This window comes from Mytilus californianus, unplaced genomic scaffold (assembly GCF_021869535.1).
Source record: "Mytilus californianus isolate M0D057914Y unplaced genomic scaffold, xbMytCali1.0.p SCAF_6, whole genome shotgun sequence".
Classification (NCBI taxonomy): domain Eukaryota; kingdom Metazoa; phylum Mollusca; class Bivalvia; order Mytilida; family Mytilidae; genus Mytilus; species Mytilus californianus.
In genome coordinates, this window is record NW_026262712.1 from 85,524,800 (window position 1) to 85,668,978 (window position 144,179).

The 144,179-nt window shown below is 32.3% G+C and overlaps 4 protein-coding genes across 6 annotated transcripts; 2 read left to right on the forward strand and 2 right to left on the reverse strand.

Moving 5' to 3' along the window:
- The first annotated feature begins 8,507 nt into the window (after positions 1-8,507).
- Positions 8,508-9,744, forward strand: LOC127706517 (E3 ubiquitin-protein ligase TRIM13-like). Its single transcript, XM_052211182.1, has one exon. It carries the CDS (start codon positions 8,594-8,596, stop codon positions 9,542-9,544), a length of 951 nt encoding a protein of 316 aa, XP_052067142.1. The 5' UTR covers positions 8,508-8,593; the 3' UTR covers positions 9,545-9,744.
- Positions 9,745-21,625: 11,881 nt separating this feature from the next.
- On the reverse strand, positions 21,626-52,843 carry LOC127706505 (uncharacterized). Of its 2 annotated transcripts, none has more exons than XM_052211169.1 (13): positions 52,719-52,843; positions 51,136-51,224; positions 50,450-50,612; positions 48,393-48,541; positions 45,084-45,263; positions 44,093-44,207; positions 39,609-39,798; positions 38,760-38,942; positions 37,398-37,537; positions 36,522-36,625; positions 35,394-35,545; positions 33,916-34,228; positions 21,626-21,804 (listed from the first exon to the last, which is right to left on the reverse strand). In XM_052211169.1, the coding sequence occupies exons 2-13, from the start codon at positions 51,165-51,167 to the stop codon at positions 21,648-21,650; spliced, it is 1,878 nt and encodes a 625-aa protein (XP_052067129.1). In that variant the 5' UTR covers positions 51,168-51,224; positions 52,719-52,843; the 3' UTR covers positions 21,626-21,647. The 2 variants fall into 2 exon arrangements, with proteins under 2 accessions (XP_052067129.1, XP_052067128.1); XM_052211168.1 differs by lacking the exon at positions 21,626-21,804 and adding an exon at positions 29,435-32,950 and having other exon boundaries at positions 52,719-52,841.
- Positions 52,844-52,867: 24 nt separating this feature from the next.
- On the forward strand, positions 52,868-73,375 carry LOC127706524 (thymocyte nuclear protein 1-like). Its single transcript, XM_052211191.1, has 7 exons — positions 52,868-52,974; positions 61,943-62,100; positions 65,835-65,903; positions 66,517-66,612; positions 70,706-70,767; positions 72,086-72,270; positions 73,065-73,375. The coding sequence occupies exons 1-7, from the start codon at positions 52,947-52,949 to the stop codon at positions 73,106-73,108; spliced, it is 642 nt and encodes a 213-aa protein (XP_052067151.1). The 5' UTR covers positions 52,868-52,946; the 3' UTR covers positions 73,109-73,375.
- A 5,528-nt stretch (positions 73,376-78,903) lies between these two features.
- On the reverse strand, positions 78,904-102,979 carry LOC127706518 (uncharacterized). 2 transcript variants are annotated; one of them, XM_052211184.1, is made up of 7 exons: positions 102,934-102,979; positions 92,360-92,482; positions 90,814-90,837; positions 89,599-89,828; positions 87,269-87,434; positions 81,897-82,157; positions 78,904-79,479 (listed from the first exon to the last, which is right to left on the reverse strand). In XM_052211184.1, the coding sequence occupies exons 2-7, from the start codon at positions 92,472-92,474 to the stop codon at positions 79,337-79,339; spliced, it is 939 nt and encodes a 312-aa protein (XP_052067144.1). In that variant the 5' UTR covers positions 92,475-92,482; positions 102,934-102,979; the 3' UTR covers positions 78,904-79,336. The 2 variants fall into 2 exon arrangements, with proteins under 2 accessions (XP_052067144.1, XP_052067143.1); XM_052211183.1 differs by having other exon boundaries at positions 92,360-92,490.
- Positions 102,980-144,179: the final 41,200 nt, after the last annotated feature.

The following is a 144,179-nucleotide window of genomic DNA, read 5'->3' on the forward strand; positions in this document are numbered from 1 at the left end:
ATAGTTCCAAAACACACAGAAGAAAGCCCCGTTACATTTGGTGGAGGTACCCGAATTAACAATGTTGGCCGGATTTATAATGTACGTGAAATTGGGGCGAATGTGCCAAGTCAAGGCGTGTGCGGAAAGAAAAAACAATTTGTACATGTATTCAAGAGGTGAAACTAGCGGAGCAGTTTTGGTCAGATTAGGCGAGAGATTGGATTAGGATGACTTTGTATATACCATAATGTTAGTGACGTTGATGTAAATATGTGTATACTTTTGTGCCAGTCAATTTGTTTCTTTGTTTTTTGGAAACGCATTATATTCAAACTTTGAAGAACTTTGGAGAAGACGCTCGTGAGAATTTTCGATGACTAGAAACCTGAGATGACTCTGAGATGTTACAAAAGACTAGCAGTAAACGTGTATATCGAAGCTTTTGTGTTGGTGACAATGTATATATGTAAATACCAGTATGGACTGGCGAACCTGTCGATCCGAAACCAGCAAACTATCAACAGGAACCGTCAGAAATGAAAGAAAATTACACTCCTGTTGAAAGATTCGAAGAAGTGGTTCCACACGTTCAAACCGATGAAGTCATGTGGACAATATTTTCATTTTTGTAAATAACTTTAAGTTTTCATAAAATATTTTTATTCATTTAGAATGTTTTATGTCTATGTTTAGTTTTTTATTGTATATTATTTGTTTTTGCATTCTATTTTGTTTGAATTTTGTGTATTACACATGTTTGATTAAGCTAGTTTTAATCTCTTTTCATTACGAGAGTGGGCGTGTTGTGTGTAGTAACAGTTAACCGAGAAGGGTTGCTTATACTAGTTTGATGTACATGGGAGTGCCCATGAAGTTGATGTAATAGTTATACACCGAGGGATAGGTGTGTCTGGATAAGAAACCCCGTCGGCCGGAGGCCGGAGCGGTTTCTTATCCAGACACGCCGTATCCCGAGGTGTATAACTAACTTACACCCCATTCTAAACCCTATATTTGTTAACATTGATTATTAAACGAAAAAAAAAAAAAAAAACGATAGCATATTTATTGACAATATCAAACCATGATTTATAAGAATATTTTTTTATTACATGAAACCCCACTAGTAACCTTTCTTTGGTTATCTTCGTGCAAACTTTGACAAGTGAGTATATTTTACAAATTTCAAAGTTGTTTTGTATATTCCCGTTAAATCCATGTGCTAATATGGATCAGCAGGTCAAGGTTGAGTGTTACGTGTATTCTTATTACAAATAAAAAATACATCATGCTCCTGGTATACAGTTGTCAATATGGACGGGTATAAGACGGACGACATTTTGTGGCAAGCGTTGGATTTGGTAGAAGAGACTAAAGATAAAGGCAATATTATAACCCAAAGTACTTACCTGTATCAGTTTAATAAAGGTAATCATAGCTGTATTTTATATCTTACGATTTTATCAAAAACAACCCATTCATATTCGAACATACTAAGGAATATGTGTGTCTGCATTAGAAACCCGACTACCAGACACGCCCAACATACAATATTTAATATTGAGGGGGGTACGGGAGTTAGAATCCCCATTTTTGTTTTAAAAGATTAATGCTTTAGAATAGAGACATATGGCTGGGATAAAAAAAAATTACCTTCAAGCAAAATTATGAGTATTTAAAGGATTATTTTTGTATTCCGTATAGATGCTTATTGGAATTTCCTAAAATGTGTTTTTTTTAATATCATGAAACAATTTGTAGTGAACACTATTAGTAATTTCTTATGTTCATGCTATTTAAAAAGTAATCAATTTCTATTGTTACGAATAACAATGGACTTTGTTTGCGGGATGTAGAAGCAGAGGTTTCCAGAAACCCCGCTCGTCACACCCTGTGGTCAAAATCCATTGTTATTCGTAACAATAGATCTATTTAATTTACACTTGTTTCAGAAATAGAAACTATGAAGTATAACAATAGAACTGGGGTGTAATGACAGTGATGGTCATTCTATGGTGATACGGTCACATAGAGGTGAAAATTGCAGCTAATTAGTGCTGATTTTCTTAATTGGATTGCCCAGTGATAATGATTAGTTGATTATAATTGACGCTTTTAACTATTTGATCATTTCGTTTACGCTTGGATTAACGGTCAAAATTCCGGAAAGACCTTACTATAATGTATTTGAATAGATTAATGATTGTCAAACTTATGTGTAATATATTTTTATGATTTTTGTTTAGTGCCTCTTTTGTAGTTATAAATATCAAGAGTTTGAAGTTGAAAGGATAATTGTTAATTATGATTTAAAGAGTAATCTTTTTGCAAGTTTTCCAAAACTATTCACGACGTAAATTGATAAATTACATGGTAAAGCAATTATCATTATTTTTTTTATTATTAGTTTAGATTTTTTTTTTTTAGTTTTAGTAAAAGAAAAAAGTTTATTTTTTAATGTTCGCCTCCCCTTATTATTTTACAAATAACTTTTGATCTGATTTTTTAATTCGAGTGATGTGGCGTGGTCAATTACATCAAAGATTTAAAGTTAGTCAGTTTAATGATCTTTCTCTTGATTAATGTGACAGTTTATCGGTTTAGCGCTATAAAACCAGGTTCAATCCACCATTTTCTACATTTGAAAATGCCTGTACCAAGTCAGGAATATGACAGTTGTTGTCCATTCGTTTGATGTGTTTTGTCATTTGATTTTGCCATGTGATTAGGGACTTTCCGATTGAATTTTCCTCGGAGTTCAGTATTTTTGTGATTTTACTTTTTTTATACGGTACATGGGTTGCACAGTACAGTTGCAATAACATGTAAAAGTTTATCAAAATACTGTAAGATCATTAAAACAATGTTTAATCTAATTTAAGAACAGCTGTTTATAGCACGATCTTGTGAGAAACTTTATGTATTAGTCAGTTGTCATATAGACGAGAATAAAGTAACAGTTGTAATATAGATGAGAATGAAGTAACAAGTTAAATTGGAAATTATATTGTGAACCTATATATTTATATCATACATGTACTGCTATAAGAATATCTATACGAATAAAAATCATTAAACGGAATTCGTTACTAGTATATAAACAGTAATGAGCTTATGGTGAAATATGCAATAGCTAGTTCCCTATGTTAACGGGCAACAAGATGGATTACGATCCCGTTTACATAGTTCCGAGATACTGTATAGTCCCAAAACATACACAGAATAAAGTCCCGTTATAATACTTAAACCGTTTCGTGACGTCAGTCTATTCATTTACCGTGGATTCTTTTTAATCTGTCGCTTAAATGGATTTACCAAATTTATATTCAATTGTTTCCTTTGTGTGCTTAATTTCATTAAGTTTGAAATGGCCAGTTTACTGATTTCTGTTCACTAATGGAATTAATTTAAAGACTTACCTTTAATTTTTGTAATTTTTATAAGCCTTTACTGGGAATCGAACCGCTTCTTGAAATCTGTTGTGTGTAACTGACATCCACATATCGACGAAACCTCTCGGCTACCAATGGGTTGCGATTTAAATGTCTAGTTTATATATACTAGTACATAAATGAGCAATGCCCTATGTTACAAGTCAGTACAACGGACACACAGGGCTTGTACCTTTATGTATGTATAATAGATAATCAGATTGTATAAGTTGGTAGCCGCGAGGTTAACATAGTTAATATCAATGAGTTAAAGAGTAAAGTTAAAGGTAGAGACTTGTCGGTTAAGGTTCGAATCCCTGTATTCTCTTTGTTGTGCCTATTCTTTAATTTTTCGGTTTTTCTTATTTTGCATGTGACTGTGGATATGTTTGTAATATAGCGGGTTTTCCCATTTATTTTTGGATTATTATTGGCTATTTCACGTAACTGCAAAGAAAATAATTACATTCAATTTGTCAATTTTTGTTTTATAAATTTAGTATGCTTTCATCTGTTTTACTACATATCTTTACAAATGTTCATTCGGATATTCAGATGCCTGATATTTTAAAGACAGACGTGTTATGTTATATTTGTATTTCTCAAACCAATTAAGTGTGAACTTAGATTTATTAATGCATCGTAACGGTTGAACATGATAACATGATTATTCAAACTCACTTACAATACCTCTAATTAAGAAAAGGCTTTAATTTGAAAAGACATCAATACGATAGATTAAGTTAGAGATACAATGAATAAGCCTTGATTCACGAAAAACAAACCATTCGCCATGCGGGCTCATGGTTTCTTTTTCAAGAATCAACGCTTATTCATTGTATCTATAAAACATAACATCGATTCAGTGTAAGTACCGATGAAAAAAAATATTCAAAGATCCAACTATGACGATTTCTTAATGGGGTTCATGAAAAATGTTATTTTAAAATTTGAAGCATGGATCGTATTAAATTTTCCCCCGTTTCTAATAAGATTTTTACATTTGAAGTCGAACTTCTAAGCCAACTTTTTTTTATATATATGAAAATACTAAAAAGTAATTTATGGCTTGCAAATCTTGATTATCTTTGGCAACATATCATCAAGGTAACGGTCATTATAGACTTAAACAGGTCTACAAATTCCAGTATTGTTGAAAAACAATATGCATACCTATTGCAGACGAAGATAATAACTAAAATTAATTCTTTTTATATCGTTCAATAAATACACCATAAACATTATATTATTATACATGATACCAATTAAAGTGCTTTCACTGGGTGACATTTTCTAGAATAGCCTTCCTTTTTAATGGTTTAGGTAATGAATACATAAAACATTTAAGATCAACAAAGCTAAGATGGACCTTAAAAGAATAGCTAACTTCTTTTACAGTTATATCGTCTGACGGAGTTGTAATCGGTGACGAGTCTCGTGCAGATTAAACGCCAGACGGCGTACCATATTATATTATTTCTCTTTGATTACTTTTTATATTTGAATGCAACTACATAATTTATAAAGTGGAAATTTACACAAATAATGTATCTTTCAATCTTGCAGCACCGAAAGCCAGCGACTCTTTTCACAAAAAATCTTACGATTAAAATTGATCGTAAGTTATACTGAAATGTGTATGACTTACGAGTATTTTTACTCTTATGATTTTTTGTGAAAAGAGCCGCAGGCTCCTATACAGACGGGACTATCGAAAACTGACAGTCCGCCAGCATCGACATTGATCCAGTGGTCATAATATAAGCTTTTGATTCTGAACCTTTATATAATAAACAGTTCAATATCTCTAAAAATGGTTCTGGTCCCTATCCCTAAATTCGTATCCTAATCGACCATTCTTTGAAAGCAGTCAAAAAAGAGGTAGGAGATACCAAAGGCAGCAAAGGAAACGGCAAAAACAAATATCTTAAGTCGAAAAAAAAGCAGACAACACCATGCCCAAATAGGAAACGACGAAAAGACAAACAGAGTCTACATAACACCACAAAGAAAACTAAAGACTGATCGAACAACACAAACCCCACCAGAAACCGGGCTCTTATCAGGTGTTCCGAAAAGGTAACCAGATCCCGCGCCAATGGTGGCATCCGTCGTGTGCGGAAACGATTGGGTATTTTCTTTCGAGACGGTATTTAAGTTTTACTCCAAAACTTTAGATTGTTCTTTACACTTGTAATGAAACTATCCATATGACTATTCCATTTTGAGTCACTACTGAATGAGTTGATACAATTAAAGAACTTATGGGGAAATTTGAACCATTTAAGGAAAAGTTGAAATCTGGCATCTCAATATTCAAGAAAATCATTACTTCAGTTTTAGCAGGATTAATCGCAGTTTAATTATAATGTAGACTTCTGATTTCGTTATCATCATAAGATACGAGCACGCGAGATAGTATATATATGAATTTTAAGTAGATTGGATTAATCGTGGTCGATATTAACAGATCTTTAAAATAAGCACATGTGGTATGATTGCCAATTAGACAACTTTCCAGAGTCCAAATAAACTGTTAATACAGAGATATGTCTCGCCTTTTTGTAATTTTTATAATGCAAATGTTGAAATTAAAATAGCAATACTTTAACATGTAAGTTATGCAAATATTCAAAGTCAATGAACCATGACTGAAGGTACATGGCTAAACAATATCCATGGAAATGAGATGTACCAATGCTAATGCAACTGCCTACCAAATACCATTGACTTATCATAAGTTATTCCCTTTAAACAAACCAAATAACAAACATTAACTTGTATACTATGTAAAAGTTTCAAAGTTAATGAAACATGAGGGGGTGGGGTTATATAATATCGATGGAAACGAGACTTGCAAATGCCAATAAATTTGCATACCAAATATCATTGACTTAACATTATCAGTTCTTAAACTGATCTAATCACAAACTAATACATGTAAACTAAGCAAAAGTTTCAAAGTCAATAGACCATGACTAAGGGGGCGGGGCCAAATATTTTCTATGGAAATGAGATATGCTAATGCTTATACAACTGAATACCAATTGACATTGGCCTACCACTAATGGTTCCCCTTGAACTGACCTTATCATGAACTAATACATGTTAACTAAGCAAAATTTTCAAAGTCAATAGACCACGACTAAGGGGGCTGAGCCAAATAATCTCCATAGAAATGAGATATGCCAATGCTTATACAACTGCATACCAAATATCATTGACCTACCACTAATGGTTCCCCATAAACTGACCTAATCACAAACTAATACATGTAAAATAAGCAAAAGTTTCAAAGTCAATAGACCATGACTGATGAGGCAGGGCCAAATAATCTCCATGGAAATGAGATATGCCAATGCTAATACAACTGTATACCAAATAGCATTGACCTACCACTAATGGTTCCCCATAAACTGACCTAATCACAAACTAAGACATGTAAAATAAGCAAAAGTTTCAAAGTCAATAGACCATGACTGATGGGGCAGGGCCAAATAATCTCCATGGAAATGAGATGTGCCAATGCTAATACAACTGTATACCAAATATGATCGACCTACAACTTGTGGTTCACCACAAACTAGACCTAATCACAAACTAATACATTGTTGACGCCGCCGCCGTCGCTGCCGTCGTCGCCAACGCCGGAAACTTATTACCTATGTCTCACTACTTGACTCCGCCAAGCGAGACAAAAACTGGAGTTACATTTGCCTTTTTCCAATCTGCAGGAAATATAGCTTTAGATAAAGATAAATTAAATAGTTTACAGAGTGGGAATTTTATCTGTGATGCAGCCTCTTTTGATAATATTGGGTTTATCAAGTCTGGACCCGAGGCCTTATTATGATTTTCAATCTTTAAAACACCCTCGACCTCACTATCTCTAATTGTTATTCACTAAGTCGGCAGTCTGAGTTATTTTTGTATGCCTTTATAAAAAAATAAAATTAGCAGACTGTTCTCTCTTTCAGTTATATGTTTATGCCTTTGAAACAAATATATCTCGGGGTGAGTGTTTCAATTTAGCAATATCGGGGCATATATCTTCAGGTTATACAAGCTACCAATTCCATACATTTTGATAACCAAAAAATTGTTGTCATTACCCATTGAAATAAATATATATACATTCTTAATTGAATGGCATTCAAAGTCTTCCCTCTTTTAAAACCACCTCTCGTAGTAGCGTGCAAGCATCGGGCGCGGGTCAAACTAAAGACTTAACATTTGTATGTGTTGCTTCTCCGCTAAGCATGCTGCATTTAGGAGAAGGGGCAAAGACTGGTTAGCCTGGTTGTGAACTAACATGTTAAAACTCCGGCTACGTGTGTCGGTCTAATACAAAGATTTATATTCATATCACATCAATATTTTGTCGCCCTGAATATGCATTTCACTGGACGTGAAACAACCGTCCATCATTTTCATTGTGAGTGAATAAGGTCTTTATCAAAAATAGTATCCATTGTTTTCTCGTACAGTAATTCAACAAGCGGATCATCATCTTATTTAAATCTATTCGCAGACATCTAAAACGAACAAAGCTTTTTTACCCTGTTTGGCAATATTCTTCTCTAATGACGTGACTTAATTAAGCATCCCGTGCCATCAACAATTATAGTTAATAATAAGGTTTTATTATCACCATTATGTATGTATGTAACGAAATATATGATGATTGTAAAATGATCCCTTTGTAAGAGTTTTCAATCATGCACATTGGTTTCGAAATTATTGTAACTGTTTAATATTCGACTCTAAAAATTAGAATTCTGAAATGGAGTTTCATGAACCGTTACATGATCCATACAATCAATTAGTATTACACTGCTTTTAAATGCCAAAATTTGATGAAAAATGATAAAAAGCTAAACTTCAAAATCAGTTGTGACCTTTCGTAATATACCTATTCATTTAATAAGAGACCGTGTTACAAAACGTTCCAACACCTACTATTATATAAATATATAATTCATAGATTATCAGTATTAAACCAATCAGCTTTGTGTTTCAATAATAAACGTATGAAAATTTATCTAAAATCAGACACGGTAGATAGTTTCAAAAAGTTATTGAGTGTATTACAATGAATTCAATTATACTGGTATTTTGTTTTTGATGATTACAAAAATAAGTGTTGAATTTTTCAACAGAAAAATTATCGCAAAAAAATAATGGCAACAAGGGATATTAAAAATATTAAAGATCATTTAATATGTGCAATATGTTTGGAATGTTTGACTGATCCGAGGAAATTACCATGCGATCACAGTTTCTGCTTATTATGTTTAAAAAAACATATATCCGAGGCTCGCAAAGGTAACAGAGGATTCTTTAGAAGTAAACCGTTTCAATCGTTTACATGTCCGAGTTGTAGAACTAATGTGAAAGTACAAAACTCAGCGCTTAACGACGACGACATAGCCAAGGGTTTTCCAGCAAATGCACTTCTTGCTGATATTGAAAAGAGAGTAAAATTACACGAATCTAGTGTCCCGTCATGCGAAAAGCATATTGAAATTCCAGCGGAATATTTTTGTGTTAAGGATAATGTTTTTCTGTGCACTGATTGTGCTGTCACAACTCACAGAGGCGGGAGTTGTAAAATTCTTAGTTTACATGATGCTAGTATAAAACTAAGACCAGAATACAATTCAATAAAACAACAATATGAAGACGAACTTAATGAAATGAGTCATATGATTACAAAAGAATATAAAGAGAAAGTCTCAAAACAAATAAAGTTAAACACCTTGAAAGACCTTGATAGCTTCGAAAAACAAATTGGTCTATTTTATCAAAAGGCCTTACAAAATATTGAAGACCTAAGGAATAAAATAGATGCATCATCTTGCACCTGTGTATCTACTTATGATAGTCAGATTCGAGAACTGATACGCGATACCGAAAAACGCAAGAAGAACCTTGATGAAATGGACACAGGAGGTGGATTTCTTTTACATTTACAAAAGTTTAAAAGGAACAATAAAACATTTATAACTGATGTTAAAAAAAAACTCGCATCATTTTCTGAAACAATTCTTGTGAGAAGTGAGAGGGTAAATACAATAACTAAATATACATATTCCGTTGTTGGATTACGCAAACATTGGACTGTTTTGTAGGTAAACCATAGTAGTGTAATCTAAATCCAAGGAAATCGAACAAACATATTTCTTCGAGTCATGAAAAATTGGAGATGGGAATTTATAATACTTTTTAAATTTGTAATATATTCTATATGAAATATATGAGAAAACTGTCATCCAACTTTAGAATTTGCAGAACTTTGTTAAGAAATTAAATAAAATCATTCTAAAAGTAAGTTTTCCTGTTGACGTGTATCTGTCATTTTTTTTTTATATCGTGAAACGGTTGATTTCGAAATTTTCCTTTTAGCATCGAAATAATTCTATCATACCATGCTCTATGCTCATGTTTACATGGGTTTGCATAATATTTGTCAACATTTTTCACCTCCGTTAAGCTGGATAAAGATATTGACAAATATGATGCCTACCCATGTTTGAAATAATTATTTTTTAATTATTAACTGTATTAGCTCAATAATGCAACTAGCAAATGACAAAGATGGATAGCTGATAGCTTGTAGTGTTAGATGTTAAACTGGAAATTTTTATTTTATTAAAAATGATAAATTACTGAGAAAGAAATTTATATTTTTGCTAGAATTTTATTTTTTTTCTGTTCCTAACGAATTTATTTATTTAAATGCTACATTCTTTTCGTCATCCTGATTTTGTCATAACTTTTCTTATTGGATTATTAGTTGAATTCTACTCACTTTCGTTTACCTGTTAAATTACATACCTTTTTACTTCACTCCAAGATTTGTTTTCACACGGTAAACACTTAGTTCTTATTATATATTATTTTTGAAATTTGAGTTGAAGCGTCGATCAACAATTTTTGATAGTTTTGAGAACATTTTTTAATTTATTTATTGTATTTGTTGAAGCGTCGATCAACACTATTACTATTAGAGAATATTTAGTTTCTGCATATATACATTCGAATTCGAGTTAGAGTACTTTGTTGAAGCGTCGATCAACAAAATATATTTTTTTTAAATTTAGATAGATATTACTTTGTCTAGCGATGTAACTGTGATAGTTTTATAATGTTACCTTACTTTAGTATACATTTTTGTGTGTGTTTTATCCTTCGTTTAATATGAACGGTAGACCTAAAAGATCGGTCCCGCGAGGGGATTATAAAAGTCTCAACTATTTTGGTAAAACGGATCCTGTTGTTCAGTTTTCATTTCAGCAAAACATGGACGAAGACTTACTAGACTTGTCACTGACTCCAGAGGAGCAAGAAGAATTTGGGGAAGAGTTTGTGTCAAGTGTTGTTGGTTCAGAGCAGTCTTCAGAAAATGAGGAAGAGGCCTCGGGTTCAAAAAACCTGGAAAACCGTAACAACTAAGAGGAGAAAGTAGATACATGTGAGGATGATGATTTGGAGCTGAGGGTACAACTCTTGGAGAAGAAGAGGGATGACCTAAAAAAGCAGCAATTGAAAGACTGGATAATTATAAGACAACTAGAGGAAGAAGTAGCCAAGATGTCGGGTAATTCCAAGTCCAAAGACACGAGCGTTGAAATGTCTAAAGGTGAAGGATATTTTTGTAAAACATAATGTATTGCTTGTGAATTTTAATTGGTCTAAAACTATACAATTTTGAGAAAGGAGTTTGCAAATTCCACTTGTAAGAAATACTTCTTCTCCTCTTTGTCCTTTTACGGCCTATGTTTCCATGTGCGATAAATTTATTGTTCCAGACTCAGCCTCAGCTTTTGTTTGTAAAAAGAATGGTGTTTTAAAACCAGTTACTTACAATATGTTCAATTCCTTTTTGAAAAAATGCATTACAAGTATTGGCTTGGATGCAGGTAAATTTTCAACTCATAGTTTTAGAAGGGGTGGTGCCACGTGGGCTTTCAAATGTGGTGTACCATCTGATTTAATTCAACTTCAAGGTGACTGGAAAAGTTCTGCATATAAACTTTATCTCCGTTATGGTTCGAATGAAAAGCTTATTGTGGCAAACAAAATGATGTCTTATTGTTAATTGTTTTCTAATACTTTATTCTCATCTTAGGAGGCAAAGCTTGGTGCAGAAGCACTTTGATATTAAGTGATTCGTTTTTTAAATACTTTCCTGATTTAAAGAATACAGAGATACAAGCGTTTGGTGGCATAACAAGTGAACGTTTGCTTTGGAAAATTAGACATGGCTATATTAATATTAATGAATTTTGTAATGCTATAATTCATGTTGGCACTAATGATATTTTTGCAATAACAAGTGATCAATATAGGATTAATATTAATTTATTTATTCAGGAAATTAGGAGTGTAAACGCCTCCTGTAGAATTATTTTATCTTCCATTTTACCTAGGCCAGTAGATTTTAAAATGTCTGACCGCCTAGTTCAGGATTTTAATTCACAATTTTTTGATTTTTCTCAAACAGGATGGGTGAAGGTTAGCTATATGTCCGCTTGTAATTCTTTCTATGACAGATTTCATAGACCTATATACCCTTTATTTCACAAAACTGACCTATTGCATTTGAATCATGCTGGAATTCAAAAATTTTTTCATTTTATAGCCAATACTTTGGCTCATTTGAGTTGAGGGAACACTCTTTACGAGAAAGGCTTCATTTATTTCTGACCCCTTTTATGCAGGGGGAGAGTTTTTGTAGCAGATTTCTCTCATTTAATTTTTCATAAGGCTGACTTTAGCTTATCTCTAATTTGTATCTTTTTTGACGCTAGGGAGGCTTATCTGTTAGCAGATTCTGTTTATATTAAAATTAAGAGTGTACTCTTGGTTCAATTTTCTTTTTACACTGACTGCTTTTTGGCTGACCTTCGGTATGGCGGGTTAATTTTATGTATTAACAATTTTTGAATTTCTATATTGGTTATTCTTAAATTTGTTTATTGAATAGTATTGAACTATTGTATTGTGTGAATCCATTTCATCAGCCTAATAGACGTTTTTATTGTATTGGTTGTTTCATGTTTTTGATAGTAATTTGGAAATTTTTATTTTATTAAAAATGATTAATTACTGAGAAAGAAATTTATATTTTTGCTAGAATTTTATTATTTTTCTGTTTCTAACGAATTTATTTATTTAAATGCTACATTCTTTTCGTCATCCTGATTTTGTCATAACTTTTCTTATTGGATTATTAGTTGAATTCTACTCACTTTCGTTTACCTGTTAAATTACATACCTTTTTACTTCACTCCAAGATTTGTTTTCACACGGTAAACACTTAGTTCTTATTATATATTATTTTTGAAATTTGAGTTGAAGCGTCGATCAACAATTTTTGATAGTTTTGAGAACATTTTTTAACCCGCCCACCCGTGCCCATTTTTATTTATAGGTTAGACAATATTTGGTCATGTTTTATGAAGATTTAAAGCCCAAGGCGTAGCCGAGTGCTTTAAATCTTCATAAAACATGACCAAGTATTGTCTGACCAATTTAGAGCATATTCACACTTTCGAGTGACCTTACAAAATTATCCTTTCCCATTGTAATATTCAAAACTAAATAAGAATTCACTTTTTATAATGAAGTGAGTATATAACATAGGGAATGACCATTACAATGGATGGAATGAAATAGCACTGACATAGTTTGTGAGGACAAAAACGATAAATTGTTCAAACATTTGAGTTTTTCTTCTGCATCAGGTAAAAAATTTAATACTTATATACCTTGAATTTCTTGATTTTTATTAGCACACAATGTTATATCAATCCGCTTTCTGAAATTTGAATATTTTTTGATAATTATAAAACTTACTCTATAAATATTTGAATTACGACCATTCAACATCAGATGCTTACTTTTTATTGATGAATGTACATGTATTGTGGGTTTCTTTTCTCGAAAAAATCCTTTGCTTTATATATCAGCAGTCTGAAATTGTTTTCTTGAAGAAAAAAAATAATCGACTCGAATGTCTGGTATAAAAATTGTATAAAAGATAATTTTACCTACCTCTTAGCCCCCATTTTATTTTATTTTTTGTTTGTTGTATATATGTACCATTAATATAAAGATTTCCAATGTTCAAAATGTTTTTTTATAATTCTTTTCTCTTTCATCTTTAATCAGTAGGCTAGTAGGCTATTTTTCCAAGGAAAATGCCTCAGGGGATTGTACACTTCGTTGGTGAAGTTATTAAGAGTTCACTTTCATAATTAATCTACAATGAAAAGTCATTCATGTAAAGCATTTTATAGTGCATGGAAAGCCATGTACTATGAAAATTAGAAGGGAAAAAACTGACTTTTCATTGGACGAGAAGGGGTGAGTATGTTCTAAGTATGGGTATTTCGTTATTTTCTCTACTGGTTTTAGGGTTAATTTTATGTATTAATAATTTTTGAATTTCTATATTGGTTATTCTTAAATTTGTTTATTGAATAGTATTGAACTATTGTGTTGTGTGAATCCATTTCATTAGCCTTATAAACGTTTTTATTGTATTGGTTGTTTCATGTTTTTGATAGTAATTTGGAAATTTTTATTTTATTAAAAATGATTAATTACTGAGAGAGAAATTGATATTTTTGCTAGAATTTTATTATTTTTCTGTTCCTAACGAATTTATTTATTTAAATGCTACATTCTTTTCGTCATCCTGATTTTGTCATAACTTTTCTTATTGGATTATTAGTTGAATTCTAATCACTTTCGTTTACCTGTTTAATTACATACCTTTTTACTTCACTCCAAGATTTGTTTTCACACGGTAAACACTTAGTTCTTATTATATATTATTTTTGAAATTTGAGTTGAAGCGTCGATCAACAATTTTTGATAGTTTTGAGAACATTTTTTAACCCGCCCACCCGTGCCCATTTTTATTTATAGGTTAGACAATATTTGGTCATGTTTTATGAAGATTTAAAGCCCAAGGCGTAGCCGAGTGCTTTAAATCTTCATAAAACATGACCAAGTATTGTCTGACCAATTTAGAGCATATTCACACTTTCGAGTGACCTTACAAAATTATCCTTTCCCATTGTAATATTCAAAACTAAATAAGAATTCACTTTTTATAATGAAGTGAGTATATAACATAGGGAATGACCATTACAATGGATGGAATGAAATAGCACTGACATAGTTTGTGAGGACAAAAACGATAAATTGTTCAAACATTTGAGTTTTTCTTCTGCATCAGGTAAAAAATTTAATACTTATATACCTTGAATTTCTTGATTTTTATTAGCACACAATGTTATATCAATCCGCTTTCTGAAATTTGAATATTTTTTGATAATTATAAAACTTACTCTATAAATATTTGAATTACGACCATTCAACATCAGATGCTTACTTTTTATTGATGAATGTACATGTATTGTGGGTTTCTTTTCTCGAAAAAATCCTTTGCTTTATATATCAGCAGTCTGAAATTGTTTTCTTGAAGAAAAAAAATAATCGACTCGAATGTCTGGTATAAAAATTGTATAAAAGATAATTTTACCTACCTCTTAGCCCCCATTTTATTTTATTTTTTGTTTGTTGTATATATGTACCATTAATATAAAGATTTCCAATGTTCAAAATGTTTTTTTATAATTCTTTTCTCTTTCATCTTTAATCAGTAGGCTAGTAGGCTATTTTTCCAAGGAAAATGCCTCAGGGGATTGTACACTTCGTTGGTGAAGTTATTAAGAGTTCACTTTCATAATTAATCTACAATGAAAAGTCATTCATGTAAAGCATTTTATAGTGCATGGAAAGCCATGTACTATGAAAATTAGAAGGGAAAAAACTGACTTTTCATTGGACGAGAAGGGGTGAGTATGTTCTAAGTATGGGTATTTCGTTATTTTCTCTACTGGTTTTAGGGTTAATTTTATGTATTAATAATTTTTGAATTTCTATATTGGTTATTCTTAAATTTGTTTATTGAATAGTATTGAACTATTGTGTTGTGTGAATCCATTTCATTAGCCTTATAAACGTTTTTATTGTATTGGTTGTTTCATGTTTTTGATAGTAATTTGGAAATTTTTATTTTATTAAAAATGATTAATTACTGAGAGAGAAATTGATATTTTTGCTAGAATTTTATTATTTTTCTGTTCCTAACGAATTTATTTATTTAAATGCTACATTCTTTTCGTCATCCTGATTTTGTCATAACTTTTCTTATTGGATTATTAGTTGAATTCTAATCACTTTCGTTTACCTGTTTAATTACATACCTTTTTACTTCACTCCAAGATTTGTTTTCACACGGTAAACACTTAGTTCTTATTATATATTATTTTTGAAATTTGAGTTGAAGCGTCGATCAACAATTTTTGATAGTTTTGAGAACATTTTTTAACCCGCCCACCCGTGCCCATTTTTATTTATAGGTTAGACAATATTTGGTCATGTTTTATGAAGATTTAAAGCCCAAGGCGTAGCCGAGTGCTTTAAATCTTCATAAAACATGACCAAGTATTGTCTGACAAATTTAGAGCATATTCACACTTTCGAGTGACCTTACAAAATTATCCTTTCCCATTGTAATATTCAAAACTAAATAAGAATTCACTTTTTATAATGAAGTGAGTATATAACATAGGGAATGACCATTACAATGGATGGAATGAAATAGCACTGACATAGTTTGTGAGGACAAAAACGATAAATTGTTCAAACATTTGAGTTTTTCTTCTGCATCAGGTAAAAAATTTAATACTTATATACCTTAAAGTTCTTGATTTTTATTAGCACACGGTGTTATATCAATCCGCTTTCTGAAATTTGAATATTTTTTGATAATTATAAAACTTACTCTATAAATATTTGAATTACGACCATTCAACATCAGATGCTTACTTTTTATTGATGAATGTACATGTATTGTGGGTTTCTTTTCTCGAAAAAAATCCTTTGCCTTATATATCAGCAGTCTGACATTGTTTTCTTGAAGAAAAAAAATAATCGACTCGAATGTCTGGTATAAAAATTGTATAAAAGATAATTTTACCTACATCTTAGCCCCCATTTTATTTTATTTTTTGTTTGTTGTATATATGTACCATTAATATAAAGATTTCCAATGTTCAAAATGTTTTTATAATGCTTTTCTCTTTCATCTTTAATCAGTAGGCTAGTAGGCTATTTTTCCAAGGAAAATGCTTAAGGGGATTGTACACTTCGTTGGTGAAGTTATTAAGAGTTCACTTTCATAATTAATCTACAATGAAAAGTCATTCATGTAAAGCATGGAAAGCCATGTACTATGAAAATTAGAAGGGAAAAAACTGACTTTTCATTGGACGAGAAGGGGTGAGTATGTTCTAAATGTGGGTATGTCGTTATTTTCTCTACTGGTTTTAGGGTTAATTTTATGTATTAACAATTTTTGAATTTCTATATTGGTTATTCTTAAATTTGTTTATTGAATAGTATTGAACTATTGTGTTGTGTGAATCCATTTCATTAGCCTAACAAATGTTTTTATTGTATTGGTTGTTTCATGTTTTTGATAGTAATTAAATTTCACCTACAATGGAACTATATTGGTTCTTATATCTTTGTAACATTTTCCTTGCACATGTACTTGAGTGACATGTATCCGAGTGTTCAAAAGATATTTTACTTATTAGTTGAGCAATACTCTGTAATTAGAAATAATACTTAACATAGCTACACAATTGGTCATTTCAGAATTTAAAGGACTATGCATAATTTTAGTGTTTGTACCCCAAAATGAAAATAACATCGTCATTGGTTGAATTTCCATTGTTTAGGATGTTTTTTTCCAATCACAACGTTTTGGTGTACACTTTTAAAAAACATACCGATTGCATTAGATTCTAAAATGGCAAATTGTAATAAGATAATATTCTCATAATGTGCCCTATTCATTTGCTCGAGTGGGGGAAAGTTTTCCATACTGGTCAGACAAAATTACGATTGAGTCAGTAAAAATAAGAATCTAGATTCAGCAGATTGCATTCCTTGAATTAGTAATCACTTGTAACAATTCCCTTTCAAGGAAATCATGTTCTGTAATGCAAGTTCTTCAATATCTGTGTAATCATTATGCAGGAACTGCTAGAAAGTTGCAGTATTATAAAAAATTCAAGTTAACTATAGAAATTTGAAATGATCTATTTTGTCATAAAATTTTTCAATGTCAGTTATAAGTGTTTATAAAAGTATAAAACATACTTAACTATGTGTATATGTGTACTCTTATTTCATGTTTGCTATGCCGTATTGGTTTTGCTCATTACAGACCTTCTTGTACTATGGGACTTGCATTGGTGGTGTTACTTTTATAGGATCACTTTTTGCTTTTAGAAAACTCTAGGGTAATAAGAATACATCAAGTGCAAGTATTCTTTTTATCGTCGAACGTTTTCTGACAGGGGTACGGTAAACCAATAGAAAACAGAAAACTTAAGGTTACCTTTTTTTGCCTAGGTCAATTTTTGGGACCAAAAAAATTAAACTGTTGACACAGATATATGTCTTGCCTATCGGCATAAAATTCAGAAAAAGAAAATCTGATGAACAGCAACATTGCTTATTTATTCAAAGTCGCTGGACCATGATCTAGTGGGCAGGGCTTCGAAATGGTGACAAACTGAGATGTACAGACAGTAATGTAACTTATAAAATATTGTTGTCTATTGTAAGTAATTCCCTATTAATCTAACTTAAGCAGAAAACTGATATATACTGATAGTAATGCAACTTTATACAACATATCATTGATCTATCATAAGTAGTTCTTATCAAACTGACTTAAGCAGAAAACCTAACATTGAACATTGCTAATTACTTCAAAGTCACTGGACCATGACCCAGGGCCTCAAAATAGTCGTCAAATTGATATGTACTGATAGTAATGCACTTTCATAGAAAATAATCATTGATCTATCACAAGTAGTTTCTATCAAACTAACTTAAGCAGAAAACTTAACATTGAAAATTGCTGATTATTTCAGTCGCTGAACCATGACCTAGGGGACAGGGCCTCAAATAGTAGTCAAACTGATATCTATGATAGTAATGCACTTTTATAAAATAATATCAATGATCTATCACAGGTAGTTCCTATCAAACTAACTTCAGCAGAAAACTGAACAATTCTTGATGACGTCGTCGTTGGAAAAGCAATCCCTATGTCTAGCTATCACAGGCAAGACAAAAATCATTTTTTTTAATATCTGCATTTTCCTGTTGGAAACCTTAATACAGTTGTAATGGAAGTTTGTTTTCATGATCTTTAACTTTTGTAGTTCAGTATATGTATCTCCTACTATTTTTACATATCTTAAGCTTTTCAAGTATTTGGTTGCGTAAAGTATTTACTACTTCCCTTTAATTGAGCATTTATTCTTTGTTTTAAATGTACTTAATGCAACAGAATGATAGAATATTTCAAGCTGTGTTGTTTTTTTAAACACCAGAACTGATTTCCTTTAGAAAACACTCTCACATTATACTCCAATAAACAACTAACCATATCAGTGTTACAAACTTTATTTATTTCATCACTTTTACTTAAATAAATAATGTAATGAAATGCATATAATGCTCATGTACAGAGTAAATAAGACATCACACTTATAATAAATAAATGAATAAATAAATATCTTATAAGTTAGCCTGAAACTGTCAACTTGGACGGAATATTAACAATAGCCTATGAATGTTCTGAAAAATTTAATGCCATCTTTAAAACATCAGGATATAAACTTTAATTTTTCATTTTTTAAATTTGATAGTGAAATGGTATTCCTTTTATTGTTTTTGCAAGGGGGAAACCAAGCCCTCTAGATTATGATAGTCAGAATGAAGAATGTCCATTGCATTTTTAATTACATTTGTTAAAGTCGTTGAAACCAGATTAACATTCATAATTTGTATATGTCATTGAGCCACCTTTATTATGGGATTACCTTTTATGTTATCAGCTAATTCATAAGATTAACAGATCTGATAGCATACAGATCCAGATGACTTATTCTTTGAAATCCACTTCTTTTGCATTATATCTATTATAAAATTTAAGTAGAATATTGTGAAATAATTCAGTAAAGGATATAAATTTTTGAAAATTTCTTTCTTTCTGCATCATTTTTATTCAAACATGAATTTTAGTTTCAATAAAATAGAAAAAGAGGCAAAGTTTCACAAAAGTACAGTGAAATTAGTGCTGAATGTAAGTTTCATTTTTTATAGAACAAGAAATCTTTTTTTTTTGTGTAAAAACAATATGGCACTTCACTCAAAGGGAAACAGAAAACAAAGTATAAAATGAACATGGAATGTTAAAGGCAATGCCATTTTACAAAATATAATAAAACTTTTATATCCACTAATCATTTATAACAAAAACACAACAAACAAAACATCATACATTGGTCAGCAGTTTCATTGCACACTTAAACAAGCTAACAATACTATTGGAGATTTAACAGTGTTATCCACTTTAAACGAAGTATATTCATTTAATATATATTTTGTTTTATTGTTAAGTAAATGCAAGTTAGGAATCCAGAAGATAACAAACAATTTTCTTAATTGGTCGGTCTTTAATAAGCTGCCTGCTTTAAACACTAAAAAGAAATTAGGTTGTCAGAACAAGAAACTGTCTGTAATTGTTAAAATACATGCTATATAATTCCATATACTTTTGTTGTTAACCTGTTTTTTTTTTAAAAGTATAGAAATTTTCTTGATACACTATGCATAACAATTTCAATTCATGATATCTTATACACATGAAATCAAAGATATATTACAAAGTGTTTTTCCATACTTATCAGAGTTTTGTGACTTAAATTAACACCATATAATGCTGTCATAAAGTTTTTTTAAGGGTTCCACAGATTCCTTTGTCTCTACTGTAATTACTTCTGTCAGTAAAAAAGTGTAAATTTGACTGCCAAAAAAAACAAATACAAAAAATAATAAAATTTCTGTGACTTAGGTCACAAGCAAGAGAATAAAGGAAACCAGCTTATATAAAATTTGTATCAATGAAAGAATGAGAATAAGCAGGACGCAATAAACAATGGTCATGAGTTTTTTACATGTAAAATAAAAAGATAAATCTGTACCAACGTGGTTACTTAAATTAAATTCATAATTAGTCAACAAGCTTTTTAAATACATATTTATTATTTCAGTATGGCATTTTTTGAAATTGTGTTGTGCTTGAGGTCAAAATGAAAAAACAAATTAACAAATAGCTGATCACATATAAATCTATCACAAATAAAAAGCACTATAAATCATGAATAAGCAAAATAGCATGGTTTTGATATAAAAAAAAATAATAACATTTCTCACTTTCTTACCATATATTATTGAATGTTGTACATATTTACTGAGGTATTTATACTTGACATCTATTAAGTATAAAGATAGCTTTCTTAATTAATATTTTAATGAAAAATGACACTTGGAAGATAACAAATGATTTATCATCTACATAATCAAACAATATATTGGTTAGCATAGGGATCTTCAAACTTTCTTCTATTCATTTTTAAGTACAAAACAGAAAAAGAAAAATGATATAAATTAAATAAACTTCTTGAAACCTATAACGAGAAGGAAAATCTTCAGAAATATTCAGAATATTTGATAAAACCGACTTAGCAAATTGTAAATCTGAAAAGAAAAATTACATTTTAATTTTGAAATCAAGCAAATTTCATAGAAGCTGGCACAATACTGGCAAAATTTAGTAGTCTTCATGTACATGTATCATTTTCAAATGATGAAACTTGTTAGACTAATAGAGAATATGATCACAATTAAAATTGAAGCAACTGCTGATTTCATATTAAGATCATGATTTTGTTTCATTGTGAACACAACAACATCTTTTATCAGCAGTAAAATATTTTCTCTGAAACATCCACTTCCATTAAATATTGGTATTATATTAATGGCAATAATTATTTTTCTATATTCTCAATATATCACAGCTATAAACACCCTGATTCTTCCCTTAGCCATTCTCTTGGCTGTATTCCTCTCTATAAACATACATTTTGTTGAAGCGAAAAACAAAGATCTCAATGCAAATTCATGATTTAAACGACTTTCTTGAAGAACTGAAAGACTAGAAATACTTTATAAAACACTCGATCTCGGTAAAGGTGGTTTTGATGGTAAACCAGGAACTTGTGGTCATTGTCTACGTATTCTATGTTGTGTTGAAGACGGTTGTAAAACAGCATTTGCTGTACCAGGCCTATGTAATGGTATCACTGGTGGTGACTGTGTTTGAATCAATGGTTTACTAGTGTCTATAGCACCTATAGGTCTTCTGTTCTCAAATGCAGGACTGGAAAAAGAAATATTTAATAAAATTTAAATATAAATTTATAAATATACTAATATATGTTTTTCAGCAGAGGCCAGAGCATAACTTTTTTTCTCAAAGTATTTCCTCAAAGTATAACTAGCACCCCCTTGGTGGTCTTGTGCTTGTTTGAGTATTGGAAGTCAAAGCTGGGAGAAAACAAATACTTGAAAATTGGTATTTGCTGCTTTCCTACTTAACTTGCAGCATTTAAAAGTACGAGGGAAACTGATCTGCTCATAATCAGAATAATGTGTCCATATAGTGTGACCATGTTTTCCTGTGGACTTTTACCTTTTGAACTAGCTTGTCAAAAATCAAGCTCAAGTTTCTAGTGCAAAGCAGGGCTCATATTCATGTCCTGATATACATGTAATATTTACTACTCGATGTGAAAGACCCATCCATCATAGCTTAACTAAGCCTCGATTAGTTGTATTTAACAATTCTAACACTAAATAAAAACATACCATAAACACAGAGTGAAGGAATTAAGGACCTTCCAGGTGTAAAGGCACCTTATATTTTCTGCATGTAATTGGTGTGCCAAAGGAACATGCATTATAAGAACTGCCTTTCATTCATTCATAATGCAAGTATTCCCAGTTGTATAAGGTATGCTCAACTTAAAGGCAGTTAACGCAGCTTTTATCATATTAATACTGCTTATTCCATTCATTAAAAACTGGAACTTTATTGTTTCGGCTTTTCATTTGTTGAAAAAACAGTATTGTGACAAAAGGTAAACGGTGGGGATACAGTAATATAACTTTTTTGTGAAGAAGTAAATATGATGCACAAATTTTGCCCTACATTATTGTCTTACACTCATAACAAGATTGAATAATTCCAATAAATCATGTGGACACAACTTTTCTCCAACTAAAGGGATAACAATTCAAACTTTAACAATGCTTAAAACAGTATTTTGAAACTGAGAACTATAAACTTGTAGACTTCCTATAAATGTATAGGTGCTATCAAACGCATTTCCCAGGAAAATGTCATCCATAAGATTATTCAATATTATGAATAGAAAGACCAGGGCGTCTCTTCGTCATTTAAGCGGTTTTCACTATAAATTTCACAATGCATTTTATTTGATTAAAAACTTAAATTTCATATAGACAAACGCGCAATTTATGTAAGGGATTATTTTAATGAGAATCTAAGACAGTTTGAAGAGGTCATACAACGATTTCCTCTATATATCTTTAAACTTATTTTAACTATGACTGTCATGTTTTTAATGTTATCGAATATTTGATTTTTTTATTATTTTCAACTAAGAAATATTGAATATCGAACCGACTTCTAGCAGCCGGTTGGATATGGAATATCGAATAGCAAATAACGAACAGGCCGCTAACATCACATACATAGGGGTAAAAAAGAAATTGTGAGGGGGGACAATTTTTTCTCATTTCAGATTTCAGAATTAAAAAAGAAAATTTCTTCAAATATTTTTCTTTTTTAGCAAAAAAAAAGGGTGGGGGGGGGGGGGGGGGGGGGGGGGGGTCAATTCGCAACAGCATAGTGTATTGCACAAAAGCAAAAAAAAAAAAGGAGGGGGGTCAATTCGCAACAGCATAGTGAATTGCACAAAAGCAAAAAATTGAATATAAATTCAAATCATATAACCAATTCTAAGTTCTTTGACTACAGTTATTCTGTGTCAGAAACCTATTAGTGTCAAATATTTAATGAAACATGCGTTCAAATACAGTAACTCCTTTTTTTTTACATTACTTTAACAGATTAGTTGGTCAAATCGATTGTTCTTTTTTTAATGTTGTATTGTCTGTGGTAACTTTTGTGGTAAAACAAGGGTGCATGCATTAAAGTCATTATATACCCTAGCAAACAGTACAAGTTATAGACTGTAGAAAAAGAGAAGATTGTAGATGAGATAGCGTTTCATTAACAACTATACAGAAAGCTCGTACTGCAAAAACAGCACATTGTCCAAATAAGCTACTACATATTAGCTTTGCTTCTACTGCTTTCGCCGCTTGAGGGGGCGGGGGTCTAGTTCTAAATTATTGTGAGAAAGATAATGATAATGGTGTCATTCACTATTTCTGAAGTTTAATATATTTTGAGGAACTGTTACAAACTGCGATCCTTTGAAGGAAGTTTGTTTAAGTAATATTATGTATACTATAAAACGTTATGGTCTTATCAAACAAATATTTATATACAAATTATCTCATCTAGGTTTAAATATACATGCCTTAGTCGTTAAAATTCCCATTTCAGTAATAAAACTTGTACACTAACATTCATGAATATACATTACAGCCTAAAAATTTTGCTCGATAAATGTTTGTTTTGGTGATAAAAAATACCATCAAATGATACATGTTTATACCATCAAAAGAACATAAATTTGTATAGCCATTCTCTCCCACAAATTATAGCTCAGACTTAGAAACATTTAAGTCTGGTGCAAAATCACATATGTATTGCTAGATCAAAATCATGTTTTTATCTATATACAAAAAAAAAATAAAAAAAATAAAAATGTTTTGAAATTATTGTAAATATGTTCAGATTTTAAATTGTTTTCCCTGGTATGTGCCTTCTTGTAATCTTCAACATATTGAAGTTAAGAAGTATTATGTAGATATGTAGATGTAGACATTTCGACGGGACTTAGTGTTCTCCCTCTTATTGTAGGTTTATTCCTTTATTGTGTTCAATCTCAGTTTATGGAAAAATCATACATACCCAATAAAACACTTCTTGATAAATATTTAAATATTTATTAGAAGATGTTCGGAGGGCATAACAATCCTTTCTTTTCCGCAACAGTGATGTTTCTTTGATTTTTACCTGTGAACATTTCTCAATTGGTTTGGTATATACGTGTGATAACTGTAATGTTCCAGATTTCAATGAACATAATATTTTCATTAATGATAAAAACTTTCAAGTCAGTCTTATGAGTATACGGACATAATAAATTGTTCACAACTTTACTAAATTTAAAATTTAAAATACTAATACCCCTTTAATTATGACCTCTTGCTTGAAGTACTTGAAAAACACACAAAAAAAATTAACATTGACTAATGCACAATGAAATTGAGGAAAAGGTCAGATGAAACCTGCCAGACTGACATGTACTTCTTACAATCATTCCATACACCACATATAAAGTTGACGTACTCTTTAAGTATCTAGAAAACAAACCTAATCATGTAATCACTGATCCATGAAACAAGGTCGAGGTCAGATGAATCCTTTCTGATGATTCTGAAGACTGCAAGGAACCCATGTACCATCTATTGCAATCCTATTACTCATAAGTGAGTAATTCACACAATTTAAAAAAAAAATTTTTCAAGCAGTCCGTGAACCATAATCAAAGCACTGTAAGCGCTGTAGGCAGTTAACCAAAAACCAAGGCAAACGTAATTATGAAAACTGTGGCAGTGTTGCTTCAATTTTTTTTTCAAGATTTGAAAGAACAAACATTAAACATTCGTATATTGTACATTTATGTTCATCTAATGAATTGATTATTAAGGCAAATTAATTAACATTTCATCAAGGTTTTCAAAAGCAACTCATATATCAATGTAAATGACCCCCATCTTCACCCCCATATGTATGATGTTACTTCATACCAAGTTTGGAATAAAATGACAGGTGATTATAAAACAGTTGGTCAAACATTCTCGGGCTTTACACTGCTTGAAAGATTTATATGTTTTCTTTAAAATGAGACATAAATGAAAATTATTATAGGCCCAGAAATAATTTATTAATAGTTAAAGTAAATTCAATTAACCTAGACTCATTTTTTGCATCAATAAAATTTTATAATAAACAAGAAATAATTGTAACAGGATGCCGTTACGAAGTCTCCCAAACAAAGCCCTCATAATTCATCATTCCCATGGTCTCCTGACATTGGGCAAAGTCCAGTTCATATTGGTTTGGTCTAGTAAAGTGATATGCATATGTGACACCTAGGAGATTGACGCTGTATGTCATTCAAATCTTTTTGAAATGATGAACAGAAATAAATATGGTTTAGGTGTGGGGATCTCGACCATTTCCAAGTTCTCAAACAGGAGGGGGTGGGGTGACCCCAGGGACTCCCCAAATATTTCATTTGATTTGTTATATTGTCCCATACATGAATATATATGGTTTAGGGGTGGGGATCTTGACTGTTTACAAGTTCTCAAACAAGAGGGGGGTGGGGTGTCCCCATGGACTCTCCCTATATTTCATTTGATTTGTTTTATTGTCCAATACATGACAAGAAATAATTGTAACAGGATGCTGTTACGAAGTCTCCCAAACAAAGCTCCAATAATTCGTCATTCCCATGGTCGCCTGACATTGGGCAAAGTCCAGTACAAATTGGTTTGTGATATGCATAAGTGACGCCTATGGATTAACCCTGTATGTCATTCAAATCTTCTTGAAATGACGAACAGGAATATATATGGTTTAGGGGTGGTGATCTCGACCGTTTACAAGATAAAAGCACATTCTCAAATTGAAGGGGGGTGGGGTAAGAATATAAGGGGGGGTGTGTGATCCCCAGGGGACTCGCCCTTTATTTCATATGATTTTTTTTGTCCCATACAAGAATATATATGGTTTAGGGGTGGGGATCTCGACCGTTTACAATTTCTTAAACAGGAGGGGGTGGGGGTGACCCCAGGGGACTCGCCTTTTATTTCATTTGATTTGTTTTATTGTCCCATTCAAGAATATATATGGTTTAGGGGTGGGGATCTTGACCGTTTACAAGTTTTCAAAAAGAAAGGGGGCGGGGTTACTCCAGGGGATTTCCCCTAAATTTCATTTGATTTGTTTTATTGTCCCATACAAGAATATATATGGTTTAGGGGTGGGGATCTCAACCGTTTACAAGTTCTCAAACAGGAGGGGGTGGGGGTGACCCCAGGGGGCTCGCCTTTTATTTCATTTGATTTGTTTTATTGTCCCATACAAGAAAATATATGGTTTCGGGGTGGGTATCTTGACCGTTTACAAGTTGTCAAAAAGAAGGGGGGTGAGGGTGACCCCCCTGGACTCCCCTATATTTCATTTGATTTGTTTTATTGTCCCATACAAGAATATATATGGTTTAGGTGTGGGGATCTCAACCGTTTACAAGTTCTAAAACAGGAGGGGGTGGGGGTGACCCCAGGGGGCTCGCCTTTTATTTCATTTGATTTGTTTTATTGTCCCATACAAGAAAATATATGGTTTCGGGGTGGGTATCTTGACCGTTTACAAGTTGTCAAAAAGAAGGGGGGTGAGGGTGACCCCCCCTGGACTCCCCTATATTTCATTTGATTTGTTTTATTGTCCCATACAAGAATATATATGGTTTAGGGGTGGGGATCTCGACCGTTTACAAGTTTTCAAGAAAAAGAAAAAGAAGAAGAAGAATAATAAAAATAATAAGAACTGAGCAAAAACAATAAGTCTCCAAACTTTGTTTGGGAGACTTAAATATATATGGTTTAGGGGTTGGGATCTCGACCATTTCCAAGTTCTCAAACAGGAGGGATGGGGTGACCCGAGGAACTCCCCATATATTTCATTTGATTTGTTATATTGTCCCATACATGAATATATATGGTTTAGGGGTGGGGATATTGACTGTTTACAAGTTCTTAAACAGGAGGGGGTGGGTGTCTCCAGGGACTCCCCCTATATTTTATTTGATTTGTTTTATTGTCCCATACATGAATGTATATGGTTTAGGGGTGGGGATCTCAACAATTTCCAAGTTCTCAAACAGGAGGGGTTGGGGTGACCCCCGGGACTCCCCCTATATTTCATTTGATTTGTTTTATTGTCCCATACATGAATATATATGGTTTAGGGGTGGGGATCTGGACCATTTCCAAGTTCTCCAATAGGAGGGGTAAGGACGACACCCGGGACTCCTCCAAATTATTTTCATTTGATTTCTTTTATTGTCCCATACAAGTATATATATTGTTTAGGGGTGAGGATGTCGACGGTTTACAAGATAAAAGTACATTTCCAAATTGAAGGGGGTTGGGATGACCCCCAGGGACTCACCCTATATTTTGGTTGATTTTTTTTATTGTCCTGTTCTCATTACTGAAGACTGCATGTGTCTATCACTTACTGTTTTTGAGAAATATTTATTTGAAAATTTAAAATTTAAAAAAATAAAATCCCATAGGGTTCTATAGTAAATCCCTCCCTTCTTCAGGCCCTTCCAAATACCCCTAAATATACCCCAATGCACAAACAAAAGATTAATGGCTCCGCTAGACATGTTAGTCTAATATTTTATGAAACCCTAAGTAAATCTGACAAACGGTCAAAGTTGTCTTCTTAGACGGTTTGAGTGGATTCGGTCCGACTTGTCTCGGGGACGAGTTGTCCACATTACTTAAAACATCCCATCAACGTCGATTTCCGCATCCGTTTCATTCATAAAATATCAACAACCTTATTTGGCAAGATAAGTTAAAAATTACCGCCCACTTATATTACTTTATTTCCTCTATTATAGAGATTTGTTGTACATGAACAATATTCCTGCGCATTTTGCCATTTGGGAAATATAAACGACTTGTAATTACCGATTTTCGGCAATGAAATATTTCATACAATTGTTCTTTGACATCGTAGCCAAAAGCACAGGGGATAATAAACTACATACGGATTTCTATTGAGCACTACTTCCTATGTGCAACTTCAAAAGTTTTGGGTAGTTCGACGATTATTTAAGGTTTTTCTGGTCATATTTTTTGTATTCCAGAAATAAAAGTATTAAAAAAATGTCCAATTAGTTATAAATAACATAATAGCCAGCTAGATAATAACAATGGCCTATATTTCAGCATTTATTGGGTAGAACACAAATCTAGGGTGCTCGCATAAGGCAGCTTAACTGCCTAAAAATGAGTCGGGGACAATGGACATATGACAGGCAGAAACTTTGTAACATAAGGTATTTACATACAAGGTATGAAGTATCCAGGTCTTCTACCTCCTGAAACATAAAGCTTTATACAAATAGTATACTCCAGCCGCCATATAGTAATCCCTATGTCTTGCATACTGCGACTTTCAAACAGGAGAGACACAAACTTCCTATTGACCAATGAACCATGAAAATGAGGTCACAGTCATATTATACCGGCTAGACTGAAAAATTACATCTTGCAATCGATTCAATACACCAAATATAGGTGACCTATTCCTTATAGTACTTGAAAAATAGACCAAAACGCATCAAAAGTGCATGTGCTGAAATGTCTTGCCTGTTTTACTTATCATTGAATTTATATTGAAAGTTTGTAATATGAAGGTTTTATGTACAAGTATCACATAAAGTTAACTTTAACAATGTTCTATGAAATGAGGTCATGGTCAGATGAACACTGCCAGACATGTACACCTTACAATCATTCTATACACAAAATATAGTGGTCCTACTTCTAATAGTACCTGAGAAACAGATCAAACCTCAAAATTTTTACATTGATCAATGAACCATGAAAATAGTTCAAGCTTGGTTTTTATCTTTTCAAACACCAGAACTAATTTCCTATAGAAAAAACCCTCACATTATACTCCAATAAACAACTAACCATATCAGTGTTTCAAAACTTTTATTTTATTTCATCACTTTTACTTAAATAAATAATGTAATGAAATGCACATAATGCTCATGTACAGAGTAAATAAGACATCACACTTATAATAAATAAATGAATAAATAAATATCTTATAAGTTAACCTGAAACTGTCAGCTTGGACGGAATATAAACAATAGCCTATGAATGTTCTGAAAAATTTAATGCCATCTTTAAAACATCAGGATATAAACTTTAATTTTTCATTTTTTAAATTTGATAGTGAAATGGTGTTCCTTTTATTGTTTTTGCAAGGGGGAAACAAAGCTCTCTAGATTATGATAGTCAGAATGAAGAATTTCCATTGCATTTTTAATTACATTAGTTCAAGTCGTTGAAACCAGTTAAACATTCATAATTTGTACATGTCATAGAGCCACCTTTATTATTGGGTTACCTTTTATGTTATCAGCTAATTCATAAGATTAACAGATCTGATAGCATACACTTTTTTTGCATTATATCTATAATACAATTTAAGTAGAATATTGTGAAATAATTCAGTAAAGGATATAAATTTTTGAAAATTTCTTTCTTTCTGCATAATTTTCATTCAAACATGAATTTTAGTTTCAATAAAATAGAAAAAGAAGCAAAGTTTCACAAAAGTGTAGTGAAATTAGTGCTGAATGTAAGTTTCATTTTTTATAGAACAAATCAAGAAATCGTTTTTTTTGTGTAAAAACAATATGGCACTTCACTCAAAGGGAAACAGAAAACAAAGTATAAAATGAACATGGAATGTTAAAGGCAATGCCATTTTACAAAATATAATAAAACTTTATATCCACTAATTATTTATAACAAAAACACAACAAACAAAACATCATACATTGGTCAGCAGTTTCATTGCACACTTAAACAAGCTAACAATACTATTGAAGATTTTACAGTGTTATCCACTTTTAACGAAGTATATTCATTTAATATATATTTTGTTTTATTGTTCAGTAAATGCAAGTTAAGAATCCAGAAGATAACAAACAATTTTCTTCATTGGTCAGTATTTAATAAGCTGCCTGCTTTAAACACTAAAAAGAAATTAGGTTGTCAGAACAAGAAACTGTCTGTAATTGTTGAAATATGTGCTATATAATTACATATACTTTTGTAGTTAACCTGTTTTTCTTAAAAGTATAGAAATTTTCTTGATACAGTATGCATAACAATTTCAATTCATGGTATTTTATACACATGAAATCAAAGATATATTACAAAGTTTTTGTCCATACTTATGAGAGTTTTGTTCCTGTACTTATATTACAACATTTGGATGATGTATTAGATGTTTGGTTTTGGTATTGCTTTGAATGGAAAACAGTACAGTACTTTCAATACATATACCCAAACAATTTCTGGTAGACATGCATAAAACAATTCAAAAATTTATTCCCTTGTCATACTATACACAAATTAATGATTGTTGAAAATTTTGAGGTATAAATTGTTCAACCATGTTAGTGTGACATAGATATGAAAACTGCTTTACTTGGTAATCACAGAGAGCTGGATATTTACAACTATTGAAATATGAAATCTTTAAAAATATAAACAAGGTGTTCTTAAGTGAGTGATAAAATTTCCAGTACAGCTATAACTGAATACATAACAAGACTTTCTCCTGAAAACTTAACCTGTCTTTTTAAGTATAAAAGTAAGGTAAACAATATTAATGATATTGATGTTAGAAGAGATCACAATTCTATAGTAGTATAACAAAAAAAAAATAAAAAAATTAAATGAGCCGATTTGTTGCTGTTTTCAATGCATGCTAACTATGAAATAGTTTCTTATATGTGGTCATATTTCCCTGGTCCAACAGAACGAAGCATAATCAAAGAATATCCAACATATACAGTTCCATCATATTTATCAGTTACTCATCGAGGATTCTTGGTTTTCTGAACACCACTCAGCCTTTGTTTATAATAAAAAATTTGTGACTTAAATTTACACCATATTATGTTGTCATAAAATTTTTTTAAGGGTTCCACAGATTCCTTTGTCTCTACTGTAATTACTTCCGTCAGTAAAATATTGTAATATTCACTGCCAAAAAAAAAAATAAATACAAAAAATAATAAAAATTTCTGTGACTTAGGTCACAGGCAAGATAACAAAGGAAAGCAGCTTATATAAATTTTGTATCAGTGAAAGAATGAGAATAAGCAAGATGCAATAAACAATGGTCATGAGTTTTTTACATGTAAAATAAAAAGATAAATCTGTACGAATGTGGTTACTTAAATTAAATTCATAATTAGTCAACAAGCTTTTTAAATACATATTCATTATTTCAGTATGGCATTTTTTGAAATTGTGTTGTGCTTGAGGTCAAAATGAAAAAACAAATTAACAAATAGTTTATCACATATAAATCTATCACAAATAAAAAGCACTATAAATCATGAATAAGCAAAATAGCATGGTTTCGATATAAAAAAAAAATAATAACATTTCTCACTTTCTTACCATATATTATTGAATATTGTACATATTTACTGAGGTATTTATACTTGACATCTATTAAGTATAAAGATAGCTTTCTTAATTAATATTTTAATGAAAAATGACACTTGGAAGATAACAAATGCTTTATCATCTACATAATCAAACAATATATTAGTTGGCATAGGGATCTTCAAACTTTCTTCTATTCATTTTTAAGTACAAAACAGAAAAAGAAAAATGATATAAATTAAATAAACTTATTTAAACCTATAACGAGAAGGAAAATCTTCAGAAATATTCAGAATATTTGATAAAACAGACATAGCAAATTGTAAATCTGAAAAGAAAAATTACATTTTAATTTTGAAATCAAGCAAATTTCAAAGAAGCTGGCACAATACTGGCAAAATTTAGTAGTCTTCATGTACATGTATCATTTTCAAATGATGAAACTTGTTAGAGAATATCATCACAAATAAAATTGAAGCAACTGCTGATTTCATATTAAGATCATGATTTTGTTTCATTGTGAACACAACGAACATCTTTAATCAGCAGTAAAATATTTTCTCTGAAACATCCACTTCCATTAAATATTGGTATTATATTAATGGCAATAATTATTTTTCTATATTCTCAATATATCACAGCTATAAACACCCTGATTCTCCCCTTAGCCATTCTCTTGGCTGTATTCCTCTCTATAAACATACATTTTGTTGAGGCGAAAAACAAAGATCTCAATGCAAATTCATGATTTTTTACGATTTTTCTTGAAGAATTGAAAGACTAGAAATACTTAATAAAACACTCTGGATTTCTATCTTGGTAATGGTGGTTTTGATGGTAAACCAGGAACTTGTGGTAATTGTCTACGTATTCTATGTTGTGTTGAAGACGGTTGTAAAACAGCATTTGCTGTACCAGGCCTATGTAAAGGTATCACTGGTGGTGACTGTGTTTGAATCAATGGTTTACTAGTGTCTATAGCACCTATAGGTCTTCTGTTCTCAAATGCAGGACTGGAAAAAGAAATACATAATAAAAGCTAAACTTAAATTTATAAATATACTAATATATGTTTTTTAGCAGAGGCCAGAGCATAACTTGCAGTAGTATTTTCTCAAAGTATAACTAGCACACCACCTACCCCCCCCCCCCCCCATGTTCTAGTCCTGATATACATGTAATATTTACTACTCGATGTGAAACACCCCATCCATCATAGCTTAACTAAGCCTCAATAAATTGTACTTTACAATTCTTACACTTAATAAAAACATACTATAAACACAGAGTGAAGGAATGACGGACCTTCCAGGTGTAAAGGTACCTTATATTTTCTGCATGTAATTGGTGTGCCAAAAGAACATAATTATGAACAACCTTTCATTCATTCATTATGCGAGTACTCCTGGTTGTATTAGGCCTGTTCAACTTAAAGGTAGTTAACGCAGCTTTTATCATATCAATACTGCTTATTCCATTCATTAAAAACTGGAACTTTTATGTTTCTGCTTTTCACTGGTTGAAAAACAGTATTATGTAATTTTCTGATTTTTCCATTATGACAAAAGGTAAACGGTGGGGATACAGTAAAATAACTTTTTTGTCAAGAAGTAAATATGATGCACAAATTTTGCCCTACATTATTGTCTTACAATCATAACAAGATTAAATAATTCCAATAAATCATGTGGACACAACTTTTCTCCTACTAAAGGGATCACAATTCAAACATTAACAATGCTTAAAACAAGTCCCAAGTATTTTGAAACTGAGAACTGTAAATTCAGAAATTATAGCATCATCCAGATATATGTGTCTGATATCTTATTATTGGGATACTCACCCAGTCTCTTTATTCTCATAAATAAAAACCTCGCAATAATTTCTGAATTTACAGTATGTTCTTCTGTCGAGAATTATCATCACCATTGGATACAGAATATAAACAATATACTTATTTTTAGGATATCGACAGTACCTCAATGAACTTCCTGCTAAGGAAGAAATGTTTGTCCTTGCTGGATGTACAGGTCTTCCTTCTCCAGATGGCACTGTGGATCTAGAAGGTATTCTACCCAGGACAGGTGGACTTGATACCCTCAATGGAGATATTGGAGATGATTTGATAGGAGGGATAGGTTGAGGAGGTTCCAGTGGGTGTTGATTTATAGAAGGATCAGAAAACTGTCTATCTATTTCTAATGATTCTTCAAGTAGCGTTGGAGATATTTGTTTTCTTTCACCTCCACTTCCAACTCTTCTAGGATTTGACACTGTCTGGTTTGCTTGTTCTGAAAGAATAAAAAAATCTGTATATTAATAAATTCAAATAAAATTTGAAAGAACAAAGAGAAAAATTTTCAGTTGATTCAATTTTACTTCTTGTTCACTTAGTTTAATTACATACCAAATTTTTGATAGAAAATTTATGAGAACTAGTTTAAGCAAGTTTGAGTTATTGTACTATATGTTAACGTATAAAGGAACGGCCATATACCATAAATTATCCTGTCTAAATTGGTGTATATAAACTAAACTATAAACCAACTTTTGTTGTATTAATAATGGTCTCACATGAGACAATGTGGTAGTATTATGACATAATTTTTCTTTAAGAGGGATTTAACCTAAGGTATTCTGATCAATTGTTTGCTCTTGATCATAAATGTGTGGTCACCTTCTTCTTAGTTTTTTATATGCCAGATTAAATGAAGACAAACCTAGAAAATTTGTCAACTCAACACAGTAAGCCCAGCTGCAGATTACATGTCTATTTTCATTGACCCATGAAATCAGGGTCAAAACATTAAATTGGTATATAAAACTACCTTAATCTAAATTTTTAACCTGAGAATCTTTTGATTTCAGACTATCACACTTCCATGTTTATTGAACTTTGAAATCTTGGTTTTAACTCTAATCTAGCAAATAATTTAGAAAATTCACTTCAAACTACCTCAAACCAAAATTTTAACCTGATGTGAGATGGACCGATGCACAAAAATAAACAGAATACAGAATGCACAGTCTTGAGGTGGGGTTTGAAAGTACCCTTACTATCCCATGTTTTTACTACTACCACTAAATGAAATAGGCAATATTCCTGATGAAGTTATCCAGAGAGAACACTTTTATTTGTGCAGATTACAAGAACAGAACATTGATCACAAAAAAGATCATCTCAATTTATAAGCAATACAGATTCTACCACTGTGGATGGCAAACACTATTTCAAATAAGACATAATAATAGAAACTGCTGATTTACCAGATATTTATTGGAAAAGATACTTGAGTGGAACATTTGAAAATACAATCATCAATATAAGGTTATCATGAGATTTCTGTACTGGCAATGTTGAGGTCCTCGGTCACCTATAATGACTAAATACAGCTAACCAAGGACTTTTAAGAAGGTTAACAAGAAGACTATTTAACTGTGTGTATTTTACAGTACCTATCTTAGTAATGCCTTCCATGAAATCATCTAATTCTTCATCTGTAGTGATCTCATCCTCATCTCCAGATAAACTAATAGCATCATCATGTTCATCATGGTTAATAACTAATACTTGTGGGACCCGCGATTCTTTTATTTTCTCCATTCTCCTGTAAAGAACATATAAAACATGTGAATTTCAGTTATAATCTATTCTAACACTTGCACTTTCTGTCTGTCCATACTATTCTAGAGATGTATCTTTGATATGCATTACAATTTCTGTGTCAATATCATTTTTTCCTATGTACCCCATTAAACAATTCAAAGTAGAATTGTTGTCATACAGTCTTTTCATCCCTGATGTACTTTAATGATTATTATAAACAGAGTTACAATTATATGGTTTGCATATTTTAAGCTTTTTATGAATTGAAAACTATTGTACTGTAAAGCAGGACATTCAGGGTTTTAATTTCGTTTTTGTTATGGATAGAAATTCAAATTGAAATTAAAACCCCAACGTAAAATTAACCCATATAGAACATTTCATTTTCAAACTGGAAACCCCAATATTCATCCCCACAAAACCAAGTTTAAAAACAAAACCACAAAATTTTAACCACAAAAAATAATATTTCTACAGTTTGCAAAAGAATGGATGTAATATGGATAGACATGAGAAAATAACCTCATAAAATACTGGTAAATAATCTTATATTAAATGAATAGGTATTTTTTTTTTTTTGCTGTTTTGTCATATTGACAGTTGATTCAAAGGTTGCTGCTGTGAAAATATGGCTGAGGAAATACACAAAAATTGTTATTTTAAGGATCTCTGGACTTTTTGCGCATAAACTTCATATCAAGTGAGAAAAAAGTTCTATGGTACTATCACATCCCATGGAGGTATTTCTCACAATCAATTATCAATTTAGTTTGTGTAATTTTTTTTTAATTTCTGAATTATTTCTAGTATAAATGGTGTTCCAAAGAATGTAGTGATAAGATCAATGTGAAATATTTGCACCTACAATGAATTTATCAGGTGATAAATCCTTCCTTATTTCTGAAAGTAGGCTCAGAAGCCTAATTTCTAAAATGGCCTTAAAGTGATATATATATATATATAAGTAATTAACATACTTCTCATGAAGTTTTTTCCATTCTATTAGTTCACTTGTTATTTCTTCCCTGTCTCTTTCGTCTTCAGGAGGGAGATCAAACGTGTGTTCTGTCGTATGCTGATACTAAAAAATACCTTTCTTATATATCATAACCAACATTGAAAACCTTCCAGACAAAATGTATTCATGATTTGTAATATTCAAAAATAAGAATGCAATACAGCATATCAAGGTTTTTCTGTGGAAAATGTCAAGCAGCTGAATAATCTTTTGTTATAAATGTTTTAAACTACTGTATGATATGTATTGACTGCACTTTAATGTGAAACAAGAATGTGTCCATAGCACAGGGATGCCCCACTCGCACTATCATTTTCTATGTTCAGTGGACTGTGAAATTGGGGTCAAAACTCTTAATTTGGCATTAAAATTAGAAAGATCATATCATAGGGAACATGTGTACTAAGTTTCAAGTTGATTGGACTTCAACTTCATCAAAAACTTCCTTGACTAAAAATTTTCACCTGAAGTGGGACAGACGGACGGACAGACGAACGAACACACATACTAGAAAACATAATGCCCCTACTACTATCGTAGGTGGGGCATAAAAACATGAATCTTATGGATCTATAAAATCTTTAAATTGTATGGAATTCTTTTATAATCATGATAATCTTCTTTGTGATTTTCATGTTCATATTAAAAACTGGTATTTCAACTCATTTAATTTTATTGATTGATGTTTGCTTTACAATGTTTTAGCCAAAAAAGGTAATATCTTGGAAAGTTTTGTCAATTGACTTGTATTTCTAAGTTCTCTTGCAATTTCAGTCAAAACTGAAGTCTGTAACTGAAGGCAAGTTTTTCCTAGACAAGATATTTAATAGCTTACTTGTGGGAATAATTTAACCTGAGTAGCCTCCTTTGGTTGGTTATATTTCCTCCTTGCAATCAAAGCTTTGGATGGGTTACCACAGACAACTTTACCCAATGTCAGATCACTGACGGAGTCATCTGTTAGTACAGTAGTACCTAAAATGAAAGAAAGTAGTAGATATCATATACATGAATACATCTTTTACTGATGAAGTTAGAAATTAGCATTTTGGCTGATAGGTACTGATTATCAGGTTTTCTGAATATTGATAGTACTTATACAAAATATTAGAATGAAGTGTTGCCGAGTTATCACAAAGCTCTATAAATTAAGTAATACTGTAAGTTTAGAAATTAACACATATATTTATTATTGCGAATCACTGATTACTGGTTAATAATGCAAGATCTATTTAATGTGATTACAAAAATATTGTGAAAAAAATCACTGCTAAAATTATGAATGTGAGTTTTTATTATTACAAACCTGATATTGTCTCATTTTTCCCCCCATTATAAAAAAATCCCAATAATTTCTGAATTAAAAAGTAAAACAACAAAAATACCGAACTCCAAGGAAAATTCAAAACGGAAAGTCCCTTAACAATTGGCAAAATCAAAAGCCTAAACACATCAAACAAATGGAAAACAACTGTCATATCTGTAATTAACAGTATCAATATGAGGAAAATCAGATAATCTGTTTATAAAACTGTCATATGACTGTATGTATATGCTTTTCATAATCAAATCAATTAATAATATCATTTAACAAGCCAAGAGATAGACTTGATAATTTCGGTTCAAATCAATCAACAAAAGCTAGGTCAAGCAAACTTATAATAAATAGGGTCAAAAACCAGAGCAAGTTCATTTGAATTCACATGGCCTTATCAATGGATTTGGTGATGCATGTGTAAGGAAGATAGATAAACTAAACTTCTTGATGTGGCTTTTTTGGCTCTGTACATGTTAATTCACCAAAGTAAAATATGTATGATGTCACTACTAACCATGTGTTTTAAATCTCAGAAAGAGTGAAATATTGGCCTTTCCTTGGTGACACAATTTGACTTACATCATAAAAGTGACATCATAAGGCAGATTTTAAAGATTTTGTATGACAAAAAAATGCTAATTTTACGAATATTTTGGCTTAATTAACAGATGACCCTAATAGTAGTTGTTTGACATTTTCCTTTCGGAAATCTTTGTTTGTGCTTTAAACAAGTCAAAAAGTCAGGATTTAAAGTAATTTGGGCATTTTACTGACTTTATAGCCTGCATTCATGTCCTACTTAAACTGTAAATAAAAGAAACAACTATGATGAAGTAAATCACAAATGATACCCAGCTCTACTGTACAAATAATTTTTACCATCTGTATTTGGTCTGTTTCCTGAGGAACTAGGTCTAGCTGTTGCTGCCCTTGCTCCAATAGTTGTAGCTGGACGTCTTGAGCCAGTGGCAGGTCTGAACCCTGTTCCTGGTCTTAATACAGTTCCAGGTCTATAACCAGTTGTAGGTCGAAGAGAAGCACTACCAGGTCGACTTGGAGGTCCTGCAAAGCAAATTAAATTGTATTTCACACAGCCATACAATGTTAACAGTTATACCTTGTATTTAATAAAAACATAATTAGTGTGGTCTTTTAAAATTAGTGTTTAAAATTAAGTGCAGTTACATGAAAAATTTATACATTTAAAGATACATCTGTTTGTGAGCCTGTCACAAGTCAGGAACCTCTGGCCTTTGTTAGTCTTGTATGTTTTTTAAATTTTCGTTCATTTATGTGTTTTGGAGTTTAGTGTGACGTCCATTTTCGCTGAACTAGTATTGTTAAGGGGCCAGGTGAAGCCCGCCTTCAGGTGCGAGATTTTCTCGCTGTGTTGACGACCAATTGGTGCCTTGGGCTGTTTTCTGCTCTTTGGTCGGGTTGTTGTTTCTTTGACACATTCCCTGTTTCCATTCTCAATTTTATCTGTAAACTTTACTTCCAAATATTCTATACATATAATACTTTTCACAATTTTGCGAAAAAGACAGATGCTCTGGCAAATTGTTTTTTCTGTGCATCTAAATTTTCTTCTCAAAAAGTCAATTTGTGAATTACAAACATTACTTTAGTGGAAATATCTTATAAAGATCTTAATATTGGCAAAATTATTTCCTTATTTGCTTCATATTCAATTCTCATAGTAAAAAACAATGCTAATCAATCATTTACCAGAGGATTCATTGTCATCAGAATCCTCTTTCAGATTGAGATCATTCTGTAATTCCTCCAGATATGCCCAATCAGCATCAAAAACATTTGTTTTCTTTGTTGGTGATGCCTCTTGTGTAAGCACCTCATCATCCAAGTAACATAAATGAGGTATAACTTTCTTCACTGCTTGTCTATAGTCATAATCCTCCTAAAACATAAAATAACAAGAAATGATTGTAACAGGATGCTGTTACGAAGTCTCCCAAACGAAGCTCCCATAATTCGTAATTCCCAGGGTCGCCTGACATTGGACAAAGTCCTGTGAAAATTGGTTTGGTCCAGTAAAGTTATATGCATTAGTGATGCCTGGGGACTAACCCTGTATATCATTCAAATCATCTTGGCATGACAAACCAGAATATATATGGTTTAGGGGTTGGGATCTCAACCATTTACAAGATACAAGAACATTGGGGGTGGGGGGAACCCCTGGGGACTGACCCTAAACGTCATTCAAATGTTCGAGACATGACGAACAGGAATATATATGGTTTAGGGGTGGGGATCACAACCATTTACAAGATATTAGAACATTGGGGGTGGGGGGAACCCCTGGGGACTGACCGTATACGTCATTCAAATGTTCTAGACATGATTAACAGGAATATATATGGTTTATGGGTGGGGATCTCTACCATTTACAAGATATTAGAACTTTCTCAAATGACAGGAGGTCGGGATGACCCCTGGGGACTAACCCTGTATATCATTCAAACCATCTTGGTATGACAAACCAGAATATATATGGTTTAGGGGTGGGGATCTTGACCATTTACAAGATATTAGAACTTTCTCAAATGACAGGGGGTCGGGATGACCCCTGGGGACTAACCCTGTATATCATTCAAACCATCTTGGTATGACAAACCAGAATATATATGGTTTAGGGGTGGGGATCTTGACCACTTACAAGATATTAGAACTTTCTTTAATGGCAGGGGGTGGGGGTGACCCCTGTGGACTAACCCTGTATTTCATTTGATGTGCTTTATCATGACAAACCAGAATATATATGGTTTAGGGGTGGGGATCTCAACCATTTACAAGATATTAGAACTTTCTTAAATAGCAGGGGGTGGGGGTGACCCCTGGGGACTAACCCTGTATATCATTCAAACCATCTTCGCATGACAAACCAGAATATATATGATCTTGACCACTAACAAGATATTAGAACTTTCTTAAATGGCAGGGGGTGGGGGTGACCCCTGGGGACTAACCCTGTATTTCATTTGATGTGCTATATCATGACAAACCAGAATATATATGGTTTAGAGGTGGGGATCTCGACCATTTACCAGATATTAGAACTTTCTCAAATGGCAGGGGGTGGGGTGACCCCTGGGGACTAACCCTGTATATCATTCAAACCATCTTAGCATGACAAACCAGAATATATATGGTTTAGGGGTGGGGATCTTGACCACTTACAAGTTATTAGAACTTTCTTAAATGGCAGGGGGTGGGGGTGACCCCTGGGGACTAACCCTGTATCTCATTTAATGTGCTTTATCATTTAGAACATTTTCAATTAAAAAGATTGTGTCTATCACAAACGGTTTTCAATTTATAATCATTTGAAAATTTAAAAAAATAAAATCCCATAGGGTTCTATAGTAAAACCCTCCTTTCTGTTTGCCCCTCAAAGTACCCCTTTATAAACCCCATTGCACAAACAAAACCCTGATTGCACCACTAGACATGTTAGTCTAACATATTGTGAAACCCTAAGTTAATCTGACAAGCGGTTTTGGAGAACAGGTGCGGACAAGTTCAAATTTAAAAGTGGCGGAAGAAGAAGAAGAAGAAGAAGAAGAATAATAATAATAATAAGAACTGAGCAAAACCAATAAGTCTTCCCAAACTTCGTTTGGGAGACTTAATAAACAGTATGTACAATGGGAGATAACTCTTAACAACTTTTCTATTTATGTAATCTTTCTAACATTTCTTTAAGTAATGCTATTGACAAGTATTTTAACTCTCTTGTATGGCTGTTACTTTATATTAATGAAAATCTGATGGTTAAAAATCTTGCTCACATAACTGAATGTGTATATCTAAGATAGTAAATAATGTAATGAAACTGGCTTCTGGATAGGTATAACTTCCATCCATGTTCATAAGTACCTTACTCTGGCTTAAAGAAATGTGCTGGCAAAATAAATATCAATTCCAAAATATTCAGTTTGCAAAATTTTCAACGGATGCAACTTTTCACTTTTGCCAGATTTTTGTGAACACTCCATGTATAATGAACTTTTAATTTTGGAACAGATAAACGAAAACAACAGAAGGACAATACAGTCAACTCCACTTAATTGCATACCGCTTAATAGCATAATTCGGTTAATTGCATAGTTTTCTCCTGCACAAAACCATTTCCCATTCATCTAATGTTAAATTGTCCGGTTATATGCATAGCTCTACAAGCTTAAGTGGCCTTTCAGTTTATTGCATAGACAATTATCGCCATCTAGATATGCTTGGTTAAATCTGTCGAAATTTTTGAGCGGAAACGGCAAGTTGGTGAGTATAATTTTCTTGAATGCATCATTATTTTCATTATTATTTCATATTTACTTTTGTGTTATTCAAATAAAGTTTTAAAACAGTTTCTTTCGTGTTTATATGATTGAATTTGATTTAAAAATATACCTCGATATCTACACAGGTAAAGTTTCCCATGTTCTATTTTAAGCCTCAAGGTCATAAAAATGTCAAACAGGTAATTGTTGTAAAAACACTGACCAATCTATCTAAAAAGGTGTAAATAATTGATTGGATTTCAAACATTGTCCATAGATTACATTTGGGGTGAAATTCAAAAACAATAACGCCTGCTAATTATCGATCATTACCCAATGTGAACTCTCGTAATTGGGCTTGGGGTGATCTGCATTTATTGTAAATATTACAGGGCATTTATATATATGGTTAAAGAATTTTATACATCAATCATTTAATTTTAATATATTTTGAAAAGAGCATTTACTTCTAATTATTATATTTTCTCACTTTCAATACTCGTGTCCAGCAAATAACCCGTACAGGGCCCCATTACTGCTTTGCATATACGAAACTAACGAAGTCAAATAAATATGGATTCTACCACTGCATCGAGTGTGATACGATATTTATCCACTCGAGACAGTTAAATTTTCAAATTTAAAACGCGAGGCTCGCAGAGCGTTTTAAATATTTAAAATTTAACTGTCGAGAGTGGATAAATATCGTATTACACGAGATCTGGTGGCGGAATATGTTTCTCTAATGATTTTCAAACAATATGCAGGCAAGCTTATTCCTTCTTTTTGAATGATCTGCAAAAAGATGTGTTCTTTCTATGTGACATCATCAGACATGGTCGCCTTTTTTCATGCCGTCACAATAGGAAATTCAGATCTAGAGGAAAGCAAGAAAAGTAGACGTCATAATCGGATTTTAACCAATGAAGAACTGAGATCAAACGAACCACACGTTGATTAAATTTTTTTTATACAATGGGTGCAGAAAGTGATAAATTGAAGAAGAATTAGAGAAACAGTGTTACTTCACTCTGCAAGCTGTAAATATTGTATATCAAAGGCAGTTTAGTACACATCTATTGTTAAAATGATTATAAACTTGTAGTTTTGTTAAACAGTTTATTTTAATCAAAGCGTAACAATGTACATTGTCCATACGGGTCATAGAAACAAATCTATTTTTAGAACAAATTTATTTTCGTATCCCAGGTAAACTGGTAAAGGAAACGTCGGTACGCAAATAAACTAAAACAAAATGTGTTTATAATCTTTATTGAAATAATACAAAATAAAATAACATGTATGACACTAGACATATAACTTTTATTAGAATAAATCAACATTCAATATGTTGTAATTGGATTATAGACGTTCATCTTTCTTCAGGGATTTCCTTTACTGATCTGTTCTATCGATGTTATTTGACTCCGTAATTTGGCATTTCGGATATAAGCATACTCCGCTTTATTGCATAATTTTGTCTGACAAATAGGCTATGCAAATAACCCGAATGTACTGTATTTATGTTGTCTACAGAAATATCACTTAGCATGTTCAGTAGATATTTTATGTTCTAAAATTCATATTAAGTGTTTAGTTATTTTTTATTTTACTGATTTTGTTACTTTGATTACAATAGCAACATTATTTGTTTTGTGTTCCTGTGATTCATTAATTCATAGCTACATTTATTACCAAGCCAAATATTTTTTCACAAGTAGAAAAATAATCATTGCAAATATGTAAAACTTGTATCTCTCCTTATATTAATACAAGAAAATAAGATAATCTGGGAATATAAATTGCTGTGAAGTCTACTAGATAATCTAAGCTTGAAATAAAGAAACAGAGCAAATAAGTTTGTTAACAGTAAATAAATTCTATTTAGCTTAGAACATTTACGACAAGACCTACCTGCTCAGTATCTGGAGAAGGTGTTACACAAACAGGATTACTCTCCAGTGTCAGTCTGTTGAGCTGTGTACACATTCCTAAAAACTGTACTTGGGATATATCTTCTACATTATTTCTGCAAAGTAACGAATGATACTTCTTATATAAAGGTTTTGCCAGATTATTTGTAGTCTGAATACATCTGTTGTTAATAAAATAAACTGTTGACACAGATATATGTCTTGCCTTTCGGCATAAAATTCACAAAAAGACAATCTGATGGACAGCAACATTGCTTATTAATTCAGTCACTGGACCATGATCTAGTGGGCAGGGCCTGACTTAAGCAGAAAACTTAACATTGAAAATTGCTAATTATTTCAAAGTCACTGGACCATGTCCTAGAGGGCAGGGCCTCGAAATAGTCACCAAACTGATATGAACTGATAGTAATGCAACTTCATACAAAATATCATTGATCTATCACAAGTAGATCCTATCAAACTAACTTAAGCAGAAAACTTAACATTGAAAATTGCTAATTAATTCAAAGTCACTGGACCATGTCCTAGGGGGCAAGACCTCAAAATAGTCATCAAACTGATATGTACTGATAGTAATGCAACTTCATACTAAATATTAATGATCTATCACAAGTAGTTCCTATCAAACTAACTAAGGCAGAAAACTCAACAATTGTTGATGCCGGAGCCATTGCCTTCGTCACTGGAAAAGCAATCCCTATGTCTCGCTTACCGTGACTTTCGTCGGAGGCGAGACAAAAATCTTATCATGTGGAAATCTATTTTAATTTTTTTCAAAATGAAAGTCTTATACACATTCAAAATTGATTTTGAAAATCTTGTTTTAATAAGATGAAAAATGTTTCAAGAAAAAAGTTCTGTCACCAATTTACCAGTGCAGTAATGGGAAACTTTCTATAAATAAATAGATTTTTTCCTATTAAATGATTAAATATCATATAAAGAAATATCTCCACAATATCACATACCCTTCTAAATCTAAAATCTGTAAATTATCTAGCATGCTTATTGGACTTATATCACATATTTCATTATATGATAAATATACTTCAGTTAAACTGATCATGGATGAGATTCCATCTAATTCTAAAAGTCCGCATCGAGACATCCATAATATCTGAATTGTCCTTAATGAAGATCCCAAGTCCCTGGAATAAAAATCTTATAAATTACATAACAAAATAAATGTTTAACCTTGTATCATTTTTTTATACCATATAAAAGTAAAACATATAGGTTACAGTAATAATTTGAGAGAAAATATAATGTTTTAATACTGACTGTGAATAAAATAAGGAATTTATGACATTGATTTGAACATATAGTCATCCAAAGTAACATCCTTACTTAAAAATACAAAAATAAAAGAGACCATCATTTAAAGCTTTGGTTTTTGTCACATTGAAGTATACCCCATAACCCCATTAATTTATATTCATGTATACATCTTTGGGAATAAAGTTATAATTAGGTTTAAAAAAATTGTTTGATGTGCACCTAAAATGCATCCGTCAGTCCTTGAGACACTAATGATTAAACGCACTAGAATATATTTGAAGGAGTTACAGGTTTCCCTCCTTGTGAATAATCTTCATCAAATGACGACAATACTACAATACAAGGATTAATATATCAATGAAATGAACATCGCTACATAGTGACAGGGTTAACTACAAAGTTTTAGAGCAGTTGAAATAAATGTAAGCTGTCTTGGTGGTCTCAGGGTAGCCTGATTGCTTGAAGCAGGCCTGTAAATTTTAATAAAATGCTTCGCTGGGGCGCAGCTTGATACGACCGAAGAGGTCGAACCCTGAACAGTTGGGGCAAGTATGGACACAACATTCAAGCTTGATACAGCTCTGAATTTGGATTGTTATTAAATATTTGACACAGCATAGGTTTCTAACACAGAAAGAATGTGGTCTAAGAACTTGATTTTTTTTAATTAACCTATTATGGTCCAATGTCCAAAATTATAATACATGGTTAGATTCAGCATATCAAAGAACCCCATATATTCAATTTTTGTTAAAATCAAACAAAGTTTAATTTTGGACCCCAACTTGGACAAACTTGAAAACTGGGCCCATAATCAAAAATCTAAACACATGTTTAGATTCAGCATATCAAAGAACCCCAAGAATTCAATTTTTGCTAAAAGTTTAATTTTGGACCCTTTGGACCTTAATGTAGACCAATTTAAAAAACGGGACTTAAAATTAAAAATCTAAATACACGGTTAGATTTGGAATATCAAAGAACCCCAAGAATTCAATTTTTGCTAAAATCAAACTAAGTTTAATTCTGGACCCTTTGGACCTCAATGAAGACCAATTTAAAAAACGGGACCCAAATTAAAAATCTAAAAACACGGTTAGATTTGGCATATCGAAGAACCCCAATAATTCAAATTTTGATGAAATCAAACAAAGTTTAATTTTGGACCCTTTTGACCTCAATATGAACCAATTTGATAGCGGGGCCCACAAATAAAAAATCTAAATACATGGTTAGATTCAGCATATCAAAGAACCTCATATATTCAATTTTTGTTGAAATCAAACAAAGTTTAATTTTGGACCCCAATTTGGACCTTAATGTAGACCAATTTAAAAAACAGGACCCAAAATTAAAAATCTAAATACACGGTTAGATTTGGAATATCAAAGAACCCCAATAATTCAATTTTAGATGAAATCAAACAAAGTTTAATTTTGGACCCTTTTGACCTCAATATGAACCAATTTGATAACGGGGTCCACAAATAAAAAATCTAAATACATGGTTAGATTCAGCATATCAAAGAACCCCATTTATTCAATTTTTGTTGAAATCAAACAAAGTTTAATTTTGGACCCCAATTTGGACCAACTTGAAAACTGGGCCCAAAATCAAAAATCTAAATACATGTTTAGATTCAGCATATCAAAGAACCTCATATATTCAATTTTTTCTAAAATCAAACAAAGTATAATTTTGGACCCTTTGGACCTTAATGTAGACCAATTTGAAGACTGGACCCAAAATTAAAAATCTAAATACACTGTTAGATTCGGCATAACAAATAAATAAATGTGATCAAAGATTTTACAAATCTAATGCGCCATACTGTGCAATTAAAGATTACTTCTTGAAATTTTTCAATATCTGAAATTTGAAAAAAAAAAAATATTTGAAGCATAATTCTTTTTAATTTCTGAAATCTGAAATGAGAAAAAATTGACCCCCACAATTTCTTTTTATCGCCCCCCCTTTTTTTCCCCCAAAAAATTCTTTCCCTCAAGATATGGTCATAATCTCAATTCAAATTTCCAATGGAGTTGGCAAACCATAATTACCCATTAAAATTTACCATAGTGCGAACTTAATCTATTTTATAATAGAATTAAAAATATAGTGTCAAATCTTTCATATGGATTTTTTTGTAAAAAAAAAAGATGCAACATTTTGCAGATATTTTTACTGGTCTTCCTTTATAAATATGCATTTCTTTAAACATAATTTAAAAGCAGTGTAAGGGAAGTAACCAAAACGTTGTATTTGGATTACCTCCCTTACACTGTTTTAAATTATCTTTATTGTTCATTAACCATTACTTTATACATAATTTAAAAGCAGTGTAAGGGAGATAATTTCAATGATGTATTTGATTTATCTCCCTTACACTGCTTTAAATTATGTTTTGTACTAAAGTATTTGTCCATTAACCAGGACAACCTTGTTTTTCCCCCTTTTTTGCCCCTAATTCCTAAACGGTTTGAGCCACAACCCCCCAAAGCAAATCCTAACCATCCCTTTGTGGTATGGAAACTTGTAGTATAATTTCAGAGAGATCCATACACCGTTCCACAGTTATTGTCTGGAAACTAGAAAATGCTTATTTTTGGCCCCTTTTTGGCCCCTAATTCCTTAACTGTTGGTACCATAACCCCCAAAATCAATCCCAACCTTCCTTTTGTGGTATTTAACCTTATGGTCAAATTTCAAAAAGATCGATTCACTTAAACTATAGTTAGAGTGCGAAAACCAATGTGTCTTCGGACGACGACGCCGGACGACAACGCCGCCGGAGACGCCAACGTCATACCAATATACGACCACAAAATTTTTTGGCGGTCGTATAAACAGCAGGTTTATTATTATCACATTAACGTTCCTGTCCTGATTATGCATGTAATATTTGTCACTGGGTGTTAAACATCTACCAATTCCTTGAAATATATGGTATGAGGTTTTGAAGAATCAAACTTAAATACCTGTAGATGATATAACTTTACCTGATATAAGGTATACAACTATTAGAAAGTTTAAGCTGTGTTAAACATGGTAATAATGAACCAAAGTTCCCTAAACTGGTATCTGTTGTATCTACTTTTAATTCTAAACTTCTTACATCTTCCAAATTCTGTATTCCAGTTAAAGATTTCTGAAAATTATCAAATATATATTTATATTCAAAACATCATGATCTTCTATTAAGGGTTTCAACAGAAGGTGATAGGTGATTACTTTCTTCTTGATTGCAGACTCAGTCCCTTACTTCAATGTTTTGTAAATAGAGCAAATAAATATGTTTTTCAGATGAATTTTTATTATAATGTTAGTTCTGACTGGTGCAACAACTACAATGTACATAAAGATATTCTAATAAAGCTTTATTACACTAACTTTACTAAATCCTTTGCTAAGTAAAATGGTATTTGGAAATCCTATGACAGTATCGAAACAAAATCAAAGGATTTGAATAACAGGCAATTACAAATGTATAAATAATTTGACATTAACACCTGAAAATTACAATGTTAAATGTATGTCTAATGGGCTATAGTTAAAAAAAAGTTTGTTTCTGGATATTCAACTGACCCTCTTCATTACCATTCACATAAGACATTTTGTTTCTGGTTTCTGTCTGTTCAATCTTTCAGCATAAAATATCTGAACTTGAGTTAAACTTTGAGAACACACTATTGTGTTAAGCCTTAATCAATGATATAAAAACATAAACAACATAGTTTTCAACAAAGGAAATATTCATGCATTTGGAGTAAAAAAACTAGAGGCTCTCAAGAGCCTGTGTTGCTCACCTGTATTTACTGATGCTTTGGAAATCATGTAAAATAAGGTTAAAATCATAATTAATAGTATTAGATATTAGATATTATAATGATATCTAAGATAATAACAAAAAACTGCAAAATTTTTGTAAAATTACTAACTCAGGGGCAGCAACCCAACAACGGGTTGTCGGATTCGTCTGAAAATTTCAGGGCAGATAAATCTAAATCTGATGAACATTTTTGCCACCTGTCAGATTTGCTCTAAATGCTTTAGTTTCAGAGATATAAACCAAAAACTGCATTTTACCCTTATGTTCTATTTTTTACCAAGTCGGCCATGATGGTTGGAAGGCAGGGTCATCGGACAAATTTTTTAAACTAGATACCCCAATAATGATTATGGCCAAGTATGGTTATATTTGTCTCAGTAGTTTAAGAGAAGAAGATTTTTGTAAAAGATTACAAAAATTTACAAAAAATTGTTAAAAATTGACTATTAAGGGCAATAACTCCTAAAGGGGTCGACTGACAATTTTGGTCATGACAACTTATTTGTAGATCTTACTTTGCTGAACATTATTGCTGTTTACAGTTTATCTCTATCTATAATAATATTCAAGATAATAACCAAAAACTGCAAAATTTCCTTAAAATTACCAATTCAGGGGCAGCATCCCAACAACCGATTGTTAGATTTGTCTGAAAATTTCAGGGCAGATAGATCTTGACCTGATAATCAGTTTTACCTTTGTCAGATTTACTCTAAATGCTTTGGTTTCAGAGATATAAGCCAAAATCTACATTTTACCCCTATGTTCTATTTTTAGCCATGGCGGCCATCTTGGTTGGTTGGCGGGGTCATCGGACACATTTTTTAAACTAGATACCCTAATAATGATTGTGGCCAAGTTTGGTTAAATTTGGCCCAGTGGTTTCAGAGGAGAAGATTTTTGTAAAAAGCTAACGTTGACGACGACGGACGCCAAGTGATGAGAAAAGCTCACTTGGCCCTTTGGGCCAGGTGAGCTAAAAAGATCTATAAGATTTTAATTATCTTCACACAAATGTAATTCTCCACTTTTAACAGGCTTATTAAAGTAAAGGGAAGAAAGACTTAAATACATTGTGTTATTATCCATCCACCCTTCCCTTTTACAACTTAGTTATCATTATCACAAAATCTTTTTTCTTGGCCTGCTTTTTTTAATATCAGAGTAAAATAATTTGTGAACATGTAATTCTTTTATCACTTCAACTACTATTTTTAAATCACAAACCAGTTTTCCAGGAGATAAATACTGTTCCATTAAAACTTCACTATCTTCTAAAACAATTGGTTCAGGATTTATTCTTGATTCCTTGAACTCTGTAATTTGTACCCCTCGTGCCCCAAGGGCACTTTCAGGACGTCCTTGTAGACTGGAATTCATACTTTGAAGCCTAATATTAAAAAAAACATTATATGAATAAGTTTAAATTTCTCTAGTTTTAAGATAACATTTAAATGCACAGCTCTGTTATAGAAAGTAACAGAGTGTACAAGAATATTTTTTCTTTCTACAGCAGGGAATCATAACGAGCATACTTACAACACTTGCCTAGTAATACATCTTGTTCACATAAATTTTATTGCTAGAGAATGCAGACATGTTTAAAACTTTGAAAAAAAATCTAATTTTTCCTTAAACAAAGTTTCCAACCAAAACATTTTGAGTTCTACCAACAATAGTCTCTTAACACAAATAAAAGCTACAGTATGTGTACCTAATATTTAAAAAAAATAATTATAAATATTCATTTTGATATTTCTGTAATGCATATAAGAAAAAAGCTCAATATTGGAACAAGGTTCATGTACAAATGTACGTAGATAGAATGTATGTATGATATACATGAATGAATAATTTGGTGAACAAGACTGAGCATTTTAAACATACATGTAACCCAAAACTAATTAATGTACCTGTAATACAAGGAGTCCTGTGCAACAGCCATTGAAAATTACAAAGATGATAAATTAATGTACCAGTGAAGCTTCATAGAAAGAATATTCTGAAAGATACATAGGGAAAAAGTAAAGATTTTAATTGTATGCTTTACAAACATTATAATGAAATATATAATATACACATACATTTATTACTCTTGGTCAAAAAGAGCATACACAAAATTTTAAGGGTGAAATCATACCGAAAGAAGATTTCATGAAATTAAAGTGTATGTCATGAATTAGTTCACAAAGTAGTATTCGATTATTGGTTTTATTAGTCTACCAAAGCAAATCCAAGAGATCAAAATGTGCAGATGTACTAGGCTGCTCTGGACTGTACATACATGTACATTTGATGATGAAAAACAACAGTCATAATTTCTTGGCAAGATTTGAAACTCAGTGAAAACTGTCAGTACAAAAATATTCAGCACCCTGATAACCCGAAAACTGATACATGTAGATATTACCTGAAAACAATAATTTAATGGTTAAATGAGCTTACATGTATATTGATATACCGGGGTAAAGAATGATTTATATCCTGTATTAACATTTTTTGCATAAGTATTTACAATGTGACTGCCATAATTATTTAGCCTCTTTAGAAACACAAAAATAGTACTTTCCTAAATTTAATTACATGTACACGATTTTCCATTTGGTGCTTTTTCCTGGAAAAATTTGATGTCGAAAACCAAATATCTTAACTTCAATATGTCCAACAAAGTGTTTCCCCAAAATGACCCCAGTTCATTCATAAAATCGAAATCTCATGTCTTGTACTGCAATTGAGCATGTTTCAGTAAAAGTGACATTTATCTGAAAATTATTTTATCATCAATATAAGCAGTATTGCACCATATAAATTAGAGATGTCTTGTAACATCAATCAGTTTTTAGGTTATTGGTGAATGGTGTACCCAAAGCATTAAAGAAGACTTTCAAATTTGTGCACTTTCTCGTTCATTTTCTATGTCAACATTGGCACAAAGCTTATGTTATTACATAATAAAAGAACCAATTGTTCAATGACATCATTTACAACTTTGACCTTGGGTCAACCGGTGTAACTCATAAAAAAACAACTCACGGTTGGTATATGTACCTTATAACTTATCTGGATTTGTATGCAAGTTTTTTGAATCACAAACACTTTGAACTTCTGCCTATGATATTGTCAAAATTTAAGGAGAATGTCTGTGATGTCAAGTAATGGGTGACAAATATGGATAAGACCTTCATTTTTTTAGGGACTAATGTACATTTTGTACTTAAACTAAGGTTAGGGTTCATTTATGGTTACTGTGAGTGTGAGGTTTGGACAAATGTTTACCCATAAACTTTGTGTGTGTGTGTGTGTGTTTATTTTTTTTATTAACATCTGATAAATGCAGTGATTCTTAACAAGGATTACCTATTCTATGCATAATTTTTAGAAATCATTTAAATATTTATGGCATGAATGGCAAAATCCCTAACAACGTGTGTATTATTTTAGAGCATTCACAGCTCCTGCTATAGAATGATGATAATTTCAGTAATCTATGACTTACAGCATGTCTTTTTACATTCGTTAACCAATTTTTGTTTAGTTTTTGCGCTATGAATTACAGCAATTTCAAAGTCATTTTCCGTCGCAACGGACGCGAATCCTCCATTTTGGAATTTTCATAGTGCGCATGTGCCGCATAGAACTTCCGATCGGAAGTGTTGATAGAAAACCGCGGGAAAGCAAATAAACAAATACACGTGTGTAGACTGACAGATGCAAAATCATAAAAATGCCACCGAAAAAAAGCAAAACATCTGGTAATTTAGCTCATGCAATGCTATTTGTACGAAGATCATCGTAACTGCTGAAAATATAATCACAAAATCAGTCAAATTGAAAACAAAAGTGCAATTTTAAGTAATTTTTCAAATCTGGTACCAAATCTAATTACTTCGTTATTTACTTTAATATCCTAGCTGCAACAAATAGAAAAATTAACACAGGGCTTTTACTTTTTGCACAACATTTCTGCAAATAGCCTATTGTATATTCTTACCTCAATACTAAATAGCATATAAATATATCCTGCGAAGAGGTCAAAGCAAAACATTCAAAAGCCTTTCAAGACGAATTCTAGTCACTTCGGCACCAAGTAAAATCGGAACCTCGTTAATTCCGCACCCGAGGTAGTTATTTCGGCACCCACAATTAACATTATGTTTAGCAAGTAAGCTATTGAAGACTCCGTTTTTCGTGAATTTTTATAATATTTTCACTCGAGGTTTTAACATATTTGTTGCGCGTAACAGAAGTTCCAAATAGACGTGTTAGGAAAGGGGTTTAAATACTGCGCTGATGTTAAATACCAATACCGATACAAGATTTAAGTGTGGACTTTCTCAAAATGCAATTGCATTGAAAAGTATCCCGGCTTAGTCTAGTTTAGCTTTGTGTTGTGTTTGATACAACATGAAGCAAACAGTTGACGTCGACTCTAAAATTTTAAGACGTGCATTGGCCTTGCGTAGATCTTCGTACATTCATTTGTATTTGTTTGATTTAGGAGTGCAAAACAAAACTAAACAAAAATATATGTAAGAGTCAAGAATGGGAATGATGGACAGGGGCGGGTCCAGGTGAGGGCGTAATGGGCGTACGCCCCCCCTTTTCAAAAATAAAAAAAAAACTATCGTAATCTGCTAATATTGTATTGAATATGGCAATTTATCATTATTTTATGTTTTTTAGCAAAACAAAAGGTCCAAAAATTTTTTTCGCCTCGCTCTGCTCGGCAACATATTTAATTCTACGCCCCCTCCTTCAAATATCCTAGAAACGCCCCTGACGGATTTTACGGCCACAAGTCCAAATATATACATTAAGTGATATGGTTAGAATATGTTTAATAGTTAAATAACTCAGTTTGTCTCTCCACAATATGTCCTATTTTCGTTGCAAAATATAGTTAGCATGCATTTTGTGTCCGGGGATACAGGGACACGTATGTGTGGCTTAAACAAATCAGTACTTATCTGAACACATCGTTATATCTATATATAAAAAGATAAATAAATAGTGGAAACAAGTGGATACAGTGATATTTCCTATTACATTTGTATATATAAAACTTAAAAGAAAATTGGCATACAGGCGGACACAGCTGAACACAGTGCTATTTCTATGTTAAAATATAGAAACTGGTGGCTACAGGTGGACACAGTATTATTTCCTATATAAAACTTAAAGAAACAGGGGCTACAGGCAGACACAAGTGGACACAGTGTAATTTCTTTATAAAAAAAGAAACTGGGGTTTACAGACGGACACAGCGTAATTTTTGTATAGAAGTTTAAGAAAGAGGGGCTACAGGCGGACACACGTGGACACAACGTTATTTCTATATAAAATTATAGAAACTGGTAATTTTTATATAAAAGTTTAAGAAAGAGGGGCTACAGGCGGACACACGTGCACACAACATTATTTCTATATAAAATTATAGAAACTGGTAGCTACAGGCTAACACAGGTGGACACAGTGCTATTTCTATATAAAACTTTAAGAAGCAGGGGGCTACAGAAGAAGGTTGTCTTGTTGCGCATCGTTTTAATGTTCAAGAAAACCACTTTTCACGAGATATATGTGATTCGAATTGTCTACTACTATCTGGGTATGAATGCAATGCATGGACAGAGGGACGAAAGAACAGATGGATGGACCAATTCACCCATCACTATCTACCGTCCAATTTTCAAAATATCCTCCTGACCCAAAGATAATAAAACTTACTTCTCCATATGAAAGTTTAACACCACTTTCAACAATATCTCAATTTAATCGTGGTGTTCTGTTTTGTTGGTGAAGGAAGCCGTGATAACAAGAAAAAAAAAAACCAACTTCCGACCCTTCACCGAAACGTAAATTTTCACATGCTTGATAATGTCCAAACGTTGTAATCTTTTACAACTTAATTCGATAACCTCTCTTTTCCGAAAAAACTAACTGATAAAAGTTGAAAGAAAGAAAATGTCAGGGAAAATGTGAATAAGAGTAATTAATTCACACATTTTTAACGTTTTTTTAGGTATTGTCGCTTTTCAACATTACATTAAATTGCCAGTGACCTTTCTAGATAAATAAAGATATTAAGATAATCAAATTGAAAACGCTTTTGTTTCATTCTTTTTTTTTAAATGTCAAGTACACAAATTTCTAGTTTTAAGTTTATTTTTAGAATTTTACGCTACTGTGTAACACATTTCTCTATTCTAGAAAATGATATAAAGTAAGGAGATGTGGTATGATTGCCAAAATAGACAACTACATGTATCTTACCAGAGACCAAATGACATAAATGTTTGCAACTATAGGTCACCGTATGACCCCCAACATGGAGCAAAACCCATTTGCATAAAAGCTAAGAAAGGCCCCGACATGCAAGTATATTTTAAATAAATTTCAAATTATCGAACGTTTTTTAACAAAGATTGATGTAGAGTAAGAAATAGGATTCGAATGTGATTTGATTCCTGTGGTTTTTATACGACCGCAAAAAAATTTATGGTCGTATATTGGTATGACGTTGGCGTCGTCGTCGTCGTCGTCGTCCGAATACACAATGGTTTTCGCACTCTAACTTTAGTTTAAGTGAATGGATCTCTATGAAATTTTACCATAAGGTTCAATACCGCAATAGGAAGGTGGGGATTGATTTTGGGGGTTATGGTACCAACAGTTAAATAATTAGGGGCCAAAAAGGGGCCGAAAATAAGCATTTTTGTAACTTCCAGACATAACTTGTGTGTTATTGTATGGATCTCTTTGACATTGTACTACAAGATTCCATATCACAAAGGGTCGATGATGGGATTGATTTTGGGGTTAATTTCATCGAAATTTTAGGAATAAGGGGCCAAAAGGGGGCAAAAAACAAGCATTTTTCTAGTTTCATGACAATAACTTGTGTGTAAGTGTATGGATCTTTCTGAAATTTTACTACAAGGTTCCATTTCGCAAAGGGAAAGCTGGAATTGAGTTTTGTGGTAATTGCCCAAAACGTTTAGTAATAAGGGGCCTCAAAAGGGGTGAAAAATAAGCATTTTTTAGTTTCTAGACAATAACTTGTGTTCAAGTGTATGGATCTCTCTAAAATTGTATTACAAGGTACCATACCACAAAGGCAAGGCTGTTATTGAGCTTGGTTTGGGGGGGAAGGGGGGGTGATGAATCATAGGGGGGGGGGAGGTCAAAAAAGGGGTAATTATTTTTTTTCGTTTAAGGAATAAGGGGAAAAAAGGTTAAAAAACTAGGGTTTCCATTTTAATAGACAAATAATTGAGTAAAGAACATTATTTAAAAGCAGTGTAAGGTTGGTAATTCAAACTCATTTAAATATCTCACCTGCACTATGTTTGAATTATGTAAATTGGAAATTTGCCAATTATTTTAGTATAATAAACTTCATTGGAAATTTGCCAATATAAAATTTTGCTGATGAAGGTTTTTTGTTTACCTTTAGTCTGACTATGATGTCATTTTCTATTTTAATAGCCTTATGATGTAGTTAAATTTTTTTTAATACTTTTATGATGTATTTTAATGCGCTTTTATGGTTGCAAATTTATTGTTTTAATATAATAAACTCCATTGGAAATTTACCAATAGTTTGTTTATTTTTAGCTATGACTATGATGTCATTTTCTATTTAATTTTAAGGTTACAAATTAATTTCAGTTTTAAATATTATTGTAAAATGTTTGCCCAAAACATTTATTAATAAGTGGCCAAAAAAGGGGGCAAAAATAAGCATTTTTTTAGTTTCCAGACATTAACTTGTGTTCAAGTGTATGGATTTCTCTGAAATTGTACTTAAAGGTACCATACCACAAAGGGAAGTGGGTCAAAAAATTTGGGGGGGGGGGGGATTTTTTTTCCTTTTTTTTTTCTTTAAAATTTTCCATTTTAAGTTGGTTAATTCTGATCACAAAGAGAAAGTTGGAATTGAGTTTGGGGGATAATTGCTCAAATGTTTAGGAATAAGGGGCTAAAAAAGGGGTTAAAAATAAGCATTTTTTTTTAGTTTCCAACAATTAATTGTGTTTAATAATTGGATCTCTGTGAAATTGTACTGCAAGGTACCATACCACAAACTGAAGGCTGGGATTGAGTTTGGGGGGGCGTGATGTGTGAAAATTTTCCACTTAAAGTTGGTTAATTATTTCTGATTTAGATATAAAAGCAAATAATAATGATGTGGTTTGATTTTATCAAAAACTTAAATTGAAGTTATGTATATTGTAAATTTAGGTTACATTGGAATTTAAGAATTGGCTTTGGGGTAGGGTTATGGCTCAAACCTTTAAATAATAAGGGAAAAAAAGGTGAAAAAACAAGGGTTTCCAGGTTAATAGACAAATAAGTACAAAACATTATTTAAAAGCAGTGTAAGGTTGGTAATTCAAACTCATTTAAATATCTCACTTACACTGCTTTTAAATTATGTAAATTGGAAATTTGCCAATAACTTTATTGTTAATAAATGCATTGGAAATTTGCCAACAATTTTAGTATAATAAACTTCATTGGAAATTTGCCAATATAAAATTTTGCTGATGAAGGTTTTTTGTTTACCTTTAGCCTTGACTATGAAGTCATTTTCTATTTTTATAGCCTTATGATGTAGTTGAATTATTTAATACTTTTATGATGTGTTTAAATGGGGTTTTATGGTTGCAAATTTATTGTTTTAGTTTAATAAACTCCATTTAAAATTTGGTAATAAAAAAAAATTTTGTTTATTTTTAGCTATGATTATGATGTCATATTTTCTATTTTACTTTTACGGTTGCAAAGAAATTTTTATTTTTAGATATTACTGTTAAATGATGCTGATTAAGGTTTTTGCTATGTTTAGCCATGACTATGATGTCATTTTCTATTTTAATATCTGTCATGATGTATTTAAATGGGCTTTTATGGTTACAAAGGAATTTTATTTTTAGATATTACTGTAAAATGTTGCTGATTAAGGATTTTGTTTATTTTTAGCCATGACTATGATGTCATTTTCTATTTTAATACCTTTATTATGTAATTTCCATTTTTAGATATTACTGTTAAATGATGCTGATTGAGGGTTTGAATGCTGGGATTGATTTTGGGGGTAATTGCCTCCAAATTTTAGGAATTAGGGGGCAAAAAACAAGCATTTTTCTAGTTTCATGACAATAACTTGTGTGTAAGTGTATGGATATTTATGAAATTGTACTACAAGGTTCCATATCACAAAGGGAAAGCTGGAATTGAGTTTGGGGGTACTTGCCCAAAACGTTTAGGAATAAGGGGCCAAAAATAAGCATTTTTCTAGTTTCCAGACAATAACTTGTGTTCAAGTGTATGGATCTCTCTGAAATTGTACTGCAAGGTACCATACCACAAAGGGAAGGCTGGGATTGTTTTTGGGGGTAATTGTCTCAAAATGTTAGGAATTAGGGGCCATAAAGGGGCAAAAAAACAAGCATTTTTCTAGTTTCATGACAATAACTTGTGTGTAAGTGTATGGATCTTTATGACATTGTACTGCAAGGTTCCATATCACAAAGGGAAAGCTGGAATTGAGTTTGGGGGTAATTGCCCTAAACTTTTAGGAATTTGGGGCCAAAAAGGTGCAAAAAACCCAAGCATTTTTCTAGTTTCCAGACAATAATTTGTGTTCAAGTGTATGTATCTCTCTGAAATTGTACTGCAAGGTACCATACCACAAAGGGAAGGCTGGGATTGAGCTTGGGGGTGATGAATCATAAGGGGGTTTCAAAAAATTTGGGGGGGGGGATTTTTTTTTCCTTTTTTTTCTTTAAAATTTTCCATTTTAAATTGGTTATTTCTGATTTATATATAAAAGCAAATAATAATGATATGGTTTGAATAGGTAAATTAAAAAATTTTAAGTTCTTAGACTACTTTCATTCTGTGTGAGAAACCTATGCTGTGTCAAATATTTAATTACAATCCAAATTCAGTGCTGTATCAAGCTTGAATGTTGTGTCCATACTTTCCCCAACTGTTCAGGGTTCGACCTCTGCGGTTGTATCAAGCTGCGCCCCAGCGGAGCATTTTATTTTTTTATTCATTTATTTTCCTTGTCTAGTAGTCGTTCAACAAAATAGTTAAGAAATGGGGAGCAACGATCTTAAACTTAATCGATCACTACTATGAAACAATGCAATTTTAAGAATAATGATCGTGTTCTTTTGCTGGATCCTCTTCCATGTATTGCGGAATAATTGTAACTATTTATTGTGTAAAAATCATCTCAGCATTATCAAACAACCCTTACAGGTAACTATAATGAATGATTATCTGTGCTTTTTGAGATGGTCCCCACTATAGCCTGTAGTGGTATTGGTATTTAACATCAGGGTCAAAATCGTATTGACTTTCCTATTACGTCTAATGGAAACTTTGTTATAAACATTGGGGCCATACTACATGTACTATCTGTTCCTATTGGAACTTATATAATAAAGGAACCTCTATTTCATGACAACTGCACATTACTAGTAAACACCAGCTTCAAGATTGGTGGCAACGTTATTCATTTTATACAAGTAGACAGGAAAGGCAGGAAAAAAACCCCAATTTAAATTACAATGATAAAATTAGTTTGTATCCTCATCTGTGGATTAAACAACAGCTTGTATAATGGGTTCTTTGTTTACTTTCTTTTTAATTATTAAAGATCAAAAACTACCTGAAACTTTGTTAAAACACCAATCTGGTTATTGTAATTGATAACCAATCTAAACATTATTAATAGAATATTGAAAAACTTCAAACTAAAAGCCAACTGATTATTGTTTATTGTGTATTCTTCCTGCTTAATTACATAAGCTGAGTTTTTAACGATGTATAAAATGAACCTCTGAAATTCATGAAATTGTAAGTTTGGCAAAAAAATATATATATACATGTATATAAAAAAAAACGAAAAAATCTTCTCAACTAAAAAGGAAAGACAACGGTAAAAATAATATTAGGTGCCAGTTGAATTATCAAATGCTGAAATGACTTTAAATAGGTGCCGATTTAATTGACTTTTTCTAAAAATGCCGATTTGACTTGTACCCTTCAAGACATCATAATTATTGACTAATTCTTACCTGAATACCATTACGAAGAAAAAAAACTAAATTTGGTGTAAAACTCGTCACCCTTTTTAATCTGAAAAACAAACTCATATCGGGGTGTGTAAATGCTATGGCCGACTCACCCTACTAGTACATTTGACCGACCTGACAAGCAATTTTTTATGTCTTTGTTGCCCATGGACAAGTAAAATAAGTGTTGCTTGACAATGTTAATTTATAGAAAAGTCCTCCAAACTTATTCAGCAAAGTAGAAAAAATATCAACTAACAAGACAAAAGCAACATGTTGAAGTTAAAGAACATCAATAGGCTAAGATCCAGAAATAGATCGATTGCTTTCAGATCTGTCATTGGTAAAAAATGATGTAGTCGGATTTGGCGTGACTTTTATAAACCGGTAGATGGCGCATCAATGTATTCACAAATGTTGGCTTAATCTGCCAAGGGTGGAGAGAGAGGGGACTGAATCGTAACCCTTGGCTAGCGAAGATGACTTATCTTTTTATCATTTAAATATACAAAGAAAGACCATGAATACCATTTTCATTGTGTTTTAAAAACTGTTTAGGAACATGCACGTTTACCATGTTTACAGTGAAATACATCTTTTTCATTCCAAAATTCATTAAGTAATCAGGACAAGTAGATTTCTTCCGGACAAACAAAATTTACAATTTTACTTGCCCGGGGACAAGTGGTCACAACAAATATTTCCACACCCCTGCATATTATATATTGTTAATACTATAATATTTCACATTTTTTTATTAATGAACATTCATTTCTTCGAAATTCTGGTCATGTGAAAACAGCAAAATTAATGCAGTGTTGGGATCAATATACAAAGTACACGTCATCTGTATGAATACATCAACTAATGGGTGGTGGTACCGAAAGTTAGGTTTTCAAGGATCAAAAGTAGAATTTTTTAAATGTAAATCTACATGTATTTAAATCATTCAATTTGCACACAAAAACGTCAAGTGATCCAATTTTTTCAACCTCCAAATTAGAACAACTATCTCAATATGACAAACTCTATAAAAGCTTGCAGCTTGCTTTGCCCCTGTGATGTACTTGTAGTGATAAAACTTTGAGTCAAATACTCATAACAAAGTTTAAGTGAAACTTGTGCAGTCTCAAAATATGGAGAAATGTTTTTCAGGCAATTCAGGAGAACACAACTTAATACAAATATTTTTCTGTGAGGAGATCAAGCTGATCAACAAATACCATGGGTTATTCAAGAAGAACACATTAACTTTAAACCATTTGTCAACAATCCATGGTTGTTTAATTTACGTTGTAATAATTCTATGTACACATATTAAATGTACATTTTGTGTACATGCATGGTTATAATGTCAACTCCTGGAACAGATTTTTACCTTATATTTCATTATTACGAACAATTATGGCAAAGGCATTATTTGTTTTACAGAGCAGATATTGCAAGCATGTTTATGCAAAACCAGTATATGTCTTGATTTTTGTTCATAGCTTAGTGGGGGCATACATTTATTCAGCAGAGTGCTATTCTTTCTTGGCGGACATGTGTTCCTTAATTAGTTTGCCTTTATATTTCTAGCTGTGATCTTTTCATTTTAACACACAACATATGTCTGTTTATTTATATACAGATGCTAAAGGTCCAAAAACATCTAGTCGTAAGAGAAAACGAGAGAATGAAAATGATTTGCAAGCAAAAGTTGAAGAAAAAAAATCAGTAGAATCTTACTCCCATTGGATAATGAAGTCTGAACCAGAAAGTAGATTTGAAAATGGTGTGGATTTAAAGGTTTGAATTGTGTAATTCTTAAACCTGCATTATTCAAATATATGAAATATATATGCATATAGATATAGGAAGATGTGGTATGAGTGCCAATGAGACAACTCTCCATTCAAGTTACAATTTATAAAAGTAAACCATTATAGGTCAAGGTATGGCCTTCAACACAGAGCATTGGCTCGCACTGAACAGCAAGCTATAAAGGGCCCCAAAAAATTACTAGTGTAAAACCATTCAAACGGAAAAACCAACGGTCTAATCTATATAAAAACGAGAAACGAGAAACACGTATGAACTACATAAACAGACGACAACTACTGTAATCAGATTCCTGACTTAGGACAGGTGCAAACATTTGCAGCGGGATTAAACATTATAATGGTACCAAACCTTCTCCCTTTTCTGAAACAATAGTATAACATCACAACATAGAAAAACACACCATAAAATATCAATTGGAAGGCTTAACTCAATCAAAAAACGTAAATTAACACACAATGAACGAATAAATATGACCTGTGACACCTGAATGCAAATACACAGTTAATAAAAAATTACAAGGGATAAATAATTAAAGTCAAAAGTAAATAAACAGGTTTAAACAAAGTTAAAGTATGATATCACTGTGAAATTTCAAACAATTTATAGAAAATCATCACTTTTGAAGAAACCTGCGTCATATTATACACAGGTAAATGAAAATAATTTTGTTGTTAAGTATACTTCTTCTATGTGTATAAAATCTTCTGTTTAGGAATACCAAGAAATTTCTTTAATATCAATAAAACTAATCTAACACTTGTATATGCATGAACATTTTGTAATTTTGGTCATATTCTTTTTTAATGACAAGGGCAAATACACATTGATATACCATTTTGATATCCTTTTATTAGCTCACCTGGCCCAGATGGCCAAGTGAGCTTTTCTTATCACTTGTCGTCCATTGTCGCCTGTCGTCCTTTTTACTTTAACCTTTACAAAAATCTTCTCTGAAACTGCTGGACCAAATTTTACCAAACTTGGCCACAATCATCATTGGGGTATCTAGTTTAAAAAATGTGTGTGATGACCCAGCCCCCAATTAAGATGGTTGACATGGCTAAAAATAGAACTTAGGGGTAAAATGCAAGTTTTGTCTATTATTTTGAAAACTTTTATAAAAAGAGAAATTCTGACAGGGCAAAAATGACCAGAATGTTGAGCTCTACCAATTGTTTATTGACGTCAAAACTTTCAGACGACTTCTTATAGGAGTTATTGCCCTTAAATAACAAATTTTACCAATTTTGTTCATTTTTGCCTATTATCTTGAAAACTGTAATAGATAGAGAGAAACTTTAAAGTGCTAAAATGATCAGCAAGACAAGTTCTACAAATAAGCCTGATGGTCGAAATCGTAAGTAGACTCCTTATTAGAGTTATTGCCCTTTGATGACGATTTTTACCAATTTTTTGTGTTTTTGCCTTATATCTTAAAAATTATAACAGATAGATAGAAACTTAAATAAGCAAAAATGATCAGCAAGACACGATCTACAATTAAGACATATGAAGGAAATAGTCGGACAACTCTTTATTGGAGTTATTGCCATTTAATGACAATTTTTATCATTTTGTTTTGCATTTTGCCTGATACAAATGTGATATGATAAGATTTAAGAAGATAGGGAGAAACTAAATAGACTAAGTGATCAGCAATACAAGATCAACAAAACAGATTTTTGTCATGAATTCTATTCTCGTCTACAATGTTGGAGAATGTCCACTGTTGAATATGCACATAGACCAAGGTGAGCGACACAGGCTCTTTAGAGCCTGTAGTTAGCATCCTTGTCCCAGTGTGAGATTTGCGATCCATGATAATTTTTCAAATTGTAAATCTTCATTAGACATATTTGACTTTGAATTCAATATTTCCATGAGAAGAAATATGGTTTTTGTTGCTACGGATTTTTTTACCTTTCATTGGGTTATAAACATGATAAATGCACAGAGCTGTTGAAATCAGAGGAGGGTTTGCCAGACTTTGTGGCAGATAAAAAGTATCTCTGTTAGATACTCTATTAAATTCTCCAGATTTCCACAGGTTCTCATTAGAACTACTTATATAGTCCAGCCTAAATAGGTCTTAACATTTTCAACAGCTCTGAAAGCAATGTTGGAATTCTCATCAGTGCTTGCTTCATATGAAAAGTGCTTTTTACTATCAATGCTTTTACATCCCAATAAAATAAAAATATAAGGCTTTCTATAGTCAAGTAATTAATTGATAAATGAAATTCAGGTCATCAGTTTTTAAGTTTACAAGTGTCCGACTTTCAAAATGACCCCAAACATTTTTTCTGCTTAATTATCTACAGAACGTTATCAGTATGTCTTCTTCCAATATCTTCCCAATTCACAATTAAAAAGGCTTAAATTTTTCCTAATTGAGGTCCCTGAATTTCAATGCATGTTTAAATCGCAGATCAAAGTGTCCGCATTTCTGTAAAAATAAAAAAAAAAAACATTGTGTTTCTTTTCCCAGAGACTGTCATATCATACAATGACATTCCAAAATTGAAAATATTATGTCAAACACTGAAAAAGTAGGATGCAAGGAAAAACCACATAATTACTTAAAATTATTTCACGGCAAACAGGGTCTGATCATATTTCCTAGCATGATGTTAAATTGACCTTTAGTCAGCTAAATTTTAGTATTCTGACAGAGAGATTGTTGAAACCTGAATTAAAAATAAGGAGATGTGGTATGATTGCCAATGAGATAACTATCCATCAGAATAAAATGACGTGGATATAAGCAATAATAGGTCACAGTCCTCTTCAGTTTGAAACTTTTTATCCGAAATAAATAAACATGTCAGAATTTATGGTCTTTAATATTATTTATCCCTTTATGACTAAAAAGAGATGTGTAGTATACATCATGGAGAACGCCCAACTGCAAAAATAACCAAAAAGAGGGCAACATACTTTTTAAATGTCAAGCTCTGAATCGTCCCAAGTCTATAAAGGTTGTGAATGAATTAAACAGAAACAATCAAAGATGTGCCATCAACACCCAATTCTACAAATAACAAACAATATTAAGATATTAAACAAGGCCACCAATGACCAGGTTCCTGACTTGGGACAGGCACGAATATGTTGTAGTTTAAATCTAGCTTTTTTAGATCTTAACTTCCCTCTTTTTTAATTGCAATCAGTTAACTAGCAAAACGTACATAAAAAGAACATACCGGTACAACAGAACTACATACTGGAAAAGCACATTACTTTTAAATAAATTTATGATAGATGGCAAAAACACAAAATGATCATCAAATTTTTTAAAACGTGTTTACTTCCAATCAAAAACATTAACTGGTCTTGTAAAGTAGTTCTGTGCTGACAAATATGAGACCTTATTTTGATGTTGTTTTATAGTAGTGCCAAGATTTGTATGTAAATATTGTACCGTTTTGGGTACAAAATAGCAATCTATATCTGGAAATGAAGTTGAGCTCAAATTGAAAAAACCTTTAAGTTGGGCACTAATCCAACCAGAAATCGTAGTAAACAATGATAAAACAAGGCCTAGAATCTGCATTGGAGAGCCTGATAGAACAGACATTATGCAAAGTTGAAAGAACTACAAATTTATGCAGTTTGAGCAAACAATTATTGAATCAATCATTTTCATCAGTAAAATATTCACTTTCAAAAATAAAATGAAGAATTCAATTAATTTTCAGTTTGGTATTGAAGATTTAAAACAGTGTGAGAAACAAACAGCTTGCTGGGATGGTGTAAGAAATTATCAGGCAAGTTATTGTGAGCTTTTAGTAGTCTAAAATAAGTACCAATATGTGTTGCAAGAAAAATCTGCATGATAAAATCTACATGGTAAAATCTAATGGACTATATCAAATGCAGACAACCCGTACATCCCAAAAGGCAAGGAACAATAGTACATGATAAATCACAACGTCAAATGCACACACATAACATATAAACAACAGACAGCACAGAATACTGTAGTTTGGGCAATACAAAGTGAAAAAGTAAGGAGAAGTTGTACGACTACCTGAAGACAACTAATAGATATAAGAAGATGTGGTATGAGTGCCAATGAGACAACTCTCCATCCAAGTCACAATTTGTAAAAGTAAACCATTATAGGTCAAAGTACGGCCTTCAACATGTAGCCTTGGCTAAGTTAACATACAGTCTTCACCAATAGTCAGGTGTCCACATTTTGTCAAGCTCCTAATCAGCTCTAAATATGGTTCTTAATAAATGACAAAAAGGGTGTTTAAAATATTATTTTACAGATTCTGTAATTATGTAAAAGAGTTATGGAATAACCTTTGTGATTGTAAATTACAATAGAATTGAATACAAAAATGATGTCTTTCTGATAACATTTCATTTCAGGCCAGGAACTTTATGAGGGATCAGATGAAGATAGGACATAAGGTGTTTTTCTATCACAGCAATTGTAAAGAGCCTGGAATAGCTGGGATTTGCAAGGTAAAATATATTTGGTCACAATGTTGGGAATGTACCACAAATAGCCATTTGTAAGTTAGTCTGTGCAACAAAAAATGTTTCCTGTTTTCCTCAGGCCAGATTACAAAATATGCCAGTTGGCAATATCTATCATCCTTGACCTCATTTTCATGGTTCAGCAACTGCTTTATAAAACCAAATTTGTAGTGTTTTTTATTGCAGGATTTGCTCACTTTTTATGACTGACATATAATAAGACAAGTATATTTAGTATTTAAAATTGTTGCAAGGTATACATGTCTGTCAGATAGTGTTCACCTGACTTTGACCTAATTTCATGGATCCGTGATAAAAAATGTTAAGTTTTTATTGTAGACTGTTTCTCAAAAACTATTAGCAATAGGTCAATTATATTTAAAAAAAAAAAAAAGAATTAACAAACTCTCAAAAGAAAGGTGCAATTTCACTAATATTTAAAAAGAATGACCCTCTTTCATTAAATAATTACCGTCCCATAACTTTATTGAATATTGATACAAAACTATTAGCTTATGTGTTAGCTCAGAGACTTAAAAAAGTTCTACCATCTATCATTAGTCTAGATCAAACCGGATATGTTAAAAACAGATATATTGGTTTTAACATCAGACAAATACAAGAGAAATTTAATATAGAAGGAGCAATTCTTTTTTTGGATTTTAGTAAAGCCTTTGACTCGTTAGAATGGACATTTATGACGGAAACTCTGAAAAAGTTTGGATTTAAAACTAGTTTTATCAGATGGGTTGAAACTATGTATAAAGACATAAAGGGATGTATTTTAAATAATGGGTTGGTCTCAGGTCCTTTCAAAATATATCGTGGAATACGACAAGGGTGTCCGATTTCGGCTCTCCTTTTTTTCATAACAGTAGAATTAATGGCAATAAGACTAAGAAGTAATAAAGATTTTAAAGGAATAAAAATAAAATTAGAAGGAAAATCTTGTAATTTAAAAGTTTGCCAATTAGCGGATGATACAACACTCTTTCTACAGTCAAGAAAAGAAATAAGTTTGGCTCTTAGCATAATTGAAACATTTGGAAGTTTTTCAGGACTTAAACTTAATAGAAACAAAACAGAAGGGGTATGGTTAGGGAGATTAAAAAGTTCAAATGATAAATATGAAAATATAAAAGATTATCTACAAAATATAAATAAAATCTTATATAAATTCATTTGGAATGGAGGAAAAGATAAAATAAAAAGGTCAATAATAATAAAAAAATTCTCTGAGGGGGGGTTAAAAATGATTGATATGGAGTCTTATATAAAATCAATACATTTAAAATGGATTTTAAAAATACTTCAATCAGGAAATGCAAACGGGTCTGTATTATCAAAATTACACCTTAATAAATTTGGAAAAAACCTGCTGATTTTCAAGATGAATCTAAATAGCACAAAACTTCTAGATAGAAAAATATGGAATGATACACCAATCTTCTATCAAGAGATGATAAAAACATGGATAACTGTAAACAATTATGAAAACAATCATCATGATCAAATCGATAATTATTTAGATATCAGAAAACAAGTAATATGGGGCAATAGATCCATAAAATTTCAAGCGAAATGTCTGTTCTTTAATAATTGGATTGATAGTGATATATTATATATAAATGACATAATTGATAATAGGGGAAATATATCAGAAGAAATAATTATTTCAAAATTAAGAAATAAAAGCAATTGGATTTCTGAACTATCAAAACTAAAAAAATCCATACCAAAACAATGGATAGACAAATTAAAAACAGAGGAATCATTCAAAACTAAAGTCCATATTAACCGAACTAAAATTAAACTTAGAGATAATAATAATGTACTAACTATCAATAACAAAGACATATACAAAATAGTACTAAGTCTAGTAAAAATAGAAATACCAACCGGTTTTTTAAAATGGGAAAGAGTCTTAAGTATAGGAAGACTAAAAAATGAATTCAAAGACTCTATTAAATTCACTTTTGAGTATCTTAAAGATAATAAAATAAAAATGTTCAGGTGGAAACTAATGCATTATATTTTGCCAAACGAGGAGCTGCTTTTCCAGTGGAAAATTTCAACAAACAATTTTTGTTCATACTGTAATAAACTAGATAATTATAATCATTTTTTCATTACATGTTCATATCATAAAACATTTTGGAAATCAATGAAAGGTTTACTTCAAAAAGTCTGCATTGATGAACATGTAATAAGTCTCCATTCTCTTGTAATAGGATACAAAATTTATGATGAGTCATACTATGCACTAAATCATCTGCTTAGCTTAATGTTCTTTTCAGTTTATAAAGCACATTATGTTTCTAATAAAAAGGCTAAAATGGTAGACACATTAAGAATTTTCAAATATGAAGTAGAAAATATAGTATAGCAAATATAGAGATAAGCTGCTTATTAACAAAGGTGTTGAATATTTTGAGAAAAAATTGATGTCATTTTATGGTATTAAAATGCATTAAGCTAATAGTTAAAAAAAAACAGAGGCTATCAATTAATGGGTTAATGCTTGTGATATTTTAATTGTAAATGTACAATGTAAGTACCTACATGTATCTATATATGTTACGGTATGTACTTTGGGTGCGTGGGAGTTGTGTATAAATTTGTTCGCAAAAAATTAGTCCAAATGGTTGTGACTTCTTGAAGGGCTAATTTAGTTTCTTTTTCTGTGAGGCTTACCTACTTCGAAGGAAGTTGTCAGGGAAAAATGATTGGGTTGGTCTGTTGAGACTCAAAATTGTTTGGACTAGCTTAATAATTCACCTCTGATATGAAGAAATGAGTACAAAATAAAACAGTATGAAATGTGTGTATCAAATAGGTTACTAAAAACGGGGCTCTATACTCTGAGCAAAAATTGATGTAATTTTATAAAATTAAGCTGGTACTATTAATAGAGATACAGAAAGTATTTTTGTTGTACGTACCTGTACTGTAGAAAAAAGCATAGGCATGTGATGTTGTACATTGTACAATGTTGTAATTGCAAAAGTATGTATGTACCAAAGTATGTTCCTGTGGATAATTCAGATGCATTGGTATATGTAGGCGTGTGTGTGATCTTTGAATATATTGGTGCTGTACCAATGTTTTAAATGTTTACAAACATTTGATAGGTAAAGGTCACAACACAATATTTATTTGGGTCAAATCAATAACGAATCTATTTAATAATTAAGTTGTAAACACAAAATTATATTAGTACAACAACATACCTTTTCGAATCATTATTCCAAATTTTCAAATCATTAAATAATATATCCAAACACCAGGATTGAAAATTATGTATTCTCAAAATTGAAAGATTGAAAAGAACGTGCTAGGTCACTGACCGCATTTTGCTTCTGATACATTAAAGATAGTAAAAAAAAACCCAATTCCAGAGTAAAGAATAATTTCCGTAAAAATACTGACAAACTTGTGTAATTATAGATATTGGAATATTACAGATATTATTATAAATATAAATAGTATACAAATTTTGTATTAATAAAGACTGTTTGTAACAGTAATTTATTTATTCAGATATTTATACCAATGTTATTTATTATTAATTCTACTGAATATTCTCCCTGGATATTTAGTAGTAAATTTAGCAGGGATACCTGGTGGAATGCTGTACACCAAGTTTTATTGTTAAAACAGCAATATGTGCAATAAAGAATCAATTTGAGTGTTAAAAAAAAAGAAAAAAAGAAACGAATTAAATTATATAGAGAAAACATTTGTGAGGGTCTAAAAGTGACCATTAGAGGCAGGTGACCGCTAAGACGAGGTGACTGTTAAGGCAGGTTTGACTGTACTTGAAAGGTGTTGGTGCCCGTATGTCAGGGTCATCTAACCTTGACCTCATTGTCTTTGGATCATTGATGTTAAGTTTATGTGATACCTGTAGTCAAACCTTGATCTTAAACATAAAATTCAATCATGATTAATAAAGCAAGGGAGACATTTCAGTATGTATTAAAATAAATGAAGCATTCTTGGGTTTATTGCAAAAATCAGAAGTATATAAATTTTATATCCGAACAAGTTGATACAATCAGCAGTTTATCTATTTCAGATAGTGAAAGAAAGTTATCCTGACCACACACAGTTTGACTCTGCTGATCCCCATTATGATAGGTAAATATTGGTTGAGAAATGTTTTTCAATACTTTATAAAAAAGCACTGTTTGATCCACAACTAGTCCAAATAATTATGACATCTTGCAAGGCTATTTTAATTTTTTTCTGTGAAGCCTTCCTACGGAGGAAGGCGCCACAGAAAAAAAATTTATATCTCAAAAACTAAAGCATTTAGAGGAAATCAGACAAGAAGTTAAAGTATTTTATTAGGTCAAGGTCTGCCTGCTCTGAAATTATCAGCCAAATCAGTTATCTGATTTTTAGGTTATTGCCCCAGAATTGATGATTTTAAGGAAATTTGGCAGTTTTCAGTTATTATCTTGAATATTATTATAAATAAAGATAAACTGAAAACAGCAAAAATGTTCTGCAAAGTAAGATCTACAAATAAGTTTGATGACCAAAATTGTCAGTTGACCCCTTAAGGAGTTATTGCCCTTTAAAGACAATTTTTCACAATTTGCTCATCTATTTTGCTTAATTTAAAATAAATGTTCTCCTTTGAAACTGTTGAATCAATTTCAGCCAAACTTCAGCTAAAAGAGTTTCAGAGTATCTTGTATAAATTTTGTATTTTATTTCCTTGAACGTCAAGAAACATAGCCACTATGGCTAAAATGAAACATAGGGGTAAAATGCATTTTTTTGCTTTTGAAGAAAATATGACAGATACAAAGAACATTTAAATGGCATTTTTAAGCCACTCATTAATTTATATTGAAAAGCAAAAATAATCATTGATGAAAGATTTAAGCAAAAAATTACAGGTGAGCAATTCAGGCTCTTGAGAGCCTCTTGTTATTATGCCCCACGTAGGGGCATTATGTTTTTCGGTCTGTGCGTCCGTTCGTCTGTCTGTCCCGCTTCAGGTTTAAGTTTTTGGTCAAGGTAGTTTTTGATGAAATTGAAGTCCAATCAACTTGAAACTTAGTACACATGTTCCCTATGATATGATCTTTCTAATTTTTATGCCAAATTAGAGTTTTTACCCCAATTTCATGGTACACTGAACATAGAAAATGATAGTGTTAGTGGGGCATCTGTGAACTATGGACACATTCTTGTTTGATCCTGAAATAAGTTAAAATTATCCCCTGCATGAAAAATTTCCACATTCACATTATCTGTGATATTTACTTATTTAAAAATTGGAAAAAGAATTAAAATGCTCTGTTTCATGGAGGAATCCTAACTTACCGAAAACTGCCATTGATACGTCTGAATATATTGGGAGCCTTGTAAGGCCTCAATTATAAGCAAAAATTCCTTTTTTGTGATAATTAATTGAAAAGCAAATTTTGTATTGTTCCTTCAGAAGTGCAAAGAAAGATGCTCCAAAGTGGTTCATGGTGGATGTAAAGTTTGAGAGGATGCTGAAGCGGTTTATTCCATTATCAGAACTTAAATCTCTACATCTTAATCACAAGGCTGATGGTGGGACACTGAAAAATATGGCTTTATTTACAAGGGCAAGGTTGTCTGTACAACCTGTAACTACAGGTAGTGTATTGGTTATATAGCTTGAAGTATTGCTTTATTCATTGCAGGTGGTTAAATTTTTTTATATTATTTGTGAATTTTACACAAGATTTTTCTTTAACCTTTGTAAAAGACTTCTTGGTCAATGTATTTTCGGATTTCAATATGAAAACTGGGGGTCACCAACATTTCTTTCCATTAAATTATTAAAATTGAAATTAACGAAATCACTGTTATTTTATATACCGGTAGGTTATATAGGGGAAACTTAATTTTTCCTTATTGAGGAAATATTAAACAATAGAATTGGATAAAATTCTATGAGAGAATTGCTTTTCATAATTACTTCAGAAATGTCAAATAAAAATAGGGGTCACAGCCCTTATTTTCTTGAATAATCCAAACAACACAAATAGACCCTTGAAATTCAACATAATTATCTGCCCTTGAGGATTTTTCTGAAAATTTTAAATACACATAATGACATTTAATTTTTTGATAGTTTAATCTTTAAATTCAAGTTTTAGATGCTTCTGTTGTATATTGAATGATACTTGGTAAAATATTTTTAAACAAAAAAAGTATTTTTGCAACATCTCAAAAGGGAATCTCAGAAAAACACACTCGAACTCCTTTAAAACTGAAATAAATAAGTTGTCAGAGTTAAATCTATTGTAATCTTTGTTCAAGTTGTACAGTGCTATAATGTACACGCAATTTTATTCCTCATTTACACAGTCACAGGGGACATTTCACTACTGCTTAGCAATCTTGTTAGCCTTTAGTTAAATGGAAAATATTTTTTTTATTTGCAGAGGAGTGGGATTTCATAATAAACTTGGAGAATGAGAAGACATAAAGATATGTTGATCAATGTTGTGAATATCTGATTGCTGAAAGAGATGAATGTGCAGTTGGATATAAGTAAAAATATAAATGCTGAATTCATGTTTTACAGCATGTACATGTAGTACTGATATATGTCTCATTTCAGAAACAAAATTACCTGACCTGAGAAGTTAAACATATATGGAATATAATTCTCATTTTATATATTGTACAACAAAATTGTTTTGTAATTATCATCTGTCAGGACAGACTTGTATATTAATAAAAATGAAATATTGTTAAAGATTTTTTTTAAAATCCAAATAATATATAACATTGCTAAAAATAGAACATAGGGGTAAAATGCAAGTTTTGTCTATTATTTTGAAACCCTCTTAAATAGAGAAAATCTGACTGAAGCGGAAATGTTCAAAATGTTGAGCTCTACCAATTGTCCTCATACATCAAAACAGTCAGATGATTTCTTACAGAGTTATTGCCATTAAATGACAAAATTTACCTATTTTTTTATTCCCCTAAGAAAATAAGTCGAAGGGGACTTTAGGTTTGCACTCCACTGGTCTGTCTGTCTGTCTGTCCATCAGTCAGTCCGGCAAATCAGTTTTCCACACTTTTTTCTTCGTGTTTAAAGATATTGATTTGATATTTAGTATATTGTTCTATCATGACAAGTTACAGATCAAGTTCGAATTTTGTTCCAGTCTGATGATTTTGTGCAGAGTTGTGGTCCTTGGACCTAGAAAATTCACTTAAATAATCATTTTTCCACACTTTTTGTCATCATGCTTGAAGATATTGACTTGATATTTGTTATATAGTTTACACCATGACAAGTTATAGATCAAGTTAGCATATTGTTTTCCAGTACAATTAATTTTTAACTGGTAGGGGACTATGTATTGCCATGCAATACTCTGAGAATGCTTGTTAATTTTTGCATATTATGCACATAGACCAAGGTGAGCGATACAGGCTCTTTAGAGCCTCTAGTTGAAACTATTAGAAATTTTATTGAAATGTTTTCAACCACTAAACACAGGTTAAGTTTATTTTTTGTCATTTTCATTTTAACGGTTAACCGTTCCAGAGTGTTTGAATTGATATTTTTTTTAATTTTATGTTTTACAGATATGATCCCTCAGCTGCTGCAGGTGGAGTATCTGTGATCATTAGATAATTTCAAGTTATTTCACTCCCAGCTGCTGCAGGTGGGGTGTCTGTGATCATAAGATAATCTTTAGTTATTTCAACAGACAAATTACATATTTGAATTTCCAATGTAAAATATGAAAGATCCTTATACAACATTGAAAAGTAGCAAACCTTGGACCTTTCCAGTTTTATTCGACCACAAATTTTAAATAACAAGTGATCCTTGGTTCTATTAAAACAAAGGACATAGGAAAATGGAGACTCTTGCTTCAACAATTATGAATACCTACCTATTGTTTATCTTTCATATATGATAAGTTGTTGCATTAGCTTCTATACAATCCAGTTTCCTTCAGTCATATTCAAACAAGCATTCTGTGAGTTTTGCCTGACAATACATAGTCCCCTACCGATAAAAATTCATTGTACTAGAACAAAATGCTAACTTGATCTATAACTTGTCATGGTGTAAACTATATAACAAATATCAAGTTATTATCTTCCAGCATGACGAAAAAAAATGTGGAAAATTGATTTTTGAGTGAATTTTCCAAGTCCAAGGACCATAACTCTGCACAAAATCATTAGACCGGACCAAAATTCGAACTTGATCTGTAACTTGTCATGATAAAACTTTATACCAATCTTAAAATCAATATCTTCAAACATGACAAAAAAAAGTGTGGAAAACTGATTATTTGAGTAAATTTTCTAAGTTCAAGGACCATAATTCTGCACAAAATCGTCAGACCGGAACAAAATTCGAACTGGATCTGTAACTTGTCATGATAAAACAGTACACCAAATATCAAATCAATATCTTCAAGCACGAAGGAAAAAAGTGGAAAACTGATTTGCCGGACTGATGGATTGACAGACAGACAGAAGGATGGAGGTGCAAACCTAAAGTCCCCTTCGACTTCGTCGGTAGGGGACTCATAATTTGTGACTTTTTATGATGTTCAGATGCAAAGTTATTTGACAAGGTGTGTTATGAAGAACTACTTATGACAGACCATTGATAATTGGTAGGCTGTTGCATTAGAACTAGCAAATGTTGAAACTCGACCACCATCAGTCTTTCTTTTTATATTATTTTTTGGTGACAATGATTCAGCATGGGTTCCATTAGGAAATCATATTTTCATCTTTCAATTTAAATGATTATATAAAGTTCTCTTATACTGAAAGTATAGGTCTTAATCTTTTCAAACTATACACACATGTTGTACATATTGGAATCAGTAGAATTGATTTGGTGGTCACATACATAGCAGCACTGGTGTCACATAATGGGTTCCCATTCAACCTAATGCAAAATTTATAAATTTGACCTGGCAAGTATTAATGTATTTAACAGAAATAATGTGCTTTATGGGGGGTCTTCCATATAAAGTCCTCTATCAATCAAATAAAAAATGTAACAATCCCACTATTGTCAAAAGTAACTCGTAATTATGTTACATTTTAAAATGCAAGGACAAATAGCTGAAAACAGGTATAAGGGACCAAAACTATTGCTGGTGAAATAAATGGTACTGAATTGGTTTAAGAGTTTGAGAGTGACCATTGACATTTTGTTTGGGTCCATTTTTGAGAAATAGGCTCTTTACTCCCAAAGGAGCTAGACTGGTTGTGTCAACATGGTAAGGGATCATAGATTTATTCTTACGAGGAAGCTCCGAGCATGCTCGGAGGATGCTCAGAGCTTTTTAAGTAGGCTCTTCTCAGCAGTTAATGTGACAATAATTATCATGATCCATTAAGATGTCAATCAAATCTACACCACTTCTATGATAAGGAAAGTAGAGCATTATAGAGGATGCTCCATAAACACCTGTGTAAACATATGGTCTATTCTAATACATTTTGCATTAAATTTTACAAAACTATAAAATAGATTAGAAATTCTTCAACAGTGCTGTGTAATGCTTAGAAAGAAATCTCAAGTCTCCACAAAAAGTAAAAGTCATTTAAATATTTTCTTATTATATTTAATAATCATTCCTTTTTTTATAATAAAAAAATTCTCAAATTTTATAATTAGATGATATGATTTAAAAATAGTTTATATTATATAATATGCTACATAAAAGTTATCAAGACACAAACAACAGTCAGGTGGTGATACTAAACAAGTAATTTTTTTTAGTCACTTTTATAAATATTTTTTGTTTTTAAAAATTATTTAATAACTCAATAGTAATTTTAAATGACAAATAAAGCATGGACTAAATGTAGTTTTCAAGAATTGTTATATCATTTCATTAAATAAAATTAAGTATTTATCCAATTTTAGATGAGTATAGAGAGGTTACTTTAAAAAATAATGACAAAAATATTACTTTAATAAATTATTTTATACAACTTCAAAAAACTTAGTACTTACAATTATTTAAGGAATATATGTAATTGCTTTCGATTAAGATTCAAATTATAAATAACTTCAAGTCTTAATTAAAGGTTCCATATCTAGTTTATAACTGTCTATCTCTAAGATTTTAAGGGGAAATGATATTATAATAGCCCCAAGAGGCCAATCTTTGACCAAGAAGTGTGGCATCAGAAAAGCAATTAGTGCTTGTTGAGGATTTAAATAGCTTTACCAGTATATTTCATGGGGAAAATAACCAGATATCTGTGAAAATTTGTTAAAGCTAGTAAAACCTGTATGGATGAACACCTATAAAAATAATATTAACAGAAGTTACTTATTCATGATATAGAAGTAATATTTGAAACAGCCTTGTTTTCAACATAACTTGTATAGGTAATTTTGAAAATTACTTGTTTAAGTAATGCCCCTAACTAAACAATGGTAATATGTTTTTTTTAAATTGCAAACTAAGTTCTTTTATAGAAAATTATGGCTACTTTAAGAAAACTTTAAATTCATTAGTGGATGCCTGGTTTGAGGGGGTAATACCACCATTGTTTTCCCTCTAGTACGTCTCTCTTTACTTGGCATTTTTTTTTAATTGTGCAGATTTAGCTTTGTTTTAAATAAAGAAATACTTGGCATGAGTAAAATTATTTTCCCCCTATAAGTCTTTGTTTAATTGTCATGATTGTTATATTTCAAAAAAAATGTGCAGAATTTATCTATGTTTTAAATAAAGAAATACTTGACATAAATAAATGTCCTGTACTACAGTGAAAATATAGCATAACTTTTCAGTGAATATAAGAAAGTAAACATCACCAGAAGTTAACCAATCAAATTCTCTCCCCTTTTTTCCCTGTAGAATATAATATATTTTTATTGCTTTGAAACACCCAAGAAACATGTTTGCGTCTCAAAAAAACTTTTCTGCAATGAAATGGAGGATTTATTTCAAACAACTGTCAAATTAAATGGAATATAAAAAAAGATCAACCCTTTTTCGTATGAAACTGAATGTACTATGTTTTGGTAGTATGGTTATAAATCAATAACCATAGTTTGTGTCTTTGATGACTTTTATATTTCATTTTATATAGTATAAATTTAAAATATATTTATATTTCAAATATAAAATTTGAGTGTTTTTTTATATCATGTGTATTGAAAAAGAATGATAATTACTAAGAAAATGTTTTGAAATCATTTTCTTTCTGTGAAGACTTGATACCAAGCATTGTACAGTAATATTGAAGAATTTCTCATCTATTTTATAGTTTTGTAAAATTAATGCAAGATTTGTTTGAATAGACCAGATGTTTACACAGGTGTTAATGGAGCTTCCTCTATAATGCTCTACTTTCCTTATTATAAAAGTGCTATAGATTTGATTGACATCTTAATGGATCATGATAATTATTGTCACATAAACTGCTGAGAAGAGCCTACTGAAAAAGCTCCGAGCATCCTCCGAGCATGCTCGGAGCTTCCTCGTAAGAATAAATCTATGATCCCTAAGCGTCACCTGCTGTACATGCATCACCCGTCATGTTAAAATGTCACAATATGTCAACAGATCAAACGACTTTTATGATTTCTAAAGACCTAAGACAATGAAAATATGTCACTATTGATTTGAGACACACACACACACATCATATTGGTCAACCAAGTCATGATGGTGACTGTATGTGGGGTAGATTTCAGTCGTTTTCCCTCTTAAATCTGTAGGAGCAGTTTTTGTGTAAGGAGCACACATCTGTTAATGGAGTTTGTATTGCCAAAACATACCCAGCCATAACACGTTGAGATATGTTAACACTTTAAGATGGGGCTAAGGGTATGTTACATCTGAGAAATGGGAAGTTGACAATTGCAAAGTTGAAATCATCACATTTGTCTCGATTCTATTTTGAAGTCGTCCATCTGTGTCAACATCGCTGAAAAGATCAAGATATGAAGTACACCTAGTTTTGGTAGTATCCTTAATCTTAGGTTCAATGGGATATATGAGATGCGAGCACTTACTGCAATGTGGGTTACTGAGTGACAGAATAACATCAATATAACTGAAAGTGAAATGAAGAAAAAACTTTAAGAAGATTCCTTTTATGTCATTGAGAAGGTTCTGTATGAATTCTGCTTCGTCTAGTAGGAGCATATAATAAGTACTCATCGGAATACCGACTCATTTGAAATATTCATCCACTAAACACAACAAATGTGTCGTCGATAATGTTCTCATGTCTGTAGAAATTGAGAAATAATTGACCAACGTTTCATGCAATTTTAATTTCACAATATATGAATCCTTTACATTTATTTTTTCATAATTAAGCACACGTGTTTCTCTTCCCACATACAAACTGAACTAGTCATCATATACAAATATGCACCAAAATAAAACTGTTTTTCATGAACGCATTTGCCAGCTTAATAGTGAATGTTACTCTTGATGCCCAGTATAATAAGTCTCATGTAGTGGTTACAAATTCTGATATGTTGATTGTGGAACATATTTGAATGCAATAGTCGTGTTTTGGAGTGTAAACAACGTACTCCTATCTTTTATACCTGCATCTGCATTTTTTATCAGTCTAGTTATTACTATTATTATCATCTTCAAAATCCCGTCTTCCCAGTTTTTCAGTTAAGACTGTCTAATGTTTTGTTCATTTGTCATTTGAATCAATGCGTATATTCTTGTCAGTCCCATATTGTCTGGTAAGCAGCTGTACCACGCTCAGTGTCTCTATTTGCATCTACAGATAAGTCCACGTACATATCATGATCTGGTGGTTGTTGGTCAGTCTCCAATGGTACAGATGAAGGAATAATAGACGGTTCGTCTGTAATTAATAAACTTGTGTTAATATTGTATAAATGTGTGTGTGCGTGTTGCGATTATGCCGGTAATTTAAACAAATCTGCACATTTAAGCAACCAAGAGGGTATATTTTTGAAGTCTATATAGGAGCTTTTACATGGCGTTCGTTTCGACTTGCGAGTTTGGTATCTTTCGGCTCCCTTTTTTAAACCTGCATGTGATCAACTATTATAGTAGATCGTGTGGACCACTCCAGCTCAGTTCTACACCCTGTGTTTATTAGGTATACTATGATGTACAACCGCCGATATTAGTGTGTTGGACAGCATGATTGTAGTATCTGTAGGTTAAGTATTGTCTAAACTCATCTGACACAGATATCAGTATAAAAATAAGGAGATGTGGTATGATTGCCAATGATACAACTATCCACCAGAGTTCAAATGAAGTGGATGCAAGCAATTATAGGCAACCGTGCGGAAGAAATGAGAAAAACCCATACCGTATAGTCGGCTATAAAAGGCTCCGACATGAAAAATGTGGAACAATTCAAACCAGAAAACTAACAGCCTAATTTTTAAGAAAACAATTTGAGAAAAATAAATATGACAGACATGAACCAACGACAAATACTGAACTACAGGCTCCTGGCTTGGGAGAGGCATAGAAAGAATGTGGCGGGGTTAAACATGTTTGTGGACACTCAGCCCTCCCCTAGCCTGGGACAGTGGTGTAACAGCACAACATAAGAACATACTGTAACTAGAGGCTCTAAAGAGCCTATGTCGCTCACCTTGGTCTATGTACATATTCAACAAAACACACTCTCCAACATTGAAGATGAGAAGAGAATTCAGGACGAAAATCTCTGTTTTGTTGATCTTGTATTGCTGATCATTTAGTCGGTTTAGTTTCTCTCTATCTTCTTTAGTTTTTGCTCAAAACACAAGAGAGGGTTTAAAAAAATTCTCATTTAAGGGCAATCATTCCTATAAAGAGTGACAGTGGCAAAATTTAACACGTTAGTACGTCTTTCCCTGCTGGTCATTTTTGTTATTTAAAGTGTCTATTCATCTATTATATTTTTTATCATATCAGACCAATAAAATGGTAAAAATCATCATTAAAGGGCAATAACTCCAATAAGGAGTTGTCGGACGATTTCCTCCTTATTGTCTTAATTGTAGATCTTGTCTTGCTGATCATTTTTGCTTATTCAAGTTTTTGTCTATCTACTATAATTTTTAATATATAAGGCAAAAATGCAAAGAATTGGTAAAAATCGTCATCAAAGGGCAATAACTCTAATAAGGAGTCGACTAACGATTTCGACCGTGCAGACTTATTAATAGAACTTGTCTTGCTGATCATTTTTGCAATTTCAAGTGTCTATCTATTATAGTTTTCAAGATAATAGGCAAAAATGAAAAAAAATGGTAAAATTTGTCATTGTCAATAACTCCTATAAGAAGTCGTCTGGCAGTTTTGACATTCTGAACATTTCTGCTCTAGTCTCAAAATAATAGACAAAACTTGCATTTTACCCCTATGTTTTATTTTTAGCCATTTCGGCCATCTTGGATGGCAGGTGGGGTCATCAGACACATTTTTAAAACTAGATACCCTAATGATGACTGGCTAAGTTTGGTTAAATTTGGTCCAGTAGTTTGAGAGAAGATTTTTGTAAAAGTTAACGGACGACGACGACGGACGACGGACGCCAAGTGATGAGAAAAGCTCTTTTGGTCCTTTGGGCCGGGTGAGCTAAAAATCAGTAGCAATCAGTGGCTTTACTCAAAAGATCGGTACGAGGCACAAAAACAACTAACATAAAAACAATTGAATAAGCACAGAAATAAGAGTACTCGCAGTTACTGAAAGATGGTTCAAAGCCAGTTACAACTACTAAATAAATCATGTTCTCCCAGATTAAAGAATCAATCAATACACATCCAACGGGTTAAGTATAGAGACGTCGCAAATAGTCGGGCATATAATTTGGTACGCCAGACGCGCGTTTCGTCTACACAAGACTCATCATTGTCACTCGAATCAAAACAGTTGCAAAACCAAATCAATTTTACGAAGTTGAAGATCATTAATAACCGAAAATTCCGTCTATTTATGAAGATATTTTGCTAACCTATTCTCGTCTGTCTCATTGAGGCATTCAAAAAGCCAGAACAAGTACAATTTTCGTGATATTTTAAGTAATCCATACAGTTTAAGCTATTAAAACATTGATATTTTTAAAGACTCAGTTTGACTCTCAGTCTACGTGTTCTTTTATTATAAATGTGACCAATTGTTTCGTTGTTTTAATTTTTTTATTGTCTTTAATGAAACATCATCATCTCTGTTGTAACTTGTATGTGACTTTGTGATGGTAGAACAATCAAATGTTATCCTCGGTTAAATGTTACCGAGAATGTTACTTACGTGGCCTATTCCCGTGATGAGTTACACCCTCGAGATCAACGTATTCATTTGGAACAACTCCATAACGAACTGACACATTAGTTCTCAAATGATTTTGTCCAGTTACATTATTTGTCTGGTACGACAAATTGACTGGATCTGTTGTATTTCTTCTCTGGCGTCGTCTTTGGTGCAACCATAACACACCAGCTATAACCAAGATAACCAATAGCAGTGTTACCAACGTATACAATATGACTGAACCAACATATGTTTTTGGATCTGAAATATATATAAAGCAATCGTAATAATATACTAATTCCAATTAGTCATGATATCATAATGTCCTAGTAAATCAAAGTTAAGTATTAGAACACATATTAATTTACTTTCTAGCTCTTATACCATTTGCAATTATGCAATATTCTGTCATTGTTCCCGATATATGGAGTACGAACATGTAGTGTTATGCATTTTTGCTTTCGTGAATTTTATTATTTTATTTGAGCAAATGTCTGTTGTCACCTCTTGAATACGTTCGATAGTGATCCCAGAATTTAATGCAAACATGAAGTGTTTAGAACATTGTTTGGATTTTATTCATTAGCTTTTTAAAATGAATATATAATGAATATGTTTGCCACTATTTGTAGCAGTATATAAAAAAAGACCTCTTAAAACTCCCAAAGTTAAAATGTATTGGTTTTGGCTATTCTTTTAGTATAAATAAGAAGATGTGGTATGAGTGCCAATGAGACAACTATCCGTCCAAGTCACAATGTGTAAAAAGTAAATAAATAGAAGGTCAAAGTACGGCCTTCAACACGAAGCCTTTGCTCACACCGAACAGAAAGCTATAAAGGGCCCCAAAAAGACTAGTGTAAAACAATTCAAACAGGAAAACCAACGGTCTAATCTATATAAAAAAGGAGAAAGGAGAAACACTTATGAACCACACCAACAAACGACAACCACTGAAAAAAAGGCTCCTGACTTAGGACAGGTGCATAAAAATGCAGCGGTTTTAAACGTTTTCACAGGCGCCAATCTTCACCCTAACATAAAAGAGTGGTATAACCTTACAACATAAAAAGACACACAATAAAATATCAATTGAAATGGCTTAACTCGAGCAAAAAGACAATACACAAAAACAAGTAAATATACACTGAACGAATAAGTTTGATCTTCGACACAATATGAATAAAAAAGATGTTTCAATGTCAAAAAGACAACTTTAACCTTGGATAAAATGGCGTTAAATAAAGTAACGTACACAGGTAAATTTAAATATAATAATTTTGTTGTTAGGAGTACAGAAACATTTTTTTACAAAATAAATTTGTTATTCATAGTACGAGTACAGAAGTGAAATTTTTTTTCGTCATACTAAATACTTATCAAAGGTGGTACACAAAATAAGTAAACATTGAATAACAGAAATGAATTACAAATTGTGTCAACAGGTCAAATTAACACGATTTGAGAGTACTCGCAGTTACTGAAAGCTAGTTAAAAGCTATGACATCACTACACACACAGGCATAACGAACGAGTTGGGATATATAAATACCGTATGATGGAGCTAAAGGAATATCGCCGTCTAGAAAAGGAAAATTAACTATAGAGAATGAAAAATCGTCTCTTTTGTCGTAAATTTTTGTATGGAGTTTCCCTTTAGAAATTGAAATGTCTAAATCTAGAAAAGGACAACTACTGCTGTTTATGTTAGATTTATTTGAAGTAAGTTCCTTTGGATACATTTCGGTAGTATATTTAGACAATTCTGGATTATTTAATGAAAATATATTATCAAGATAACAGTAGGTATTGTTGAATGTGTCAACTAAATGTAACAATGACGTGTCTTTACTGATTTTGGCCATAAACTGTGATTCATAGCAATATAGGAATAAATCTGCTATTAAAGGGGCGCATATAGTGCCTAAGGAATACCTTCTACCTGTCGATACACTTTATCGCCGAAACGTACATATATGTTGTCCAGGAGAAAATTTAAAGCTTCAATCATATCTTCACATTTCCAGTAAGTGTATCTAGCATACTTTCCTTTTTCGTTACAGAAAAAGGCTTTGAACGAGTTACAGCAAATAAATTTGCAATGAGATTTTTCAAAAGACCATTTAATTAAATACGAAAACTTTTTCTTGATAAGATTGTGTGGAAGTGTAGTGTAGTGAGTAGAAAAATCATAACTGTCAACAGAATTAAAAGGACCATCAATAGCACGTATTTTATCTAAAACCTGTAAAGAACTTTTAACACTCCAAAAATAATTAGTACCATTATTTTCATAAACTTTATTACAAAAGTTAATAACAAGTTCTTTGATAGTAGAATGGAAGGTAGTTTGAAGCACTGACAGATTAGTAGAAGAACACTTACTAGATGCGGATGCGGAGATGAAACGGAATTCAAATGGTTGTTTGTGTAATTTAGGTAACCAGTACATAGTCGGGAATTTCAAATGTTCGAAAGAGGCTTTAAGCTGGGTAGTGGCAGTGATATGCTTGTTTACAATTTGACTCTCTGTGGAGCGTACGGACCTGAATGAAGAAGAATTGATAATTTCGTTTTGGAAAACTTCCGTGTAGTATATGCGTCACAACACCACTACATTATAGGCTGCTTTGTCTGCCGGTACGAACACAAACCGCTTTGCGAGTACTTGGAGTTTATTTTTTATTCTAGAAATGGGTATATCATGAACCCTATTATTAATTTCAGAATTGTTGTCAAAATGAGATATACGAATATAACAGTATTTATAATTTAATTCAAATAACTTTCTAGAGATTTTTTATCAGATTTTTCACGTTTACACCCCATTTTCACAGTAGGCAGACAGAGCGTCTTTAATGACCTGACGACACTGTTTCCAATCTATAATAGATGGAGGACGATATTTAGGTCTTTTCTTAAGAAAAGTTTTGACCTCACGGTTGAGATCTCATGTAATGACATGACCATAGGGAACATATCTAAAACTAGTGGAAGGAGCATTATTTTCTATATTGACGTCTGATGTTACTGACGTATTATAAAAAATCAAACTTCTGCTGGGTTTATTGTTCTAATACGAAATAAAACGTGGTTCTGTATTATCTAAATATGGAGGTATTTGGCTATGGAAAGTAAAGTCATTGAATATACTAGATACGTTAATAAAATCAATACCTCTTTTTATATATTTTAATTTTGAAAATTCCGTTGATGATTTTCAGGTTTATCGATACTAGGAAACAGCCTGTGATGACAAAAGGCTGTAATAATACGGTAGTATTCATACAACGGGCTGAAGTCACACCCAAGTCACAATGTGTAAAAAGTAAACAATCATAAGTCAAAGTACGGCCTTCAAGTATTCAACCAGTGGTGTCAATTAGATGTGGATTCTCAAAAATTCTAAAGATCTACTGCTAAATCTTAGATCACAATCTCTGCAATTTTGCAGCAATATTATGACCTTTGATTTTTCTACGCTTTACACTACTATTCCCCATGCTCAATTGAAAGATCGACTTCATCATCTTATTAAACAGAGCTTTTTCTATAAAAATGGGAATCGTAGGTATAAATTTCTTGTTTTGGGTTATATTAATTCTTATTTTGTGAAGAACCACACTGTTCTATCAGAAAATACACTGAAGATGATATTATCAAAATGCTGGACTTTTTAATCGACAATATATTTGTTGAGTTTGGAGGATTGATATTTCAACAGACAATCGGTATTCCAATGGGTACTTATTGTGCACCCCTTATGGCCGAATTGTTTTTGTACTCGTACGAAGCAGAATTCGTTCAGAACCTTCTTAAAGACAAAAAGAAAAAGCACCTTGCAAAATTCTTTAATTTTACTTTCAGATAAATTGATGATGTCCTATCACTGAATAACCCATATTTCAGTCAGTACTGACATCTCATATATCCCAGTGAAATTGAAATAACGGATACTACTGATACTAGAAGGACTGCTTCATACCTTGATCTTTTCCTCAATATTGACGACTTCACACTAAATTCTATGACAAGCGGGATAATTTCAACTTCCCAATTATCAATTTCCCATTTCTCAGCAGTAACATACCCTCTCCTCCGTCGTATTGTGTTTACATACCTCAATTGAAACATTATGCTCGTGCATGTTCACACTATACGGACTTCATATACAGGTGTGTGCTCCTTACGCAGAAACTGTTCCAACAGAGTTATGAGGAGGAAAGATTAAAAATGACACTCCGTAAATTTTATGGACATCATCACGAATTGGTTGATCTATACGATGTGTCTGTGTCTAAACTAACTAATAACATTTTTACCACGTGTTAGATTGTGGTTCAACATCTATGTCGTCTGTCTTCTAAGTACTGAACGTGACCTATTCCAGAATGTGACTGTTTTGCCGAGTGTGAATTTGCATTGCTATACGACGTGTCTCGGTATTTATACACCCAACATTCAGGTTTTTTTTTTTATGTTTCTGTTGTGGTTTCGGTTGGATATTGTGTGATGTCTAATCGTTTGTGGTTTGAATTTTGTATTTTCGGTACATTTCGCATATGTCTAATTTGTCAGTACAGTCGAGTTAATTTCCATTTTCCATGGATAAAGTATTGTGTTAGTCCAAATAATTATGACGTCATCACAGCATTTATCTAAAACAGCCTTTCAATACCGTTATAGTCATGATAATTGTTTGGACTAGTATTGTGAAAATAATTGTATGAGTTTCAAGATTATATAGTCGTTACAAAAATGCGTCACTGTTTGTGATGTCCTGTGCTGTCGTTAATGGAAGATGTTCGTTGTTATTCTGCTTTTTACATGTTGTAACGACTATTATATTATTTATTTGTGCGTTTCTCTGTGCTGAGTGTTCATGCGTTTGTTTGTGCTGTATTTCTGTCACGTAGTGTTGTCATCTTAGCGATATTTTGTAACATTGCCATTTAAGCGGGAGGTTTGGCTAGCCATAAAACCAGGTTCAACCCACCATTGTTTTCTTAAAATGTCCTGTACCAAGTCAGGAATATGACAGTTGTTATCAAATAGTTCGTTTCTATGTATGTTGGCGTTTGTTTTTGTTGCACTTCAGTGTTTCTGTTGTTCCGTTGTTTTTCTCTTATAGTTGATGTGTTTCCCTCGGTTTTAGTTTGTAACCCGGATTTGTTTTCTCTCAATCGATTTATGACTTTTGAACAGGGGTAAACTACTGTTGCCTTTATTTATTGTCTGATACTTTTGGTATTTCAAATTATCCTTTTATATGTATTTTGGGGGAATTTTATGTGTTTGAAAATATGTGAAAATTCACATTCTAAGAAAGTTTGCATTTTCCAATAAGGAATGTAAAATAGTAAGAAACATACTATTTGATGTCATTTTTATCTCGTCTGATGTATTTCGAAAAGCTCTTATCCATACTTTTATCGACGAATGAACAACGTTGGTTGTTTGTTTTTGCAATGATGTAATGTGAATGTATTTTCCGCAATATCTTTTCTTCTTATCCACTTTTCTTAAACAGTTATACTCCTGAAAGAATAATACAATATAAGAAATAAAGATGATATATAGCAACGATATTTGCATTGCGCTCAGTAACATATTTATAATAATTAATATGTATCATTGTCAAAATCGCATGCAAACAGCTTGTAACAAACAAAATACACAAAAAGCCATAAAGTTAACCCAACAAATTATACAACAATCATTTCATCAAGAATCCGTTTCATTTTTTGTGATCAGTTCCATTGACCGTTTATAAAAAGGACCCTAGATTTTTTATATATTCTTCCGGTTGAAAATTATATTGTAGCTTATTTTTTTATAAGTGAAACTCTTAAAGTCACTATTTTGAGAACCCAAAATAGACAAATAATTCGTTTTAGTATTTGGTATTAAGTGTCACAGATGAAAACCGATATTTATGTATGTTCCATGTGTCACCTTCCATATGAGCAACACGACGGTTGTAACTAATTGAACAGGAACGTCCTACCTTTCCGGAGCACATATTTAACCCCAAATTGTAATGTGGTTCATGTTGCTCAATGATTAGTTTTCTGTATAGTGTTTAGTGGACCGTTGATTGTCTCTTGACCATAGAGTCGTCGGTTTTTACTCCATTAGCTATCAATACTAAACCAACCTTATCTTTAGTACGGATAGTGAAATAAGGGGTTTGTATCAATTCGCCTAAAGCTAGATGAGACATGCGCAGTGGTGGAAGATATCTGGTATAAACATAGAAAATGAATATGTTAAGCAACAATGAAAAATACAATATCCGTTTCCTATACCCAAACGTCTGCGGTCAAGAAATCAAAACAAAGGTTTTGCTGGATTTTTTTTATTGGACCATGATTAAACCACAATCTCGTCCTACCTTCCTCGGTTTCTTTACATCACCGAATACGAATTATCGCTAGGTTTTACCGAGCAACTCGACGCTTGTAACTTATGATAACCATTCTGAGCACTTGAGTTATCATACTTACTTTGGCCTTTTTAACGTTTCATATTCGAGCTTCATTGATGAGTCTTGTGTAGACAAAACCACAATGACTCGGTAATCAGATATTCATTTTTGTAATCATTGGAATTTTATTTTTTTTTGTATTTCCTGTCTAATCGTATTAAATTATCAACGATGGCGCCAAGATTTGTATGTTTACTAGTAATGTGCAGTTTACTGTCTATAGTTTATTCAATATAAAAACATAGATATATATCCGCTAACCGAGTCCCAGTGGAAGAAAACACGTCTGGCGTGCCGATTTAAAGCCTGGTATGTATCTATAATGAGTTTATTTACCCCGAGTTTCAGTAGGATACGTGTTGCTTTATCTTAGTAGGGCCCCGTCGAGTGCCCTATATAAATCACTATGTATGTCTGTCCCTCAGCACCTCTTTGTAATACGATAGACCAGACTGCCTGAGCAGATTGATAAATGTATTTTTTGTTGTTTTTTTTACAAATGTGAGATACACCATTTGATTTGAACATAAATTGATATAAAGTCCAAAGTATAATATGCTTTCTTAATTTCTCTTGGTGTCAAAAGTTATTTACCAAAAAAATTAAAAGTGTAGAACAGGTTCGGTGAAAACTCAGTTTTTGTTAAAAAAACACAAAATCTGAAAAATGTCTTTCCATGCTAGGATTTTAACAACAATTGATATATAGCTGTAATAATCTATTTCAAAGTGATTTAAGATGTCATAATTGAAATTAAAATTGGCACAATATCATTTTTTGGTTCAAGAAACACATTTTCAGCAACATTTTTCTAAATGCTAGAATTCAACATAAATTGCTAATCAGATATAATATGCTATTCCAAATTGTTTCTCGGTGTCAAATATGGGGTAAAAAGAGTTTGTGTGGAAAAATCTCAGATTTTGAGTAACACGTACATTTTCGTGTAAGGAATTCAACAAAAATTGTTAAATAGGTATAATATGCATTCAAAATGTTAAGGTGTCAAAACTGTTGTTTATATACATCTAATTATTCATTGCATGCGAAAGCAGACTGAAATTTTGTATGAATTTTGATTGTTTTACAATTTTTTTGTTTTGGGTTTTGCTTGGCGTCGAGTTTTGGAAAACCTTTATTGTTTGGTAGCTGTCTAAATAACAATATATTCCTTATCTCCTGCAACAAAAATGTATGAAGAGGAAAATGTTATACCTTAAAACCGGTACCGTTATATCCACCACGATAGTCTATCCGTAATATTATTTGACCTACACATTGTAGCTCAATGACCTGTGCACACACTATGTCCATTGGATTACTGCCGGTGAATGGCAAAATACATCTGTCATGTTTTCCAAAGCAAAATTTATTTCTACATTCTACTTGGTATGTTGAATCAAAGTTCACGTATCTTAATTTTCCACATCCCGAGTCGAAGAAATCTGAAAAATATCTGAGTACTTATACATTAAACTAGTAATCGATTATCATTTTGGTGGCGTCTTTGTTGGATTTATTTATATGCTTGTTTTAATTTTTTAGTCAGTTGTGTTGTATGCCTGTGATGTATGTTTACACAGTTTTGGCTGCTGGGTCACAATTATTGTCACCTATTATGTCTGTTTTGGTTGCTTACCCAGTTTTGTCAATGTAACTGAACGTACAGCCGACTATACGCGGTATGGGTTTTTCTCATTGTTGAAGGCCGTAGGGTTGCCTATAATTGCTTACCTCCACTTTATTTGAACTTTTGTGGATAGTTGTCTCGTTGGCAATCATACCACATCTCCTTATTTTTACATAAACAATTGTCAATCAAATGGGAGGTAAATTTATCTATAAAACCAGGTTTGTCCAACCATTTTCTTCGGAAAATACCTGTACCAAATCAGGAATATGACGGTTCCTTTGGTTGATAAAGTCTAACGTTTGATTTTGTCAGTTTTTATGGACTTTCCCGTTTGAATTTACTTTATTGCTATGTATTTGGTTATACTTTTTCATAATTTTTCAACATGACATGTATACTCCGATGTTTATCTGTGATCTTGAATGCTTAACATTTAGCTTTGAGTACAACTGAACGGGGTTCGAAAGTTCCATACTTTTCGATTAATTATTGGAGTTACTTAGTTTATTTTTATGCCCTATAACATGATTTTGCTTCGTCCATCTCGCAATCATTATAATCGCTTCATTAAATAATGCGATACTTAATCTACGTTAGAATTTGACTTTTAATTATTTTGGTCTCCAGCATCCCTGTCGAAATGCGCATCAGGTGCAGTAAAATTGGTACCGGTTCATGTGATTAATCTATAAAGCACCTACAAATGATAAAGTGTCTGATTGATGTGTACATCGTTCATCTTAGTTTAAGCATTAAAAAAGTAAAACAAAATATTTCAGAAACTTATAATAACTTACCATAGTGCATCTTCTCAACATTTCCTGGCAATAAAGAGAAAAAGAATATGATAAACTACTTTTGCAATAGAATTAGTAAATGTACTACTTAAAAACAGTTTATATGCCCTACTTCATTCATAGTTATAAGTTTCATATTGAGTGATAATTGGATATCGCTTGATATTGACTCGAGTTATTTAATTTCAATATAACAATAAATATAAGCCTTTACCGATTTTTTTTTTGTAAAAAATATATTATCCAAATCAAATATTAAAGAGAGTTGATGTGAAGTAATGTCAAATTTTTACGAGATGTTAAATCTATTTCTCTTATATTAAAAATATCTTTTTCCTGGGAAAAAAAATATTTCGCAAGCTTCACTTCACATATGTCTGCTGAATGAAATACTGAAACCAGAAACAGATAATACTTTTTATATGTCTCTGAAATAGCATATCATATTTTGCCCTAAACCCGGAATACTTTTTACATCCGACTTTTTCAAGCTTTTGTACGCTTAAGAATGAATCAAATATGACAAAAAGAATATTTTCAGGAGAAACAAGCGAATGGTTTGTATATTATTGAAGAAATAACAAATCTCCGTTGACAAGGGGAAATGTGACAGCCATCTTTGACCAACCTATTGGGCAATTATTCATATCATACTTCTTACAGTGTGATACAAAATATATCACTTCATGCGGGAAAAAGATAACAGACCGTTGTCATTTCATTTATACATGTTCATGTTATAATAAAATAAGAGGAAGAACAGACACACGCACTATTTACACACATCTATATAAGTTTTGAGATTCTCGATCTGAAATAAGTATAATGATAGAGGGGTAAATTGATGTGTGACGTCCGTCAGGAAATGTTTCAATATCCAGGATGTAATATAAGCAAAACCTTGAATTCTACTTCACCTATACGCTGGTTTGGAGATTTTTGTGTAAGTTCTAATGGTAAGACTCCACAACAGGTCTCATCTGGACACATTAATCTGATAAATCAATAAGGAAATGTGGTATCAGCAGCAAGAAAACTATCCACCACATTAAGCGGAAATAAGCAACTATAGGCCAACGTACGGCCCTTAATAATTAGTCCCCGTCACCTCTGGAGACATTATTCTGAGTCAATAATGACCAGTCTTTTTTTCTTTTCCCTAAATGTCGCGTGTAAGGCCAGGGAAGCGAATCATATCCATTTATGCAACATGCAAGTCGAATTTGCTAGTACCATAAGATCGAGGCAGTATAGAGTATTCAATCAATAATACTTACGATAGAAAAAAAAAGTTAAGCATTTTTAAGGCATTGGCGTATGAACAGTTTGTACAGTTAACGCACTAGACGACAGATTTAATGTTAATAGAATGGGGAAACATCAAAAGTTAATATAAAGAGGGAAAGCGGACAGCAAATAAGCAACCATGAGAATGTATATAAAATGAAAGATGTAAGACTTACCTTTTTTAAATTTTTCTTTTTATAGATTTTATAGATTTTATGATATTAATGACAATCATGATAAGTCGTTATGTTTTACATACCATTATGGCTTTCTGCTTTCTGGCTTAACACAAGAGAAACAATCACCAATATCAGCACGTATGAATCCATCATCAGGAACTTCAAAAAGTTTGTGTGGATGATAACAAACAACATATTTCATACTGCATTCCTAAAAAAGATAACGAAACAAATAGAACAAACTTACAAAATATGTAAAAGTGGAAAATATTATGGCAAATAACTTATACATGCTTTACAGAAAACCAATAAACATCCAAAATATCCACCGCATCTTCCGAGAATTAAACATAGGACTCTTGACACAGTGAGCCACATCTTTTATATGTGGAAAGTTATAAGCGATTTACATTTAATTATATGCCAGAAAAGTCGAGATCACTCATTAGTGTTTTGTGATATGCCATTACAAAGCATAAAGCAATGTTCAATTCAAGGAACGGAGCTGTTAATCAAACCGAAAATAAAAAGTGTCCACGATCACTGTCGAATATCTGTATACTAAAGACATCAGTAACAAAGTTCATGGAACAATTCTAAATTCTAAATACGTACGTCTAAGGATATATATGTATTACACATACTCCGAAATACAGAGAAATGGAAAATAAGTTAAAAGTTTACAATTTTATATTTGTGAGAGAAAAAAATATAGGCATAAGCTGTTACAGTACTGGAATGATATTATGAGTGACCAATGAAATACAGTTGTTGTTGTCGAACAAAAGGCTTAATTGTTGTAGTTCTAATTTTATTAAACGCTCACTTAAGAAAAAATGTTATTCAGGGAGAAATAAATGACGGTAAATTGAAAGATTGAACACAAAAAGAACCGACGACGGAAAATAGAGGATAAACCCTATATTCAAATCAACAAGATTGTTTTTGCTATCGATAGGGAAAATTAGATTGTTTTCCATATGCGATTATAAATGATGATTGGACAGTTCAGACCGATAAGTCGAAGGTTCTGGAACGATTAAAAAAAAACGCTTAAGTTTAAAACATTACTTTTAAAATCAGTACACCGTTACGCGATATACCAATAAATCCCAAGAACGTTACTATGGTACTCGAACCGATCAGGAGAAAAGTCTTGTAAGCTATTTTATGTGAGAAAAACACGAGGACGACATTTATAATTGATGACATTCCTGCTGAAGTGTTGAAAAATGAAACGGTTTTCGATCTTCTGTATCGGACTATTTATGGATGTTTCGTTTTCGGTAAAGTGCCCTCCTAAAGGACTATGGGTCATTAAATGAATTATGAAACCAAACTCTGACGATTATCTGAAACCTATTCATTTTGTAAAATTTGGTATATTGTTTTAAACATGAGACTTAGTAAATGATTAGAAGATGATGAACGCTTATGTGAAGAACAAAATGAATTCCGGAAACACACTAGAGAAGCTGTGAAGACCACAATTATATCTAACTTTAAGCAATAGGAAAATCTCAAGGAAAATCAAACATTGCATGTATCATCAACACGAAGAGAGATTTCGATACGGTTCATAAATTGCAACTTTCTGTTATACGCGGAAAGTTTTTTTTATTGCTTTACAGTCTCTTTGTACAGGTGTCAAGTATATTGTCCGTGTTAGTAATAACTTAACTCCGTGGTTCTAAGTCACGAGCGGCGTGAAACAGGAGTGTATCTTTGCGGTTCTTCTATTTTTATTTTACATAAAAGCAGAATGAGTAAATGTTCTGAAATGTGGGGTGGCACTATTATCATTAGTATATATCTATACGCTGAATTGATGATGATGTATTACTTGCGCAGACGAATTAAGTTTCCAACATTTGATGAATGCATTAACATAATTATGTAAAAATGAGACTTTGACTAAAAAGGGTGATTGTTCATTTCAGATCGGCGTCGAAGAGAATTCCACATAGTTCTTAAATCTGCAGTAGACATGCCATACTTAACTCGAATAATTCAAGCCATTACCGTCTCCGATTCTCTCCACCTTTCGAGGTTACGACTGGATTATTCGGGTTATGCCATACTATACACAATAAAATGCTCCGCTGGGCGCAGCTTGATACGACCGCAGAGGTCGAACCCTGAACAGTTGGGGCAAGTATGGACACAACATTCAAGTTTGATACAGCACTGAATTTGGATTGTAATTAAATAACTGACACAGCATAGGTTTCGGACACAGAATGAATGTGGTCTAAGAACTTAAAAATTTTTAATTTACCTATTCAAACCATATCATTATTATTTGTTTTTATATATAATTCAGAAATAACCAATTTAAAATGGAAAATTTTAAAGAAAAAAAAGGAAAAAAAAAATCCCCCCCCCCAAATTTTTGAACCCCCTTATGATTCATCACCCCCAAACTCAATCCCAGCCTTCCCTTTGTGGTATGGTCCTTTGCAGTACAATTTCAGAGAGTTCCATACACTTGAACACAAGTTATTGTCTGGAAACTAGAAAAATGCTTGTTTTTGGCCCCAAATTCCTAACCGTTTAGGGCAATAACCCCCAAACTCAAACCCAGCTTTCCCTTTGTGATATGGAACCTTGTAGTATAATTTCATAAAGATCCATACACTAACACACAAGTTATTGTCCTGAAACTAGGAAAATGCTTGTTTTTTTGCCCCTTTTTTTGCCCCTAATTCCTAAAATTTTGAGGCAATTACCCCCAAAATCAATCCCAGCCTTCCCTTTGTTGTATGGTACCTTGCAGTACAATTTCAGAGAGATCCATACATTTGAACACAAGTTATTGTCTGGAAACTAGAAAAATGCTTATTTTTGTCCCCTTATTCCTAAACGTTTTGGGCAATTACCCCCAAACTCAATTCCAGCTTTCCCTTTGTGATATGGAACCTTGTAGTACAATTTCATAAAGATCCATACACTTACAAGTTTTTGTCATGAAACTAGAAAAATGCTTGTTTTTTGCCCCTTTTTTGGCCCCTAATTCATAAAATTTGGAGGTAATTACCCCCAAAATCAATCCCAGCATTCTCTTTGTGATATGGGACCTTGTGGTACAATGTCAGAAAGATCCATACACTAACACACAAGTTATGTCTGAAAGTCACAAAAATGCTTATTTTTGGCCCCTTTTTGGCCCCTAATTCCTTAACTTTTGGTACCATAACCCCCAAAATCAATCCCAACCTTCCCTTTGTTGTATGGTACCTTGCAGTACAATTTCAGAGAGATCCATACATTTGAACACAAGTTATTGTCTGGAAACTAGAAAAATGCTTATTTTTGTCCCCTTATTCCTAAACGTTTTGGGCAATTACCCCCAAACTCAATTCCAGCTTTCCCTTTGTGATATGGAACCTTGTAGTACAATTTCATAAAGATCCATACACTTACAAGTTTTTGTCATGAAACTAGAAAAATGCTTGTTTTTTGCCCCTTTTTTGGCCCCTAATTCATAAAATTTGGAGGTAATTACCCCCAAAATCAATCCCAGCATTCCCTTTGTGATATGGGACCTTGTGGTACAATGTCAGAAAGATCCATACACTAACACACAAGTTATGTCTGAAAGTCACAAAAATGCTTATTTTTGGCCCCTTTTTGGCCCCTAATTCCTTAACTTTTGGTACCATAACCCCCAAAATCAATCCCAACCTTCCTTTTGTGGTATTGAACCTTATGGTAAAAATCCATTCACTTAAACTAAAGTTAGTTAGTGCGAAAACCAATGTGTCTTCGGACGACGACGACGACGCCAACGTCATACCAATATACGACCACAAAAATTTTTTTGCGGTCGTATAAAAATAAGGAGATGAGGTATGATTGCCAATGAGACAACTATCCACCAAAGTTCAAATAAAGTGGATGTAAGCAATTATAGGCAACCGTACGGCCTTCAACAATGAGAAAAACCCATACCGTATAGTCGGCTATAAAAGGTCACAACAATTCAATTGAGTAAACTAACGGCCTAATTTATAACAAAACAATTAACGAAAAACAAATATAACAAACTTGAACCAAAGACAACCACTGAACTACAGGCTCCTGACAGGCAAATAAAGAATGTGGCAGGGTTAAACATGTTTGTGAGAGCTCAACCCTCCCCTAACCTGGGACAGTGGTGTAACAGCACAACAATAAGAACACACTACAAAAATCAGTTGAAAAAGGCTTAACTCATCAGATCGATACAAAGCAGAAAAACATCAAACATAAACACATACCGGACGTGGCAGGTAATTTATCCATCCCTCATCCCTAACAACAAAAAGTACACTAAGTATAGATCTGAGAGTACTCGCAGTTACTGACAGCTAGTTCAAAGCCAATAACAACTAACAAAAAAATTATGTATCTAAGACTTTCCCTTACTGTTAATGACGTCTTTACACTAAATCCATTGGATGTTGGATGTGTACTGATTGATATTTTAGTCTTAAATGCGTGATTTGTTTTTATTAATTGTTATTAACTTTGAACTAGCTGTCAGTAACTGTGAGTACTCTCAGATCTGTACTTAATGTCTTTTTTATTTTGGAGATGTATAAGTACCCTACCACGTCCAGTCTGTGTTTTTGTTAGATGTATTATTGCTTTGTATCGATCTGATGAGTTAAAGCCTTCATAACTTCATAATTCAACTGAACATTTCAGACATCATGCTTAGAAAATTTTCTATTTCTTCTGACTTTACATTGATTCCAGTGTAAGTTGTAAAGATAAACAAAATAAAACGTTGTCGTTGGTTGCTTTCTGTCATATTAGTATTCGTTTATTTCTTAATCGCAAATCAGCTAGTTGGCTTTTGTTTAAAAAAATAAACTTATTCATGTCATTTCAGGGCCTTTTAAACATCACTACAGATATGAGTTTTGCACATTGTTGAAGGCTGTACGGTGACATTTAATGTTTATATCCAAGTTATTTGGTCTCTGGTATATATCTATCACAATGACAGTTATACCACAGCTCCGTTTACGTTCAGTTGCAAATATTTCAGGCATGTTCAGGACGGAAAGAAATTATAAATAAATACAATAAGTAGGTCTGTAAAAAGGGACGACCGGGATTAAGGGAATTTTGAAAAGGAACACAATTAAGCCTTCATGCAACAAGCCACCTACGGACCACTCAAAGAGTTGTTGCAGGGGTTCTTAACGTGCAAAGAGCGCGACACTATCTCTACATTCTGACGTGGCTACGTCTTTATACACCCAGCGTACAGAATGGGAAAAATTCAAGTTGACCATATTTTAATATCGCCCTGGGCCAATCAACATTTGGTGTGCTGGAGGTATCTTTTTCTCTGTGCTAATTTGTTTTAGACAATTTAAATAATCTATTGCAATATCATTAAAAGATTAGTTATTTGCCTTTGAGTGAACTTATTTCGACTCTATAAAATTGGGATTGACCCTCTTTCATGTACCAAAATGCGTGCATTTTATGCCTACGTGACTTGTGAGACTTATTTCCCATGTAAGAAGGCCCGTATCTCAATAGTTTTATGGGATTTAAAGGGAGTTGTTAATTTTTAACAAAATTCATTCAGTTAAAAATTAATTTTTAACAGTTACGGAAATCAATGGATAATTTTTTTCTACATTTCAGTAACGGACAAAATTCAGATTTTTTTTTAACGATGGATTTTTTCACTAAACAGAGACCTCTGAACGAGATTCATTCATATAAAAACACTTTCTAGATATACGCGTATAAACATAAAACAATCATAACAATAACTGTTTATACTTGTGAATTATTAAATGATGTTCACTAATTGTCTATGTGCAACTTAACACCCAAGGGTGACTGGGGAATAGAAATATGGTTACCATTGGTCTTCCTCCGACCGGCAGTAAAACTCTCGCCAAAGTGGGGCGTCCGTTTGGCTGTGCGGGATATACAAGTTCGCACCCACGTCCAGTCATAATGGGGACGTTAAATCCGATGCCTCGGGTAAAAAGAGTGCCAAGGACCCTTACAACAACTCTTTGATGGGTCCGTGGATGACCTGTTGCAAGGCTTAATTTCTGTCCCTATCCAATATATCCTCATTTTCCCGTGGCAGTCAAAATTTCCTCCACCTTCATCCCGGACGCCTCTTTTACAGGACCTACCTATTGTATTTATTGTAATGCATGAAATATTTGCCACTGGACGTTTTGCATCCTAAGGTTCCCACATTTGAGTGATTAATAACAATTTTTAAATTGATGCAAATTCTATTCATTTTCCCCGTTAATTTTGTTTAGCACCCCCTTTCTAATTATTTAACCAAGGCAAGGTATAGACTATTCAATATCAATGTTTGCTTTTAATGCTTAAATCTTTTATTAATAGTTTTATTTCTTTATATTAATATTACATGAAAACCTAATATACATCAGTTTGCATATGATGGTTAAATGACGGTTATATGACGAGTGTGTAAAAATATGTTTTCAAAGTTGATGCGTATTGATTGTTTATTTATAATGTATTCATTATTGTATAATGTATGTCAGTCAATGCGTGACACTATTATAAAATAGATTTATTATTTCATTATTATCAAATAACTGAACAAAGGAAAACTTCAAAATAGCAACTAGTTAGGGGCGCTTATTTACGACCAATTGTTTCTGTGATCACTTAAAGTGTTGAGTGTCATGACTTCGATATCGGAAAGTCCAATCGAAAGAATTTATAAATAGCCTTTTCGCAACGTGTCTCCATTGATTTATATTGTCTCTTTAAATAGATTTAAATCGTCACTTGGGCGTTTCCCGTCAAGTAGTAATCAGTCAAACAACATTGAAAAACAGACACACACGCATGATCTTGACAGGGTTACGATGCCTGACTTGCAGGCAAATACCGCATGCCCAGACTTATCAGTCACATCATATGTTGCAATGGTACTTGCACGAACACTGTGTATCTACAAATGTACAGTATACATTCTGGTACCAGAATGTTGGCGACTCAAATTGTCAACTATCAATCATATGATTGGCATTAGAAGTGATTATGAATGTAGCCAGATCTTTCTTTCAATAGACATTTGTGATATCCTGCCCACACTATTAGGGTCAGATCTGAATTGACTGACTATCGCCATGATCATTAATCACTACACATCTTGGTCAAGGGAGAAGAGCATCACTCGAAAAAGATTTTAGATACGAATGATTAAAACGTTGCCACCAAAATGGGATGTGAAAAGAAGTAGTTCAAATCAGCAGTTGGATGTACCGTTACATTTGGGATGTATTAAGGTGGTACCCAACACCTTGACTAATATTAATTTGGCTCGTTTAATTTTCATAAAATTTTGACAAAATGTCTTCTTTGACCCTTTGACAAAAAAATAAAAATTACAAAAAATTTGAACCAACCACTTTATCAGAAAAATTTCGTTGGTTATATAGCAGGTTGACAAACACTAATTTTGATCATTGAGAAGCTTAATATTTCCTTAACAATACAACGTAATTAAAACGTTTAGCTGATTTTTACAGAGTTATCTCCCTGTAGTGTTAGGTACCACCCTAATACGTATTCGTGGCTGTTGTAAATACTTAATTTGTGTAATTTTCAAGATTTTAGAATTTCTAACTTAACTTTTCTACAAAAATGTCAGGTTAATTCAAGATTTCTGAGGAAAGAACACAATAGATTCAGATAAAAATAAGAAGATGTGGTATGATTGGCAATGAGACAACTCTCCACAAGAGACCAAATGACACAGAAATTAACATATATAGGCCTTCAACAATGAGTAAAACCCATACCGCATAGTAAGACGCCATTTTACATACAGTCTCAAAAGCAGCGGTGATACAATAGAGCAGATATTCTGCAACGGTAACATGTGACTTTCATACACGACATGTGACTTTCATTCACAACTTCGTCATCTTCCGCCTCTCTCTTATAAAGTTAGAAATATATCATGCATATGATCGTTTTGCATACACTTTAATGATAATTTGCCAACCTGAAGTAAACCACAAAATGTTTATATTACTAAACAACTGCATCTTATATACCCGTTACAAATGATTAGAATGCATTAAGAAAAAGGAGTAGGTCCGGTAAGGGCCGATTTTGGCCTCAAAATTCAAGTTCATCTAATGAAATATTTTGGACACTTTTTAAACACTTAAGTGTCTACTTCAGTCGATTCAATTAGTTTATGTGAAAGATTTTAACTGATTTAGTCATTAAAGACGCTCAAATGCAAGCTTAAATATGAAAAATCTATCAAATATGCCGTAATATGTCACTTTTAGATGGTTTTTGTCAAAAATGAAAGTGGCCGCATCCGTGTTCATTCTCATCCTTTATTTATGTTATGAATTAATATCAAATACAACTTACATTTAAATATTAAGAATGAACACAAATGCGGCCACTCCCATTTCAGACTGAAACCGTCTAAAAATTAACAAAAATGCTAAAATTTCGAGGATTTCAGTAATTTAGCATGACTTAATGATGCTAGTACCCGATAAATATGCATTGTATTGTCAAAAACAGCCCATATTTATGTAACAGAAGTATTCTTCTTTCCAATAAATAGCTAAAAATTTACATTTTAACAATTTTGTAAATCTGCTATATTTTGGGGCCAAAAAGGGGTCTTATTGGGCCTGCTCCTTTCAATATTTTGAGACAAAGTCAGACATAATTCATACTTTTCAGTATGATAAGACACAAGCAAAAATTCAGACAGACTTTATAGTAAGGGGTAGTATTCACGGTAAACGGGAAAAAGTCACAGGAAAAAGGTCACAGGAAAAGAAATCACAGATTTTACAGGAAAAAAAATCACAAATTTTATAAACAAAAATGATAAATGTAGGAAAAAAAGTCACAAATCTGATAGGAACTAATGTCAACTTTTCGTAGAAATTTTAGATAGTATTTCATTGCTTTTCTCTTCTTTTAAAGTTATACTGAACTTCATTGGTAAATACATGATATGCTATAAAATAAAACCAACATTTTTTATAGTTTCAGTGTTAATCTGTCCAGACAGCAGAAGATTGACAGGAAATGTAAATTGAAGCTAGTAAATTAGTTAATAACTGGCTGTTGAATTGTTTAAAAAACTTGACATTTTCATGAACATTTTGTTTTAACTTTGGTTAATTGCAATACACACAAATATTAAAATACCATACCCTTTTACTTTAATATAAACAGATGCTGAAATATTCTGAAACACTATTCAGTTGATATAATTTACTACATACAATAACAAATAATGTTCATGTGACTTTTTCAATACAAAAGAAACATATAAAACATGTATATGTTCCTGCCTTCATCTCAATAAAAATATATATAAAAAAGTAAATATATTAAAATTTAATGTACTGAATTTACTATTAACTTTATTTTCTGTGACCTTTTTCCTGTGACCTTTTTCCTGTGAACTTTTTTCCTGTGACTTTTTATCCGTGACTTTTTCCCCCGCGACTTTTTTTCCTACATTCGTATTCACAGTGTTTCGATATACTACAAAAATTGTCAAAGTCCAATAGTATGCAAAATATTGTCCTGTTAAAGTAGAGTTTATATGGGACGCTGTAATTTGCTTGATTATATCATCTGCTTTAAATTTGGAATCCGTAAGAACTAGATAAATAGGTTTGAAATAAAGCAGCCAAAACAAACCCCAATAAATGAATACGAGCCTTTCTTCTTGTGATTTACTTTTCTCATCAGGAAAACTCATACGTAAACATTTGACAGCCATGGATTTATAAATACGAAACAACTTCAGAAGCTATATGACAAAAAAGGACCAGAAAAACTAAAATAGGACTTAAAACAATCATATCTGTGAGTTTATGTCAATACGATATTCGAGAACTTGTATTTTCTTTCGGCATTGCATTTAGTAGGTTTTTCTGATTACCTCGGTACTGAAGCATCGGTCTCCTTTATCTGACTGTCGCCAGCATGACTAAGATCAGGGATATGATCCATCTCTCCAGCTGTCGTGCCAAAAAACCAAAGTTTTCTGGTTAATGTTTTGTGATGTATCGCTTAACTTTGGCATTTATTTACTCATGGAGTTATATAAATGACTATTTGATAAATTTATCATGATATGGTATCAAATGACATATTAAGTTGATGTATAAGGAACAATTGTGTTCTCTCATCTATTTGCTTAACCCCAATATATATATTTGATTTATTTCAGTGTTTACTGCTGCCAATGTTTTCTTCATTTGTAACAGTTTTGATATTATTTTAAACACACGCATACGGGCGGGAATTTTTCGAACATTGAACGTTTTGTGAAATATTTTTAGATAAAATTATTAAATGTACATGATATCGAAATAGCAATGTAAGATTTTACGTTACCTGGTGATTTATCATAAGCAACCAGAAACACAAACGGTACCAATTTTATTGCATCAGATGCATATTTCGACAATTTATGTCTCTTTAGTGACGATCGAGGCCAAAATATTTGAATATCCAAAATATAATACAAATGTTGAAGATAACAATATCAATGGTGTCATATGGTTCAAGTTACTTGAGGTGTCAGTTAAAGCTTATATCATTATTATAAGACAAACATACTTAATAAACAATAACTTAAATTTACCTGTTAACACGCGTCAAAATCTTCCACACAAAAATCCAGTGTTAGATTATAATCTATTTATAGACTCAGGGATTTCTGCTTTTTAAAAATGACTAATACTTTGATAAGCAATATGAGAATCAAATAAAGTTTTTGAAAGAAGAACTTGCTAAAAAACGGTCGGTAAATAGACAATAGACAATATCTATATATTTGAATAAACATACGAATTTAATTAAATGCATGGTTTTGGCAAAATCAAGTTGAAGTACAAACAATAAATCTGTTACCAGTATCATTATATAGGAGTTACAGTGGCTTTCTGCATGCGAAAAGTTAAAAAAAAAAAAAAAAACAACAACAAAAAAAAAAAAAACAATGGCTACAACTATTTGTGTATTCTTATATAATCATGGAATGTTCATGTAAAAATATAAACATACATACAATTTAGACAGATTTTCTTTTTTACAGGCATTCATTTCACAGGGACTCGGTAAGCATATTAAAAAAAAATCAATGTGTTTTAATTTTTATTAGTATGTCCTGTCTATTTGTATTACTTTATTAACGTATTAAACAATGGCATCAATATTTCTTTGATTTCTAGCAAGTATATACGGATGTGGATAATAAACTGTAGATTTTTCAGTATACGAATGTGGATAGTAAACTGGAAATTGCTAGAAATCAAAGAAATATTGTTGCCATTATTCAGTACGTTAATAAAGAAATACAACTTTACATGTGTAAGAATTATCTCAGATGGTGCCATTAAAACAAAATACATATATGGTTTGGCGATATCTGGCCACAGCTTTTATTCATAATATAGATTCATATGATATATATATATATATATAGATAGATGTATATGTATATGTAGATAGATATATGGTTGGTTACCCGAAGATAATATGGCAACTTTGCAGATAGATAGATAGATATATATAAAAATGTAAAGATGCACCGTGGGATACACTGGTGCTTTAAATTTAGAAAACACCGTGGGATACACAAGTGTAGTCTGTATTATCCAAAAATCTAAAATTTCATAGTTAACATTAAGATTCTATGCAGCGAATTCTGCCATTTACTGGGAATCTATTTATGATGCTCAAAGTTCAAATAAAAGTCACTTTTCTCAACAGCAAACAAGTTAACATCATCAGTCACATCTGTATTACCACTGTCACCGACAAAAACCTGAAAAATAAATACAAAAGAGCAGTATCTCGTACAAAAAAAAGGAGTGGGAGGGCGGGTTTTCAATTTTACCGCTAACGAAATTTAAACAGCTTGCTTGCTGCGATGAAATTCTGTAAAGGACTAAATTACGTCACAGAATATAACGTCACTCATGTTAGGTACATCTAAAACATGAAACACAATCCGTCAGTGGCCCCAGCGATAACTGAATTTAAGTCTATTTACTTAAATTCCATTATCTCAGATGGTGCCATTAAAACAAAATACATATATGGTTTGGCGATATCTGGCCACAGCTTTTATTCATAATATAGATTCATATGATATATATATATATATATATATATATATATAGATAGATAGATGTATATGTATATGTAGATAGATATATGGTTGGTTACCCGAAGATAATATGGCAACCTTGCAGATAGATAGATAGATATATATGAAAATGTAAAGATGCACCGTGGGATACACTGGTGCTTTGAATTTAGAAAACACCGTGGGATACACAAGTGTAGTCTGTATTATCCAAAAAACCTAAAATTTCATAGTTAACATTAAGATTCTATGCAGCGAATTCTGCCACATTGACGGAGGAAAACAGAGACTCTGTCAACCGCCATAAAAAGGGCGGTTCGCTGCAAAGCTGTGAACCAGATAACTATAGATAGATAGATAGATATTTTATTTAAAGTACAACTTGGTACATATATATATGTTAAATAATCAATATGGTGTTATGTGAACAACTGTTCAAAAACATATTTACCTACACAGATAAAAATACTAACCAAAACTACACCAAACCGTAAGATAGTTGATTGTATTTGTATATCATAAAATATAGTATATCATAGTATATCATCAAATAAATATTCAAGATGTTTAACAATTCATTTCATAAGCATGTTGGTTAAGGGTGACAAGTGAGAACCATCAAGTTGAAAAATTTCTGATCTGATCGAAAATCATGATATTTTAAGTAGCAACCCTGACAGCTAATTATAAAGGCAATAATATAGTTGTATATTCTAGATCTATAGCAACGCAAGTCCATGCTTTGCAATAACCTGGTCAAATTTGAGACCATACGACTTAAGAATTGATGAACCGCATAATCCATCTGATCATGTTCTTCATCTCATTGTGCAAAAATCCCACACTAGAACTACCTGTGTCATTACCTGCTACATGTTTTATTAAGAAATATGGTGGATCCTCATAGTTTCATTGTTCTGAGTTGACTTTTAACATGCTTGACAATCATGCCACCACAAAGATTCATTTCAGTGCCTAGACCTAAGTCAACCCCATCTGGAGGATGTCGGTCTGCTACAAAAACATACTTACTATTGAGGATTCTACTATCCAAACATTATAGCTATATAGGATCTCCTACAATTCTGTACGTCAATTAGCTACATGGAAGTATATGTACATATGTAATACCAATACAATTTAAAGCATAATTAATCGAGAAAAATAATAATTCTTCTGTAACCCTTGTATTAAGTTGTCAGCATTGGATCTCCGACCCTTTAATAATCCTCAAAAACAATTGAAAAGACAGCTTCAAACAAACTGAATTCATACCAAGTTTAACCAACACGAAGATAAGGAAATATTTGCTAGACTTCAGCATGACTCTGGTTAAGGTAAATGTAAATCATTGTCCTTAGGCCTGGAGTGTTTAATACCTCCTTAAAAACTGTCAAACCTCAAACTTTTTTGACACATCTGTTAAATTTTCCTAAAAAATATCCAAATCTAGTAAATTAGTAATGTCACAATTTTATTGAGAGAGATACAAAATGTACAAGTAAGCAATACCTCAACAATTCATAGAGAGAGAAAGGAAATGTATTCATTAAAACAATTAGAGATCTGAACTCATGAAAAAAAAATTTATATGTACTAGGTGCTATGGAACTTACAATTAAACGGTTACTAAAGGTCTGAAATAACAGTAATAAATTCCCGTGGGGTTATAGCAGGATAAACATCTGCAGTTGGGACCAAGCACCTGAAGCGATCCACCTAAAAACAAGAAATGGCTTCGGCCATAAGAAAAATTTGTACCTGATCAGTGATAATGAATGTCATACTAAACTCCGAAATATATGAACTAAAATAAAAACTCATACAAGGCTAACAAAGGCCAGAGGCTCCAGACTTGGAACAGGCACTAAAATGCAGAGGGGTTAAATTAAACAAGCTTTTTAAAATCTCAACCCAATGAAGAAGAAACAAACACACAGCAATACGCACAGTAAAAATCACACAGAAGTCCGAGTCCAATAACAGAATAGGTAACAAAACAAACAATACAAAAATTGAAAGTGACAATATTACATAAACAACAAAGGACTACAAACAGTTACTGACATGCCAGCTCCAGACCTTATATTAACTGTTCGAAAAATTATGTCTTCATTATATGAAATATCTAGCACCATCCCTCCATTGGGGGTTTAGTATCATACCATCATAAAATATATTAGAGGAACATAACCCGTATCATACCAGCAACTGGTTTAAGAATAAATGAGTTTATGTCCGATGCAAAGACTGTGCAAGTGAATCAATATAAAAGCCAAAAATGTTTTTTTTTTTTTTTTTAACAGTTTGCTTTAATGTTTGTTAGCTTTTGAGGTAAAACTGACATTTTGTGCTTTGTAAAGAATATTACCATAAAAGATTGGATGGGAAATACCTGAATGTGTAAGATGTCTATGTTGAAGTGAATTTCTTATAATGTAATAAACTGCCCATAAAACAAGACAAGAATAACTAGATCAACTCAGGCAAATGCAATTTTAAAAGAATGACTATGAGGACCTGTATACTAGAGTATAAATCCATGTAAGAAGAAACAAACATTTAGTATAACAGCAGCAACCACTCTTTGTCTCGTCTTGGGTTTGAACTAGGTTGCCAAAATGAAAACTTATTTCCATTTGAGGTCTAGGTGACCTGAAACTTGGATTATCATAAGAAGGCCTAGATTATGCAAAGTAAACATGGTAAATGCTCCTGTTAGGACAACTGACAAGTTATAATAGGATGACCTGCATCACACAAAAAAAAAACAACAAAAAACAACAACAAAAACAAACAAGCTGCTTAACAACATCTAGGTACCCACGTAATTAAAAGCATAACATTTCAAATTAGTCCCAGTGTTCATGTTAACTGAAGTTCAACCTGTACTATAATTTTCATTAATAAATTTCAACCATAATTTGGAATCAACTGTAGCCTAGGAACCAGTAGGGCCAATGGTTATATGTAACTGAAATTGCTCGTCATAATGCTTCCAGCCTAAATTAACAAAGCTTGGCACCTAAACGTACAACGTACGATACTCATATGGTTGAGCAACTCCTAGAATCTTCCAGGATGAAGATAACAATAAATTCTAGTATATGTATAAATTAAAGCTGTTGTCGACACCTAAATACTAAAGATTTTTAACTGGTTTGGAGCAGACTGCAAGACAAGCTGTAAATAATTACTTAATTTGTACTAGTTTTGCTAATATTACATGTACATAGATATAGGAAGATGTGGTATGAGTGCCAATGAGACAACTCTCCATCCAAATAACAATTTATAAAAGTAAACCATTATAGGTCAAGGTACGGCCTTCAACGCGGAGCCTTGGCTCACACCGAACAATAAACTATATAGGGCCCCAAAATTACTAGTGTAAATCATTCAAACCATACATACATGTATATATCCTCGCTTACTGCGTCTGACACAATTTACATAAAACTCTCTAATAGTCTCATTTTAAAAGTTGTTTACAAGATAAAACCATTTTGGCCCCTATTTTCTCTTAAATATATAAAAAAATTTAAATAAAAAATAATGAAAATTTCCCACACACCTGAGACTGGTTGATAGGGTTTGGGCAAACAGAAATATTTGCAGTCTGTCCTAAAATAGTGATCAATAAGTATTCACTTCTATATATTAGTGGTACTTTATTGCAATATCTGTATTCATGCAGTAGATGCATATCTGATTTGATTTGGAATATTCAGATTATTATCAAGATAAATAATATTATATTAGTCAATAGTGTTCTGCATTACAAATCATATGTTACAAATCATATGATAATATACAAAACAACATTTAAAAGTTTCACATGTAATATATTTATATATATATAATTATAATAATAATAAACACATTATATTTTCAACTTGCATTATGCTTTCAACTTGCAGTGGCAGAATTAATTGTTGAAATAGCGTTTTGAGTTATAGAAAATTACAATGTAGATATGGATTCGCATTGTTTCTAGATTTCTAGCAGATACTTCTATAACGTTATGAGTTTGCATACACTTGCAATTCAGACATATATTCATATAACGTTATGAGAAGACATGTATTCATATAACATTATAAGGAGACATATATTCATATAACGTTATGAGTTGACATACATTTTTCATTTAGATATGTATTCACACAACGTTAGGAGTAGACATGTATTCATATAACATTATAAGTAGACATGTATTCATATAACGTTATGAGTTGACATACATTTCCAAATGAGATATGTATTCGTATAAGTTATAACTTTATGAGATGACAAACATTTCCAATTGAGATATGTATTCACATAACGTTTTGAATTTATAATATATATGTATTCACATAACGTTTTGAGTTGACATACATTTACAATTAAGATATGTATTCGTATAAGTTATAACTTTATGAGATGACAAACATTTCCAATTTAGATATGTATTCACATAACGTTTTGAATTTATAATATATATGTATTCACATAACGTTACGAGTTGACACACATTTCCAATTTGGATATATAGATTCTACCACTGCATCGAGTGTGATACGATATTTATCCACTCGAGACAGTTAAATTTTCAAATTTAAAACGCGAGGCTCGCCGAGCATTTTAAATATTTAAAATTTAACTGTCGAGAGTGGATAAATATCGTATTACACGAGATTTGGTGGTGGAATCTGTTTCTCTAATGATTTTCAAACAATATGCAGGCAAACTTATTCCTTCTTTTTGAATGATCTGCAAAAAGATGTGTTCTTCTATGTGACGTCATCAGGCATGGTCGCCTCTTTTCATGCCGTCACAATAGGAAATTCAGAGGAAAGCAAGAAAATTCGACGTCATAATCGGATTTTAACCAATGAAGAACTGAGATCAAACGAACCACACGTTGATTAAATTTCTTTTATACAATGGGTGCAGAAAGGGATAAATTGACGAAGAATTAGAGAAATGTATTTATATAACGTTATATAACGTTATGAGTTGACATACATTTGTAATTTATATATGCATTCATATTATGTTATAAGTTGACATACATAAGTTGTTCATATGATGAAGACGTAATCTTTCAATCAGTTTAATTGAAGTCTGGAGCTGGCATGTCAGTTAACTGCTAGTAGTCTGTTGTTATTTATGTATTATTGTCATTTTGTTTATTTTCTTTGGTTACATCTTCTGACATCAGACTCGGACTTCTTTTGAACTGAATTTTAATGTGCGTATTGTTATGCGTTTACTTTTCTACATTGGCTAGAGGTATAGGGGGAGGGTTGAGATCTCATAAACATGTTTAACCCCGTCGCATTTTTGCGCCTGTCCCAAGTCAGGAGCCTCTAGCCTTTGTCAGTCTTGTATTATTTTTAATTTGAGTTTCTTGTGTACAATTTGGAGTTTAGTATGGCGTTCATTATCACTGAACTAGTATATATATTTGTTTAGGGGCCAGCTGAAGGACGCCTCCGGGTGCGGGAATTTCTCGCTGCATTGAAGACCTGTTGGTGACCTTCTGCTGTTGTCTGTTCTATGGTCGGGTTGTTGTCTCTTTGACACATTCCCCATTTCCATTCTCAATTTTATTTGCAATTAAGCCATGTATTCATATAACGTTATGAGTTGATATACATTTGCAATTTATATGTGTATTCAAATAGCGTTATGAGTTGCCAAATACTTGCAATTTCATATATGTATTCACTAAACGTTAAGAGCTGACATACTCACTGTTTGATAAAAGATACAAATCGTCTTACCGTTACCCCCAAGGGTGACTGGGGAATAGAAGTATGGTCATCATTGGTCTTCCTCCGACCGGCAGTAAAACCCTTGCTAAAGTGGGGCGTCTGTTTGGCTGTGCGGGATGTACAAATTTGCAGCCACGTCCGGTCAGAATGGGGACGTTAAATCATATGCCTCGTGTGAAGAGAGTGCCACGCTCTTTGCACGTTAAGAACCCTTGCAACAACTCTTTGAGGGGTCCGTAGGTGACCTGTTACAAGGCTAAATTTCTGTCCCTATCCAATATACCCTCATTTCCCGAGGTAGTCTAAATCTCTCCGACCTCAATCCCGGACGCCTCTCTTACAGAACCTACCTATTGCATTTATTGTTAATTTGTTCTCGTTCTGAATATGCATGACATATTTGCCATTAAACGTTAAGCAACCAACAATCAATCAATCTAACCGTTACGAGTTTTATGCTTTATACAGCATCACTCGTCCTGGATCATACCACAGCTTACATTATATTCATATAACATTCTGCGATAACATAATGATGTGTTGTACACACAAAGTTTAAAATTCCTAGATCTATTTCATAAAAGCATGATGAATCTCAATATTATATACTGTAACCTAAATTGAAGGCTCTTTACATTATTTGATAACACATTTTGACAGGAATGCACAGAAGCGAATCGAGACTTTCCAAACCTTTTTTCAGCATTATCGAAGTTGGCATAACAATAAAGGGGTTAACATATTTTTATGAAGATCATTAGAAAATAAAGTGAATTCTAAGGTTTTCTTTAAATTTCTTTGCTGATTCAAATGAAATTGCCCATGACAGCGGACTGATGCATGGACAGACCACTAAATTACTCCACTTCATTAAGCAAGGGTAAATGAATCATTATTTTAAGCTGATTTTTATGTGGTGTTGAGGGTGTCCAATACATCCCTAGTTGTCCATCGTGAAGTGTATTAAAAAGTGGGGCTTGGCCAACAAGTGCTTTTTTAAAATAAAATGCTCTGCGAAGAAACGAGTGTTTGAATTACCCGAAATATAGCCATTAACATGATTGATGATGACACAGGGTCTTCATGTATTCGTCCACAAGACAGCAATGAAACAACAGTGACAAAAACAATTACCCATAAGACAAACTTACTAGTGTAAAGTTATCCGTCGATAACAGCCGGTAGTTAATATTTATGTGGGCAGCAACTTTCATATAGATAGTTAAAATAAAATAAGGGGTCCTTGAATAGTGTGTTCGTAAAAAGGGGGAAGACTTAGAGTGTGTCAAATATCTGTCGGGGCCACTAAAAATATACTGTTTTTCACAAAATTGATTTAATGCTATTGTACCTTCTTTTGATTAAAAAGTCATTTAACTCAAGGAAAAGTATGTGTATATCAATTTGTCTTTAAGAAAAAACGTGTAATCATCAATCGGGGCCACGTATAGCCGATTATTCGATATGGGGTTTTCTCATTGTTGAAGGCATTATGGTTGGTGATATTATTGTGTTGAATATTGGTACTACCATAGATGAAGAAAAATTAGCTATTAATTGTTATATGCTGAAGATGATGTTATTTTAATGGCTGAGATCGAAGAAGATTTACCAGTATTGTTGAATGTGCTTAGTACATGGTGTCTCAATAATGAGCTGACAGTTAATATAAAATAAATCTAAGATCATGCATTTCAGCAATCCAGCTGTTGTACAAACTATTTTTTCTATTGGTACTGCGACCTGTAATTGCTTTTTAAATTATCTTCGTCATTTCAACTCTGGTGGATAGTTTTCTCATTCGCAATCATACCATAACTCCCTATTTTATATGAATAATAATTACGTCTTGCAGAATTTCAAGCGGTCTGTCATAATTGTTGATATTGGTTTGCGTTGAACCCCAAGGACGCCACATTCTACTTTTGCTGTGGTCAGACGCCAGGATTATGAAACCAATTTTATAATCTCTATTCCTAGTTTCTTAGTCCTATAACATCATGGCTAAGAAAAACATAAGAAAAGTGACTAATTTTGCACATTTTTTGGTAATAATCATTAGTGACTTGACAATAAAATTAGTCAAAGAGTAAAGTGACTAGCTCTAGCTAGATCACTGATAGTGAGAGTTTGATATTTGTGAAAGAGTCAAACTAGGAGACAAGTTAGCTCTGAAGGGCCCAAACAACTATGCATGTATAGTCTATGGTCATGGTATATGGCGATCAATGAATCTATGGCCAATAAAATCATGACCCCCCTACTTGATCAACCTGAAAAAGAATGACCCCCTCTATCAGATTCAATTTTTTTCAATACCCCCACCCTACTTTTTTGCCGCCCCCCCCCCCCCCCCCCCTGGAGATAAATAATGACCGGTCCCTTAGTGCAGTTTCCAGAGCTTAGTGCATCAAGGCGGCCTAGGTGATGTTTAGGTCGACGTACCGAGAAATTACCAACTAAAATCTGTGTTTTTAGACAATAGGTACAAATAGATGTTTAGTGTCATGAATGTTGGTATGGGATATGTCTTCATAACAAAATACACACATTACCATTTCTTGTGAATGTATTTTTTTCTCGAAACTGTCTTTTTGTGTGACTTTCTTCAACAACAAAATATTTCATTTTCAATATCATACAAGATTTATTTAAATAAATGTCTTATTTCTTTTCCCTCTAATTTTCAAAGGAAACCAACAATCTGTTTTAAAACACCTTGCCCCCCACTTTTCCCACAAAAAAATGAATTGGCAATTGGCATTGTCTAATATATAATCATCAATAAAATGCTATTGTAATTTTATAAGACCTACTTTATAACATAATCTGGGACTAATACATTTATGTACCAGTCCAAATATACTATAAATTAGTAAAGGTATATGTTTCTTGTTTCAATTACCGTGTATGAGGGTAGGAATGCAATTTACCGTTAGGCGTCAAAACCGGTAATTTTCGGCTACCGTTAGCGTCAAATTGGTTAAAATTTTATCGTGATTCGTCAAAGTATCCTCATCGTGATTCGTCAGAGGTCTCAAATAGTTAACCGTTACCGTTATTTTTGGAAATAATTTAACGTCGATCAGTCGATTTTTTTTATCGTCATAAGAAAATGTACATTTTATCGCCATGCACCAAAAATTACCGTTAACGTCATTTGGCAAGATTTTTTTTACCGTTATTCATCATGAAGGTACCCCATTACAACCCTCATGTATGGGACTATGAATGGGTCACCATTTATGAGGACATTAATTGAATTAACAGATAAGAGAATATTGGGCCAAAGAATTAGATTAGGAGCGGGACCAAAAACTTTAGATAACAGAATAAAAAGGTGATGAAATATAAAGGCTAGATTGATTGATTGTTGATTGCTTAATGTCTAGTGGCAAATATTTCATGCATGTTTAGGACGAATATAATAAAGATCAAAGAATAAAGAATACAGTGAAATGGTAAAAAATTTAAAGATATAGAAATATAGAAACGATGATCTGACCCCCCCCCCCCCCCACAAACACACACACACACCACCACCACCACCATCATTACGACCCACACTCGCCTATATACATCTGTAAACAAATATCTAATTTGGGTTCATGGTGCCCCACTGTATTGTCCTATAGTTTGGGAAAAGAGTTTTCAATTTCATTTATTGCAAGAATAGATTATTAATTCATTTAAAAATATCCCCCTTCGAGAATAGCAAATAATTGGGTGTCAAAAAAAGGCGGAACCCTTTTGATCTTCTTTGGAAATTTAAAGTCATGTGTTGAAGATTAAAAATCGTGCGCCCAAAACATTTAAGATATTTTGAACTCAAGAAATAATAAGTAAAAGTCAAACGCTGAAGTTTTGGAATCTAGTACAGGATGTATAAAATACAGCTCCGAAGAATTAAAGTTATTTCTAGCGCTGATTTGTTAACGTTAACGGCTATTTTTAGCATTCTTCTTCATTTTTGTTGGACAGAATATTTATGTTCATACTGTCTTGGACCAAGTAATTTTTCCCAGTCATTGCCAGACAAGAATAGTCATAGTTTATATGCAATTAAGTTTCTATCATCCATCTTTGACAATAAGACACGACACTGCTGAAACAGAATTATTATCATTGAACGTTCTTCCCCAGATTGGTGCGATTTCGATTTTTATCTAAACGTAATTCTTTCAAATCTTCCACGGCTATTTCACACATAAGTCACAATCTTTAAAGTTGGTTCAAAGGAATTGTATTTCTAAAGCTTATCCGCCTTTTGATAAGATTTTGTTTCCTGTTTATATTGTTCGTTGATTTTTCTGCATCATTTGATAATCAGTCATGGAAAGAATGAAAAGAGCAAGCAATTAATCCTTAGTTTGAAAGTCGAAGTCAGACAAGGATTTTATTGATATGTTATCCAAAATCTGGATTGTCCTCATTACAATCAACACACAAACAAAAGATCAAACATTAATTATTACAATCAATTCATATACATTAAAATGTAGAATACAAAACATTAAAAATAGAATCTTGTATGTATGTTCTCCAATTTTCTATTTGACCGAGGAGGGACAGTTTTACGAATGGAAAATATAATTACTGTAAATTCAGAAATTATTGCGTGCATTTATTATTGCGATTTTTGAAGATTGGACAAAAATGCGAGATTAATTATTGCGATGTCAGGAAAATCTGCATACAGATATATGTATAAGATATCAGAATGTGAGTTCTTATTATTGCGATACTAACCTAGTCGCATTATTCGCATTAATAAAAACCTCGCAATAATTTCTGCCGATATTCAAGTTTGTATTTGAAAACAAATAAATAATGTTGAAATCTATACAGTCTCTCAAACGTGTAAGGAACCCAAACGTGTCTATTACATAACGTCACTGAACACGAACCATGCATACATGTAGGTACTTGGGGACTGGACAATTTTTTTTTTAGCCCTCCCCCTTTTTTTCCAAAATTCGTTATCTTTTTGTTTTCTATTAATTTCAATTAGTTTTCGCGTTTTTCTGTATTATATGAACATAAATATACTACAAGTAACTTGTATTTGCTATTTACTATCAATTCCAAGTTTACTATCCACAGCAGTCACTGATATACTATATATAATCATGGAAGTATTATATTGACAAACAATACAATATAATACTTCCATGATTATATATAAAAGTGACCGCTAATTAATAGAAAAAAATATGACGGATTTTGGAAAAAATGGGGAGGTCTGAAAAAATGTTCTGTCCCCAAGTACCTATGGAACCATGTCTAGCTGGTGTAGAACGTAAATGCAATGAAACAATTGAATATTATTGTTGTGAATGACGCTTCCTTTTGTTATATGCATGCACAAAATTGGCATCTTCTTTTATCCAGTATTTTGTTCTGTTTTGATATTATTGCACTTTAAAAAATTATGAATACACAGGCCTATAGAAAGGTGTTGGTCGGAATCAAAAGTTTATTCATAACGTTTTATGAAATCAAATGAAGCTGTATTCGCAAACTCTGCACTTTAAGGGCTTATTGTTCTTAAGAAATAAACAATATCGTTATCAGACTAAAACATCGTGTTTCAATTCATATTTTTCTTGAAGATTGAAATTTCTGTCAGAATCACTTTCATCCATCTCAACATATATGCAATTTCGCTAAAGCGATATGTTTTATTCACATCAAAGATTCATCCTAATTATGGGACTCGTTACTGGTTTTATTTATGTATAATACGCAAACAGATATTACTACCATTTGTGTTGGGTTTTTATACTTCAGCAACATCAAGATGACTAATATACTAGTGCTAATAATACAAGAAGACGGACACTTTTAGTTGTAAAACATCAAACAAAGAATAATCATTCGATGTAAAAGTATATTTTTAAGTAATTATAAGATTTCTTTTCATTTACTTCAATGTAAAGTGAAATTAAAATTACTTAAAAATTGTGAATAGCTATAATTTCAAAATGATTAAATCAATTACTACAGTTTTTATAGAAAATTATCATTAATATGTAGGTTTAAAACAACAAGCAACATGTATGATACTAGAATAAAAAAATAACTAAAAAAGAATTGAAATTTATCAAAAATCGTAAGACCATTTTTACGCTACCTTGTAAGAAGTATATGACTTTGTGTTGACTGTTGTCTAGTGAACTGAGTAGTCTGCAAACGAATGTAAGTACTAGAGAGAAAGAAAAAAAACTGTAAGAAGTTTACTTATAAACAGCCTACACCTTTTTCCATACAGCTGAATCATCTGTTAGAAAGTTGATTTACGGGTATTCCAAAATCTTATCTTTATAAAAGTATATACTAGTATGTATGCGCTATGAACCCTTATATTATGCTGAGTTGTTTTTTGAGAAATGCACGGTTTTCGAAAATTACAAAAAAATATGCAAATTAAATGCAAATGAGCTAATCCTTGCTGCTGAAAGACATTGTCAATTATATATTTTGTTTTCGTTTATTTCTAAAGAGTAAACGTTGGGAGAAGAAATGCCTTGCTATAGTAGTTTACAAAAGGCCATATTGTCCTGAAACCGGAAGCATCCATTATGTAGCCCCCAACGTCTAAAAACACTTACAGTAGACTTATTTCTGCATGTTTGGCACCTTTCGGGACATCTCAACCCTTTTACTTGCGTGTTTAAGTGCAAAAGGTTCAGCCAATGAGATAGATCAATTGCTTGAAGTTGTTACAGAAGTATATTTTATGAAATGATAATGGAAAAACTACTATTGAAACTGTCGCACGTCCTGGGAGGCTGAAAAATCCGAAAATGGAACCTATCCCGTCAAAAGACTTTTTGACATCAAAGTCACAGTGAAGCATTCAACACGCAACAAGACTCTCACCTTCCTGCAAGTTAAAGAAATTTGTTTGCAAAATAACGACCACGCCACACTATGAAAAGAAAAATAAAGTTTGTAGAGTAATGTTGATAAATTAAATCTTGCCAAAAATCTAAGCATGTAATACAGTGTGCTTTCAGTAATAGTTTTCTGCAACCTTTATACCGAAATGATTCCACTGATCACTCTATGTTTTTCTCTTCCTTAGTGGAGACTCGGCTCATTCTAAACTTAAACATACGACAAGCCTCACTTACTGAAGTCAAGCAAAATTGTACTGTAAGGTTTATTATGTCTTTATTTTTTGTAACTCTGTTGCGACATCAGGTGAATTGAAATATGAAATTTTGTAGAAATGAATTAGCAAATTATAAGCCATGTCATTACAAGAACAAGTTATATTTAAAAAAAAAAATGAGATGAACATTGTTGAGAACTTGACCGACACACTAGCTCATGCAGCCCGTTTTTTTTTGTATCGTATTTGCACACTAAACAGTCTAAATAAAAACATGTCGTTGCACTCAACCAAATAATACTGATTCTGAGCCAACAAATTTATTTTTGACACTATAATGCTGCGAAGAATCGACAGAATTAAATACTAAAAATCTTTGGTTTGCCCTGAATGTCTGCGTATTTGTGTATAACGGGGTGCAATAATGGGTGTAAGATATGACGTTAAATACCCTATACAACCAACCAAACTCTTCCCACGAAAGGGCCCCCCCCTGGATCCGCCTATTGTATATAACGGGTTATGAATTAAGTTTGATGTAAGATGTAAATTGTTACGGTGTTGTTAGTTGTAAATAACGGGGTATAATGATGGATGTTAGATGTGGTGGTGTGATACTCTGTATATAAAGGGGTACAAGGATAGATGTTAGATCTGGCGGAGTGATACTCTGTATATAAATGGGTAGCAGGATAGATGTCAGATGTGGCGGTATGAAACTCTGTATATAAAGGGGAACAAGGATGGATGTTAGATGTGGCGGTGTGATACTCTGTATATGAAGGGGTACAAGGATAGATGTTACATGTGGCGGAGTAATACTCTGTATATAAAGTGGTACAAGGATGGTTGTTAGATGTGGCGGTATGATACTCTGTATATAAATGAGTACAAGGATGGATGTTAGATATGGTGGTATGATACTCTGTATATCAATTGGTACAAAGATGGATGTTAGATGTGGTGGTGTGATACTCTGTATATATAAAAGGGTACAAGGATGGATGTTAGGTGTGGTGGTGTGATACTCTGATACTCTGTATATAAAGGGGTACAAGGATGGATGTTAGATATGGTGGTGTGATACTCTGTATATAAAGGGGTACAAGGTTGGATGTTAGATGTGGCGGTGTGATACTCTGTATATAAAGGGATACAAGGATATATGTTAGATGTGGTGGTGTGATACTCTGTATATAAAAGGGTACAAGGAAGGATGTAAGATGTGGCAGTATGATACTCTGTATATAAAGGGATACAAGGATATATGTTAGATGTGGTGGTGTGATGTTCTGTATATAAAAGGGTACAAGGATAGATGTTAGATGTGGCGGTGTGATACTCTGTATATAAAGGGGTACAAGGATGGATGTTAGATGTGGCGGTGTGATACTCTGTATATAAAGGGGTACAAGGATAGATGTTAGATGTGGCTGTGTGATACTCTGTATAAAAAGGGGTACAAGGATGGATGTTAGATGTGGCAGTGTGATACTCTGTATATAAAGGGGTACAAGGATGGATGTTAGATGTGGTGGTGTGATATTCTGTATATAAAGGGGTACAAAGATATATGTTAGATGTGGTGGTGTGATACTCTTTATATTAAAGGGTACAAGGATAGATGTTAGATGTGGCGGTGTGATACTCTGTATATAAAGGGGTACAAGGATGGATGTTAGATGTGGTGGTATGTTACTCTGTATATAAAGGGATACAAGGATAGATGTCAGATGTGGCGGAGTGATACTCTGTATATAAAGGGATACAAGGATATATGTTAGATGTTGTGGTGTGATGCTCTGTATATAAAGGGTACAAGGATGAATGTCAGATGTGGCGGTGTGATACTTTGTATATTAAGGGGTACACAGATGGATGTAAGATGTGGCGGTGTGATACTCTGTATATAAAAGGGTACAAGGATGGATGTTAGATGCGACGGTATGATACTCTGTATATAGAGGGGTACAAGGATGGAGGTAAGATATGGCGGTGTGATACTCTGTATATAAAGGGGTACAAGGATGGATGTTAGATGTGGCGGTGTTATGCTCTGTATATAAAGGGGTACAATGATGGATGTAAGTTGTGGCGGTGTGCTACTCTGTATACAAAGGGGTACAAGGATAGATGTTAGATGTGGCGGTGTAGTAAGTTGTATTTAACGGGGTACAATGACAAATATGATATGTGACGGTGTTATAAGTTGTATATAACGGGGTACAATGACGGATTTAAGTTGTAACTGTGTAGTAATTTGTATGTAACGTGGTACAATGGCGAATATAAGATGTGACACTGCTGTAAGGGTACAATGATGGATGTAAGATGCGACGGTGTAGTAAGTTGTATAAAACGGTGTTCAAGGATGGATGTGATGTGATGGTGTTATAAGTTGTATATAACGGTGTACAAGGATGGATGTAAGATGTGACGGTGTGATAAGTTGTATATAACGGTGTACAAGGATGGATGTTAGATGTTACGGTGTTATAAGTTGTATATAATGGGGTACAAGGATGGATGTAAGATGTGACGGTGTAATAAGTTTTATATAAGGGGGTACAATGACAAATATAAGATGTGACACTGTTGTAAGGGTACAATCATGACAAATATAAGATTTGACACTGTTGTACGGGTACAATGTCATTTGTTCTCTTGTGGAGAGTTGTCTCATTGGCAATCATACCACATCTTCTAATTTTTATATCCATAGTAAATATTACTAAATAACTCTCTTATCTTGTTTGAATTTTAAACACATGACGTTGTATGTATGTACACATGCCTAGCGCAATGGTAACTCATTACGCTATGAACGCACATGCAAGCTCTTAATATATACGAGTACAGTCCTTAAATCTGAGTGCTAAGTGAATCATGATATGGATGCTCGGGTTTGTATAGCTACAGTTTAAAGCAGAGAACATGTCTGGGTATGATAAAGATCATTATAGGATTAAACTCATTTTTTTAGAGGTTATTGATATGTAAACTTGGTCGATTAACTCACAAAATGAATTTGTAGTTTGTGAGTCATCGACACAGTTCACACATCAATAACCTCTAGAAAAGATGTGTTTAAAGGGGTACCCAACACTTTCACTAAAATAGATGTGGCTCGTTTAATTTTCATAAAATTTTGATAAAATAGTTACTTGAACCTGTTGATAGAAATATAAAAGTTTCAAGAAATTTGAACCAAACAATTTACAGGAATAATTTCATTGGATTATAGCAGTTTGACAAACACTAATTTTGATTATTGAGAACTTTACTAATAGTATACAATTAAAACGTTCAGCTGATTTTTAAAGAGTTAACTCCCATTAAGTGTTTGTAACCCCCTTAATCCTTATGATTTTAAATCGGAACGTTATTTATTATTTCTTTTGATTTTAACTTTCTTTACAAGGCATCGTAAGTAGTTTCACCAACATAGTTTATCGAAGTGTAAACCTAGGAAAGAAACTTTAACGGACCAATCAAATTCAAGTATTTGTTGATAAGCAAATCATATAATAAGAATTAGCACACCGTACAACCGAATTGGCATGATTCAATTAAAAAAAAAAACAACGTCAAACAAGGTCACAACCCGACGTTTTGCTAAATATGGTAAAAAATAGTTATGTCTATATACAAATCTAAGAATCTTTTAACTATTTGTGTATAACAAACAACACATTAATGATTATGCTGTCTCATAATGTTATATGAATACGATGCAAGCTGTGGTATTAGTTAGGACGAAGAATTCTGTATGAAACATATAAGACCATATGACAAATTATGTGAAGAGAATCCTTATTAACCTTATATGAAAACATATCTCCATTGCAAATGTATGTCATCTCATAACGTTATACGAATACATGGCTACTTATAATGTTATATGAATACATGGCTACTTATAATGTTATATGAATACATGGCTTAATAATGTATGTCAACTTATAACGTTACATGAATACATGTCTACTCATAACGTTATATGAATACATGTTTACTCATAACGTTATATGAATACATGTCTACTCATAATGTTATATGAATACATGACTACTCATAACGTTAAATGAATACATGTCTACTCATAAAGTTATATGAATACATGTCTACTCATAATGTTATAGGAATACATGTCTACTCATAACGTTATATGAATATATGTCTGAATTGCAAATGTATGTCAACTCATAACGTTATATGAATACATGTCTACATGAATTGCAAGTGTATTGTCAACACATAACGGTATGGAAGTATGGGTTTGAAAAAATCTAAAAACGATACGAATTCATATCAACATTGCAATAGTCCACAACCCATAACGCCCATTCAACAACTAATTATGCTACTGCAATTTGAAAGCATAATGCAAGTTGAAAATATAATGTGTTAATATATAATTGTAACCTTATAATTAAGAATTGTTTCTTATTTCTAACGAATGATGCGGCATCCCATATAAAAATAACACATTCAGCAATATTTTGTGGATTTAAGTTTAGAAACTGAGAAATAATCATTACACAAATCTACATCTAAACCATAAGATTCGAAAAAAGTTGCCTTATATCTTTATACATATGTTTGTTATTTGTTAGAATCACATGTACACGTAGGGGTTTAACTTAAAAGTACTATACTGTTTTTGTAAATCTGACGATTACCTGGTAAATTATCAAATGGAACATACTGATGCAGAGCTCTGGGGGTTTGTATAAATGACGTCTGATGATGATCCGATGTACAAATGTATGTGACCTCAAGGAGTTGAGTTAGTGGCGTGATGAGTCGTGAATCCAGTCCAGTCTGGTGACCGATCTGTAAAAACTGTGCACGTCATTGTCTGATTGTTGTCTATGTCTCTGGTCCAATTGTTACAACCCTTGTGGTGTTCTGTAGCCAAGCAAGGTCGCACTTTTCGCTTTCTAACTGATCTTCCCAACATGTGCTACAACTCAACAAAAGGTAAATATTAGTTCCACCATGCTACATAGCATTGACATAACAAAATCAAATGACTGTACAAAGAAACAATAACAATAAAAAATTATGTATACTCATAGTTGTGTCTTATGATAGTTACAATAATTTAAAAAAAATTAATTTAAAATTAGTATATATTATTTATTAATTCTTAAATCCACAGTCAGTTGATAGTGACATAATGTAATATTTGTATATAATTATTTTATTACAATAATTCAAGCTGTGGCCTGTTGATGACATTATGTCTAAATTTGTGATTTATCTGAACTACTCATACCATATCGACCTAGTCTAGGCTAGAGAGTAGTAGCAACTATACATGTCACTGTGATGACTGATGTTGACAGACTCGACATTGACAGTTTTCAGTAACAAGTGTGTAGGTACACGCAAAATTTATAGCAGGATATATACATATAATGATATATGTATGCTCAACTCCACCAGCAAGCTAACATTTGGACATGACGTTTTTTGGCTACTGCTTGTAACTCCGTGCAGGGTCTCTGTGCAAGATATCCAAGATTTTTGTTTATTTGTATCGAAAGTTGAAAGTTGAACCTGGGTCCTTTCGCCCCAAAGGGTACGCCCCTTTGCACCTTTGTACGTTCATATCCTTTCATGGAATATTTGCTGTATATCAATATGTGCTATGAAAGATCTAGGTACACATTCCCGATGTATACCCTTTTAAAGAAAACTTAATATAATTCGGGAGTTTATCAGATAACGCCTGCCCCATAACACATAAACACTATATACACTAACCTGGATGGTCTGTTAGTGTTACAGCGCAAATACAATTTGTTAAGCTAAACCATAGGCACTAGACGATCTGTCAATACTCAATTTCAATAGTAATAATATATGGACAAAAAGTAATATTAAAAAAAAAAAATAAACTCGTCGTCATCTATATATGAGTACCTATCGGTATCAGGCAGACTATACATGCATCTAATTTGATGTAGAATACAATGACGAAATCATTATTATAATCTGCAAATCTTAGGACAATATTGCATCTAATTACTCATATTTGTAAAAATTAAATATTTTTTTTTAAATGAAAACGAATAATGGGACCAATCAATCTCTTTCAGTCTTTGCATGTGCTCTCCACGTGGCGATGAAATTCCTGATGGAATGGTTAAAAATTGACGATCGATATAAAAATGAATTCTTTCTAAGATTACTTCTAATAAACATTAGAAGCATGAGGCAGGTTATAACCATACAATACTAACACTACTTTACCATTACAAGATACTACTTTTCAATTTTTTCAATTTTACCGCTAACGAAATTTAAACAGCTTGCTTGCTGCGATGAAATTCTGTAAAGGACTAAATTACGTCACAGAATATAACGTCACTCATGTTAGGTACATCTAAAACATGAAACACAATCCGTCAGTGGCCCCAGCGACAACTGAATTTAAGTCTATTTACTTAAATTCCATTATGCGACGTTAACAAAATCGTACACACAACGTTAACAAATTCGTTCTCTTTAAACAAGAATCGGAATCAAAACTTTAATTAAATGATCGGCATCGACATTTTCCATCCGGCTTTCGAGTTTTTGCCCGGGAATTTTCAATTTTTGTCCTTGCATTTTCCTGAAATCGCCAAAAAAAAATAATGGTAAGGAACCAATACAATATGGAAAACCTTACCGAACTTCAGAATTCCTATGAAAAAAATCCCATTTTCTATACCACTTTTGAAGGTCCATAGACATATGAATGAATAATTCACTCTCGACTGATCAAGGTCAATGTCACCAACTGGTACCTTGAATTCGAGGTAGCAGTTCAATATAGACGCCTATATCAATAAATAAGTTACCATCATAAATTCTGAGTAGGTCCATCTGCGCAAGTCTGACAGGCGGAATTCCCAAATAAAAAATAACATCCAATGAAAAAAATCATTATCCAGTGTCATGCACTTTAGATAAGCTATTCTATCGACAGGTGAGAAATGGGGCTAATACGAATATAAACCATCGTGAAATTAAGAATAGAAATTTCAAAAAAGTTTGATGATAAAGAGTTTATTAAAGACTTAAAGAATAAAAATTTAAGAGAAATCTTAGAAACACACGATGTAAATGTAGCCTTAGATAAACATGCTCCAATTATAACTAAGCGAATAAAAAGAAAGCACCAACCAAATTGGTACAATGATGATATTCGAAAAGCTAGAATAACAAGAGATCATTTAAAAAGATTAATGATATTGACAATTACAAAACCTACAGAAATGCGGCCCCATCAAAAATAAGGTCATCTAAAAGGGCATACTTTAAAAATGCGATTAAAACTGATCGCAACTGCAAACAAATATGGAAACATCTCAAAGACTTAAATCATTCGAGCAAAAATAATATCACCAGTCTCAAAACGGGGAATGAGTATATACCCAAAGCCACTTTCTCTTCAGATTGTTTAGCATCGTTTGTAAAGAGAAGAATAAACGGAATTCACTCATTTTCCCTCTATTCTGTTTCAATATCTGAAGTATACAATGATATTATTAAACTAGATGTAAGTCAACAGGGCTTGGTGAAGTTAAACCACGTATCCTAAAACTATCCTCGCCAATTATATCCGAGTTGCTTGCACAAATCATTAACTTAAGTCTCTGTACAGGTATTTTTCCTGTTAAGCTAAAGGAAGCTAGGGTTATATCACTTCACAAGGGTGGAGACGCTACTGATGTGACTAATTATAGACCAATACCTATACTCCCGACCATTTTTAAAATTTTCGAAAAATCGGTATTTTAGCAACTATATGCATATTTCGTCAAATTAAAACTTCTTTTAAGGCAGCATTCGGGCTTTATATCAAGACATTCATGTAACACTGTCCTACTTAAATTAATTGATGAATGGCAAAGTGAAATGGATAAAGGGAATTTAACATGTGCACTTTTTTCAGACTTTAGAAAAGCATTTCACATTGTTAATCATAATATTTTGCTCAGCAAATTAAAAATGTATCATTGTGATGATCATGCTATTGATTGGTTCAAATCTTATTTATCAGGAAGATTTCAGAAGGTAATGATCAATGATATTGAATCTCATTTCCGAGAGGTTCAATCAGGAGTACCACAAGGTTCCATATTAGAACCTTTACTTTTTATAATATTTATCAATGATTTATCACTTGTGCTTGACAATGTTTTCAACCTCGATGACTAGTAATGACCGGTCAGCAGACCCTAAATGCAGGTTCTGTCGGTTTTGATGGAGGTATCCCTACAATTATCATTGTTACTCACACAGTCTCTATGCCAGTTGACACCACCGGTTCAGTTTCTTCCTTCCCTGGTATCTCTATGGGTTAATGTTTACCTGGTTCTAGACCCCCAGTTTCATACTGTGGTTTTAATTTGCCTTCTTCGGCTAATAGTTCCATGTCATGGTCTAGACCGTCCTAGCCTCAGGTATATCCTTATTCAGGTTTTCCTAGTCAGATTTTTTCTGATCAGGCTTTTCCATGTTTCTGGCCATATTGTGGTAATTTTGGACCAGTTACATATGTAGAACCCTGTTGTTGGTCCTCCGACTGTTACTTCTAGTCTGTCAGTCCCTGCTCCTTACGTAGCAGTGTCATCTAGTTGAAGTTGTCTGTATCTACCCCTGGGCCTACTTCTTCTGTTAGGCCCCGGGTAATCAGGTTTCTGATTATGGCCCCTCTTTCAAGAGTATTCTAGAGGACTTTCGTCAGTCTATTTCATCTGAATTGACGTCTTTTTCTAACCGCCTTTGTACGTTAGAGAATAACGCCAATAAGTCTAGATCTCCAGTGATTTTACACCCTCAAGATCATAATCATGAAAGTGATCCGGAGGACAGTGACGAGAAAGAACGCGTTTTAGTGGCCTAAGGTACTCAGGACGAAGGTGATACTCCAGTAGTCCGCCTGTCAGACTTGCGCAGATTGACCTACTCAGAATGTATGATGGTAACTTATTTATTGATATAGGCGTCTATATTGAACTGCTACCTCGAATTCAAGTAATCAGTTGGTGACATTGACTTTCAGTTCAGGATTCCCAGAATATTTCACAACCTTCTGTTCCTGTTTCCATCCCTTCTTCTGATGAAATTGGTTGGTCTTCTACCAATTCCAGTAAGGATCCTGAGGCTGAGGATACTCCTTCTACTTTTAAGGATCTTAGAGATTCTGTTTACACAATTATGAGAGATGTAAACAATGTACCTTTTCAGTCTCCACCTAGACCCAAGAGACTTACCTCTACTTTCGAGGCTTCCTGTGGTCTGTCAAAGATAATATTAAGTCAATACTAGTTTCTAACAATCTAATAATATGTCGACATTCTTTCAGATCATCAGTCACATACTAGTTTTCCACATTCTAACAATATGTCGACATTCTTTCAGATCATCAATGACGGGATTGTGGCTAATAAGTCTGAAATTTCCAAAGTAAGTGGTTTTGATCTTGCCTCATTTACCTAACAGTTCCGATCTAAAGATTACGACATCTTTGATTCTACTTTGGGTAAGTTAGTACCTATTTGTGACAAGGCTTTATCGTCTTCTATTATTTCAAAACCTTCTGATGGACTGCCTCTTTCTCAGTCTGTGTGGTCCATAACAGAGAATCTACTTAAAAATGCTTCTCATGTTTAAGAAACTGCTAAATATGTTTTGTCTGCAGTTACCCCTGTGCTGAAGGACTTGTCACTTTCAACTGAACTGAGGTCAAGCCTTTTCTTTTACAGGTTGACAAGGCTTTAGGTACCTCTAAGTTATTGAATATGGGTTCTATAGCCAACTGTACCATATCCAAAAGATCTGAAATTTTGGACAGGGCAAAAGTCTCAAGGATGATCTTATTAAGTCTCCTTTAGACGATAAGATTTTCTGTTTGCCACTTAACGAGGTCCAGAAGCACCTCAGTCAAACCCCTGCTCTAGTTAAGGTGAACGTTTCACTCTCTGGTAATAATTCCAAACGAGGCATTTTCTTTTGCTGTAGGCCCATCCTTTACTTCTCAAGAGAAGAGAAGGAAAGTAACTAGTGATGGAAGTAATAAAGGTGGTCTTAAGATGTCTTCAGTCCCGAAGTCTAAACCAGCGGTTTAAAGAGAGGTGGCAAGAGTGCCAATTCTTCTTCCTAGGAAGTTGTCCCCTCGTACGTTGCTGTCAGAACCCAATCCAGAGATTTAGTTCAAAAACTCCTCTTGTTCATTTCACTTTTAATTATAATGAATCAAAACTCATTTATTGAACAACTTACTATATCTGCATGGAATATACATGGTCTTGGTTACAAATCAAATGATGATTTTTTTCTAAGTAGTTTAAAAAGTGACATTAATATCTAATTAGAAACCTGGAAAGGAGAACGTAAAGAATATAATATTCCTGGCTTTAATACCTTTTCTAAAATAAGAAAAAAGAAGAAGAAAGCAAAAAGACATAGTGGCGGGATACTAGTATACTATAAAAAATATATCCCAAAGGAAATTCTCATATTCAAGAAGGTAATAATTCACAAAACAGGCTATGGCTTAATCTGGACAACAATTTCTATGGTTTTGCATGTGACTTTTACTTATGTGCTGTTTATGTTCCTCCTATAAATTCCACTCATCATGAAAATGACTATATTCAGCTAGAAAAGGAAATAAGTACATTTTCAAATTAAGGAAAAATTGCCTTAATAGATTTCAACTCCCACACTAGCAGTCATCTAGATTTTATAGAAAATGATGACGCAGATTAATTTAATATACATTCTCAAAATATATAACCACAAAATTATGATGTGGATCAATATTTGAAAAGAAATAACCAAGATAAAGTACTAAATGCACAAGGTAACAATCTTTTAGAATTATGCCGGTCAGCAAGACAACGTATACTTGACGGCAGATACATTGGTGATTCTTTGGGATATTTTACAATGTTTTACACCCAATGGTATGAGTATAGTCGATTATGCTATTGTAAGGAAGAGTCTCCTGACCTCAGTAATATACTTTAAAACTATTGAAATCAACTACCTTACAGATCATGCACAAATTGAAATATTTCTCAAATGTAATATAAGTGAAAAACATTTTTTTTGTTTCCAGCAGATATATGGAAACCAAAGAAATCTTTTAAGTGGAAATTCAATGATTACTCCAAAAATCTATTAATTCAAAATCTCTAATCTGAAACTTTGATAAACGAAATTATAAATTTTCAAACTAAGAAATATGTAGAGAGTCAAAATGGGATAGATCAGGCGGCTAGTGAGCTCGATTTAATTTTATACAATTTAACAGAAAAATCTTGTACACTAAGACATGTAAGAGGTAAACCAAACTTCAAAAGAAATATAAAAAAGAAGCAAAATTGGTAAGAAAATGAAGTATATGAATATAAAAAGTCAATAAATGCAATTGGTAAAGAATTAAGACAAAATCCTTTTAACTGTTCACTGAAACATAAATATTTTTGTTTACTCAAATCTTTTAGAAAGTTAACGAAAAAAAAAAATAGAATATCAAAAGAAAATCTTTGACAAACTTTCAAATTCAATGAATAAAAATCCACAAGAATACTGGAAAATACTAAAATCACTTGAAAACAAAAATATAGATGAGATGAAGATTTAAAAGAAATGTTAAAGGACAGTGAAAGCACAATAAAACATTTCCAAAATCAAGGAAAGTTTCAAAATTTGAAAAAAAATAAAAACAATATAGAAGATACTATTTCTTTTAACCCAGACACTGACAGCTCTATTACTTGCTCTGAAATTAAATGTAATTAAAAACTTAAAAAATGGAAAAGCAAGCGGTCCAGATAGCGTGTTGAATGAGGTAATTAAATTTAGTAGTCCAGTAACTACCAAAGATTATGTTAAATTATTTAATCTTATGATAAAATCAGGATACTATCCAACTTCATGGAATAACTTTAGTACATAAATCAGGTGACAAATGTTATCCACACAATTACCGAGGAATTTCTTTAATTAACTTTATATACAAACTATTTATCAGTATCTTAAATTAAAGAATGATTAAAACTATGGAAAAAAATTTAACTAATTCCCAGTTTGGATTGTTTGGAGTTAATCATAGAACCGCAGACAGTGTATTTATCCTTAAAACTTTAATTAATAAATATATTCATAAAAATAAAAGAAAACTTTATGTCTGTTTTGTAGATCTTAAAAAGGCTTTTGATTCACTTTGGAGAATTGGAATGCTTTATAAATAAGCTAAAACGGGTGTAGAAAAAATAATGAAACAACTGAAGCATCTTTAAAATATAATGATAAGCATTCTAGATTATTTTCCATTGACAGAGGAGTAAAACAAGGAGACAGTATCAGTCCTAAACTCTTCAACTTATTTATAAATGACATAGTTGAAAATTTTGACCATAAAGATTCAAAACCTCTGAGAATATTAAATTCTGATATAGGTAGTCTTTTATTTGCTGATGACCTTATCATGTTATCTTAAAGCAAAGAAGGTCTTCAGAATAGTTTAAATTACTTATCAAATTACTGTGAAAAATTCCAGTTATATTTGAATACCAAAAAAAAAAAACTACAAAAACAATGATCATCCAACAAAGAACTACAAAACTGGAACCATATAGTTCAAGGTTCAACAACGGAAAAAATGATAATGTTACTGAATATAAATGTCTGGGCACCTTAATAAAAAAACAATGGAAATTCTAATTTCGAGCGTAACAGATTTAGCCAAAAAAATCTAGGAAGGCTCTTTTTTCAATAAAATCACATGCAGCATTTTTGGGAAATTTCCCTGTTAATGTATCCTGTAATCTACAATATATAGTTCAATGTTCAACAACGAAAAATATTCAGCGGTTCTGAATATATAATGCAGAAATATCATACATGGATACATATCATTCTTATTATAAAGCAAAAGGCAGATTAAAATCCCAAAACAAAGATATAGATAATTTCCAATATTTGGACAAGATTCCTTTTGAATAGGTTCATATTAATTTCTGTAAATATATTCTAGGTACCAAAAAGACATCTTCTAATTTAGGGGTTAAAGCTGAACTTGGCAGACAACCAATAGAAAAATATACAAAAACACAAGAAATCCTTTATTTGGCTAGATTAAATACTGAAAACATAAACCCATTACTAAAAAAAAGTTATACATTAAGTAAACACCCTGACTCACAAGGAGTTTATACATGGTCCACTTTCATCAAAGATTCTACACAAGAAATTAATATTGATATGCAAAAAACAATTTCATGTAAAAATATGAAAGACGTAAAAAAAACTAAAGACTTGTATTAAGAATATTTCAAGCAACTTTTATTCAGAATTGCTTGAAAATAGGATAAACAGTTTAAACGAAAATAACAAACTTTTTCTTTATAAAAGCATAAAAGTAAAACAGACCAAGAATTTTATCTTAGGTATCCAAATTTTCAAACTGGACGTTTATTTACAAAAATTAGAATCAGTGACCATATTTACTTATAGAAAAGGGCAGATATCTGAATATACCTCGAAACCAAAGACCATGTCTAACTTGTAAAACCATAGAAGATGAAAATCACTTTCTCCTCTACTTTCAAAATAATAAAATATTATGTGTTAAACTTTTAAATGACATTGCGATAGATATTTCCAAATCTGTCTGATACTGCAAAACTAGTAGTCCTGCTAAATCCTTCAAATATAAACCCAAGTGAAAAAAAGCAGGTTCCTTTATAAAACAGTCTTTAGAGCTGAGGACTGGGGACTCTTATCTATTTTTGCTTGTACATATATATGTATGTATTCAAATCAGTTTATTTTTTGTTGTTGTTATTATTTGTATTTGTCACAAGTATCGTGTCTTACTTATATGACAATAAAGAATTATTGTTCCTCTTGGAATTTACAAGTGAATACAGAGAAATCAAAAGTAATGGTTATCAATTCAAATGGAAAGTCCTTTATTAACGAATTTTATCATAATGACGAAACCTTAGAGACAGTCAGTAAATATTGTTACTTGGGTATTAATATTAGATAAAATGGCAGTTTTAATGTCGCCAACACCTCGCTTATTGAAAACGCTAGGAAAGCATATTTTAAAATAAAGAAAACAATAGGATTAGATAACCCTTGTTAACTTCTGGAAAAACCTTTTGATTCTTTAGTAGCCCCTATTCTCCTTTATTGTAGCGAAATTTGGGGAATTATCTCTACGTTTAAAGACCCTGATACCTATGAAATGTTACATATAAAATTCATTAAAGAAACATTTGGAGTTTACTGTAAAGCTCGAATAATGCATGTCGTTCCGAACTTGCTAGACTGTCATTAAAAAATAGGATAATGTTATCCAGCATTAAATTGTGGGACCATTTAATCACTTCACAAGGAAGTTTAGTTCACCAAATATATAATGCTACGAAAATGAGCAACCCATGGGTAAAAAAGTTAAATATTATTATTCAAAATTTAGGGTTGTCATATTTGTCAAACGTTAAACCCACTTCAAAACTCCTTATTGGTTTTATAAAAAAAAAGAATAATTGACCAGTGTTTCCAAGAACAACATCCAAATATTTCAGCATCTCCAAAATCAACATTTTTACAGATTGTTTACAAAATGAGTGAACGTGCAGCTTATGTTGATGCTTTAAGAAATAGATCAGATCGATCCTCATTATGTAAATTAAGAGTAAGTGTTCATAACCTTGCCATTGAAAGAGGAAGATATATAAAAGTGCCCAGGGTTCAAATAATTTGTGAAGTTTGCAAAAGTGGTAAAATTGAAAATGAACAGCACATGCTACTACATTGTAGAGGATACTCCAATATCAGAGAGACTTTTGAATTCAAAATGTCCAAAATTACTAAAAAAAGTAACACTACTTTGTGCGAAAAATATAAAATACAGCTTATTCTTGATAATAAATCTTTCACGGCACTTAAACTATCTTCCTCTTTCGTAACAAATTGTTTTAATGCGAGAAGTAATCTATTGCAATAGATTTTCATTATACATGTATTTTATATTCACATAATTGTTTGCATTTTACTACCATGTTTATCCATTAGGTCATTACCATTTATTGTAAATGCGTTTGTGCCAATAAAATATTGACTTGTCTTATTAAAAGATGAATTTGAGGGTCAAATTATATTATGTAATGGAACAAGTAATTCGCGAGGTGTTGCAATTTGGCTTCAAAGACATCAAATTTAAAATTTATTGATAGTTATAAAGACGAAGAAGGTAGATTTTTACTTGTAAACATTGAAGTAAATGACAGCATATTAACTTTAGTAAATGTATATGCGCCTTACAACCCAAATACCAGAAATAACTTTTAAAATGTAAAATCATTAATCGAAAAACATAGCATTGGGCAAGTCATCATTGGAGGTGATTTCAACAACATATTAGCTCAAATAGATTCAAAAAATAGAATTAAACCACAAAAAAAAAACAAAAAAAAACAGTGTGCAACTTTAAACAAATTAATTAAATCATTAACAGTTTTATGTATTTCTCTGTCCTGAGTGTTCTAGCGTTTATTTGTACTGTATTCCTGTCACGTAATGTTGTCATTTTAGCGGTATGTTTAACATTGCCATATAAGCGGGAGGTTTGGCTAGCCATTAAACAAGGTTCAACCCACAATTTTCTCTTTAAATGTCCTGTACCAAGTCAGGAATATGGCAGTTGTTATCAAACAGTCCGTTTCTATGTATGTTGGTGTTTGTTTTTGCTGCAGTTCAGTGTTTCTGTTGTTCCGTTGTTTTCCTCTTATAGTTGATGTGTTTCTCTCGGTTTGGTTTGTGACCAGGATTTGTTTTCGCTTAATCCATTTATGACTGGAGAGAAAAAAACACACATAGAATGCAGTACACTTGGTTAAAAAAAGATAGATCTGAAGCAACAAGAATTTACTATTTTCTTAGAGTACCTGAGCTTTACAAAAACTGTACTTCATGCGATATAATGACATTAGTTCTACAATATACGGATCATAAAAGTGTTTCATTAAAAATTTTTTTTAAGAGGTTCTAAGGGAAGAGGGTACTGGAAATTGAACAGTAGTATACTAGAAAATGTGGACTATGTGAAAAAAATTTCTAATTTGATAACGGGTTATAAAAATAAAAGTACAAACCATGCAGACTCGACATACTGTGGGATAATGAGGTAAGAGATATTTCGATTAACTATTGGAAATATAAAGTAAAGAAAAAAAAAAGATAAAATAAACATTTTAGAAAAAAAAAAACTTACACAGATTTAATATCCTAGCTAACACTATAAACAATGATATAACTAAAAAAAACACTATTTCAAACAATAAAAAAATACAGAAGACGAATTAGGAAAGCGTTACTTCGAAAAAATAAAGATTAACCATACAAGTTCTAGAGCAAAATGGGTGGCAGAGGGTGAAAAAAATTCAGCTTATTTTCTAGGACTTGAAAAATCTAGTCAAAGCAAAAAAAACTATAACACAGTTATATAATGAGAAAAAGGGGAAATAGCTAGAGATCAAGAACAGTGATTTGATTTATGCCTTGAATTTCTGGGAAAATTAACAACAAAGTGATTTTTGTATTTATCTGTAAATCTGCTTAAACAAATTAACAGGGATTTTTGTACCAATTATATAAATATTCAAACTGCAAGATTATTCTACTTGTTTAACCACACATGGCAGCATATCATCTCTTGATAAAAGATATGATCATGTTTCATCAAAAGTACAGCCATTTAAAGACTTCGTAAAGAAACACCAACGAGGACTTCGTAAAGAAACACCAACGAGGACTTCGTAAAGAAACACCAACGAGATTATTGTGTCGCCGTCTACATCACTTTGGGAAAAAACTGTTCACAATGTGATGAAAGTTTTAGAATCGGTTATTGAAACACAATTTATATATAATATATATATGTAAATGTTGATCCAAATATAACCTTTGCAGATAATTGAACGCAGCAAACAATGTATAGTTTCTATAGTTAGATCATCCCTTCGTAAATTTTACGGACGCCATCACGAGTTGGTTGACCGTTATGGAATAACCGTTTCACAGATGATATCGGATATGTTCCTTATGTCGTAACTACAATACCCTTCCCTTTTCACGAATGTGACTTACCGAATTAGACTATTTACCGGATTTGTAATAACATAAGCAACACCACGGGTGCCACATGTGGAGCAGGATCTGCTTACCCTTCCGGAGCACCTGAGATCACCCCCAGTTTTTAGTGGGGTTCGTGTTGCTTAGTCTTTAGTTTTCTATGTTGTGTCATCTGTACTATCATTTGTCTGTTTGTCTTTTTATTTTTGGCCATGGCGTTGTCAGTTTGTTTTCGATTTATGAGTTTGACTGTCCCTCTGGTATCTTTCGTCCCTCTTTTCTAATTCTGCATAGTTACTAAACATTGGTGTGCAGTATATTTCTTTGTTTAATACTTGAAATAAAAGATTTAAATCTATGAAGAAAATAGCAAGCAAACCAGAAAAATGATTGCAGCATGCTCTGAGAGAAAGGCGAAAGTGGTATTCGAACTCATAAGTCGAAAACAAACTGACAATGCCATGGCAAAAAACGTGGGTGATTTCAGGTAACTTTTACAAAACTCAAGAATTTCATGGATTGTAAAATAAAAGAAGCAAACTTGCATAGATTAATTTTTAGATCTGTAAAAATTAATAGGATATAATGTTAATTATTCACACTTTTTAACATTTTTTTTCCAAATCCAACAAGTTTATTTTCAAATGTAAAAGTATATTTATATACTTCACCTATATAAAAATACATATAAATTATTTAGTATTACTCCTGGCCCCAGCGCCATAAAACTTACATTTTCTGAGAACAAAAATATTCTCACAATGCTCCGCCATATATAGTTGAGAATATTCTCAGCGATATAAGCGATATACGGAACTCTTCAGTGTTTGAAAACTATTGAAGTGTACTAACTCGCGAAAATACAGGTGAGATTTGATGATTGTTGTCAAAAGTCGTCTGTTAGGATAATTTCTGCTGTCAGTACAGCCAGAATGACAGAAAAAAAAAAAGATGGGCAAATCGGGTCACCGATGAGGAGCTTGCCATATTTGAGCAAACAAATCTTAAAGAGAAGATTCCCTATTTGGGAAAATGAAAGGTTGTGGCGATGTAAAAATCCCCACAATCAGGCAAAACGCTTGGCAGGAGATTTGCGATATGTTAAATGCGAATGTTCTCAGTAAGTCTAAAGCTTGCTTTTAATGCCTTACATTGTAGGCACTGACTAGGATTACCTGGAATAGGTAACAATTATATAATAACTTTATTTGAAAACACTAAAAACATTAACGAAAAATTAGTGTTACTGGGAAGACTAATTACCGGAACAAATCTTGGTACGGGACCGATTGCGGAAGACGGTCGTTTAATCCTAATTATTTTTTCTAGGATAACCGCAAATTAGAATAAAGGTGGAAATTGAGATGTTTTAAAAGCATAAAATATTTATAATTATTTTAATAGTTGAAACAAGCATGTATATTTATTAGAAATATAGAAATAGAAATACCATATGTTATTTCCCGGTTTGTACACTTTACACAATGCAAACATTTTCTCTTGTTTGAAATATTAATATTCCATATGGGATAAAATGTATTCTAATGTAACACAGTATTAACATCGAATCTGATTGGCTGACATTCAAATTTTCAGGAGGTAAAATACATAGTATACCTGCCACAAAGTAGTATCTAATTGCACACGACGTTTCTGCTAATGTGAAAATCGAAATAAATGCATAATTTTAACTGTTGCATTAACATAAAGATAACTGTTTCGTATCTTAGTATCTTTCCAAATTTGATTATCCAAAAATGAATGGCCTTCTTACCAACCGGGAAAAAAATTACGTTCCGAAAGACTGTCATAATGGCCTGACAAACGTTTCTACGTGCCCTTCCAGTTGCTGACTCTTACATTCCTAAACTGTTTCCAGCTAAGTTCAAGTGGGTGCCGGTTGCCACCAATCTTAGGAACAATAACAACTGTATCATTGGAGAAAGTCAAAATTTCTCATAGTTTCACGATGTATATATTCATTCCATTCAAAATAATCATGATGTACAAGTATATTTATATAGTACATCTATATGAAAATATATATGCATTATTTGGTATTACTCCTGACAGTAATACTTAATGTATTATGATTATTCATATATCATTCATATATTATTCATGATCTTAACGGGGGTTATAGGCTCATATTCCTTGTCAGTGTTTTAGTGTATAATGTTTTCAAATAGTAGGATGATTATTCTGGTGTACCTGATTCTTACTTATATAACATCTTAAATTTGCTGCACCGTAATGATTATGATAGAAGATAGTTGAAAGCATGTTAAAGTGTAGAGGACTATCGCTTATTTTATGTTGGACATGTCAAGGACATGAAAGTAAATTACATATATATATAAATAGTTCAGTTTACGTTTTTGTTGAAACAGATACAGAGGGCAAAAGGATGACATACCAGTGCTGGTTTATTGAAGAGAAGATTCTAGATGACAGCTTACTGTGATTGTCCAGGAGGGTGAATAAACAAAATTATATCTGACAATTCTCAACAGCTTATGTGTTATCTTCGAAGTACTTTTGTATACTAGCCTTGGGTGGAGGATGAGGGTTTGATACCTTGCCACTTAGGTCCTACTCAATCTTGGTTTTCTAGCTTCCCTGTCTAGCATATGGCAAATACGAGTACTGTTCATGTATGTTACGAGTTCAGATTGTATAACTTGTGTTTAATATAATGTGTCAGGGCATGGTGACATGTAAACCTTGAAAGTAAACTATTTACTATAATGTTGTGTCAGAGCTTAGGGATGAATAAATTCTTCTAACTCAGTAATGTGTATGGGTTTGTAATACTAGGGAGAATGTACCTCTTAAATTAATATTAATAGATCGAACTGGAGATGCATGCATTAATTCCCACTTGGTGGTCTATAAAATGTACACTTCGTTGCAGGAAGAAAATGTCCATTATGGGTCCAAGTCATTAGTACTTGAATTTAGAAGAATGTATTGTTTTGTTACATGTGCAGCCTTTATTCTTATCATATGAAGATGTTTTGAACAGTAGTGAATGCAGAATGGAAAATTTTTAGAAATTATTTGCTTTATACTGATCATGCTTACAATTGGCTTATGTATCATCTATAAATACATCAAGCATTTAAAAAAATGACATTATACAGGTAAGACATAAACATATAAATGGCTTAAATACGAACCCATACAAAAGTTTAGCTACCTAATTGACATATAAATTTCTGATGGAGTTTGTAGTCATGTTGCATAATGTTTATATGAGTTTGAGGCATTTGAGAAGAAGTCTGTTACTGATGCTCCATGTCAGTGGAAGAAACGAAAGAGGGAACATGATGAGCCAGTAGAGTAAAGATTATCAATCAAAGGTTTTAACTTCATGGTATTTATAATTTTTATCATTAGCAAAGGATCAATTCGAAAAAAAGTGATAAATATTCTGGAGTATCCTCAAATATAGCAGGATCTAGTATATATGGAATCACTTTTCATTGTCTTGAATAATTTGAGGTCCAATGTATATTTCTGTCCATTTATGAGAAGACTGTTATTGTATATGGTGAACCAACACCCGAAGTAGTGATTTTGCGGTAGGGTAATAAACGAGTGGATACCTATAGGTATTTGAAAAAGTAAATATGTAATCGATATTTAAGACAACCCTAGTAAATAACTGCAAAGTAATTGTTTTATTGGTCGACATCTATTAATTGCCGTTTTCAACGCGATCTTGCAGAACAAGTTACGAACGATCTTAAAAATTATTACACAGAAAATGTGGACCTTGCCGCTTACCTATACATTAGTAGTGATTAAAGAGGAAGAAGAACAGAACTAACCACATACAACTACACAGTAACTACTTAGTAAACGGCAATAAAATTATCTCAATACTCATGCTACCTAGGCCTAGAGAAATACAGACACATCCAAGGAGAATTTCTGAACACAGATGTATGGAAAAGACGCCCAACACATTATCCGCAGAACAAGACAATACTAACGCTCTCAAAAACTTTATTTATTCAATAACTTTCACTTTCTATTCTACCTAATTATTCTTATCCTACTTTTGATATATATTTATTACGATAACGTTTCCTTAACAACAATTATTGTGACATGACTTCGGTTAACCGCAGAACCCGCAAAATTTGTACGTCGCTATCTATCTTTGTATTTATACTTGTCGACCAATAAAACAATTACTTTGCGGTAATTTACGAATGTTGTCTTAAAATTCGTTTATATTTACGAGAAGAGTAAAACATTATATTAAAAAATAGTAGGTAGGACCCGGATGTACTGCTAAGGAACGGCAACGAAATTTGAGCTCCCGAAAAAAAGGATATTTCTTTGAGTTTTCGAAGTGACTCAGAATGAAAAAGTGGAGAAGTATTCAGTTATAAGATAATTCGTTAAAATGCAATTTAAGTTTATCAAAAATTCAATGGAAAACGTGAAGAATTTGTGAAAATTGTATATCAAGTGATACATATAATTTGACGACCTGAACGTTGCACCGTCTCCAATTGCAATAGCATCCTATTGTTCTGTTATTCTGAAGATTGTTTTGAATAGGGCGCCTTAGAAACGGTACTTTAATACCGATATATTTGTTGACTATCTGTACGTAAAAGACTTTTTGTGAAATAATAATGTCTGATTACTGTTTTGACACCAAAACTGCTACAGTTCTGAACAGTTTATTAGAATTTGTTCGTGATCTTCAGCTTCGATTTGAGAAGTTTGGAAAGCAAACTGAGAAGATAGCTTTATACAATCGACGGTTAATTCACTTGCCCATTTAGTAAATGATGTAGAAAAGAAACTCGAGTTTGTAATGAAACGGAGCCCTGAAATTGAAGGGAGCGTTGAAAACATGAGTCACATAATACATAAAAGTAATAGATAGGTGTAAAAAAAAATTCAAACATTACAACTTTGAAAACTGCAATATTGCAACATAAAGATCATACATGTAACAACGTAGATTTTAGATTGAGTAACACTGAAGATGATGTTATCGAGCTTAAGTGGACCTCAATGAAAACAAATCTTATCTTAACTTTCACCCTGAAGAAAACACAGAAGATACACTTAATTCTTTTATCAAACAAAATTTAAATATTGACAAAAAAGTCAACTTTGTTTCGGCTCACCGTTCAGGAAGAGGTCACAGAGATAATCGTCCGATTTTAGCAAAACTTATAACAACTAAGGATAAAGAAATTATACTGAAAAATGGATTCAAAATAAAGGGGGCAAATTTCGGAGTACAAGAACAGTTTCCAAAATAAATCTAACAAAAAAGAAAAAGTGTATACCCGGTATCAAAACAGGCTAGAAGGGGAAAAAGGAAAGTACTTCTGGTAAGAGACGAGCTGTACATTGACGGTTATTTGTTCAAACCAACAAAGAAGGTCCTTGGACGGGAGGCTGTAGACTCTTCAAAGGACGATCAGATGGAATGTATCTTGTCACAGTTGGTTGGGCATGATCAACCTTCAAACATTCTCCAAGAACTAGCCCATCTGAACAAATCTGTTACCACTGTCTTCAGAAATTTCTTTTTTGAGAGGCCAATTTCGTCAGCAGGAAAGAAACTTCAATAAACAGCAAAGAGTGCTGGACAGACTGAATACTACCGTTAACTCTTTGCCAACACGTACACCGAGAAATAACTCAAGAACAACCCCTTACAACAGATATACCCAAAAAGAAACAGAAAATGAAGTCAGTTATTATAAAGGAAAATTCATAATAGATAAAAGTATTAATGTAAAAAAAAAAACCATTGTAATTTTACAGCTTCCCAATTCAAATGTTAAGGTTTGTTTATTTGGGGTAATCAAAAGTGATTTAAATGTTTAGATAACATTTACTAGAAATTTTTGGAAAGTTGTAATGTTTAAAACAAAGTAACTTATACTAGATACAGCCAAACCTTTTGTGTGTTAAAGTTAAATTGGAAAAAAATTGGATTGGGTATATTTTTGAACTTGTATTTAAAAAAATTGGTACTGTTTACATGGTAACTAATTTTTTTTCCTTCAGAATATCTCTGGTTACTAGCCATAAATTGTTCACGTATCGTGACTACGGTGGCGTTGTGTTTTTAGTTGCCATAGAATTTTGTATAATACCATGTAAAATATTTTTATTGTTTAAGTATTACTAAAATTGTATATGATTATAATTTTTGTAATTGATTTAAGAATTTAATTGGACAGCAAGCGCGCGTTCATACAATTTTTCCAACTTTGCGAACAATCCAACATTGACGTAATTTTGCGGTCGTTGGGCAGTTCTGCTAAAATCTTTGGTCGTTACAGTGTTCTTTTTTTTTGCTCGTCATTAATTTTAGTCAAAATGTTTAATTTTTCGTACAAACTTTATTTTTTTTTGGGGTGGGGGTTAAATTGTTAAGGAAAATCGTAAATGTAGCGCTTTTAAAGTTAGGAAGTATTATTTTATTTTTAGCGGACTCTTAGGAGCCGGATTCCTATATTTGTAATGTTTTACTTCAAGTATTTTATTCTTTTGGTAAATTAAGGAAAGTACTTAAAATTGTTTTAAAATATCTTTTGTAATACTTATCGTAATATTGCTAGCAACGCTTTATTTCAAGTTTATCGTTTAAAGTAAGGATTATTGTAATTGTACATATGAATTTGATAATGTAGTTCACTTTTACTGTTAACGTTTGTCTTTTTCTAATAAATAGAATTAAATAGGAAACATTTGGCAGTCAAGGGATAGTTTCCTAAAGGTCTGGGAACTATGATAAACTAAACAGTCTTTCTATAAACTGTATTTCATTGTTAGTTATTGTTCAGGAAAGGGTCTAAATATAGCTAATAGTAATAAACCTTTTTTGTATAACTGGTGAGGTATCAGTTACATCATAAAATATCTGTCAGAAAGAGGTCTTCTGACAAATTCTCTTGATATTACAATCTAGTTTTATGCAAGTTAATTTTAAATATAGTAGGACTCAGCTTTTGTTTTTTTAACATACTAACATACAGATATTGGTCATAACAATAGAGTTATTTCTTAAATTGAATTGCACGGACAGAGTTGTCCTGCAATCATATTATCAATGTATATTATCTTTTGAGTGTAGAGATAAATTACCACACTGAGTAGATTCTTGTCAGCTAAACGTCTATAATTTAATTATCTTATTACTTAAAATGTTTATTGTTTATTCTGAATATTAATTCAAATATCTCTAAATGAATAAAATATAGAAACTCATATATATTACGTTTAACAAATACCTATACTGACTATATCATATCTTATCATACTGACTAATATCCTACAAAATTACAAGTGATTGATGACAAGTTCATTAAGTACCCTATCTGAGCAAAAGAAATCGAGTACAACTTTGGTCAAACATTTCAAGCCCTTGCCCGCTACATACCACGTTCGAGATATCCCTCTTTTAGACACCGCGTTCTTAGTGGTGTTCAACTCGAGAGCAAAAATGCCAGTTTTAAAGAGCAGCAACTAAACTAAGTTTTATGATAAAATAAGGCCAGCGACATTGGTATCTAGGACAATCTTTTAGACTTCTGATGTTAGTTTTTAACTTGAAAGGGCACTTGTTCACCGCATTGAAGAGAGGCGAAAGATACCAAAGGGATATTCACACTGGTAAGTAAACAACAAACTGACAATGCCGTAGCAAAAAACGAAGTTGCAAGTAAAAGGTGACCATTTTATAAATAGTGAAAAAATATATAGAATGAACTATTAATTTCAAAATTAAAAACAGTCGAACACTCGTAATAAAAAAACACTTGCAATTCAAATATCTGCTATATAAATGCTGTTTACGCTCGAGCACGAGTGTAGTTGTTAGAATTTGGTATTAAATAAGTAGTTACATTTAAACTTCATCTGATTTTGACAAGGTGTTTTTTTTTGCACCCAATAAACATGTGTGTAGAGTACTGTAAATTCAGAAATTATTGCGAGGTTTTTAATGCGACTGGGTGACGATCGCAATAATTAATCTCGCATTTTTGTCCATTCTTCAAAAATTTCAATAATAAATGCACGCAATAATTTCTGAATTTACAGTATCAGTTTATAGTATTGTGCAAACGAAAAAAAAAGGCTTCACTACGATCGTTTAAGCTGAGACAAAAGTAAAAACGCTAGGTGTCTAATAAATATTTCAAGTTTTCCGGCTAACGCTAGAAAATTGCGACTTGTGTTCACCTAGCGTAAAAAGGTCAACATAGCTCTTTGTAAGAAGTGTGCGGGTGGAGTCAACGGGCTGTGTGTATAGATGCACCCGTGTAAAACTCAACTCAAATTCATACAAAATAAGCTTTAGGTTTAAGGCGAAGTAGAAGTTCAATTATATTAAGATGTGTACTGTTTTTTTTATGAGATTTTTAAACATTTACATTCGTTAAACTGTATCTTAATATCGAAGAAAATTTTATGTAGCATTCAACCTCAAGAGATATACAATCAATTAGAATTTCAGAAATAGAAATTAGTTTAAATGTCTTGAATAGAATGCATGTAGAGAAAGTATTTGTTTCGACTTTTAATTCCAAATTCCGCCCCAAAATTAAAATGACAGATATCAATGAGACAACTTTTGACAAGAGACCAAATGACACAGAAATTAACAACTATATGTCACCATATGGCCTTCAACAATGAGTAAAGCCCATACCGCATAATCAGCTATAAAAGGCCCCGAAATGACAAATGTAAAACAATTCAAACAAGAAAACTAATGGTCTAATTTATGCACAAAATGATGAACGAAAAACAAATATGTAACACAGCAACAAACGACAACAACTGAATTACAGGCTCCTGACTTGGGACAGGCACATACAGAATGTGGCGGTGTTAAACATGTTAGCGGGCGCTCAACCCTCTCCCTAACCTGGGACAGTGGTGTAACAGAAAAATATAAGAACAAACTATAAAATCAGTTGAAAAAGGCTTAACTCAGATACAACTAGAAATACATCTAACAAAAACACAGAGTGGACGTTGACTTGTACATCCCAACAACAAAAAGACACTAAGTACAGATCTGAGAGTACTGACAGCTAGTTCAAAGCCAATAACAACTAATAAAATAAAAAAAAATCATGCATAGAAGACAAAATTATCAATCAGCACACATCCAACATCCAATGGATGCCAAGATACAGGTATCGACAGATTGTGCATATGTATATAGCAATAATATTTAGCTTGCTTTTAATTTACTGATAACACAATCAATATTAATATATATAAAGATCTAATTACAGTGTTGAATTTTAGAATAAGTTTATTTAAAGGACCGATAAGTTTACCCGGATCGTTTCTAAATTTCCGGGCTCGGTAAACAACATCTCCGTAAAAATGAGGATTTGCTGTCCCGTGCAGAGAGTTGGACTCTTGTCTTCACAAGGCATTGTATTTAACGTCCCCATTCTGACCGGACGTGGCTCCGTACTTGTACATCCCGCACAGCCAAACCGTCTAAGTGACCTATATATATATTATCTAGTCCCCTGGGGGGCTTGAATGATAAGAATTATAGGGGTTTGTGGCTTTGTATTTGCAATATAACTACTTATTCATGGCATTGAAAATCAAAACAATAAAGCGAGAGAGAAAAAAACAAACAAACAAACAACATTATTTCCACAAGAAAAAAAGAATGAAAAAAA

Coding starts and splice junctions, on each gene's coding strand:
- LOC127706517 (XM_052211182.1), top strand. CDS start 8,594: ATGGCAACAAGGGATATTAAAAATATTAAAGATCATTTAATATGTGCA.
- LOC127706505 (XM_052211168.1), bottom strand. CDS start 51,167: ATGGCTGTTGCACAGGACTCCTTGTATTACAG. Junction 44,208..45,083: donor CAGATTTTAGATTTAGAAGG/GTATGTGATATT, acceptor GTTACTTTGCAG/AAATAATGTAGAAGATATAT. Junction 34,229..35,393: donor GGAAGGCATTACTAAGATAG/GTACTGTAAAAT, acceptor TTATTCTTTCAG/AACAAGCAAACCAGACAGTG.
- LOC127706524 (XM_052211191.1), top strand. CDS start 52,947: ATGCCACCGAAAAAAAGCAAAACATCTG. Junction 66,613..70,705: donor GAATAGCTGGGATTTGCAAG/GTAAAATATATT, acceptor TATCTATTTCAG/ATAGTGAAAGAAAGTTATCC. Junction 72,271..73,064: donor TGTACAACCTGTAACTACAG/GTAGTGTATTGG, acceptor TTTTATTTGCAG/AGGAGTGGGATTTCATAATA.
- LOC127706518 (XM_052211184.1), bottom strand. CDS start 92,474: ATGTTGTTTGTTATCATCCACACAAACTTTTTGAAGTTCCTGATGATG. Junction 89,829..90,813: donor TGTTGAGAAGATGCACTATG/GTAAGTTATTAT, acceptor GATATTTTTCAG/ATTTCTTCGACTCGGGATGT. Junction 79,480..81,896: donor TCATCACGGGAATAGGCCAC/GTAAGTAACATT, acceptor TATTAATTACAG/ACGAACCGTCTATTATTCCT.